The sequence below is a fragment of the Mastacembelus armatus genome, chromosome 4 (assembly GCF_900324485.2).
Source record: "Mastacembelus armatus chromosome 4, fMasArm1.2, whole genome shotgun sequence".
Taxonomy (NCBI): Eukaryota; Metazoa; Chordata; class Actinopteri; order Synbranchiformes; family Mastacembelidae; genus Mastacembelus; species Mastacembelus armatus.
Window position 1 is genome coordinate 27083467 of NC_046636.1, and position 143283 is coordinate 27226749.

At 44.3% G+C, this 143283-nt stretch overlaps 6 protein-coding genes across 9 annotated transcripts in view; 3 read left to right on the forward strand and 3 right to left on the reverse strand.

The window, feature by feature from the left end:
• The first annotated feature begins 15957 nt into the window (after nucleotides 1-15957).
• Nucleotides 15958-72546, forward strand: fbn2b (fibrillin 2b). The gene is made up of 65 exons (XM_026305084.1): nucleotides 15958-16050; nucleotides 18871-19198; nucleotides 25685-25767; nucleotides 26029-26130; nucleotides 32219-32314; nucleotides 32721-32816; nucleotides 41067-41264; nucleotides 43338-43463; nucleotides 46780-46905; nucleotides 50388-50540; nucleotides 51447-51638; nucleotides 51741-51884; nucleotides 52141-52260; nucleotides 52382-52507; nucleotides 52588-52710; nucleotides 53410-53685; nucleotides 53792-53845; nucleotides 53939-54064; nucleotides 54233-54358; nucleotides 54610-54729; nucleotides 55733-55870; nucleotides 56261-56311; nucleotides 56476-56601; nucleotides 56709-56936; nucleotides 57221-57346; nucleotides 57430-57558; nucleotides 57667-57792; nucleotides 57975-58100; nucleotides 58234-58356; nucleotides 58504-58629; nucleotides 58802-58927; nucleotides 59270-59392; nucleotides 59511-59633; nucleotides 59715-59840; nucleotides 59924-60046; nucleotides 60328-60450; nucleotides 60577-60738; nucleotides 60844-60912; nucleotides 61052-61177; nucleotides 61304-61429; nucleotides 61518-61667; nucleotides 61750-61821; nucleotides 61907-62032; nucleotides 62829-62954; nucleotides 63263-63388; nucleotides 63537-63653; nucleotides 64029-64157; nucleotides 64235-64354; nucleotides 64511-64636; nucleotides 64777-64929; nucleotides 65029-65094; nucleotides 65194-65319; nucleotides 65702-65821; nucleotides 65927-66049; nucleotides 66180-66311; nucleotides 66407-66532; nucleotides 66725-66931; nucleotides 67086-67211; nucleotides 67719-67841; nucleotides 68132-68248; nucleotides 68354-68482; nucleotides 68655-68774; nucleotides 69063-69294; nucleotides 69448-69601; nucleotides 69727-72546. Exons 2-65 carry the CDS (start codon nucleotides 19017-19019, stop codon nucleotides 70102-70104), a joined length of 8619 nt encoding a protein of 2872 aa, XP_026160869.1. The 5' UTR covers nucleotides 15958-16050; nucleotides 18871-19016; the 3' UTR covers nucleotides 70105-72546.
• A 211-nt stretch (nucleotides 72547-72757) lies between these two features.
• On the reverse strand, nucleotides 72758-95259 carry LOC113128946 (cortexin-1-like). 2 transcript variants are annotated; one of them, XM_026304567.1, is made up of 3 exons: nucleotides 95228-95259; nucleotides 95034-95129; nucleotides 72758-75137 (listed from the first exon to the last, which is right to left on the reverse strand). In XM_026304567.1, the coding sequence occupies exon 3, from the start codon at nucleotides 74136-74138 to the stop codon at nucleotides 73758-73760; it is 381 nt and encodes a 126-aa protein (XP_026160352.1). In that variant the 5' UTR covers nucleotides 74139-75137; nucleotides 95034-95129; nucleotides 95228-95259; the 3' UTR covers nucleotides 72758-73757. The 2 variants fall into 2 exon arrangements, with proteins under 2 accessions (XP_026160352.1, XP_026160353.1); XM_026304568.1 differs by lacking the exons at nucleotides 95034-95129; nucleotides 95228-95259 and adding an exon at nucleotides 85322-85558 and having other exon boundaries at nucleotides 72758-74180; nucleotides 74805-75137.
• Nucleotides 95260-101347: 6088 nt separating this feature from the next.
• On the reverse strand, nucleotides 101348-106877 carry timm44 (translocase of inner mitochondrial membrane 44 homolog (yeast)). The gene is made up of 13 exons (XM_026304578.1): nucleotides 106819-106877; nucleotides 106332-106436; nucleotides 105732-105935; nucleotides 105483-105563; nucleotides 105220-105369; nucleotides 104954-105090; nucleotides 104587-104672; nucleotides 103870-103962; nucleotides 103630-103754; nucleotides 103402-103452; nucleotides 103177-103266; nucleotides 102834-102944; nucleotides 101348-102005 (listed from the first exon to the last, which is right to left on the reverse strand). Exons 1-13 carry the CDS (start codon nucleotides 106846-106848, stop codon nucleotides 101886-101888), a joined length of 1383 nt encoding a protein of 460 aa, XP_026160363.1. The 5' UTR covers nucleotides 106849-106877; the 3' UTR covers nucleotides 101348-101885.
• A 223-nt stretch (nucleotides 106878-107100) lies between these two features.
• Nucleotides 107101-114557, reverse strand: hnrnpm (heterogeneous nuclear ribonucleoprotein M). 3 transcript variants are annotated; one of them, XM_026304994.1, is made up of 16 exons: nucleotides 114265-114557; nucleotides 113293-113474; nucleotides 111614-111666; nucleotides 110897-110904; nucleotides 110611-110704; nucleotides 110257-110517; nucleotides 109808-109961; nucleotides 109659-109708; nucleotides 109511-109568; nucleotides 109006-109128; nucleotides 108884-108931; nucleotides 108696-108764; nucleotides 108507-108605; nucleotides 107786-108375; nucleotides 107651-107702; nucleotides 107101-107556 (listed from the first exon to the last, which is right to left on the reverse strand). In XM_026304994.1, the coding sequence occupies exons 1-16, from the start codon at nucleotides 114387-114389 to the stop codon at nucleotides 107393-107395; spliced, it is 2130 nt and encodes a 709-aa protein (XP_026160779.1). In that variant the 5' UTR covers nucleotides 114390-114557; the 3' UTR covers nucleotides 107101-107392. The 3 variants fall into 3 exon arrangements, with proteins under 3 accessions (XP_026160779.1, XP_026160781.1, XP_026160782.1); XM_026304996.1 differs by lacking the exon at nucleotides 108507-108605; XM_026304997.1 differs by lacking the exons at nucleotides 111614-111666; nucleotides 114265-114557 and having other exon boundaries at nucleotides 107393-107556; nucleotides 113293-113426.
• Nucleotides 114558-115551: 994 nt separating this feature from the next.
• On the forward strand, nucleotides 115552-121503 carry dmap1 (DNA methyltransferase 1 associated protein 1). The gene is made up of 10 exons (XM_026305476.1): nucleotides 115552-115984; nucleotides 116179-116270; nucleotides 116813-117008; nucleotides 117231-117389; nucleotides 117488-117655; nucleotides 117815-118000; nucleotides 118409-118480; nucleotides 119139-119211; nucleotides 119826-120178; nucleotides 120785-121503. The coding sequence occupies exons 1-10, from the start codon at nucleotides 115889-115891 to the stop codon at nucleotides 120842-120844; spliced, it is 1455 nt and encodes a 484-aa protein (XP_026161261.1). The 5' UTR covers nucleotides 115552-115888; the 3' UTR covers nucleotides 120845-121503.
• A 17065-nt stretch (nucleotides 121504-138568) lies between these two features.
• rnf220b (ring finger protein 220b) overlaps nucleotides 138569-143283 on the forward strand; it is a 25691-nt gene continuing 20976 nt past the window's right edge. Inside the window, exons 1-2 of the mRNA XM_026305268.1 lie at nucleotides 138569-138671; nucleotides 139653-140263. Of these exons, the coding sequence (XP_026161053.1) occupies nucleotides 139672-140263 (592 nt within the window). The 5' untranslated portion in view covers nucleotides 138569-138671; nucleotides 139653-139671. The remainder of the gene's footprint in view (nucleotides 138672-139652; nucleotides 140264-143283) is intronic.

Sequence of the window (143283 nt, forward strand, 5' to 3'; positions counted from 1 at the left end):
TTCATGTATATTCTGCTGTTGGTGTGTTAGTGATTTATGACCTACGTCTTCTTCCTCCTTCCTGAAGAGGAAAGAGACACTGGCGCTCAAAGATGAAAAGGAGGTTTTTTGTTAGAGCTTATTTGTGACTCCTCAAAGTAAATCCTGATTGTTGTGCAGCCGAACATGGCACTTCACACAGTTTTATCACAGATTCACAGTAGCATCAATATCAGCAGGGTTGGTATCAGTCATGACCGTAGGATACACTGGCACAAAGAGAAAATAATCAGGTGTCACATAAAGTTGAACACGTCCATCCATCCATCATCTAGACCCCCTTAGTCCTAACCAGGGTCCCAGGGACCTGCTGGAGCCTATCCCAGCTCTCTCTGGGTGAAAGGCAGGGGTCCACCCTGGACAGGTCCCCAGTCCATCACAGGACGATCATTGTATCCCTGGGGTTAAAGTCCTGTTAGGTGGGTCTCTGCGTTACTTTCCACTCTGCACTGGGGCCAGACTGCAAAGCCTGAAATTAAAGCTATGACACTCACCGTAACCCAAGATCTGTGAGTGCAGACAGATTCATTTGAGTCCCACTCACCAAACAGCAAAATCAACCTTAAGTGCAGTGTAGTGTAGCGGTGCACATGGGCAACCCTGAGGAGTGAAGAGCTCCATGTGTAAAATGCTTTAATTAAAATGTGTAAGAAAGCTCGACTCTCTGTGTGAGTCTGCACTTCCATTAAACCCAGTTTACAGGAGAATATGCTGTATACACACAAATACACACAGTGTGTAGCAGAGAAGGGGTACCTTTAGCAGAAAAATATGTTAAGATTATCTGAGGCCACTGCATACCAGAGTTATGCCACAGAAACTGTGATAAGGCCTTTGACTGACAGCTGCAATGGTCCAGCCATGACAGTATCTCTAAAATGACGACAGCACGGGTCCTGCCATTGTTATATCTAACATGTGAGAGCTAATGCTTTTTGTGTCCTCATACCTGTGGGATGACCTACACACATACCTACAGGCGTCTGCTGACATGCACTGATCACATGAGTGTGCACGTCCACTGTGCCAGTGCACAGTCCCTTTTTCCTTCAAGTCAACCAACAAATCAGTGAGACATGTTATTAACACTGCAGCAGGAATGTGGGCTGTCTGGAGTAAGAACAGTCTACGCTCACTGATAAAGAGTACGACACAGAGAGACACACACACCCAAACACACACAGGCTATGGAGACAGAAAGACACCAAATGGATTTAAATAATCCACCTCAGGGTTTAGAAACGAGAACATGTGTGTTTCTTACATGGGAAGTCGTGTCACATCGAGGCCAAATTATTCAGTGAACTGATGCACATCGTTAGAAACTGATGCACATCGTTAGAAACTGATGCACATCGTTAGAAACTGATGCACATCGTTAGAAACTCTGACTGGGTTTTTCGAGTCCTATGGACCTTCACAGCTTTTACTTTGTTAACCTGTTACATTCACTTCCTGTCTGATTAAAGCTTCTTCTGGTTTGCAGTTTGGTTTGGTGTCGCCTGCCATCACAAGGGGATTACAAAACACTATTTGGATAAAAAACTAACTATGAGTGTGAATATAAACAGTGTGGTCTCTGAACGTGCTAAGCTACGGGTTCGCAGCCTCTTCGTTAGGGCCAAAGGTGTGAAGCCATTTTTGAACTGGTTTCCATGGGCGAAAACTCACAAAATTTACCGCACATCTGCACAACACGGCCGACTGACATAGCGCCACCGTGTGGCAAGTCAGCAATTAGTGCTTCCTGTGTCTAAAGGTCGTGAACTTTAGCACACTCTCGTTAGTTCTGTACATTTGATGGACATCCCATGTTGAGAGGCCAATATTAGACGGCGACACGTTGGGGCTTGCAGCATCATCCATCCATTTTTATTGAAGATCTGTTACTGTTCCTAAGTGACTATATGCATCAGCTTCACAAAATAAGACAATGCAACAGAACACAGAACATGATGAACCCACAAATACATAGTGAACATAATGAGGAGTTCTCAATTAGTAAAACCTCAGGACCCAGGAGCCAATTTAGCCAATCAGGGTTATCATTCACCTTCATATGAACTTATTGAAAAGCAGTGAAGGTGAGTCAGAGTTTCCTTAAATCCTGTAGTTTAAAATGAATCCTAGAATTACCAATTCAGATGGTATTTACCTTGTTTAACATTTAAACGATCTTCTGGCTTCGCTAATTCTAATCAAACTATCGGCAAACCCATATTCAGTCAAGCTGTTGAGGTTGATCTGAGACTGGACTCTGGATGTCTGACTCGTTAGAGAATTTCCAGAGGAATCTACTGCACATGAGACTGTTTCAACATGTACACACTGCAGGAACGTGTCAACAAATGTTACTCATTTTGTAGAACAATAATATTTTGTGCTCTAACATATTTGATAGATTTTTTTTGGTAAAGCTTTTACTCCAGTTATTGGATCAGATCAGGTTTCTGTGGTGGCTCTGTCCCCTTCAGATTGGGTTTGAATTGACCAGCTAGCGTGTAGTCAGCAGTGCAGCCGCCCAGAGAGCTGTTTTTGCAGAGCTCACACACATGAGAACACTTGGTTTCTCTTCCATGATGCGCACCAGCAAGTTGTCAATGTGCTGCTCCAGGTCTGATATGTTTTTATCTCTCTCTGAAAGCCGAGTCTCTTGAGTAGTAGAGACAGCGGAAGCCTCTGAAGGCCCCTGGTTCTTAGCTGTGTACCCCTTTGTCCGGGCCAGCAACAACAGAGCCGGGGAGGTGGGGAATGTGCACAGGAAACCAGCATTTCACAGCAGCAGCGGTGGCTCTGAGCCTGGCTGAGCCGAGCGGAGCCCCTCACAATCTGGCTGGAGTGTGATCACGTTTCAGTCAGGGCCAGGGTGGGCTCCTCCAGTAAACACACACACACACACACACACACACACACACACAGACCCATACTGCCATCTCACTTCTGCACATTAACTGTTTGTCCAGACACACAGACACATCACCCACATCATCACACCAGTGCAGGTTCTGTTTACCTCTCTGGTCTCTGTGAGCTTTGACACTACCTGTCATCCTCTTCACCTTTTGCCATCTCTCTGTGGTACTGACACCCCATGACTGCAAGCACAGCAGGGCCTCTGTTGTCGTCTCCCGGTGGAGCACTGCTCTCACGTGCACGCTCTCTGTTTCCTCTCTTTTTCCATTTCTTTCCGTTGCTCTCTCTATTCATTCTTTCTTGGAGAGTTCCTCAAGCGCTCCACTGTTTATCATTCTTTTGTCTGTTGTTTTTGGCACCAGCTCCCCCTCTGACCCCTGAGTAAAGCCGTGCTCTCCAGAAAACAGAGCTAGTCCTTTTTAACACATGTTATTTTGGACCAGGCTATCACAACAACTGGAAACATACAGTAAAAACTGTGCTCCGGGGGTAATTGTGGAAGTCTCCCTCCTGGAAACGGTTTGACCTCATTCTAGCTCTGCACTAAGCAGTGATGCTACTTTATTCCAGCAGAGAGCGCCAGATATCGCCGCATCCACAGACGTCACATGTGGGTTAAACCGTTAGAGCTTTGTGATCAGTCTGCTCTTGTCACGGAGGCAAACTTCCTTCTTGTGCACATATAGTCTCATCTACTTTTACCTTCATTCAACCTTTTAATGGCCGACATCAAGAAAATGTGAGCTTTTTTCAAACTTCATATACGTTTCATTTTTTTCTCTCCAACGTCTTTGGGGAGGTGAGAGTGGAGCATTAGACTGATAAGCTGCAGTTATTAGGACAGAAAGACATTTGGAAACTCTTCTCAGTCCCACAGTAACCACAGTCATACAGAAAAAAGTTCCCACAAGCCTCCTCTGTCTCACAGAGCAAAGGTCTAACTCATAAAAACTGCAGTTTTGAAGCTCTAACATTTAACTGATGGGCAAAACCTTGTCAAACTATAAACTCATATGAACCTGAAGCTGTTTAAACACACTGTTAAAATGTCTACACATAATTTACATCGACAGCAGCTCACAGTAAACTGACATATGTACGAGTGTTTTATTCTCGTGATCAGAAAATACAGTAAAAACCCAAATAAGAAAGTTTGGTCATTTCATATATTTTGAAGATGAGTAATATGATGTGTGATATTCATTGTTGTTTATTACATTTGCTTTGAACAGAATATTCCTCTTACTCTTGAATTCATTTCCAACGCACCTCTAGTCTCTGCACCACATGCTGTTTTATTTGCATGCCAAAGAGTAATGGGACTATTTCCTTAATGAGTCCCTGCTACAGAAGCAATGAAGGAATGAAGGAAGGAAAACGTGATCTAATACAACACACAGATGTATGGGTATTCCTCACGTTGCGTGTGTTTGCGTGTGTTTGTGTGTATTTGTGTGCCAAGGTGCATTTCCATCCTTCAAGGGGACCTGAAGAGGTAAACATCATTAAACTTCCCTTGAAGAAGTTTGATCGTCAAGTCTAAAGTCGGCTACAAAGCTCCTCTCACCCACCTGTTTACAGCTTTAATTAACAGGCAAACTTCACGTCAGATGGCGGCTATGTCATCAGTCGTGTCGGGCTGGGGTTAGCCTCTCATAGCTTCACTCTGCAAGTATTTAAACGCCCCTGAGGTCATAAGATATAACCTCCCAGAGCCCAACCAACGCTGAGAACTGGCATCATTGTTTGACAATAATGGGACACAGTTTCAGAAGTTAATGTTCTTATAAATGGAAAAACAGAGGAGGTAAAGCCAAAGAAACAGCATACCAATTTAATTTTCTTTAATTGAATTAAAATGTTTCTAAAGGTCAAATTGTTCATTTTAACTATATTTGCAGGTGCGTTCTTCATGCCAGAGTGAATTGAAAAAACATCACCCACCGAAACAAACAACAGGAAAGTGGTTGAGAAAAACAAGCCTCAATCCAAAAATACAAAACCATGAAACAACACGGGACAATTCAAATTAAACAATATTCAACTTGACCCAAATTTCTGTTTTTGAAGCATATTTTTTGAACAAAATGAAATGGAAAACAAAATGGATTTCATTTGCATATACCCAGTGTGTGGCATGTTGTTTTTTTTAAAGAAGCATGAAACAGAAAGGTTTCAGAACAACAACACAAACTCTAGACAAGCTGAACATCCCATAGGCTTGTAAAACACTATTCTATAAACACGACTTACTCCTTGCTATCGTGTGCTCAACCAAATGGGACTTTACCTGAGTCTGGAATTCTGGATAACAACCGTTCGGAGCCGGACTCTCTCACCTTCATACTTAACCTGTTTGCAGGAAAGAGAAACCAGGTGAAGCTAAGTGGTAAAATCATTGCTATCAGCCACCGCCTCCTCTCCCAGCTATTGTCGTGCCTCACCAGTGACCTGCTATTACGACTGAGGTCGCGGGTTAAAGGTCACAGGTATTGCTCTGTTTTGTGACACTCTGCCTAAAGTGACAGGTGGCTGTCTTTTATGAACTGTGGCTTGTCTGACCCCTTAATTTAAAGAGAGGGTTTTGTTTTCATTTATAGTAATTTATACTTTTGTCACACTATAGCATTAGCTTATTTAGATACAGATATATAGATAACAATGTAGAAAAATGCTGCCTCAAATCCACTAAGACTATGACAAATGCAAATGGGAACCATCAGTGCACTGTTGTATGTTTCCAGACTGTAAGATGTCCACCAATGACAGGGCTGGAGGTTTAATATTATTTCAGACTGGCATAGATACGCCCTTTAATTAATAAACTGGAGTTCTTGTTTAGTCTTTTATCCCAGCTGCCTCCAGGCTCGTCCCTTTTGCTTCGCGGGGCTTGATATGCACATCTGCCTCTACCACCTCGGCTTCTCATTGTCTTCCAGTGACATCACTGAATTGCTCACAGCAACATCTTTCATCATCACTTCTGTAATGATTATCATTATCATACCAACATTAAGGCCTCTCCACTGCATCATGTTTGGCTGAACTGCTTCACAGTCAGAAGGAAAAAAAAAACTCTGGGGACACCATGACGAGAGGAGGAGCTGCAGGGTTTGGGTGGCGTCGAGACAAGTGAGGTCGAGGTGGCGGCGGACGAAGCCGTAGTGGGGCCGAGGAGGCATGTTTTGGAAGACGATGGAAAAATGTTGGAGCCTATTGCTGCTGCTAAACAGCGGTATCTCCGAGCAGCATGTCCCACCTAAAGATCATGGTTATTTATTGTACTTGGCCTTCCCTTATCATTACCCCATAAATAATAACCTTTAGCCACTTTTACCATCTGTTATTAGCAGCTGTTGCTTTGGTTTTTCCCTCCACCACCTCACTTATTTACCTTTGTGGTTCTGAAGCAGTTACACAGTGTAAAACGTCTTCTAGTCTATCAAACGTAGAACAAGTCTGGTGCTTAGTTCAAGCAGGTAATGACTGTGCTGTTGTTGCAATGAGCTGTGCAACGATAGGACCAGTCATCCCACAGCAGTACTCTCCCCTAGCATCAGCACTGACATCCAGCCATGTGTTGTAGCTGATACAGACGCTTTTACATTGTTTTTATGGGCCTGTCCTACATTATGTGAGCAGGGGGAGTCGGGCCGCGACGCCTTCATATAATAATCCATTTGTATGATTACTGTTGTGTTTAACTTCTGGAAATCTGTATAATGGTTCAAGTCTGGCACTGACCTTGACTCCCATGGTGACAAATCTACATCAAGGATAAAAGCCAGATGGCTAAATAATTGACATGTGTTATATTTCAGCCTGATCACTGCCACCACAGTGTAAAGCAGAGGTGCTCGGCTGGCAGGATCCTCAACTGGACTGTGCTCTCTGCTGAGGTCTTAAGTCAACAAAGCTGTGGAGATTTTAAACACTCTAAAACCTCACACCTCTCAGAGAAACCTTGGACTTGGAAATGGTTCTTTATAGTTTCCCCCTGTCTCATTCTGTTAACCTCCCATCACTTTCTACTATATTTCCTAAACCAATAATGTAGCTGACTGGCATTATTTCTTTAAAAATATCTCCTGCATCTATATTTTTCCTTTCTTTCACTTGTTTTGCAGCAGTTCCGGTTCATGCCCTCATCTCCTCTCCCCTTTCCTTGATCCCTTCCTCCTGTCTTCGTGGCTCCTGACCCCCTGCTGTCTGTATGATCCCGGTCAGGAATTTGCCCTATATCACAGGAGCTGGGGCCCATAGCTGCAAATCACATGACCAGTATGTAGGAACAGTCGTAATGAAGATGGACGGGCTGGCGAGGGAGCTGACAGTGGGAGTCACATTCCTAAGGTTGGTCCTCCAATTACTGTAATCTCACACATGCACATCCACACATTCTTAGATCACTATACCATGTTACTCCCAAACATAACCCTAAAATAATAATAGCTCCACAATCTTATTCCTAACTACAATCCTTGTGGGGTGGATCTCAAAGTGAAGTCACAAGTCTCACTCCAAACTTTTCCCTTTCCACACAAAGACACAGAAACACATTTCAGTGTTCAGGGTGTGTGCTCATCACGAACATGTGGGGAATGATCAGCTTTCTCTTCCCGAAGCTGCTTCTCTCTGAATCTTGGAAAACTAAAAGGTGGAAGCTGTGGAGCCTTTATTTTATTTGGGAATGTAAATTCGATGCTTGTCGAGGCAAACGGTGCCGTGATGAAGTGAAAGGCTGTTAAAACTATCCAGAGCACAATTAAAACACCAGCCTCCAACTCGTACCAGATGCTGGAGACCATGTTTTAGAAATGCTTACACACACTTCCTCAGTGAGACCACACACCTCCACAATCACATCTCGCCTCCTTTTGCTTCGCACTAACATTACAGGGTGTCATGGTGAAAGGATGGCCAAGTTTCCTGTGTCTTAAGGATCCATTTTAAAAGTTCGCTTCACAGTTTTGGAGAAGCAGGAATTCAAAGACCCACAAAAATGATGAACTGGCTGCTCAGCGACCTCACAGGCTTTATGAAGAGTTCATCGAGTCTGTCACTGACTCAGCCAGACACACAAAGCAACAAATATTGACTCTTCCAGATCCTGTGTCTTCACTTGGTGTTGTCCTGGCTGAGCAAACAGCTGGACTGCACCGCCTTTCATCCTGACAAACCCCCACACCCTCAGGCATCCATCCACAGCCACGGCCACACCTACGGCACTGCTTTCTCCATGTGGGGGGCCCTCGACACTTCAAAGTGCCCCGGGTGGGAGCTCCAGTGGGGTGACGAGCAGTCACAGCCCAGCTGAGCCGGATCACACTTGTGAATGGCAAGCAAACACATGTTGAAGGCTGAGTGTGAGTGTCTTCTGGTTTGAACTGAAGTGAATGACAAAGACGTCATATATCTGCCTTTTCATCGTTCTTTGTATTGATTATGTAGAACTTTTTATTGCCAATAGGAATAAAACTTAACTAACAACAGGTCAATTAATGCCATAATGGATTAGTGCAATATGATTTTAACCAAGTCACCAGATACCAAGACCCTCTACAGGCGTATAGATGGATATGGATCGATAGGTGGATGCTACCTGATGCTTTTAGCCCACACTGAAAACAAAACAAACAAAAACACTATGGGATTGATTGTGCATGTTTGGTTTGGTGCCTGCAAACTTATGTCATGGAATCATTTCTATATAATAGCCGCATTTAAGTGGACTTCTTAACTTTTAGGTCTTTGTGATTACATATGTTCTACTCAGTGTTTGTGCCCACTCTCCTTTGCTTTATTTTGGGTTCTGTAAAACCCCTGGGTGGTCCCTTGATATGTGCCTGTAATAGGCCTCTGAGCATATGTGTGTCTTACAGCAGTGGAGGTTTGACCCTAAACAAATGTGTCACAGACAGTCGCAGGGAACAAGAGGATCTGTTTGTGTTGATAGAGGGACACGACTTCACTTTCCCATAAAGAGGATAAAAGAGGCATTTTACTGGTTTATTTTTTAAAGCGTATACAATGAATATTTTATTGCAAAAAAAGTGACAATATCAGCAGTTTCTTTGCATATTTTCCGTCCCTTCACTTCCCTAATTCTCCCTGTTGTTTTAGTTTATTATTACTGACCGATCTTACATTACACATGTGCCCCCCACCTTCACCTGTGATTCCCAGTGGAAACAGTCACAGAAACGATCTGAGGGCTGGATGTGAAAGCTGGAAGGTGGTGGTGCTGATGGGCAGGCAGCTTAAGAGGCTGATCCAAGTATCTTCTGCTGTCCAAACCTCTCATGATCACAGTGCAGCGGCAGCAGCAGGTTGGCTGCTACCTGGACCTCCTGCTCTCCCATTGGTCCCACGTCCACCTGCTTTACCAGAGTTTCAGACTCATAAAAGGCGTTTTGTGGCCTTTCCAACCCACATACCCAACACACATAAAAGCGTACTCCGACACAAACACAGGTGGATGTACAGATGCTTGGTGCTGCATATCTTTCATACATACATAGAATGAGCTAGCACTAACGGATAAACAGTTATTCTAAGCTGACAAAGATGAAAACGTGTTCATAATGGAAGACATCCAGACATCTCCAGATGGAGCAGATTTGTCAAGCTGCACTGCACTTATTGTAACGGTGATGTGTTCACGCTGAAATGCTATTATTTGCTAGAGTATTTGCACCTGATGGGTTGAGGTGCCAGTTCCAGTTTTGATATTTTTGACATTTGATTTATTTGTATCAAAGTGGGGGGTTGGAGTTAAAGCGATTCTGAGTGTGTGCTACAGGCTGAAAGGTCTTAGCAGCATCATACCAGCTGGGTCAACAAGCACAGAGACAGAAGGAACTGGGAAAACTGGAAAAACAGCCTCTTATTAGATACCAGGGCACATCTCAGATATTTGTCTGAGAAGATACTTTCTGTTCACGGCGTCTAACTTTTATTCCATCATCTTTCACCAGACAGCATAATAGACAGCTTATGCTAATAAATAAATTCAGATATTACCTTACACTACAATGTCCTTTTGCTGACTCACTGTCATACTGAAAGTGTGGAATGACTTGTTTCTTTCTGAAATGAAGAAATCAGGCCATTTTTATTGCTAATGTTATTACAGTGTGTTGTTACACATAGCAGCAATTGGCAGCTGAATGGAAGAAGCTGAGCCATGTTCTCTGGGGGACTGTCAAAAGGCGTTGTGGAAACTGTAGCAAATCAGTAATTGAAGAAGTGAATGAGGCACATATGTGTAAAGGTCATAACACAATAAAGTTAAATCACTGCATTTCATCACGAAATATAGTCATAGTTTGAGGATATTTGATGGTTGTAGTGTATTAGGGTGAATTTATTGTTGAACATGAATGGCCCCAGTAAGACCCTCACCCGAGACCACGAAGAACCTTCTAGATGGAGAGTTTTAGGATAAGCCTGGGCTAAAAGGTGCCGTGTGAAATCCAAGACCTCATCACAGACAAGCTGAGTGCAGTAGTCAGAGGATGTACTAGTACCTGGACTAAAACTAGTTTACATACTGAATCCTCCTTAAGAAAATCTTGACTTTTTAAATTTGGATCTTAAACCAAGTGTCATCTTGGGCAAATTATGGCTCCACTGGAATAGAAAGGCGTAGGGCATGCTACACTGCAAACACTTTAATAGGACGATAGAAAGGACACATCGAACGACTCCGGTTCCGCTTGTTCCAAAATCCATACATCATTTTCCATGGCGTGACTGCCCAACCCCCAACACCCGAGAGCAAACAAGAGACGGGGGCTAGGCTTCATTTTCAGCTCAGTGACATAAGTGGTTTTGTAGGACCACACCTCAGTATAGGCAGCGTCGGAGACACCACAGAGGAGGGTTTTACCAGAAATGTCAGAAAACGTCACTTGAGCTTAGATTTTGAACAGTATTTTATGGTTTACATGACACCCCAAAGCAATCCTGACACAACTCCATAACGTAACACCAACTTTAATGAACTTATGGCTGCTACTGTCTTCACCATAACCAGGGTGGAACATGAAGGTAATAATGGTATAAACTGATCATGGGAATGGGACTAGCCAAGACGTACAGGTGTGAAAGTGGACAGGGACAGAGCTGCAGCGCTCTGCTGTCTCCGTACTCTGCGTTCGACTTTACAGTTGGAATGAGCAATGACCTCAGCCCCTCCAAGTCACAGCTCCCCCAAGGCTTGAACAGGAAACAGGGAGAACACCACCCCCGTCCAGCCCCTCGCACCCATTACAGCACTCCCAAACAGATAACATCAACACTACACACAAGTATGGACTCTAAAAATAAAAGTGATTAAAAAAAATACAGGCCTCTCTGTAGATGTGAAACATAAAATGCTTGTAACACGACTGAACACGAGATGAACATTTAGCTCTAACTGCTGTTGTGAGTTTTCGCTCTGCGAATTCCAGTCGCTGTTTGGATTCCTCTGAGAGGGAATGTTTTATGCTCCTTTGAAAATACAAAAGACGTTGCGAACATCTGAAAGCCATTAGCTCCTCAAACTGTTAGCAAGCAGTCTGAGGATTCTTTCCGCTCTCTTGGAATCTCACTAAACTCCTCTCTTTGCCTCTTTTCACTTTTCATTTCTTTCTTTTTTCAGGGACTGCAACCTCTGTGTTTTGCCGTTACAGTACAAGGGACATATATTTCCAGAAGTCTCACCCAGAAAGTCCCACTGCATGGCTCACTAAAACCAGACTCTTCCAAACTTCAGCAGTATCACACACATTAAGCTCTCTGCATCGCTCATCCCACTGTATGTTTTATCAGTCATTTAACCATGGCTGAATGGGCTGCGCAGGGCTCCAATGTGCTCTATCACTGGGGAGCAACATCACGTGTATACCCGCCTCTTCCTCCTCTGCTTCCCACAAACAGGCAGGGGACATGTGAGACAGGTCTTCCCTCCTCCTCCTCGTTCTCTGCAGCCTAACTTCAGATAAATGGACCAATGTGTTTGTGTGCTGTTTTATGAGATCACATATTCTCATCCCTTCTAAACACTGCCATTCTTTGTCTCCGCTCATGTTATACTTTGAAGTCCCACATTCCTCTCCCGCTGCATCACCGGGGCAGCCCAGCTGCACAAGGCCAAGTCTCTACAGAGTCAAAGAGAGCAGTGGGTAAGGTATAGGCAGGGTGACAGAGGGAGAGGGGGAGAAAGGAGATGAGGTCGAACAAAGGAGAAAGGAGGCTGAGAAAAAGGAGGAGTTGGGGCTGTAACTATCTATCTGTCTATTTATCTATCTATCTATCAGAGATCATACAGAGATCATATTTTCATCCACCCAGGGAAAAACCACCAGGAGACCACAAGATTTCCAGTGGGATCCTCTTGAGACCCAGCCACACTCCACCCTGACCCCACAGGCTCCAACCATAAACCCCAAGACCATGATGACACTACAAAGCCAACCTCCAATCCCTCAGCCCCACCTTACCATGCACACACACACACACACACACTGCGTGTGCACACACCTCCATGCTCCCACGACTTTAAGACAACTCGCTGCCAAAACACACTGCGAGCTACAGTCAGTGATGTGCACAAGCTGCAGCTTATTGGGTTTCTTCCATTAGATTCAGCTTTAAAGCTTCATTGAGCCTCATTAGTGCCTCATTTCAATTGCCTACCATGGAAAAACTTGGCTCTCCAAAGTTTCTTTCTTTAAGCCTGCACATTTAAACAATCTTTACCTCAAGAGCCGAGGCAAGGCGTTTTAGAGTTACTGATAAAAGTGCCTGTTTTCTTTGGATCCATATAATTTTACAACATTTCTACAACAGCCAAAATGTCAAGATGAATAAAGGGTTGTAATATACATATCTTGTGTATACACACACACACACACACACACAAATATATATCCAAACAAATTTCATTGACTGATCATTTAAGATGAAGTCCTGCCTCTCATGATCCATACACGCACTGGCTGACCCCTACGGGCAGCAGTACAGTATGACTAATTCTGGCCATGAATCTCTCTCTGCTCAGAGGCTGTCATGGAAGTGATTTGGCTCAGTGATGTCTCTCCTGGCTGGGCTAAAGGGAGTCTGAAAGCCCCCATCAGGCTCTGGTGGTCGTTTCTAGTACTTTCTTTCAGCACTGGGAGGGATTGGGCGTCACTTCAAGAATTCAGCTAATTCACGAGTCTAAATGCAGACTAAAGTACAGATCAGTTTAGGCTGTGTACACTCACACAAAGACAGAAAGACACTGTTGTATGAGGACGCATCCTAATAGTGATGAATGCTACTGGGATTTAGGGCTGACAAACACAGACTGTGGGTTAGAGGTGGATTTTAAAGGCTTGGTGCATCCACGTAAAAGGAAAAGGTTGTAACTAAAGAGTCACGCGAGGCCAATCCAGTCCTTGTCTGGTTTCTGTACTGACTTGTCATCTTTGATACTATATCAGCCGCACACGGACCCCAAGCACGGCACCACCACAACAACTAAGCCCCCACATTCCAGCTCCTACTGGATCAGGCATATGCAATACCAAAGCAGTCTGGTGCATGTAAAACAAATTGCTTGCTTTTGTCAATGTGAACCCACTGAGTCACCACAACAGGGTCTCACTAGGACTGTTTGTGTTTCACTGAAGGACACGTATTAAACCTGACAATACAACTTCACACCTTAAAAACACATGTTCATGTTTGGATCCAGTGCTCAAACAAAACACCTCTTCTACTTTAACGCCCGCTGTCGGACTAATCGGTGCTAATATGAGAGCCTGCTCCCTGTGCCTCAGCTCAGGTTGGGGTATGCTGGTGTATGTGAAGAAAGAAAGACATGAGATACAAGTAAAAGAGAGACAGAGAGAGAGAAGAAGGGAAAGCTGAGTTTATTCCCCCGGCTCCAAAAGCACAACACACACACACAGAGACAGTGGTGTGTTTTCACTGTGGCCAGATCACTGTTGGCGAAATGTGGTTCTGTTTAGAGCAGAGATGGAGGGACTGCTGGGAGAGAGAGGGATGAAAGACAGACAAAGGACACACACACACACACACACACACACACACACAGACACACACACATAAATGAGATGAAAACTCCTTGATGGTCTCAGTCTTTGTTCCCATCTATCCCAGTTCTTCGTGGTGTCACTGTCACACTGTGAGAATCACTAAGAGCTTCTGCAGCACATCACAAATCATCCTTCATGCTGTATGTTGAAGGTTGGTCTGACAATGTGTTGCATGTTCCCAATTAGAACGAATTGTCATGTTCAGCTGGAAAAGTGCATGAGGGTACAAACCCACAGTGTCTGGAAGCAGAACGTACCAGTAATGATGTTCCACTGATCAGGTACACTGTGGATACAAACCTGGACATTCATTTATCAGTGAACACAATGGAGAAATGTTCATGTTTTCAAGTAAAGGTTAAATACATCCCCTGATGTTTAAAAGTACTTTTGCATCATCTCCGCTCCGGAAATCCTATTCCCCCCACACTCGGCCTGGTAAATTTAGATCAGTCCTGCAGAGACAATCAGCAGCAACATGGTTATAATTAACCAACTTTGTTAATCTTTCTCTTGAAAACTGGCCAGAGACAAGTATTTTCAGTCTACATAAAACCCTGTTGTGTAAAAAGTATTTATGGCCCTTATGGAACGTGTGAACAGACTGAGGAGACCATTCAGGGGTCCCTGTCCCCTGCAAACACTGACTCTGGTTGTCGTCCACAAAGACGCTTCCGGTGACAAACGAGGTCCCTTTCACAAACAGTGGTTCTCCAGGGGTCCTTTGTAGGCTTAATGGTGTCCGTCTGCAGAACCGATTGGACTTTCAGAAACTTCTTTATCTGGCAGGATTAGCATTGGTTCCCTATAATATGTGTTTTTAAAGAAAAGGCTCTTACAGCCAGTTGAAGAACGTAAGCGCCACATGGACCATGTGCTCTCTGACCAAGCTGCAAATGGACACGCTCAAATAGACATTTTCTCCTGGAAGGCACAAATTGTCGTACATAAGAAAAGGGAAGCAGTTGTGTAAAGAATGGGAAAAGAAGAGAGAGGATGAAGTGGGTGCCTGATTATCAGTTCAGAAAGCAACTAAACTTTGCAGGAAGGACCAACAAACCAGTAGTTGAGAACCACAACCTACAGCAAAGCCTACAAAAATCCGACTTTTATGTCCTGTGAAAAGTACCTGACTCTTTTTTAGCAACATGACTAATATTTGCAGATGTAACACTGAACCATGACAAAACAGCAATTTAGCTGTGGTCACGGTCGGCTTAAGGTTTGAAACTAACCTTAGCTTTTGCATTGGGAACAGACGCCTCTGAGCCACCTTGATTTCAGCCAGCAAAAAACAAAAGCACACCCTCCTGATCCAGTTTTGTTGGCAGTGGTGAAATCAGCACAGTGGGTAGCAACATGTGAGATGTGCTCAGCTGTGCTCACCAATGTACTGCCCAGATGGCCACTCTCTCCATGTTAGCTTCCTATCAACGCACGACGATGTGTCACTCTCAAACACCAGTAAACAGCAGCGCTGTTTGAATAGCAAGTGTTAATCTTTTGACGTCTACATACATGTGGTAACTGCCCCCAGTCTTTTCTTATATGCTTTGATTTTCTCACCTATCCCCCTCTCAGTTTAACCTATTAATGTCTTTGCTGACTCACTTTCCAGAGCCTGGGGTTAATGCAAACTCTGCTCAGCAGCCATCAAAGACCGTTTTCTCTGGTGTGACTCTTATCTCATCACCCAGGTAGCCTGAAGGACTGTTTCTTGCAGGCTGATGATAGTGAAGCCAGGTCAGCCACAGTGAGAAGGCTTAGCTGCCTGGCCCCTGTTATAACAACTCTAGGAGTCTTGAGGAATGTGGGTTTGTCCTGCAGTCCGTTACTACCCCCTCTCTGCCTCTGCCTGTGTCCCCTCCCCTATCCCAAACAGGGCAATTCCCTAACTTTTCTCCTTTTCTCACAAGGCTGTGGTTCAATATTCCACTCCGGGCCACATATCCCGTCTCAGATTCCGACTCTGGGCTCCTCGTCGCCAAGGCACTCCAACTGCTGCAAGGTACCGTTGTGCGTTAGGGATGTGTCGACGACACGACCTCCAAGTTATCACTTGCTTTGATAGTGACTTTTGTTTGTGAAGCCCGTTGTGTGTTTATGCATGTGTGTTAAGTAGCGAGGTGGTTGCACATCACGGTAAGACGCTCAAAGGTGGATAAAAAAACCCTTAAACATCTGCGGGAGACGCGTGGAAGTTGGATGTTTCTTTAACCGGCTTTTCAGGAAAATAACGGCAGGTAGTCACGTTGTTCATTTGATTGCTCGCCTCGTTGGAGTCCGACTTTCCTGGCGGGTGAAGTGGATTTTAAAAAGCAGCAGTAAAGTAGTTTCCCATCAGGGATTAACTCGTGGTTTAGCGTGTGGGGGCTGATGTGCGTTTTCCTCCATTCATAAAGTTGTGGTGACGCGCAGAACTAGAGAACCCAAGAGCTCAGATATCGCGGAAAAACTCTAATCCGTCGTTCAACAAACTGTTCAAACTGCTGTTTTACACTTCCCCCCTGCAGCAGATGGGACCTGTGGTGTTTGGGTATTGGAGACTGTCGGTGAAATAGTGAAAAGTCAAAATGCGGCTTTATGCATTTGGTCTTATTCTTAAACTACTTGTCAAATCAACCACGAGTCCAGTGAATAACTTGTCCCAGAGCCGGATGCAGTGGTTGGATGGTTAGTTGGTAATGCAGGGTGGATGCTTTACCTGCTTTACTTTGACAGCACGGGTGGAGAAACGCTCAGCAGACCCCAGAGCTCGGTAATTGATCAGGCATTTCTTTTGTTCAGCATTGATCCCGCCTCCATACACTTGCAGCTAAAGCCGCAGCTCTTGTGTTTGAGTGGAAACGTTTTTAAGAAAAGCAGATGCGTTGAAGAGACAAACCTGGGCACCTCAGAGATGTTTTAAAAGATGTGGGACATCATGGACAGTTCTAAGATATTCACATATTTCCCACCATGTCCCGTTGCGTTGCCAAACTTTTCTAAGTTTTTGTCTGGATGCTTGAGTGAGTTCACTGCTCGTCTGTCTCGCATCCTCCATTAAAATAATCTGTGGGATGTGGGGCCATATTTCATTTCTCCGTCCAGCCTGCGGTTGGACCTATGGCTGGAGGGCTGGAAGCTGGTCCGCTGACGTTATATATCACCAGGGGCCCACATTTCACTCTGAAACCTCTGGTCTATAATGAGGTGGAGAAGAGAAAACAAACCTCATGGCAGTCCAATCCAGTTGGACTCTGGATGGTTTTTTAATTTAATATACCCTAATGCTGTTGGGACAGGGTCATAACACGACAGAGGCCAAGTATGGAGTTAGTAAATGTGAAATGATTAGATCTAGAGATCCAGACTATAATGAGCAGTAATTGGAGACATTTAATTTTACATCTTTATGAGAAGGGGTAATTGGTTTCCATTAACGATGAAGCATCACCACTCTTCATTCTTATTATGGGATGTGTGATGGACAGAGGCACCTTTATGTCACCATTTAACTCTTAACTAGCCACAGTCCTTTTACACCACCTCCCCCGTCTCTCTGGCTCCCTCTAGGCACACGAACGCACTTTAGGCCTCTGATGACCGACTTTTTCGTTTTGCTCGTGACCCATTTAATCAAAGTGCTCCTGATGACAACTTATCACAGACCTTGACATATGCAGTTTTTTCTTTTTAAAGTTATCTTTTCAAATAATCTCATGATTCTTTAAAAGTATCTGACAACCTTTTGGAGAGTTGGGGAACCACAGATTTAGGAAAACACTAGTTTGAAGGTTTGGCTGATAAATGGAGGCTTGAAAATAAGATTCCTGACATACAGCTAAGATGCTTAAAACATCATGTTATCCATATATTACAGCAGACTACAGGAGACTTCTTTGTTAGGCAATAACAATCTCACTATTTAGTGTTTGTTTAATGCAGCTTCTTTGATTTTCTATGATTAGTATCCCTATTAATTGCCCCTTAATAACAGCAAACAATACAATATTCAGTTGCAAAATCACTTTGTGGTTCTTCTCTTTGTAGTCTGTTGTCAGTACATAAAGCATTGTGTGTCTGCAGAGTGATAAACCACTCATGTGACTGCTTTTGAAGTGCACTTTAGTGAAAACAGATTTCTGGCAGTCAGGATTTAAATGTCTTTTCTATTTCCTTGCATGTTCTTCTTTATTCACCAACCCCCCCATGCAACTCATATGTTTCCTCTTTTCTCAAAATAACCACTAAACATGTCACAAACAAAAAAATCTAATCATTGGCTAATTAAATTGCAAATCATTTTATAGGAGAATTGCAGGGCGTCCTGTTAACAAGGTTTTTAAAGTTAGGACATGGGGTAAAAATTGATTTCATCTGGTGAATTAATGATGTATTTGTACTCAGGGGGCACCTCTGCATCTGCCAAAGCTCAACTAAGTAGTTGAAGTAAGACAACAATAGCTGGTAAGACTCAGCAGTTCAAAACTACTCACCAATTAAACAGAGAAGCTGATAATGTTTAATGGTCAAATATCATCGGTTGCAAATCATGGGTAGGAAGAAAAAGTAACCAGGTGAAACTTAATGTAGCTTAATGTAATTGATAAACAACAGAACTATCTAAAATAATGGATACAATAAACCCACAGTATCAATAAAAAGTTGACCAAAGTGACCTACACAAAACAGCAACCCTGCATCAGCACATCAGGAACATGATGGATGGTGCTGATGACTCAAGATGTACTTGACTGACAAAACCTTTGAGCTGATCCACTTCCACAGTGTAAGTTTGGTAAGTACCTCTGGGTTTAGCCTTCATCTACTTTCTTCACCTGTCTAGCTCCTGCTCTGGAGTGCACAACAGGATTTGGTCTGGGTCCAGATCTCGATCCCTCTGCTCCGCCTGGGTCCATACTGTGAAAAGAAAGTCAGAGAGTGAGCGGTAACCCGGAGGTGCAGCTGCTGGAGGGATAGCCCAACCAACCAATGGGGGCAGGGAAGCTGGCTCAGGTGCTGCTGGGATGGGCGGTGGTGGTGTGCTTTGCGGCGGTCCATGTAGCGTTTGGCGAAACTGGGAATGGACCGTACCAAGCTAGCCGCTTCACCAGCACAACAGACCAGAGAGAGGTTCAGCGGGTTCGACGTCGTGGGCAGGAGTCTCTGAGAGGGTAAGAATAAGAGTCTATGTGTGTGTGTTCAGTTCATTATTGTTTTTGAATGTTACACTGGAGAAACATTCACTGAAGAGTGCATTATGTTTGGTTTTGCATATACAACTCAGAACATTTGTGTCTGGAGCAGGTTTAAAATATAAATGACTCTCCCCTCTCTGCTTTCCTAGAAGCTCTTTTTCAGCTGCTGTGCTTTCTAGATTAAAGCCAAGTCCGCCTACCAAATTATGCTGCTGAATACTACCACATTGTTTTCAATAAAAATAACAAAAAAACTGTACATGTTCGACCTTAACAGGCAGCTCCCAAATCTGCCAGTGCATTTACAGCTATTTCATGGGAAGAAGCAGCTTTCTGTACATCACATGATACGATGAGGAGTGAAAAGCGGGACCTGAGAAGGTAGTTCAGGACTGATGTGGGCAGATGTGTGTACATATGAACGTACGTGTGTGTGTTTTTAAAGGTGTTGTTTGTTTGAGTGTGTGATAAATTGTGCCAGCTGCAACCCCCACCCTCTCCCCTCTGTCCCTTCGCCATCCTGCAGTTCAAATCTCTCACTGTTATCCAAACACCAGAATTTTGGGTCTGGCATGTATGTCAGCATAGCAGAGAGCTTTCACTGTATTTTTGCCAGTTCTCAAAATACAAAGGATGGTTTGTTGAGGTCCGTTTGCGGTGTCTGCATCAATTGTATCAATCTGACTCCCATCTGTCCCATTATGGTCCCCCAGTGCTAAGCCACAGGAAGTGAGGTATTAGTAGCACCCAGGGGGGAGCAGCGGGGTATGAAAATAGCATTTGTTTCAGTGCTGTAGGTGACAAAGCTGTAGAGGGAACAGCAGAGAACATGGAAGGTATGAAAGAGAGCAGAGCACATTAGGAAACGAGAGATGAAATTGGGAGTAACGGCGACAGAATAAATATCCTCATGTGGGTCTTATTAATGCCGGAGTAAATCTCAGACAGCGAGCAGCATCGTCCTTTAACGTTTCTACTCTGCTGTCCTGTGTCGCAGACTTATCCTGACACGTTTTCTGTGTTCAGTAAACTATAAATGACCGAATTGGCATGGAACTCAAAACAGTAATATACGATCTGAGTGAACGATGATTCACACACACAGTTTGTCAAATTAAGTGGCCAGTGGAGAGAGTGAGGAAACATGACCTTGCACAATAACATATTATTCCCATCAAGTAGTGAGTAGTTTCATGAGAACAAGTGACAACAGCCTGCAGACTTTTTCCATTACATTGCTAAGCTCTGGAAACACTACTGTGTTTGTCCTGTGTAAAAACAAAATGCTCATGCGGTGGTAATTTTCTGGACCGAAGTAAACAGGTGATGAGTCGTGGCCAAAGCAGATAAAAATACGGTGTTAAATTTATTTTCGATTACTGTTTGAGTGTCTTTGGCTGCAAAGGATCACGGTTCGCCCTGCGTGCATCTGAGCAGACTGCATCGAAGCACAACTTGAGAGTGAAGAAATCCAGGCAGTCATGTGATGAGTGAGTGAGTCTCTTGGCTGTTGGTACAGATTTGTGTTGTGTGGGCCAAATGTTTTCTACACAGGAGCTGTTGAACCCATTCACCCCAACAAACTACAATACATGCAAGTTCTCACTCGTGCCGACCGTGATACGTTTATCTCGGGGTTGCATCAGTCGCAGTGGACTGCCTCAGTATGGGTGTTATAGATTCTCTGCGTGGGAGATGGAGGGAGGTTTCTTTAATGGAGCTCATTACACTGGGCTTGTGCTGGGGTACAGTGTTTATTTCCTGGCTAGAGCTCCATATCCCCTGGTCTGTATCTGGTAGCGCTGGATCTGTTGCTGACTGGCTCTGATTTGTTGGCTGCCAGAGCACGCTGCACCCTGCAGTCTGTCATCAGGCCACTTAAGGGCGGCATCAGATCAGGCTTCCTGGCTGCCCGACTGGCTCCCTTTGCTCAGTGGGTGACTGACTGTCTGGCTGGTAGGACAAGACAAGAATGAGGCAAAGAGAGTTTTTGCTTTTGTGTTCTGGCTTTCTTTGTAATGTTGCTAAGCATTAAATGTTCGGTACTTAATAAACTCTCTCGCATGTTATAGATGAAAAACCAGCCAAGTTTTTTTTTTGCAGCCATCCACCTTATTAACTTAGTCTAGCCTGGCCAAACATGACTGGGGAGAGAGACGCTTTGGTCTCTGGCTGGCTTGGCAGACAGTCAGCCCCGAAGTCAGTTACTCACGTCCCTTCCAGGATAATGTCAGTACCACCATGATGGCCTGGACGGGGTCCTCTATTTAGAGTCTGCCTTGGCATAAAGGGAAATAAAAGAATTTCCCAGTTTTGGACATCTCAGGGCAAACCTCTTTACCTCAGAGCTCTCCGAGTGTTTATAGAACACTGGGAAAAATGAACCACGAGAGAGAAAAACATATATATTTGGGGTGACAGAAAAAATTCTCTTTCTGTTTTATGCACATTAGATTCCATTTCAGGTTTTATTGTGTCTCCACTTTACGTTTACTGTATGTGCAGGCTAAGGACAGGATTATCTGAGACAGCTGACTGACATGTGGTCTGTGAGTAAAGTGGTCGCTGCTTAACATCAGACCATAAAGAGGTTTAACTGAAAGTATTTCCCTGACTCGATATTGCCTCACACATAGATGCATTCACAGACAGAAAGGCATGAGCTTATTTATGTACAGAGCTGTGTTTGATTTACACTCATTTCTCGTGAAATGACACATCGTTATAGCTGATCACAAAGAAACATGAGCTTTGAGTTAAGAAATGTTTTGGGTGATGACATTTCTTTTTCTTGGAAACATGATCATTTCATCAGGGTTAATGGTCGACCACTGTGATCTAGAACTTTACCTCTGACAGTTTTGTTTACAGTACCAGTAATGTTTTTATGACATGTGTTGAGGTTAAAGGTTACTTAGCTTCCACCACTGATTAATACTCATCACTCTTATCACTGTTTGTAGTCGGGTTGTTGTCTATATACACAACATTCCTTCATCAACGAAAACAGGCGTTGCTAGAGGCTGCAATAACAATAACAGTTTTCCTGAGGGGGCTCAGATAACAGGCAGGTGACCTCTGACCTCTGACCAGTACACTGACACACACACACATACACAACTCAGACACCTGATCTGGAACCCTGGCAACTGTGAACTTCTGGTCACTGTCTACGTATGAAACAGATTGTAGTCATTCTCTATACCTAACTAGTGCTTAGGTCAGTGGAGGCCAGCTGGTCTGAACTGCCTTACCCTTACCCCCCTTAGGATTGCTACATGGGAAGAAGCCCCCGGGGCCAAAGTTGATAGAAGAAGAACGTGGAAAAATACAGCAATGTGGAGGAGAAATGAAACATGCCAATTATCGTTTATTCAAACTGCCTGTTTTTTTCACCAGAGGTCCAAAATCCAAAGATATTTGGTTGCTGTCATATATGAAAAATTCACACTCACACTTGAAAAGCTGAAATCAGACAATATTAATCAGACTGTGTACATAAAAAGGCATTTTATAGGTTGATTTATATGAATATTATTATTAGTTTTTTTTTTTGCCTACTCCAAATCCAACATTTTCTAGGATTTCCTCTGGCCTCTGACTTTGAACTCTGAAAAATGGATATTGTAGTACAGTATCTTTATAAATCCCCCTGGATAAGGCGGATTTAGGGCTGGGAGGCACCTTCAAAGGCTGTGACATGGCCACTGAAGAGTTAATCTGCTTTAGATTGAGCCCTAAGAACAGGAGGAGTTTTCAATATTGAGGAGAGCTCCTGTGGCTTAAACTCCCTTTTTATGGTTGTCTTTCATTCTGTTTTACTTAACTTCACTATTTAAAGCCTCCTCTTTGTAACAGGAGACCGGGCACTGACCTGGACCCTATAATCCTCATATATTGACACCCCCCATTTCTGTAACAGTAAAAAAGTCAGGTTCAAAACTCCCAAAGTGTTAGACCACTGATGTCTCATCTCCTTGCATTTCTGACATTTTTTCAAAGGCCTGTTTGTTTTGTGTGTTTGCCCCAGAAATTCAGCCCCCACCGCCGGTCTGGCCTCTTTGTGCTTATGCTGCTCTCTCCTTCGTTTCCATATCTCTGTTTTCCGCTCCCACTCCTCCTCCTCCTGCTGCTGCTGCTTCCTCCTCTTCACAAAATAAACTTGTTTTGTTTTCCCTCCCACTGATCCCCTTTTCCTTTCCCACCGTCCTGTCTTCCTCCTCCAAACCACCGTTCCTCTCGCTCCCTTTACACTTTTGCTCCAAAACCAACCCTCACATGTCAGTTTCTTGAAAACTTCACTTCTGTCTTTTCTCTCTTTGCTCTTTTACTTTTAACTTCCACTCACTCTATGTACATAAACATCTCTCGTGTGTTTGCCCACCTGTTTGTCTGCTCCGCTGTCCCCCTTGCCATCTGTTAATGTGGTTGGAGGTGGGCTCTCCTATCCGTCCGTCAGATTCAAACCCCAGCTGCCATCTCCTGGGGTTATCACGATACTGTCAGGTGAAGAAGAGTGAGAGGTCAGGAACGGAGGAGGAGGAACTTCAGAGTTAACACTTAATTTCCCACTCAAACCTCAAACTGTCGTGTTACTGTCATGTCTCATGTTACTGTCACGTTTACTGCTTTAATGTCAAATAGCCAATCCATAAAAACTATTTTAGCAGCAGGTAAGGTGTTTTACGGCATAGTTCTGCTTATTCGGATTTGAGCTAAGATTCATTGTGAGTGGTGGGTACTGGTTTACAAGATGGGGCCCATTCTTCCCACTGAAGGCTGTTGGATTTGCTTCCATGTAGTGTGGCATATGTGATTAGCACAGCCCCTGCCAACAGACTTCCACTAGGCCCACAGACTTTACTTTGGAATGACATAGCAAAAATTACATTGAGTTTTCTAGGCTTTGGAAAAGTGTTAGAAACATAAAACCTCCTAATTAACCTGGTGTGTAGCTCAAAGTGTCCTATCAACAGTTTTACAGACGTCATTTTGTTCTGTAGAGAAAACGCTTTTGGGACTTGAGGGATTTTTTTGTTGCAGTACTGGGAGTGGCCACTGGGAAAAACTGGCTGAAGGGCAGGATGTCATCAGGGTTACTGTAAAATAGATTTGCTTACAAATGTAAATATTTAACAGCAAAGCTGTATTATCGATCAGGGACACTGAGTTTACAACAAGCAGAAAAAAGGATATTTATGACCGGATTGCATTATGGGTAGTTCATAAGCTTGACTCATACTATAGTGAAAGTCAGAATATCTCAGTCTCTGCTGTAGCTCTACCAGCTGGGACGTTTTTAAAAAACCTGTCCCTCATCTTCACAGATGTGCAACAGTAAATCTCTGAAAGCTGGAGGAGTCTAGTTTCACAAGTCCTTGGTCAGTGTCAGAGTAAAGCAGGTAATCTAACATTGTTTTAAACTGTCATAAATCAGGTCAGGTCAGGTCAAAAATTGTCTAGACTAAGGAGATATGATCTCTGTGGTAAAGTACTTCGCCATGAGCATCTGGATCAGGCTTATTCCCAATGTACCAAGCTGCGGTCCCTCGATTCTCCGGCATGCCATTAGCAAATGCAAACAACTAACCACCAACGCAGATGACCACAGATATACCCATCATTATATGTTCTCAAGGTTACAGAGGATATCATTAGTAGAACCACAGTGTTGGAATCCCTTCAGCGTGTTAAACAGCTTCATGCAGTGTCCTGGGATGTTTTGCTTGAGTGGCCACACTGACTCATGCACACTTCCTTATAGTACATAAATTTGGGTTTTGGGATCCATGCAAGTTGGGATTGTTACTCTGTTTCTGAATAAACTGAGCACTAAAGTTGGTGTGTAATTATTCATGGTTGATAAAAATTTAAACGGTTCTTCACAGAATCTTGTAAGGCATCTAGAGACTTTACTACTACTGCATGTTTATGTGTGTGTCAGCAGAGCCGCTCAGATCGAGAAATGGTTTAGCCGTTTCCTCAGAGGAAAAACTCTGTGGTTAACCTGTCAGGCCAATGAATCGCTCTATAAGCTGTGGTGGCTCTTACATCTGTCAGGCTGAGTCAAGGTTCACTGCAGCCTCTCCACCAGTAATAATCAGGGCAGACTGAGACGGAAGCAGAGAGTAATGCTGCTATTTGTCAGGACAGCCAGGACTGGAGAAAGGAGGTTTTTATACATTCTGTCCTTACACGTTTAAACTCAGGCTTGAATGAAAACAAAATGCTTTTCCTAACCTCGTAGGCCCCCTGAATGCCTTTCCCTTCCACTGATATTTGAAAATGCCTCCATCAATCACTTGAGGAGACTTTGTGCCAAAGTTTGTTTTGTTTATTCTGAAAGCAGAGGTCATACAAGCCTCATAGCTGTGTGTGTTTGTTTAGGGCTTTCACTAAAATATGTTCTGGAGGTCTGGGTGAGTAGTGAGTGTGTTTGTTCTTTCTTTTGGTCTTGGTCAGGCCCAATGTGTGCGGCTCTCGCTTCCATTCATACTGCTGTCCCGGCTGGAAGACTCTGCCTGGAGGGAACCAGTGTATTGTTCGTAAGTTATGGCATCTTTAAATCATCTTTAATGTGATGCAATAAATCCTAGTGGAAAAGATAACATGGCAATATTCTGCTTATGTCATTACTGAATTTATGTCATCCTGAATTTCCCTTTGGGGAAGAATAAAGTTTTATTTATCTTACCTTATCATCTTATCTTATCTTATCTGTCTGTTGAATACATGAAAAATTAATGGACCAATTAAATTCACTCTCTTTTCCTCTCCTCTCTTCCTCTTGCTTTCCTGCTCTCCAGCAATTTGCAGGAATTCTTGTGGTGATGGCTTCTGCTCCAGGCCCAACATATGTACCTGCTCCAACGGCCAGCTGTCTCCCAGCTGTGGAGCAGGAGCAGGAGGTCAGTACCAGTACCAGTACCGGTACCAGTCATTACACACACATAGAGCAACCTAATCTTCACCTACAGTACTAAACCCCATCATAAAGTGGTAACAGACATTCAATCCAAAGATAGAAAGTCTGCAGCACATCAACCCGACTGGGACCTGCCCTGAGCTAAAATGCTGCAGGATGCAAACCCTGCACAAAGTTGTTGTTTTTACGCGGACTAGCTAAACAAACAGGAAGCGTGTGACATGTAGAGCACATTACAGAGAATCGACATGTTACTCTCAGACACTCGGTGCACACAGAGAAACTCTAAACACTAAATAGTGCAGTGGAAAAAACTACAAATAAGGCCATGCAAAATAAACTTAGATAAATAAAGTCAAAAGATAAACAAGTACAAATAGCAGCTTAGCAAACAAAACCAGTGCAATATATGAACAGTGTGAAGCTAATGCTCCTTTTCCATTACACAGTTTTAGCTCGATTCGGCTCGACTCGGCCCTACTCGGTTTAGGTCGTTTTCCTTTACAACCGTGCCACCTCAACCTGGGCCGGGCCGTCATAGCACAAACTGAAACATACGCACCTCCGGTGAGATCCCGGTGTGGTCTCGGAGCAGCGTTAGCCGTTAGCCTGTTAAACACGGGGAAACGGAAATCAACCGGTCGCTGTTGCCGGTTTTTAAAAATGGCGCGTTTTTGATTCTCGCGTCCGACGTCGCGCTCATGACTCTTCAAATTACGTCGCTCCCTGTCCAATCAGTGGCCCGCAGTTTGCTGACGTCACATTTTAGTATCGGCTAAGCTCGCTCGGCACCTCGGCCGAACAGCCGAGCAGAGCCGAGTCGAGCCGAGTAGTGCCACGGTGGAAAAGCCGCATCAGTGAACCAGCCGCTGGGCATGGCCTTAATATTTAATTGACAGTTATGACAGATAGAAATGTTGTGTTGATCTAATCATTTAGCTGTTCAACTTTTATTGCACAAAATTCAAACTTTTTCCTTCACTGTCAGCTTTTTTAAAAAATACAACTGAAACAGCAGGATTACTTTGCAGTTTGCAGCTTCTTTCAGCCAAGTTTCCAGATGAAAGCCTCTTCATGGAGAGCATTTAGCCGACTGGTCACCTTACAGGGTCTCATTCCTTAGCGAACATGAGGATTGGCAAAGAAACCAAGTGATTCACTTTAAACTAGTGGTTAAATTATGTTGCCTGTTACACTGAGCGGCTTCAGCTCCTACTCAATCAAATGCTTTTCTATTTTCCAAAGGTATTGTTTCCATTTTTCTCTCGCAAGAGCCAGAATAGTGCTGCAGCCAGTCTAACACTGGTGTAAAGAGTCCCAGACCTGCATGACAGCCTGCAGGTCACAGGGTTTGTCAGGATTAAAGCAGAGAGGGGCTGCCCCAGCTTAGTCTGCGGGGCCTCCAGACCAGGATGTGTGTGTTTGGAGTGGACCGAGGAGAGCGCGGTGTTGTGCTGCACACCCAGAGTTAGTGAGATTAGTACATTGTGTGCAGGATTTAAAAGGAGTTTAATATTCACAGGATATGCCATTAAGTGGTATTTTAGCAAACTATGTGTTGATGTGTGTAGTAAGGAGCATGCAGTGTGTTGAGCTTCACTGTGTTAGTAGGTCAAAGTCGACTCTTCGGTCCCAGTGGGACACATTCCACTATGGCCTTCAACACACAGCTCAGCTGCACAGAGACACTCACACTCCTCTTCACACAAACAGGAAACATGCAACTACACAAGAATACACACAGTGAGCATCACGTGGCTGTGACCCAGAGGTTTTAAACAGGATTTGTTCCGGCCATCAGGTGGGGTAGAGAAAAACAGCCTCTGACCTGTATGGCAGGACACACACAGATCTCCTGCACAGTCAGTGCTTTGGCAAAAGCTATGAAGTCATGTCCCTTAGGGGCAGGAATGGAAGAAAGTAATGTGATAACTTTAAGTGAGTGCACAGCAAACCCAGATCAAACTGATTTATGATTTATGTTGGCTTTTCTTCAGGTTTGCAGGCAGGCAAAAGAAGCTACTGAGATATTGTACGATAAGTTTAATCACACAATTTAATCAGCTTACTCATGCAGCATTTCATTAGTAGAGGGGAGGACATTTGAATGCTCTGTTAGAGTGGTGTGTATTACAGAGAAAGACTTTCCTCTGGCCTCTCTGGGAACTTTAATGAATGCCAGAGGTCAAATAGCTGTATGACCTTGGATAGTCTCACACCCTGGCAGTTTACTGAAGGCTTCTGAATGACCCCACGTGAGCGTGGAGGTCACCTTATTTGCTGTCTTACGATTAAATACTGCTGACCTCCTCCTCTGTTGTAGTGGGATGTTTCCACTGTCTTTGTCACTGTCTCTGTTTTGGTTCTGAAGCCTTGTTTTGATTTGAGGCCCTACAGAGTCATCCTAACTGTTTTAGGTGTTTAACAAATTACTAAGTTGAAAAATGTTTTCACAACGTTATTTGTCTCTGAGGCTTTAGGCAATTTCAAGAGAAGGCAAACACTCCTCATCGTAGATCTTGTCTACCCAAATGTGCTAACTCCCAAATTCAGCTTTTGGAGAGAGTCCACTGTTTAACAGGATAATTTAGTGCAGTTGGAAACAAATTGCAGCTCTATGGAGATTCCTCTGCCTTAATTATACAGCCTGATTCGAGCACCCCGCTTGAGAAGGTTATAGATAGCATCTTTATGTCTTGCAACTTGCCTGTGGAATGCAGAGGTTTTCCATAAATCTATAACACATTCGTCACTTTCTTCTTATAATCTATGTTTGTGATTATTGTTGTGTCCACACAGATGGTCATCGATTCGTATTTATGGGTCTTCCTGTAATTTTTTTGCTGTCTACCATAAACAATACAAGCATGCATTTGTGTGGATAGCCTGCAGAGCTTTATACATTTACAGATCTCCAGAAAGAGAAAAGCACAATTGGTGCAGCATGAGTCGTATCTACTCTCTAATACCTGGAGCTCCATGTGACTTCCTAGACAACAAGGGCCGGCCTTGTAAGTCACCTTTGTAATAAACACACTCACAGTTTATAGCAGAGCAGCTGTGTTGAGGATTGCATAGGGTAATGACGGACATTCTCTCCTAATGCTGAGAAACAGCTGTCTCTAGATTGACGGGTTTCTACTGGCTCTTGACTGGTGAGTTCTGGGAAAGCGGAGAAAAGTATTTTTAATTATGAGCCATGGTGCTTCAGTAATGCAGGAAAGTAATGCTCTGTGCTGTTGTATGTACACTACCAATCACAGGTTTGGACACACTTTCTCATTCTTTTCACTGGGAAAGTATCTCCTGACTTTAATATATTGGTGAACGAGGTACAGAGTTAACTCCACTGAAATCACACTGCAGGATTGTTTGCATTTGGCTTTGACAGCATTTTATTCAGCTTCCTATTTCACTACATTTCTCATTCGTATTGAAACCGTGGCTGACTTCTCATTGGTCCCCAGGGTGTGTGTAAATCAGGACAACACACAGCTATAAAGTTCATCAGTTTTCCATGAGACACACGTGTACCCACACACACACACACACACACACACACACACACACACTCAGCACACAAGCCTGGACTTCCTGTATTTCTCATTAAAAAAAAAACACCCAGACGTGTGCAGCTCACCGATGACACTACCAGAATACAAAGGTGCATTGTGGCGGCGTGAAGCCACACCGAGCTTCTTTCACTCTGTGTGTGGAGGGTTCAGACACACACACACACACACGCACACACACATACACACACACACACACACACACCCCATCTTGCTGCTCTGCATGTGCAGCTTCCCAGGCACAGGTCACTGGGGCAAACCCTCTGTCTCCACCTGCATGAGATGGAGCGAAGTTAACCAGTGAGATCATCTCCTCCTGCCTCCAAATGTACTTGTTTGCTTCCTCCTCCTCCTTCCTCCATCTAATTCCTGTTATAGAGAAAACACATGACATGAACTGACTGTCACTTGTATGCCTCCAATCTCTCTCCATCTTTCCAGCACCTGTGCCGTCATGCTCTGCTGTCGAGGGCAGAGACGTGGTCAGAGAGGCAGTTGCAGCCATGTCTGCGCCTACCTTCACCAAAGTCTTTCCACATGCTTCCTTGACCTATTTAGAAATACATTTTTGAGGGGAGGAGGACTTGAGAAATGAACCAGTTCACCCAAGATGCCCTCAGCTTTGGGGGAGTCCGGGTTGCAGCATATTGGAACAGTTTTCTTCACGGTTTGTTTCACCGGAGGGAAAACTGTACTCACTCAGTCCAATCATTATGCATGTTTCACATCACTGCTCCAATTGTTGGCATGAGTGAAAAAAGAGAGTCCGGTGAGTGTATAGCATTAACCTCATGTCTAAAACAGAGCTGAGGTTGAAACCTGAGAGGAAGACCAGACCCATCTCCTGTGTGAGTGAATGAGAAGAGGGAGACACTGCATCAGTAAACTAACCTATAATCACAGCCTGACCCAGTGTCCCATACTATTAGTTTTAATTTATCGCCATATGTTGCCGTGAGGCGCAATCCAGACGAAAAATAATTTCTGCCAAATGTGTTCATAGAGACCGCCAGGAGTCTGCACATGAAAATGTTAAGTGGAACTCCTTCTGGACTTTAGATGCATTAAATATATAGAGCAAATGAAAGCTTTGTTGACAGTTTCAGCAAATTCCATCTCTGCTCAGCATTTACTGTAACTCAACAGGGTCTACGTCCAAGATTTGTGCTATTGTGCTTTGACTCATCTAACTGAAGTCTACTGTATGCAGTGTAAGCTGCCAGTAAGGCAGGCGTGGGTGATCACAATGAAAAGCTGCCTTAAAGTATATTCAGTCCTGACTCACACAAGTCGTATTTAGTTTGTTTGGGTACAGTCAGAATAGGTGGGTGGACTGTAGCGGCTGAAATATCCCGTGTTGGCAAGTGTGCGAACTCAGAAGGTCTCATTAGACAAACTGAGCTATGAGGAAGCTCAGTCATTTCCCCTCGGCTGCACAGCTCCACATGCCAGAAATGTTAAAGAGAGAAAGAGACATAAACAGATGGATGGAGAGAGAGGGCCAGATAGACAGAGGAAATTAACGTTGAACTTGTGATTAGGTTTAGAGAGAAGAGCATAAATGACACTGATAGAATGTTGGAAAAATGGAAGAAAAATGAAAGGACATCTAAAGAATAAAATATTCTCTGGCGCTGGGATGAAAGAAAAAGGGAATACAAGGAAACAGTGGGAGATTACAGCCCAGAACTGTTGGTGTCTCTTGTCCTCTCATGTTTATTAAAAGGCTGGCTCAGCAGAAAGCTGCCTGTCGGCCAAAAAGACCAATTAGATTCTTTTATAAAAGCTGCAGCTACATGTTGGAGACTGTCAGCGTGGCCCCCTCACACTCTGGCAGGGTAATCTGGCAGCCATTACAGGGCCCTGCTTCATATCATAACAGCTAATACCACTGCAGCACGTCTGGCCTCTTTACCGACTTTTTAACGTTAACACCTTTTCTCTCTCCTCTGTGCATCCTGCTATGTTTGGATTTTTTTATCTTCTCCCACTCTTTCTTTCTCAGCCCTCTTACCCTGTTTCCCTCACCTCTCAGCAAATTCCTGACTTACTGACTGACTGTAGACTACAGCTGGCTTGACTTATTGCCTATTCCCAGTCTGCTTGATTAGCTTTGTGGCCTGGGGTCCATTGAGCCCAGTCTGTTGATCTAAAGCTGCCAAAAAATCACCAACTCAAGTGAAAGTTATATTTACCATTGTTTTTTTTAATGTTCAGAGGCTGAGAAACAACTCCTAATGTGATTTTTGGTGGGTAATAATTTAACCAAGAAGTCAACTGTGACTGATCAATTAATTAACATTTGATTGATAATAGCAGGTTTTAAATGGTAAAATCTTTTATCGATCTTCTGATAAATGTTGCAGCTTGGGGCACTTCATAAAACACAGGCTGCCTAATTTTCATTCTTAAAGTTTCTGCCCTCACTTGTTTATTCTTCTGTTTTTTTGTCTTTCCACTCCACAACCCGTCCCATCGTCCCGATTGTCCCTCCCACAGTTCAGTCCTGTAACATCAGGTGCATGAATGGAGGCAGCTGTGCAGAGGACCTGTGCTCCTGCCCCAAGGGCTACACCGGCAGCCACTGTGGACAGCGTGAGTGACAGCTGCTGCAGACACAGCATGTGTGTGTGAATGTGTGTGCGCACTGGGCTTTAGTGCACACGTATAGTTAAAACACTGACTGTCTTCAGAGAGATAAGTAGTGGCTCAAATCCTACAAATTGTCCTCACTTCGTCATATATTTGGACCAGCACAAGCAAATCTTGTTTTTTTTTATTAAAGCAATGTTTAAATTGAGACACGATGTGAACAGAGTTGATGTTCCTGTCTACAGGATCGATGTCATCAACGAAAATCCTCACATATGTTTATATTTCAAATACACAATACGACATGTGTTTATACCTGATGCAAGTGATTCTAAAATGAAGTCATCTGAAGCTTAATGAAAGATCAGTGAGGGAAAGACACAGTGTGGATTTTGTTTCCTCTCCTTAGCTGTGTGTGAGAACGGCTGCCAGAACGGGGGACGCTGCATCGGACCCAACAGATGTGCCTGTGTCTACGGCTTCACTGGCCCGCAGTGCGAGAGAGGTGAGCGCTCATTGTCGTTGTCACGTTATGATTGTCCACTCGTCTTGGACAGATATGTCCTGTTAGGCTTTTATTGTTGTAGGTTTAACATTCACTTCGTACTAAGCACATTCATTGCTCATATTTCAGGGTATGGTGACCTCACTATCAGTAGAGCCACACAAGATGATTTATAATTTATTAGTTTTAAATTTTCCATTTACAGTTTTTATCCAATGAGGCTTAAACGGACGTTCTGGGGTGTAGAAACCTTTGGTTTACTCCTCAACATGTGGTTTAGATAGTACGGGTGAGCCTGGGATTTGTTTATACTCTGGATGTTTCGTCCAGTTTGATTCTCAACAATTACACTAGCATGGTGAGTAATGACGACAAAAACTGTATTCAGAAGGTTCCTCTGAGTGAAACCTGAAATAGGCTTTATCTCGTTTGGGAGTCAACGCACTCAAGATCTGGCTGCATAGAAGAGGAAGCCCAAGCAGTCGGATTAAATGCGACACTGCCTGTTATCAGTTCACTTTTTAACCCCACATACGATACATGTGTTATGGAAAGTATCAGCCCATGAAACTTTGATGTGGGTGTTCAGTAATGCATGTTCCTATCAGTCCTGATGTGCTCTGTTTATTTGTTACTTCAGAGTGGGCAGGCTCTTCTAATGTGGATGACTTCACAGAGTCAGAGCAGACAGTAGACAGTAGGCGTTCATCTCCTGGGCTTTGAACACAGGCCTGTGGTATGTATGTGGCAGGAAGTGATAGCAGGCTGTTGGACGTAGGTGTTACAGTCCCGTAGTGGTTAAAAAAAAAAGTCTCTGAATTTATGGCTGCACTTATTTTTGCTCACCTCAGTTCACCTTTTCCCAGAAGGACTTGTACCTTTACGCCCTGACCCCCAAATTCCAGCCCCTCTCCTTCTGCTGTTACAAACACTCAGGCAGATGAAGTTGGCCTTTAATTTCACCCACCTCATTCATCTCAGCCTGTCTTCAGGTTTCTTTCTCCTACCCACTGATACGAGCTGTGTAACAGCTACAAACTCCTTTAAGCACTATCCTCCCTTGTTGCCCTACATTTCCTTTCTCCAGTCGTCCACTGTTATGTTTTCTTGTTTTCCTGGTGCATTTCACTTAATAAAATTCATTTCTAGCTTCTTTATCACTCTTCAACCTTCGTCATTCTGTATTTCCCCATGAAACTGCAGCGTCTTGTTTTCTTGGAATAAACGGTTGGGCGGTTACATTTGTCTGAGGGAGCCTTGCAGACATCTGGCAAAAAAACACCCCAGCCTTCCCTCCCCAACATCCCCACAGGACTGACCACATAGACTTTCTTTGTGGAGTGGTCATGGACATTTCCTGATGAGGAGTGGAGTAAGGTAGAGAGGCGCAGAGAGAGAGAGAGAAGGGTGGGACAGGGTGAAAATGAAAATGGTCTCCCCAGCTGTGTACACAAAGCCTGGTGGAGGGTGTACAAACAGCCCTGGTGCTGGAGGAGTTGGTGGAACGCTGAATCTGCAGGTAGTCACAGGGGCAGCATGGATAACTCTTAATTTGACAATTAGTTGTGTAATTCCTAAAGAATCATATTAGTGACAAAAAAAGAGCCACTGTGCATTAGGCAACCTCCAAAATATTTTAAGTTTGGGATTTCTGAATTTCATTTACACTTGAGAAATTGGACCTTTGACCTTTAGTTCAATAGAAGTGGTAGCACCATCTCTCCCACCCTAAAAGAATTTATGGACTCTGATTGATAAACGACTAGTAAATTTCTCTAATAATGGGTTTGGCCTGAAACGCCTGGAGAATCCCCAGTGTAATGTTTGGTGTTCTTACAAATGTAAATTGTGGTTGGAGAGTTTGTGGAGTGGCGGCCATGAGTCAGTAGATTTATTGTGTGATTCAGTGAGACGCTGCTGACGAACTGTGATTATGAAGCCAGTGAAAGTCAACCAGTATGGGTGAACTGGGCGTCTGGGATGGAGTCCTGGGAAACCCCTGTTTGTGTGTGTGGTGTGTGTGCATGTGGAGCTGGGTTTAAGCAGCGTGTGCGTGCGTGCGTGCGCCTTAGACATGCTGCCTTGGAGTTAGTCATTCCTCCTTAAAGTAAAAACACTCCTCACCGTCTCCGCCGTGGCTACCCTGTCATTATGCAGCAGCTATACGTGCCTGTCAGTGTTTCTGTACATGTCAGCTTCATGTTTTTTAGCTAGTGTGTCTCTAGGGATGGTAACAGCAGTGATGGTCTGTACTCAGCCAACCACTTTGATCCAGATTCAAATGGACGGTCTGATACTAGGGTTTGAATCTAAATACAAGAACTAATGACGTTACCAGAAGCGTCAGCTGTGTTTAGTGTTGTGATCTTGGGTTTCCGTTTCCTGTTTGTCTTTTGTTTTGGTGCCTTGCTTCCTGTTGCCCCCTAGGTTAGCCGCAGATAGCTTTATGTTTGTTAGCTAAATTACTTTCACCTGCGTTTAATTAGTCCTTTGTTCGGGATGTATTTATATCTCCCATTTTCCTTTGTTCAGCGTCGGAGCATTCATGTTTCTAGTCCGAGCTTGTATTTGTTTTGCCTGTTCAGTTTTTCTCCTGTTTGTGCCTGAGCCGACTTGTTCTGCATTTGGGTCCTACCTCTCCTCCTTCACCTCTCACTTCATAACAGTTTAGTAATCAAATATTATCTTGGTAACCCACCAAACTAAAATGATGACCAGTCCTCTGTACTGGAGCTCTGCTCAGGAGCTAACGCAGGCTGTCCAGTAACCAAAAGGTCAGTGGTTTGACCCCCAGCTTCTCTAGTCCACATGTCGAAGTGCCTTTGAACCCAACTTCCTCCCGTGGCTGTATCAGTGTATGAGTGATTGTATGTAGGATCCCAGTGGCCACGTCAGTGCCTTGCGTGGCAAATAGGTGAGTGGGAAAATAGTGTAAAGTGTTTTAAAAGCACTTTAGAAAAGTGCCATGGAAATATATGACCATTCATCATTTACTGCTCAGACCATCTGTCTGAGTGGACCCCTCCAGACTGTGTCCAGTCCAGGCCAAACAGCCAAAAAAACCAATAGTCGCAGGGGGGAACTTTTCCCTCGAGCAGGCGATGATGTCAAGGGCATTTTGGGGTGTTGGAAACGAACTGTAGGATGTTGTGCTATTTCTCCTCTGTTGACTCTGGATTAGAGCGGACAGAACAATCCCGGAAAGGAAGACTGCGCTGGCAGCTGGGTGGGACACCAGGGCAGGCACAGGTCACCCTGTGGAAAATATACCCAGTGACAATCAAGTGTGAGTCAGCCAGTTCAGAGCCCCACCAAATTTGATCTGGAGTAAGTCTATAAATTATATACAGTACCAGTGCAGAATGATATCGCTCTATAGTGGAGAGCCCATATGGATGTTTTCTAAAACCGTCTATTTCTCCTACAAAATAAACACTATTAACCCATAAAGGAGCAAATATCAACTCAGTCATAGCTGAGCGATTTAAATGAAACTGTGTTTTTACCTGAGTCTGGAAAAGTATCACACTGAACGAATGTTCTGACTTAAATGATCATGTTCAATATTAAGAGTAATTAGTTATTTCACAAGTTGTTTCTAGTGTCTGCTTTTCGGGGGCACAGTAAATTTTCATGATCCAGCTCTTAAAGAAAGAGTTTAGGAAATTAGTAAATTTATAGGCTTTGGAGGACTGTGGCCCCATGGGACGGCGATGAAGTGTATGTTTGATCTGAAAAATGGGCTGATTTACTGAACTTTGGAAAACACTGCAAAGACTTTCCTTTCATTGAGTAAGAAACGTGCCCTGTGTGAACGGTAGTGGTTGATGGGTCCTGGAGCCTTTAGCCTCAGAGGCTGCATTCAGTAGAGACAAAAAAACAACAGCAGAAGTTCAAGATGTAGTTTAGATACAACAACTGAGACGTAGAAACAGTGACAGAGGAATTTGCAGAGTAGTTTGTTAAAAAGCCTGATAATTATTGAAACTATATTATGCAGTTTTATTGTGTAGTTCTCTGTGTCCTGTGTATAACGTCACACACAGATTTTGCCTGTGCATTTAGTCTTTCTAATCTATCTCTGTCATTGCCATTCTTCCACAGTTGTTGGTCCTTGTGTGTGTGTGTGTGTGTGTGTGTGTGTGTGTGTGTGTGTGTTATTACTGTGCTAAACGTTTAGTTATGTTTGACCGACTGCTTTTGGCGTGGAAGAAATGAAAGGCACAGGCTCCTTGAGGGACGATTAGGACCAAAGGAAAAGACAGATTTCAAGCCTGTTGATAATGGCTCTGATTAGACTAACACAGACGGCTGTGGCTGGACAGGATGGGGATAAACCACCCTGACCCGTGGACACACACACACACACACACACACACACACACACAAACAAACAAACAAGCCCACACACATTAATTATTTATTTATATCCACATCAGCAAGAGAGCACATGGGCACAAACACAATGCAATTAGAAATTCTATAAGGCCCAAACTAGACATGTGCTCAGTCTGCACACACCAACCAGACATCAACACACACACACACACACACACACACACACACACACACACAGAGGTAAGTAGCAGCAGGATATTTAGGCTCTGAGTAAACCTTCCAGCTGTATAAAGTCTAGAGAGGCCATCAGGTTTGAAAAAAACACACACTTGCTTACATACGTGCACGCACACACACACACACACACACACAGAGGGTTGTGTACACATATATTTCTTCTCTTTATTCGTTTGACTTGTTGACCTCCTGTCAAAGGAAGATATCTATAAATGATAATGGGTTCATTTTCATGTAATCAACTCATATTTCAAGTTCCTTATCTTCCCAGACTTTTCCCTGTGGGACTTGTATAAATACTTCAGGAGTTATTAATGAGTCTGAGATGAGATTTTTTTCCTCTTCCTGTGCCATTTTGCTTTTGCTTCAAATGCTCAGGTCAGTGCTCCAATCCCATAGCTGATCCCATAGCTGCACAGGGTTGATGGGAAAACGTTTTCCTAGAAGAGTTTGCGTTCCAGACGGGATTAAATATTTTCTCACTCGAGTCTTTATAGCATTTCATCGTTTTGCAAGCCGACTTTCATCAGAGTAATCGGCTTTGATGAGCGATCACATTTTTCTCTAATATCAGATTCTCATGTGTTTGGCTAGACTACAAAACATCCTCATATATGAAGAGTCTGGTCATTTAATGTCGGCTAATCTGGACTGATCCGGGTGAAAGGTTACAAGAGCATCAGCAGCTTCTAGCAAACTCTGTGTTTTGTGTTACAATAGGCACCGATTCCTGGAGAGTGCCCGTGTTTATAAAATAAAACTGTTCTAAATTTGTAAGAATGAGAAGAATCCATTAAGTGGAACAAATGAACGAGTTCTTATTATCAGAGGGAAAGAACCCAATTCATTGCGAGGTATGTTGGGTGTCGTCCATAAGCACAGAGGTTATGATTGAAACCAGAAATGTCTGGATGACAGGCAGAGTTTGCTAAAAGTGGATTTGAGGGTTAGAAGAGAGGATCGGGTGAATGTTTTTGATCTGTTGAGAAATTTGAACAGTAATTAGACAAAATTGCTTCCGAATGTTGTCAGGCTGCGTCAGGACGTTGGATCGTGCTCTCGTCCTAACCTGCACGTGTCCCACTCAATTTACATACATGACATATAGACGTGCATACCATCGTTTTTCCTACACAGGTGTTGACCTCTGTGATAAAACCTACTCATGATTGGCTTTTTCACACACACATTTATGCTCAGGACAAATAAAAGCATGAACACATGTCATACTGGGACAGAGCGAGACAGGCAGCTTTTCACTCTTTGTGTTATTTTGTGCTTTTAAAGAAAGCCGCTCCGTCTTTTGTTTGGCCCGATGCTCAGACAAATGCCGTGTTTTTCTTCTGGCATGTGTATGTACACAGACAAGAATGTGCTTTCTCGTGTGCATATAAAATTAAGTACACATGCACACTCTGCTGAACCTGGCTGCAGCGTGTGGCTGTCTAGTGTTGGTGGGAGAGTCCAGTTTCCTCTTATTGGGGAACAAAAGCTGGAGGCTGGAAGCACCACGATTTTTTTTTTTTTTGTCTTTTTGTTTTTCTTCTTATTTCTTACTTTTTTCTTCTTCACTGCCCATTTCAACTCTTTTCACTTCAACTGGTTAAAACAGCAGATTGTTTGAATGGAAACGTGCAATAAACAGTATTAGCAGTAATATTCATTCGGTATAGTTAAGTGCTTTATTTAAGGGCAAGACTAGCAATATTTTATACATTAATGCAAACACAAAAAGGTAAAAACTAATTAGAAACTGACAAACAAGTGTCACCTGAATAGTCAAAGGCTGAAATAATTTTTTCTCTATGTCACTGGTTCCCAAAAACTATTAAAAACACATCAGCGACCTACATTCCAGACAGAGTAAATCAAATATTTACTTTTGGCGAGAGTGAAGTTTGCTCAAACCAGCAAGACAGTCATTAATTTTTTTTAATTAAAACTATTTATCTGGGACCTGTTTTCAAACATGGCAACAATCAGGGCTGAGTGCCACAGACAAGGTAGAGACGGGGACAATATTAAGAGACTGGTTTGGGTTTAGTGTCGTATTAAATTTAACAGTTTAAGCAGAGGAAACAGGGACTGTATTGATTGTGTATATGGAGACAGTCGTCTAAGCAGATAGTTAGGCCTAAGGACATGAGTAAATATATTTGGTGTTTCAGTCTATTGCTCCGACCAGAGCACATGGACGATCAAACAGTGGCTGACAAGCAGTTGAAGAAAAATAGTCAGGAAGGCCTGAAGTGGGAATGTGAAGTAAAGACAGATGGATGAGAGGGAGAGCTGGTATGTGAGCCTACATGCTCTATTTGACCTACTTTACTTTCCCCTCTTGTTTTGTTTTACTGTCCGGCTCCTACCCTTTGCCCTCTTTCATGTAGCACAAGGAACCAATAAGGGTACTATGTCTCGAAAAGGACTCCCACCAGACACCAATACCGATCACTATCTTTCAATCTCATTGTGTCCTTCAGAGCCGGACAGGCTGCTCTCACTTTCACAGCCTTGGTTAGCCAACCGTGCACTTTGTCTTTCATTTCCACTGTGACAATCTCACAATCTGCTTTTTAAATGGAGGCTACATTAAGTTTGGCGCCAGAAAACTTTAGGATTTGTCCCACAAGGGAAGCCATCGTCAGGCTCTGTGCTATTGAAAGAATGAACATTATATTGTTGTAATTGTTCCAGCATGAGGTCATTGTGTTTGGTTTGTGAAGTGCATTTAGCAGGATCAGGCCAAACAGCAGCGCAGTAAAAACACGAGGTGACTGCTGCAGTCAGGGACATTTTGTTTTCATCATTTGTTTCCATGCAGCCTTTGTTTACATCAGTCTGAATATTTACTTCACCACTGTTGTGTCATCCTTTCCCCAGAGGTACGGGGGGCAATTTGAGCACATCTGCCGAACTTCTGTGAGACATTAGCACAACACCAGCACTTGCATTAGGTAGTTTGATGGTGGCAAGTGTGGTTTTGCAGTCACACAGAAGAGCATTGTTCCCAACATGACATACAGATGTGTTAAAATGTCACATGGGATGACATGAGGTCATTGTTATTGACGACCCTGCAGCCTAATACCCTCATATCGATGGAAACAGAAACCAGCACTGTTCAGTCCACTCCGGACTAAATGCACAGCAGTGGGTCTGATCCTAAGATCCAACTGAAAGAAACAATGTGGACGTGTCAGTTTAATCTGAGCAGGTTTAACTCTTGACTGAAATCATGGGGTCTGACCTGATTCATTAAGCTGCTACCAAGTCTCATATTGTTCTTCTTAAGTCCTGGTAAAGCCTGCTACTTGTAAATACTCCTCTGTGTAAGCCAACTGTTGATCCAAAGGCTAAACACTAGAAACAATTTAACTGTGAGAATGTGCTTAAGGGTCTAGCGACTCATCCATTTGAAATCATCCTCTAATGTGGCTCCAGTTTTTTTCCCCATATTCATTCCTCCATTTGTTGTTTGAGGGAAATTAGTCAGTTAGTTATTACAGGAAATTTGAGGTCTCTATAAAGAAGACATTTCTCATTTGTATTTCTTATCTGGTTTCACTTACCGCTGATGTGTGTTTAAGGAAATGAATGAGTGTTTTATCATTTAATGAACGAGATGTTGAATCAGTCACGAGCTAACAATGGATACATGCCTCTCTCCTATCTCAGACTACAGGACCGGGCCATGTTTTACCCAGGTGAACAACCAGATGTGCCAGGGACAACTCAGCGGAATCGTCTGCACCAAAACCCTCTGCTGTGCTACCATTGGGCGAGCGTGGGGCCACCCCTGCGAGCAATGCCCTGCTCAGCCCCACCCATGCAGACGAGGCTTCATCCCAAACATCCGCACTGGGGCCTGCCAAGGTCAGATTGAAACACGTACCAAACTCTCCTGACTCTCTTTCTTGTACACACACCTGGCAGATCAGTGACGGAGGAGGACACACATAATACTGACACAGCCACACACGATCACCACAATAAACACTCTAACCCCTACTTTATCCATCATCATCTCAGCTGCACTTCCAAACATCCTTGAACGAGTGTTAACAACACCGAGGGTGTTTACATGTACACAGTAGACCAGGTACTCGCTTGTGTTTTCCAGTTAAGGTCTTACTGAGCAGAAGCTGTGCACACGTGTGTGTTTATCAGTGTGTACTCTGCAAACTCGCTCAACAGTGAATAGATCTGGGCACTTTATTTATGTCAGTACTGCATGCTGATGTTGAGCTGAAAGCAGATGGAGACTGTTTTTATCCAAAGTATTTTGGTACAGATGTTCATAGCACCTTCTGGCGCTGCAGCAGCATCAAGCTAAAGGCAAAAAGTAGATTTATTCTGGGAATTACAGCAAACTAAAGTGGTCTTTCCATTACAAAAGAGGAACGTTACACATACTGGGACCCATATCCCTAAATCCCTCATATCCCCTGATTTTATTTGACACTTAAAGGCCCATTGCAAGTGCTTTGGTCATGTATGCAACGACAGATGTGGCCTTGATTAATATCATTTTTCTGGTGACAACAGTTGCCACACATATCTACAATTTTCCGTTTGGAGTAAAAAACAAATGAGGTTAAATAAAATGGCATTTCAGTTGTTTTCTAGAGACATCGGCCTCGTTCTTTGTGCAGGCACGGGTTTAGATCTCGTGAAGGCACAGACAGAAACCTAACCAAAGAAATATGAATCATTTCATTGGCTGCATTTTCGGGGCTCTATTTGTTCTTTCTGTTGGGAAAGTATGTAGAGGAAGTGGATGACATATCAGTTCAGTCTAACATTTTACAGATTCAGTAACTTTTGATCAGGGAAAACTTTTTAGAGATTTCAGAATATAAAGTACATCTACCAAAGTTAGTAGCGCACAACAGTCTTCTAAGATGTAGTAACAGCTATATGCGTCAGACTATGCATCATTTATGAGGGGAATTCAAAAAGGCACTACATCTGGGATCAGTGACTGGTTTGTATATTTCACCACAACTTCCTGTCTTTTGGATATTCTTACCAGACTGCTCATATGTTAGAAATATGCCAGCGTGAGACGACCGTTCAGCTCTTTGTGACTCACATACGTCGTCTCTAACTCTGTCTTTCACAGTCTGTCTGTACCTCCTCTCTCCGATTCTCCGTTTCTGTCTTTTCTCCCCTTTCTAAACTCTCCGCACTCTCTCTCGTGCACATACACACCAAAGACACCTAATCGCCAGAGAGCCTGGAGCAGCGTCTTGCTGGCAGTAGTACAAAGCACACCATGACCATGAATCCAAATGTAAGGATTGCACTCCAGGCGCCACATCAGGATGTTGGCTGGTAGCTGCTCTCTTTCTCTCTCGCAGCCTTTGGCATATAGAGTTCCACTTGATGCTAGACAGTGTTTTCAGCCTTCCTTTAAAGGGAGGAGAGAATGGACGCGTTCAGATGATTAGAAACAGTCTGTTTATATCTACATACGTGCGGTTGTGGGTGCATGAGCCTGCAGGTGTGCACGTACGTTCAGGATGTTTTGTTTTTTAGAACATAGGTCACACATTCACAATGCATGGATCCTGTTCAGTGGCTGGCGCTGGACTGAAGTGAATATAAATCCACTTCATGTGTATAAGTTTGAGTGTGTGTCTGTTCTCGTGTAGACGTGATCACCAGTATCAACAGTTTTACAGGAACCCACCCCTGACATATCCCCAATACTGGTAAAAGTGACTCACTCATGAAATGCTGGGAAAAATACATTTAAAAAGCCATTTCCTGTTTGAACAAGAACTGAAGGTCTTTCTGGAAGTGGTCTTAGACATCACAGCCGGTTCCAAGTTACTACTTGTCTTTACCTTTTTTTTGGAGGAAAGTGAACAGTGTGCTAGTGACAGAATATCAATCTCTAAATCATTTCAACCACATTTAACTGATTTTCCTTCCCTCTCTTAGATGTGGACGAGTGTGAGGCAGTGCCAGGTCTGTGCTCTGGAGGTAACTGCATCAACACTGTGGGTTCCTACGAGTGTAAATGCCCCGCGGGCCACCGCCAGAGTGAGACCAGCCACAAATGTGAAGGTGAGTTTGATCTGAGAAGGACTTTGAGTTGACTGCTGGTTAGTTGAACATCACTGTAACTTTATTATCATTAACTTAGACAACAGCTATGAGCTAATTTGAAAAATGATAATAGTCACCAAAGAAACCAAGCACCAAGTTTGTCTGAATGCACATTAAAAAGTTTAAAACTGTGCGTTCGCTGGGATCAGTGGACAAATGATTTAAAAAGTGACGGCGTGTGCAGAAGCAGTAAGCAGTCTGGGCACGTGCACAAAGACACACACATGGAAACGTGCGCGCACACAGCAGAGTGGATTCACATTACAACGTGTTGATTGGATGGAATTCGAGTAATGCCCAGACCCAAACGGTCTGATAGTTAGCCGGGCAGGGACTGAAGCGGATTGTTAGTCTTCAGGGAGGATTACAGGAAGCTTGTAAACTGTTTCAGTCAGATGGCATCGATTCAGCCCAACAAGACCGAGGTGGCACTGGCTTTTGTAGCGTATCAGCTTATGAACTACCATCTAAACTCTCCTTTTATTAACCTGCAGCATGACTCAGAGCTGAAGCAGAAACAGGACAAATACTGAAAGTGTTGGAGACATTTGCTGTAAATCAGCGAGTCCACCTCCAGATTCACGAGAAGCATTTACTGACACACACACAAAACAATTTCTGTCTCAGTGAATGCAGAGGGAACAACACTGACTTCACTCGTTCACCCAGTTTCAGTTGTGGCTTTGGGTGAACGCCACCGTGATACAGGACTTACAGTAACAGAACGAGCACTTCCGGAGATGCTGAGCATTGCTCGCAGATATTTGGGTGTGGACGTTTTAGCCACAACCCAGCTGGTACCAGAGAGAGCTGAGCTGCTTTGCCACACACAAAATCAACATTTTGTCAGAAAATAGCTCCATGTATGGAGGCGAAGCTGTGAACACTTGCATTATGGTGCTGGAGGAAATAAAAGCTTGACAAACCAAGTAAACAACTATTGGAATACATTCAAACATTTACGTTGTTGAACTCAGCAAGCTGGTATTCAAAATGACGCATGTTGTGTTTCAGGAACTGATGTCAGCTCTGGTGTTGATTTGGTGATCGTAGGATTTATTGTGCTATTTATTCATTTGACCCATGCCGAGCGAAAGGATAAAGAGTTCATTGTTTGCAAAGCTTGTAAAAACAAAGGAACAGTTGTGACGTGTATCGAAGCCGTGGATCTGCAGGAAACTCATGTTTAGTGAAATCTCACAAACAATCAGCGCGTGTCCTCTGGGGACGACTTTTATTGAAATGCCCTTCTAGATAATGCACAAACAGCAGGAGTGAGTGAGGTTTTGGAGCAGTTAAAATGTCATGGGTGTCTGATCATTTTGGACACAACAAGGCACCTAGTTTTATGACCGGCTTTTAGCTCAGACTGTGCTTAACAGTCTCTCCTTCTCCTCCTCCTCCTCCTCTTTCTGCTTTTTGTGCTTGTCCTTCCATTTTCCTTCCATAAATATAGTCCCCTGGCTCCAAACCAGCTGTTGGTACTGAACAAAGAAACACTTACAGCTCTGGGAGAATTTCTTCTTACACACTCAGACCTCCCCCTGACGCTGTCACGCACACACAGACCGTTTCACACGTCAGATCTGAGATTAGATGGAAAGAAAACAAAAACTGGTTAAACTACATATATATTTTACCTAAAGGTTTTCACATGTTGATGGGTGTTACAGACACGTACACACACATTTATCCGGGTGACATACGTTTCCCTCCACACACACAGTCAGTCCCACTGTGCTGCGCTCGGTGTGGTGTAATGTCTGGGCTTTTACAGCCTCACCTAGTCCTTCTGCCACTGCTGTCTGACAGGAGTCAGCCGGGGAAGGACAGCCTCTCAGCTGCAGGCATTACCCCACACACACACACACACACACACACACACACACACACACACACACACACACACACACACACACACACACACACACACACACACACACACACACACACACACACACACACACACACGCGCGCGCGCGCGCACACACACACACACACACGCACACACACGCACACACAGAGGGACATGCAGAAAGACACACTCTCTTTATTCCTAGGACAAACGCTAACACACCTTCACTTTTGCAAGCAAATGCATATAGGACATATAGGACATTACCACACACACAACCTCTGCACTAATGTTGTAATTATACCCTGCAGTGGTGCAGCAACTACGTATGTGCATAAGTAAGTCTGACACATCATAAAAGCCCAGTAACTGCTGGACCTTCACTTTGGGTTCTCCCGTCATGGAGCAATGAGGCCCCCCCCCCGACCAAATAACAGTTGAATGCTGTCATAAAGCGTGCCGCACCAAGGTGGGCCCTGCCAAGCACCGGGCCCAGGTACTCAGACAAACCACAGCATATTTAAATAGGATTAGCTTATTACCTGTAACCTGAGCCGTTTTGTTTCTTCCAGACTTTTCTTTCAATGATCAATCTGGATACCCTGTTCAGTTTAATGGAGCGACCATGGCACGTAGTTATACCACTGTAACACTGCAGCCTGCTGATGGAAATATTTACCTGCACAAATATTTAACATCAGTCAGTAAATATCACTTTGTCAATCTAACACACGTTAAATTGACAAAGTGAGGACTGATGTTTATTTTCGTCAATTCTAAAACAATAGTTTCTCAGTGCCCTCTTGGAGGAGTATGAACAGCTGTCTGCAGAACATTGTTTTTCATGTAACCAAAGAAGCCAAACTACAGTCTGTTTGTTTCAAATGACAAATTTGATGTAATCAAAAACAGCAGATTGTCTTTGGCTTAGTAAAATAACTTTACTCTGAGTTTGCTAGAAACCTCATGTCAGTTATAAATGTTTGGTCCCTTCTGTTAACGTCACTTGTAATTAGCTTGGTTATTGTATGATACATCATCAACAGTTTTATAGCAGGAATCATTCACTGCTGCTCTTCATATTTCACTGAGCTTTACAGTTCACACTGTTGGATCGTTTCTGTCGTTTGCACCTCGTGGCTCATGGGTCGAGTGTCAGCCCGAACACAAAACACCAGAAATGAAGTAATACCACTTTGGCAAAGCGGAGTCTGGGTTGCCTGGTTTTCTCTGAGGGAGAAGCTGATGTTCCAGTACAATAAACTTTTACTGCACCAAGCTACTGCATCTTTCCAAACGAAGAAGTTTTAAGAATTAAAAAAAAAAGCTCAGGAGCTGCCGTTGGGTGTGAGCGCTCGACAGATGTGTCCCATTATGTGATAATTGGAGCTATTTATGACGTTACTGTGCATGTTTCAGATATTGATGAATGCAGCACCATTCCTGGTGTGTGTGACGGAGGAGAATGCACTAACACTGCTGGCAGCTACGTCTGCACCTGTCCGCGAGGCTACATCTCCAGCACAGATGGCTCCAGATGTGTGGGTGAGTCTCATGCACACACACTTCCTGCATTTCTAGCTCTTGTTCGTGCATCTCGTCAGCCCCTGGCTGGCTAAGAGCTTCACATCTGGCTGGTACCTTCCCTCCCTCTACGACCACTTCCTCACTTCTGATGAGTCAAGGTGGCCGACAGACCTGTGGTCACCGTTTGCCACATTTGGTCTTGACAGCATTAATCTGCGTTAATGTTGGAGTTCCTCTGAGTCATCCACACACTCTCTGACACACATTCGGTGCATAATTTACTGACATGTCCCATGAAACACTACCAGGTGTTAATCTATTCCTGCAGTCCTCAGCTGTCATGGCAGCCACAGTGAAACACAACCAGGTGTTACTATATTATTTCATTTTTCAAGATTTAGTCCCAAAACAGACAGCTCAGGGTCTTTGCGTTTCACCCTGTCAGCATCAGGGGCCCTGCTCAGCTCTACTCCAATTAAAGCTTCTTTAGCAAAGTAAAACCACCATCTTGCCGTAATTGAAAATACATGTTTCTGCTGTGTCCCTTCTTTCAGTATGAATTTTATTCTCCCCATTTATTTTCTAGTTTTAATGCGATCCGTCCTCCATCATCTGTGGAAAACAATAAACTTCCCTGTTTTTGTTTTGCAAAAAGTGTGAGAGGAAATGGGTTCAAAACACTAAAAGGAGCAAGAGACTCACATGTGCCCACACGTGCACACACAGAAACCAGGAGACTGGTCTCGAAGTCAGTGTGTGTTAGTGTGTTTCCACATGGTTGTTGTTTAATGTGAAAACAAAGGGGTAAGAGAGGAACAAGAAAAACAAACCATGGCACCACTAACCTCAACATAGTCAAAGCAGTATGACGCTATAAGGCTGCTAAGACCAGGTATGCAAACACACGAACCACTAGGCCTTTGCCAGACTGAACATCTCATTTCAAATCCACATGAAGTCACAGGCTGCTTGAAACCCTTTTCTCTTCTCTGACACTTTTGTCAAGATGTTGGGACCTGGCTCCCATTCAACAGCATTAGTGACTTCAGGTACTGATGTCCGATAAGCTCAGGACTCACCCGAGTCCTTTAGGCTCAGGAAACCTTTCTTGGTGAACTGTGCAAAGGGACATTGTTAAAACAAAAATGAACCATTAAGATTTTCCATCATCGAAACTCAGGTGCCTTTGGCCATGTGGTTTATTTGTAAGCTCTGGACAAAATGAAGGAACACATGAGAAGAAAGAAAAGAAAACAGACATTTGTGATGGAGGCCACAACATGTGGAAGGAGCAGAGGAAGCAGAGGATGAAGAGGTGATCCAAGTATTCACTCTGTTTGGGTTTGTTGTCCTAAACAAACAGGTGCGGCATTGGAGGGAGGAGTGAAAGCTAATCACAATCATCAGAATATGAAGAAGCATTTGTCCTGGTGTGTGTGTGTTGATAAAAGTGGTTTGGACACAGTCTCCAATCATCCAAACCCAAAAGTTTCTCCATCTGTCTGTTTTTATGCATGTCCATATTTTTCTTTTCTCTCTACTGTCATCCCCTTTCTTCTTCTTTGCCTGAAGTGATATATCACCCTTCTTTGTTATCTTTCTCACTTGCAGTCTATCGCTCTTCCTTATAAAGCAGCAAGGATCGTACCAAAGCTCATTCCTTCAGCTAACAGCTCTGTGATTTACAGTAGAAAGCTCCTGTGCTTACTCTGGACCTGTGCACATTTCCATCCCTCTTTTTTCTAAACTCTGTCTCTAAAAGATGCATTCTGAAGTTTTCACGCACTCAGTGTCTTTCTTATCAATTTTACCGGTCCCTTTTTCTTCCTGTCCCCTGACATCTGGATCCGACACCTCACTTTGGTTCCCTGTTGCTCTTCTGAAGGGAAAAATTAAAAGAGGAGAGCAAACAGGTGCCAGACCCATATCCTGCCTCCATATCTGTCCCTCAACCAGAATGGATAAGACTAGTTCGGAAAGAGACGTAGGCACAGATAAGTAAACCCAAACAAAACCAGAGGAGGCTGGAACAGGTCCAAACCGTATTTTGGAACCAGACCAGCGATCCAAAGTCACACTTAAACAGAAACCCAAGCATGGAAAAAGGGATTTAATAAACTGTGCATGTTTATGTTACTGACTTTGGTTACATTTCCCATTTACTGAGTGATCTCATTGTTTTTGTGTGGTCAGAACATCAAGTGAATAAACGTGAGTAAATAGCTTTAGTGCCGCTGATTTCTTTTTGCTTCACGCATGTTTTAGATGTAGGACGCCTGTGCTGGTCTGGAGGCTTGACTATGTAACTGTAGGTGTTCCGGGCTGTGGTTTGTGGCCTGTACTGTACCACGGTGAAAATAGGCCAGCTGTTGGGGGCCCAGACAGTAATCACAGCCTAATGCTCCGTCACTGGTCGAAGCTTGAAAAAAACCAGCAGACCTGTCCGGTCAGTCAGTCTGTAAAAACACCTCACAAATGAAAGCATATGCTTGTGGAGTGGAGCAGCACCGTGAGCAAAGCTCGGTCTGGGTCCAATTTGAGTCAACATCATCCTCATCAGCCAACACCCCCCTTTCCCCTACGCCAGTTTCTCCTCCAACGTGCCGCCACCTCTGTCATTCCAGTGGGATGTTTTTTGGGTTTGTGTTTGTCTCTGTTTATGTGTGTGTGTGTGTGTGTGTGTGTGTGTGTGCACACAACATACATGTGTGTATTTATTTCATGTTTTGTGCTGTGGTAATGTATGGAAGTGCACATCTGGCTGCGTCAGTACTGTCTGTGGGCTCCCAAACACAGCAGCGCCCCTCGTGTTCTGTCTAATTGGCACGAATTGCTCCACATGGAGCTGATTAATTCCAGACTGCTGGATCATTAGTGAGTTAATCGACTTGTGCCCTCCCGCACCAGCCCTTCCCCCACACTTTCCTCCCCTGTTCTTTCTGTACATGCAATTAAAAGTTTCATTCACATACAGTATGTCGTTTGCTTTCTAAATTAGTACGCGTGCCTTCTGTCTCTTATACTCTGTCTTCTTGCCTCTTTTGGTATTTTCCTTCCTATGTTTACTCCTTACGTACACTCTTTCAACACCAGCTTCCTCTCAAGTCCCACTGACCCCGACCCGACAAACTGTAACACATAAGACCCCTTTCTGGAGGCCCTTGAAACGCCTGCACTTAGTTGAGACCCCCGGGGACCTTTCCCACTGCTAGCCAATAAAGAAGCTTCCTCCCCAGCCACCATGGAAATAGCAGCACAGCCTTCAAACACACAGCACGGCTGTTTAGAGTCTGGCTATTACCTGCAACCCATTCTCACATATAATATTAATAGTGTCAGCAGTAAAAAATGTTGTTACCTGAAGTCCAGTGTTTGAAAAGTAACTTAATATCACAGAGAAATAGAAATGAAAACATAGCAGCCATGTTTTTTAATGTGACTCCTGCCACAAAGTGAGTAGTGGTCGTGTAACTCTGTCCGTGGGCCTGGTCCTCCTGCAGATCAGCGCGTCGGCACCTGTTTCTCTGCTCTGACGAACGGCCGCTGTGCTGCCGAGCTGAGCGGCCAGTACACCAAGATGCAGTGTTGCTGTGAAGCGGGACGCTGCTGGGCTTTGGGACAGCTCCCTGAGATGTGCCCCGTCAGAGGCTCTGGTGAGTACGCACCAAAACAAGACAGACAACACAGGAGATGGATGCAAATCCTGCGTTTCAGTTGTTGACAGCCACACATGGTTTTAACAACATCTATGTTAGCTGGTCCCAAACAAAAAGACAAAAATGAACTTGGATTCGCACAGAACATCCATCACTTTCTTCCTCCGCTGACAAAAAGCTGGCAGTGTCCACAAGAGATTGTCTTTGATTTGGAATGAGAACACGCAGTAAATAAAACCATGACAGTGTAAATAGTTTCCAACCCAAGATTAATTTAACAGAGTAATATTAAACCAGACAAGAATGACGCTGTTATTGAAAGGCTGCTTTGAGTTTGTGAGCACATGACAGGGAGGTAAGAGCATCGACTCATGATGTCATGAGCACAGGCCAGAGAAAGAAAGATGGAAAGGATTTGGGTGAAGATAATGACCGCTCATTTCTCAGGCTGGAATTTGGAAAATTCTTCCTCTGCGTGAGACTGTGTGATCCATAACTGATCTGTTACAGGATGCGCTGCTTGGGTCAAATAAGATGTTTGTGCTTGTTTGTTTTATTGAGACTGTCAAAGTAAGTTCAAGGTATATTCACATGCAAACAAACTATACACCTATACCAAACATATGTAAACAAACACAAGCACGGTGTGCCTATATATGTACTGCACGTAGAGTAACACACACAGAGCCGATCTCCACGGGTGCACAGTTTCATCTAATTACCTGTCCAGCTTCAGGTGGTCATGGACTGATCCAAAGTACTTTTGAACTTGAGTTCGAACGAGTCATTCAAACGCAAACTCTTTGACACAACTCGAGAGCAACTCGAGAACAACCTGTAATAACTGAAAAATAACCTGCAGCTCTTTGCATCCACTGACTTGTTCTCTGTTCTCTCCCGTAGACGAGTTTAGGCGTCTGTGTATTGTGGGTGTTCCTCAGGGACACGGCTTCCCCAGTGTCTATCCCAATGGGCACGTTCCTAATGGTAATGGGTTCTACAATGGAAAGCTCCCCGGTGTGCCTAACGGGAATGGCAATGGCGGCTTTGGTGTCAACGGGGGAGGAAGCTTCGGAGGGAACAACCAACAGATAGGTAGAGTCTTTCCTTGGGTCTGAATAAATCTGTTAAATTAAACTAAAAGGAAACTGAAGCATTTAACTGTGTTAACTATGTATTTGCTACGTGCATCCTCAGGCACCGTTTCTGTGAACGAAAGCATTGATGTCTGCAAACATTTCACCAACCTGTGCCTGAATGGACGCTGCATCCCCACACCCACCAGCTACCGATGTGAGTGCAACATGGGCTACAAGCAGGATGTCCGTGGAGAGTGTATCGGTAAGGACACGCATCCACACACACACTTCAGCCAGCTGTCAGTAATGAGCCATATAGGCAGACATACCTGCAGATGTAATAGTATGCACTGCACTGCCATCTTCTGCCAATTTAAAGGAACTTAATTCAACTGCAGGCTGATGTTTGCAGGAGAAAGAGGATAATTTTGCCAAAGCATGACCTATGTTCAGTCCAGTCACTCCAACAGTCAGGATAGGTCATCGGTTTTTGTTTCTTTTATTTTCTTTCTCTCCAGATGTGGATGAGTGTGTGAGTAACCCATGTATCAACGGAGACTGTGTCAACACACCTGGATCGTATCACTGCAAGTGCCATGAGGGCTACCAGGGAACCCCCACCAAACAGGCCTGTATTGGTATGTCTGCCTTTCAGACTGTATTACTGTATCAAGATGTTTGTCCAACACAAAGGAATCACACACATGACATGGTTTAAAATGTTGGAACTTGAGCTCTGATGCGTAAACCTCTCTCTAGATATTGACGAGTGTATTGTGAATGGAGTAATGTGCCGCAACGGCCGCTGTGTCAACACGGAGGGAAGCTTTCAGTGTATCTGCAACGCTGGCTTTGAGCTGACTCCCGACGGAAAGAATTGCATTGGTACGGAAAACACAAAAACAGGCTGAACTTCACGTGAACTTAGAAACTTGACATAATTCCTGTTCGCCTTCCCCAAACAGATCACAACGAATGTGCCACCACAAACATGTGTCTGAACGGCATGTGTATCAATGAGGACGGCAGCTTCAAGTGTATCTGCAAACCAGGCTTTGCACTAGCACCGAACGGACGCTACTGCACCGGTACGTGTAATTTATGAACGGACCTCAAAACTTGGGCCAGAGTCAAACAGGCTGCTTCAAAACAATGTTGACAGATTTGCTGTTGTGTGACATCCTGCAGATCCCTTTGTGAAATCTTTTGTGCACAGTTTGGTTTCAGATGTCAGAATTTTTGAAACATCTCCAAAGTGCTATTACAGACAATCCAGGAATAAACAGATTAGATGAATTTATGAGTTTCTGTTGAGAGATTTTGTCTGGAAGATTCGAGAGTAGCTGTCATGCCATAACATAGTGCATAACCCAAATAAACATAGTCTGGATGTTTCTAACTCCTTATGAGCTGATTCCTCTTCTCTGTGATTTTCATGGTTTTTAATGTGTGTTTCCTTCTTTTATTAAAAATGAATACACACGAGACAATTTACGGATGGACTAGGAGTAAAGTATGACTCTTATTCTAAAACACTGTGAGCTCTGATTTTGTAATGTGCTCATGAGTTAGATGATAGAGAAATGAAAACATAATCCTTTGAAAATACCGACTTGAATAATTCAAGATGTTGTTTTATAGTTGATTTCTTGTACAAGTGTTTTGTTAAACGTGTAGAATAATAAAAACCTCTCAGTGCTGCGAGACATTCGTTCATCTCCTGTTGCATATGGACCATTCTGTGAACACGTCTGAGGGCTGACGTGCGTTATGTGCCCTCTCTTCAGATATTAATGAGTGTCAGACACCGGGCATTTGCATGAACGGTCGCTGCATCAACTCGGAGGGATCTTTCCGCTGCGAGTGCCCGCCGGGCCTGGCTACTGATTTGGACGGGAGAGTGTGTGTGGACACACACATGAGGACCACTTGCTATGGGGCCATAAAGATGGGCACCTGCTCGCGCCCGTTCCCTGGTGCAGTGACCAAGTCGGAGTGCTGCTGTGCCAACCCTGAACATGGCTTCGGAGAGCCCTGCCAACCCTGTCCCTCCATAAACTCAGGTAGCATCATGGAATAGATTAAAATGATTCTTTCTTGACGTGCGTTAAAATGAAAAGAAAAACAAATTTAGACTCTGGACTTTTTTTCTTCCCACGTGTCTTTCAGCGGAGTTCCAGGCTGTGTGCAGCAGCGGTATTGGCATCACGGCTGATGGCAGAGGTGTGCACGAGCTTTCTCAGACTGTTGCTAAGAATCACTCATAATCTATCTGTATTTCTCTGCATCTACTTGACATGAGCCTTTTGTCCCTAGACATCAATGAGTGTGCTCTGGACCCAGACATCTGCCAGAATGGCATGTGTGAGAACCTGCGAGGTAGCTACCGCTGTATCTGTAACAGCGGCTATGAGTCCGACACCAGTGGCAAGACCTGTGTTGGTGAGTCGGCGTAGTCACGTTTTAGAGAACAGCCTCACGCTCTTTGTTGTAAATGGATCCACCTGTGAGCTGTGACTGTGTTGTTTCCTTTTGCACCAACATAGCACTGCATTAAAGTGAAGCACTGCTCCTGACGCTCTTAAATTGATGCTTCTTTCCTCCCCTCAGACATCAATGAGTGTGTGGTGAACCGTCTGCTCTGTGACAACGGCTTCTGCAGAAACACTCCTGGCTCCTACACCTGCTCCTGTCCTAAAGGATTTGTCTTCAAGCCCGACTCTGAGACATGTGAAGGTGAGCGCTCAAACCCACACACATTCTTTCTGACACACCAACTCACTCGTGTGTTTGTGCTGCTTCCCATTCACATCTGTTTTGTCATTTTTACCGACAGTCAAGGTCACTGTGGGGTGACATTATTACCAGATGTGCTGTAATTAGTTTCAGGTAAACATGTGGCTGATGCACAGACGCATGTATCGCGTTTGTACCTGCCAAACGGCCTGAATTGGCCCTGAACTTACATGTGTGTTTGCACGTTTCAGATGTCAATGAATGCGATTCGAGCCCGTGCATCAACGGTGTGTGTCGCAACGTGGTCGGGTCCTTCAACTGCGAATGTTCCCACGGCAGTAAACTGGACTCCACCAACACCATCTGCGTGGGTAAGACACCCGTCCCCCCGAAAGCCTGATGGGAATAGTCAGGGCTTCTGTCAGATAATGATTCCACACTGTCGTGTCACCGGGAAATAACTGGTGAAAGTTTTATTCTCCACGTCTGTAAACAAACACTAAGGTGGCGCAGGGTTTCGGGCACCACCCTCAGACATTATCATCCTCAGACGTTGAGAAAAATGACACACACAGATAATTTAATAGATAAATACTTGCACGCACGGCCTTGGTTCACATGAAGACTGCTCTGCTTCATAGGGATCCTCCACAGACTCTGAATGACATGTGGTATGTAAGACTCTTCTGAGGGTAGATATTCCATTTGTTTGTTACTTTTGGGAAATCATTCTGAGGAAGCCACACGCTAATACACAATGCAGATGTGACTGTAGCTGGAAGAGAAAATGAGTCATTAGACAAATACTCATGCATATTGCATGAGCTGGCTCAGCTAGAGGTCCACAAATTCCTCTGGTCTGGTTCATTTCTGTTTTAGGTTTTAGAGCCCATCAGTCAATAGGGGCGGAAAGAGAAAGTAAATGGTGGTTTTCAGTGTGGGTGGTCTTGGCGATTGGGAGAAAAGGTGCTGCTGTCTGCACAGTCTTTCATTTTATTAGGGTACATGTAATGTTGAATAGGCTTCACTCAGCTCGGCCTTTAGCCAGAGACACTATTTGTGACAGTCGGCAGAGGTGAAGGTTGCATGTTGATTGTTCTTTAAATGATCCTGTGACCACTCATGGTGCTATGGAGCAAAGTATTGATGAGTCCTTGTTTCTATCTTGTTCTCTATTAACACAATTAACAGGTAAAATATCCACAAATGTGCTTTTCAAATGTTTTGTGTGTAAGTTAAGACACTCAGGACATTTGTGAGGCACAAAATCAGGTGAGGTGGGAATAAAAACATAATTGTGAGTGTTGTTTGTGAGTGAAATCTCCACAGGACAGCTTTAATCAAAGCTTCTCCGTTGTTACTTTGGCTCCACAGATAGTATGAAAAGCACATGCTGGCTGACCATCCAGGACAACCGCTGTGAGGTCAACATCAACGGAGCCACACTGAAGTCCGAGTGCTGCTCCACGCTGGGAGCTGCCTGGGGCAGCCCCTGTGAACCCTGCGAGATCGGTCAGTTCAAACACACAGACACGTTCGTACAATAGTTTCTCTTCGAGGTTGATAAAGGTGTTAATGCTAATTAAAGCTACGTATATTTTGTGCCACAGCAGGATTCGGGGTGTAAAAGTCAAATTCCTTATGAAAAAAGTTGAATTCCTTCAGGGAATAAACATTTTTCCTTCTATGTGCGATTCAATCCAATTGAAGAACTCTGAATTATTACTGATTTCAAATTAAGACCTATATTACAATTACTGATATTGAGTTTATCATCAATACATTATTAATCAGTAATCAAGAGAATAAAAAATCAAACATTACTGGGCACCACACGTGCCTGACATACAGTGCTCACGCCTGCAACGTCATTACACCTCGTGTCGTCTCATGTCTCCTCAGACACCGCCTGCTCTCGAGGATTTGCTCGCATGAAGGGCCTTGTCTGTGAAGGTGAGAACCTGGGATGAATTAATGTGCAGTGTGCCGTTCAAACAGCCTCAGCCATGAAGTCCTTCTATCTTTTTGTCCTTCTAATGTTCTCCCTGTAGATTTAACTCTGTTTCAGTGTGTTTCACCTTGTAGTCATGGTTCTTCACACGTGCCTCTCCCTGTAGATATTAACGAGTGCGAGGTGTTTCCTGGAGTGTGTACAAATGGCCGGTGTGTGAACACCCAGGGCTCTTTCCGCTGCGAGTGTGCAGAGGGCCTCACCTTGGACAGCACTGGACGTACATGTGTGGGTAAGAGGACGCACGAAAAACCAAAATCAGACGTAGCTTATGGAACAGTCATGTGCAGCTCCATCCAAAGTCTTTCCCACGAGGCTTAAACAAACCAACCTTTCTAGATATGCGTAGTGAGCACTGCTACATGAGGTGGCACGAGGATGAGTGCGGTGAGCCGCTGCCAGGCAGATACCGTGTGGACATGTGCTGCTGTTCAGTGGGTGCTGCCTGGGGCACCGACTGTGATGAGTGTCCCAAAACGGGCACGCCTGAGTACCGAACCATCTGCCCCAGAGGGCCCGGCTTTGCCAACAGAGGAGATATTCTGACCGGCAGGCCCTTCTACAAAGGTACCAGTTTCTCAGCTTAACATCCAAGCAGGATGCATTTATGAGCCCAGACTCACTGTGCTCCAGTTTTCAATGCTGCATTATTAGTATTTGCAATGATCATCAATAACGTAAACTATTTGAAAACTGTGTTATTTTGAACATCACAGTTGTTTGTAGCTTTTACTGGCCAACAGTTTGTGATACCAGTTTATCTCAGTGGAGTCAGCGGATGTTTAAAGCAGTAGTCGATATAAAGTGCAGCATCTTTGCAATGTGAGTGCTAACGACGGTCTTTCTCTCAGACGTGAACGAGTGCAAGGTGTTCCAGGGTCTGTGCACTTACGGAACCTGCCGAAACACCATTGGCAGCTTCAAGTGCAGGTGCAACAGCGGCTTTGCTCTTACGGCCGAAGAGAGGAACTGCACAGGTATGAGAGAGGGAGTGAAATGAAGCTGAATCAAACGTGGTGTTTCTGTCACACTGTGCTTTCTTAACGCCGCTGTGTTTCAGACATCGACGAGTGCCGCATCTCTCCTGACTTGTGTGGTCACGGTACTTGTGTCAACACACCGGGCAGCTTTGAATGCGAATGCTTTGAGGGCTATGAGAGCGGTTTCATGATGATGAAGAACTGCATGGGTGAGATGGAAACAAATGCACACACACATTTTCACGGCTCGCTTCTTTCTTTCTTCTCTTCTTCCTTTTTATCATTTCGTTTACTTTCTCCTCCCTCTCTGCTGACAGACATTGATGAGTGCGAGAGAAACCCCCTGTTGTGCCAAGGGGGAACCTGTATGAACACAGAAGGAAGTTATGAGTGTGACTGTCCCACCGGACACTCGCTCAGCTCTGATGGTTCTGCCTGTGAAGGTGGGTCATAATTCATCCAGCATGCTAACATCAGCACATTCACACAGGCTATAAATAAATAATAAAGTATAAACTGCACCGTCCTCAAGCTCGTGCACTTGTAACATCAGTGGAGTCCTTTTGAATCATCACCCTGACGAACAATATATCTTATAAGTCTCTGTCTTTGTCTGCTGCTGCAGATGTGAATGAGTGCCAGCTGAGTGATAACTTGTGCAGAAATGGGCAGTGTGTTAACATGCCAGGAACCTACCAGTGCTCCTGTGACACTGGTTACCAGGCCACACCAGACCGACAGGGCTGCGTTGGTGAGTTTGTCCCTGAAACGCACTTTGACTTTGGATGTCTAGTAGATTTGGTCACACAGGAGAGTAATGGAGTTATACGTTGTATGGTCTGAGGTCTGACTGTGTAACGTGTAAATGTGACCCCTCTTTGCAGACATTGATGAATGCACCATTATGAACGGAGGCTGTGAGACCCACTGTACCAATTCAGAAGGCAGCTATGAGTGCAGCTGTAGCGAGGGCTACGCTCTCATGCCTGATCTCAGGACCTGCTCAGGTAATAAAACACGGGGCACATACAGTTCTAGTTGTATTTCAGTGACGTGTTTACTCAGAAAAACAAATGCAGCTGTCACTTTGTGATAGTCTCCATTTGACCTGCTCCCTCAGACACACTGACCTGTATTTCTGCTGTTCCTGTTAGATATTGATGAGTGTGAGGAGACTCCAGACATCTGTGACGGAGGCCAGTGCACCAACATTCCCGGGGAATATCGCTGTCTGTGTTACGATGGCTTCATGGCCTCCATGGACATGAGGAGCTGCATTGGTGAGAGGAACAACACATGCTGACATTTTTATCTCTTTTAAATTTGCCTGTGTTCATTTATCTGCCAGCTGAATTTATCCATCTCGTCTCTGACCTGGTCGTTTTCTGCTCATGTGGCTGTCAGTCTAATCTCTAACACACTATTCATGTCTGTCCATGCCTGCCTGCCCAGATGTGAATGAGTGTGATTTGAACCCAAACATCTGTCTCCACGGCGACTGTGAGAACACCAAAGGCTCTTTCATCTGTCACTGTCAGCTGGGATACTTTGTCAAGAAGGGGTCCACAGGCTGCACAGGTACACACACACACATGCACACACACACACACACACACACACACGCACACGCACACACACACACACACACACATGCACACACACACACACACACACACACACACGCACACGCACACACACACACACACACATGCACACACACACACACACGCACACGCACACACAGACACACACACACACTGGCCTGGGTCTAGGTTTCTTTACATCCTAGCACAGCTGGAGACCCAGACACCAGCCTCACCGCTCACACAATTAAAAATGGAAGCTGTCATGTCACTAAATAAAGGTCCAATTCAATTTGAATGTCTGTTTATTGGCTAATTGATCTGCACGTCCCTCCAGATATTGACGAGTGTGAAATCGGGGCTCATAACTGTGACATGCACGCTGCCTGCATCAATGTTCCTGGAAGCTTTAAATGTCGCTGTCGAGACGGCTGGGCGGGAGACGGCATCAAGTGTGTGGGTGAGTACTTATTCAGAGTCTGTTCCTGTGGTGTGGACTAGAGATGCAGGAGTAAGGCTGGTTAAAAGGCATATTTAGATGTTAAGACCCTGCCACCTTTCTATCTCTGACTGTGTAGATCAGGATGAGTGCTCTGCCGAGGACCACAACTGTAACCCCAATGCAGACTGTGTCAACACACCAGGATCCTACAGGTGCACGTGCAAAGAGGGCTTTAATGGAGATGGCTTTTCATGCTCTGGTAAGGTTGTTACTGAAATGGATGCTGATGCTACTGTGTGTGCACTGAGCTCCCAGCACAGACTGAGCTGATGTGTTTCAGACATGGATGAGTGTGCAGACAACGTGAACCTGTGCGAGAACGGCCAGTGTCTGAACGCTCCGGGTGGCTACCGCTGCGAGTGTGAGATGGGCTTCACGCCGACAGAAGACAACAAAGCCTGTCAAGGTGCTGCCCTCGCTTTCCATCTCCTCTGCTGTTCTTCTTTTCATTCACGTTACTAACGTTTTGCTCTGTTGTCTTGGCCACAGATATTGATGAGTGTAATTTCCAGAACATTTGTGTGTTGGGAACGTGCCAGAACCTTCCAGGGATGTTCCGCTGTGTTTGTGATGATGGATACGAACTGGATCGCAGCGGAGGAAACTGCACAGGTCAGTGTCGTGCTCCTGTAACTCTGAGCCCAGCACAGAGACATAACAGACTGAGATTTTCTTGAAACAATATTAGCATTTATTAGTGGATCACATTATCCATTCAGAGCTCCTTGACCAAAGCTGAGGGTCCGTGGGAAAACAGTGGGAGGAAGTGAGAGACAGTGAATGAACAGGGATAACCAGAGTTTTAATGATCACTATTTATATTTAGAACCACTTACTGATGATAAGTTCAGTGCGTCTCATCTGGTGTGTGTTTCTGGGCCTTTACGCTGCAGACATCAACGAGTGTGCGGACCCTGTGAACTGCATCAACGGACTGTGTGTGAACATACCAGGGAGCTACCTGTGCAACTGCCCGGCTGACTTTGAGCTCAACCCGACAGGAGTGGGCTGCGTGGGTGAGTGAGCTGAGCTGCCAGAAGCTTTTTAATGACGTCTCACCTTAGTAGAACTTCGGAGTGTCGTCCCTATAGCGGCACCGTTAGCAGTGTGAATGTGTTCATGAGCATATGTGCCTTTCTCAGACACCCGGGTTGGAAACTGCTTCCTGGACATCCTCGCACGTGGTGATGGAGGAATCTCCTGCAGCGCAGAGATCGGGGTGGGCGTGACCCGAGCGTCCTGTTGCTGTTCTCTGGGAGCAGCTTGGGGTAACCCCTGTGAACTGTGCCCCGCCTCCAACTCCAGTATGTACCTCAGGACTGATGCACCGTAGCTAAAAGGTTGTTTATTATTGAGTTCGGACTGAACAAAGTCCCACTAACTTCTGTCCGTCCTTGTCTTGTCTGTAGCGGAATATAAGACTCTCTGTCCAGGCGGTGAGGGATTCAGGCCCAACCCCATCACTGTTATCTTGGAAGGTAAACCATTTTCTCTCTTTACTAGTCTTCTACAAACTGCAGCTTTGGTGAATGTCACAGCAAAACACAAAACTTTGGCTTCTAGTTCAGATTTACCACGAAATCATCTTTGAACATAACAATTTGAATTATTCTGCAGATATCGATGAGTGTCAGGAGCTGCCAGGTCTCTGCCAGGGCGGAAACTGTGTTAACACCTTTGGCAGTTTCCAGTGTGAGTGTCCAGCAGGCTACTATCTCAATGAGGACACTCGCATCTGTGAGGGTAAGGACTGAAAGACAAAACGCTGAATACTCGACTAATTCAAACCGTGTGGACTCAAACGTGCTGTCACCGTGGCTTTACTGTATTTTTGCCTCATCTATAATTATACTGTGTCTTTATGTGCAGATATTGATGAGTGCACACTTCACTCTGGGATCTGTGGACCTGGCACCTGCTACAACACTCTGGGCAACTACACCTGTGTGTGTCCACCAGAATACATGCAGGTCAATGGAGGAAACAACTGCATGGGTGAGTGGGAGGCAGGTCTTCTTTTAAAAGTTAAAAGTTTAAAGGTTTTTGGACTGACATCTGTCGTCTGGCCTTCCTTCGAATACAGATATGAGGAAGAGCGTGTGTTACCGTAACTTCAACGACACATGTGAGAACGAGCTGTCCTTCAACATGACGAAGAAGATGTGCTGCTGCGCCTACAATGTGGGAAAGGCCTGGAATAAGCCGTGTGAGGCCTGTCCTACTCCTGCTACCTGTGAGTGTTGACACCTCTGCACAGCCACAGTCTGAACTGTATGACTCCTGTAACTGAGCCTCTTTGGTCCTGACTGTTTCAGCTGAGTACCAGTTACTGTGTGGAAACCAGGCTCCTGGATTCATCATTGACATCCACACTGGCAAACCAATTGGTGAGCTCATTACAACGTGCACATTCAACCCAGGGATGCACCTTATGCAGCATTTTAATTGCATTTTTAACATTTTCTGGTGCAGACATTGATGAGTGTAGAGAGATCCCAGGTATCTGTGCCAATGGGGTGTGTATCAACCAAATTGGGAGTTTCCGCTGCGAATGTCCGATGGGCTTCAGCTACAACAACATACTGCTCATCTGTGAAGGTAAAACCTAAAACTTTTCCACTGTTTGGTTCCTTGTGTCTCCTGTAACAAAAATAGATTGTGGGAGTTGAAAGGGCGTTTTTTCCCCCCACACATTTAAAATAAGACAATGTGTGTGTGTAGCGGGGAATCATAGATTTCTTGCTATTTTGCCTTTTCTGATTCTTGTCACAGTCTCAACACACACAAATACATATGCACACACTTACTGTACCCTGCTGAATCCCTGTGCGCTTCGTCTCAGCGGGTTTTTACACCTGTGGCACAAGGTGAGTGAGCCTGAGGTCACAACTCTCTTTGGTGACGTCATGCAGCCATTTAATGCTTCATGTTTCTGTGTGGTGTTACAAAGAGCTCACAGAGCAATACATGATTAAGAGCTTGATGAACAGGACAGAAACCGGGTTCTGGGAGTAAAACTGTGTGTACTTGCATCTGACAAACACTAACTACCATTTCCACACTAAGTAACACCACCGGTCACAATAAGACACGTACACATTGATGCAACTACACCAACTAACTGTAAGAGGCACTTTTACAAACAGTCCAGTGATTGGAGCTAATGCTGCCTTGTCCCACATGAATTATGTCTTTGTATAGACAAGTGTAACGGCTCTGAAGGAGAGCAGTTGCCAGGATCTTCAGTTATTCAGAACCCGCCTTTGTACCAGAGCCAGAATGGTGTTGTTGTGTTTTCTCTCCTGCTGTCCACAAGCTGACAGTTTGCTCTGAGCAGACAGTTATAGAGCCCGTGATTGATGCCACTGTTTCTCTCTTTCATCCTCCTGCATAGATATTGATGAGTGTAACAGCGGGGACAACCTGTGCCAACGTAACGCCAACTGTATCAACATTCCCGGCAGCTACCGCTGCGAGTGCTCGCCGGGCTTCAAACTGTCGCCCAGCGGGGCCTGTGTGGGTGAGTCCAGCTGGTCTGATTGGACACGTACGCTGATTCTGTTGGGACTGTGAGGACAATGTAAAACACTAAGATCTCCAGTTGAGGAAAAGTTTGATTTGCACAGTGAAAGTTTCAGTTTTTCAAATGCTGAATTATTGTTGAATTTGCTGCTTCTGTGTCATCGCATCATTGTAAATAGTTTATTTGTGGGTCAGAAGTTCAGTTGATAACCTTCAGGCTAAATAATTACTCAACAGGAAGGCGATTAATTGATTTCTGCAGTAGTTGTTGGTTGCAGCGCTGTAATACATTCATTTTCCTCCCAGACCGTGATGAGTGCCAGGAGATCCCTAATGTGTGCAGTCATGGAAATTGTATTGACACACACGGCAGTTATCGCTGTCTCTGCCACAACGGCTTCAAGGCCAGCGCTGACCAGACCATGTGCATGGGTGAGAATAACTAACACCACACTAGTGCACACAGATCTGTTCAATGTAATTCTGCAGAGTCACTATGCTGAGAGCTACTGTCGCATATTATAACAAACCTAGTGTCTAAATGTGAAACCTGAAACGTTGTGCTGTATGTTTGTTGTAGACATTGATGAGTGTGACAGGCAGCCCTGTGGAAACGGTACCTGTAAAAACACGGTGGGGTCTTACAACTGTCTCTGCTTCCCCGGCTTTGAGCTCACACACAACAACGACTGCATGGGTACGGATCATTTCCTGTTCTTCTCTTTAAAGGGCAGCAGCATTTAGTGCTTTCCTTCAAAGGTCAAAGATTAAAGATTACAGCTCTGATTTCCAGTGAAAACACGTTGCCCTTTTCTGCAGGAGTGTCACTGTTGGAAGGGCGTGAAAAAAATATAGACATAGAATTTGGGTGTGTTTTGAATTTTCTTTGGCTTTATAGGGAAATATATCAAACTGAATTTAAACCTTTATCTTTGGCCTTTGGCAGTATAACAAAGACATTTAGAAAATGATGGTGCCAGGAAAAGCATGAAGTTTCTGGAGTGGTTGGTGATGGACAAATCAGAGGAAGGTCTTCAGAGCACTGACCCTCTTGATGTTCGTGTTCTTACAGACATAGATGAGTGCAGCGTCTCTCAGAGCCAAGTGTGCTTGAACGGACAGTGTATCAACGGACTCGGCTCCTTTCAGTGTCTCTGCCATGAAGGGTTTGAAAATACACCGGATGGGAAGAACTGTGTTGGTAAGTGTTGGTAATACTCTGCATTTGGTCTGACAAACATACATTTCCTGATTTGTACAATGTCCTGTTTTCCTCAGATATCAACGAATGTGCGAGTCTGCCTGGCACTTGTTCTCCAGGAACCTGTCAGAATCTGAACGGATCCTTCAGATGTATCTGTCCTCCTGGCTATGAGGTGCAAAATGACCAGTGTATAGGTAGGAAGCAAACACGCCCGTATAAGAATATGAACTGCAAAGTAGACGAAAACATCAGAGAGTCAGAGACATTAGCAACACGTCAGACGTACACACTGAGCCTTCACCCAGGGTCTGACCTCTCCTCCTCCTCCTGCCTGCATTCTTTCCTGCCAGACATCAACGAGTGTGAGGTGGACTCCAACATCTGCGAGTTTGGCACCTGCACCAACACCCCCGGCAGCTTCCAGTGCTCGTGCCCGCCAGGCTTTGTCCTCTCCGACAACAAACGGCGTTGTCACGGTGAGAGAAGCGATTAGGCTTCAGCAGACAGTGTTAAAGATCTAGAGGTGTTCTGATATATTTTGGCCCCTTGACTTAGGGGATGGATGTCAGATTAGCTCAATCCTGGACTTCCTGGAACTTTGCTTTTCCTTTGTCAGACACCAGAGAGAGTTTCTGCTTCACCAAATTTGAAGCAGGCAAATGCTCCGTGCCCAAAGCCTTCAACACCACCAAGGCCAAGTGCTGCTGCAGCAAAATGCCTGGAGAGGGCTGGGGTCTCCCCTGCGAGCTGTGCCCACGAGAGAGCAATGGTATGTAACACAACCACACACATGTTGTAATTAGGACTTGCACATGCAAACAGTGGCTTTTGTAAAATATTCAAGCTGAGCTTTTTTGTGTGTCTCCAGCTGCGTTTAACACGCTGTGTCCTTACGGTCACGGAGCTCTGCCCGGACCAGGTGACGCTCGTGAAGGTGAGTGCTGCAACAGTGGTCCGATCCCTTGAATCCAACAGAAACACTTAGGGGAGGTATTTTATGTATTTTTAAAATACGTCAACTTTCTCCCTCTAGATATGAATGAGTGTCTGGATAATCCGGACATCTGCCAGAACGGTATCTGCATTAACACAGACGGTTCCTTCCGGTGTGAATGCCCCTTTGGATACAACCTGGATTATACTGGCGTTAACTGCATCGGTAAGTCGGGGTCTGCAATTAAAGTGTGCAATCTGCAAATGCCAGTAATGAAAGCTTTGTCACCAGATGACGTAATGTTGTTTAGAAGAGCTATTTTGAGTATTTATCATGAAGCAGCTGCTGCAGACAAAGGGAAATCAATGGCTGCAGGGTTCCTCTGAGCTTTATCGTCGTGTCACAGAATGTATCAGCAAAATCAATATTAGCACTGAGGTCTGATGGCATTTTCCAAGCAGCAGAGCGCTTTTTTCTGCATTACAGCCCGATCTATTTTTGGGCTAACATTTTAAGCTGCCAACGACCGTGTTTAAAATCAAGAGGACAAATGTTTCACTGGTTTTAATTGCCTCCTCTATTTATCCCTGCTCTCTGACTTCTCCAGACACTGATGAGTGCTCCATAGGAAACCCATGTGGAAATGGAACCTGCACCAACGTGGTGGGAGGTTTTGAGTGTTCGTGCCAGGAGGGTTTCGAACCCGGACCCATGATGACTTGTGAAGGTCAGTCACACACACACTCTTATATTTCATATTTATGCACATTCATTTTTTCATCCACATCCTTCAAAATTAAATGGAAGTGCTCTTTCCTCTTCTTGGTTTCAGACATCAATGAGTGCTCCCACAATCCTCTGCTCTGTGCTTTCCGTTGTGTCAACACCTTTGGTTCCTATGAGTGCATGTGTCCTGCGGGCTACGTGCTGCGAGATGACCAGCGCATGTGCAGAGGTGAGTTAGAGCACAGTAGATTTAGTTTGTGCAAAGTCTCACTTTTGTCTTTGACATCACAACAGGATTTAAGAGTTTTCAGGTTTGGCTGCTGCAGCTGTACTTTATATCTCTTGCTGTGTCCTGCCAGACCAGGACGAGTGTTCGGAGGGTCTGGATGACTGTGACTCCAAGGGTATGACTTGCAAGAACCTGATTGGTACCTTCATGTGTATCTGTCCTCCTGGCATGCAGCGCCGGCCAGACGGAGAGGGATGCATGGGTGAGTAGATGAGACTCCTCGTGCGTTATATACTGTTAGTACACGAACTGCTTCGCTCTCTTCATCCTCCCTCTGTTTTCTCTTTGTACGTCCAGACCTGAACGAATGCCGCGCCAAGCCTGGCATCTGTAAGAATGGGCGCTGTGTCAACACAGAGGGAAGCTATCGCTGCGAGTGCAACGAGGGTTTCGAGTCGAGCTCCACTGGAACCGAATGTATAGGTAAGTTCACTTCTGCCACAGAACCTGCTGTCAACTGGAGGGTCATAATTGAAATTGTGCTTGCAAGGCCATTTTAAATTCAGCTGAAGAACTGCACGCAGGTGTTGCTGTGACATCCCAAAGTCTCACGAGAACAAATCAGAAATATGTCTTTCTGACATTTCAAACGCTCGTCTTCTCGTTTTCCTTCAGACAACAGAAAGGGCTACTGCTACACTGAGGTTCTGCAGACAATGTGCCAGCAGTCGTCCACCAACAGGAACAGCGTGACCAAGTCCGAGTGCTGCTGCAACGCTGGCCGAGGCTGGGGGTTACAGTGTGAGCTCTGCCCGCTGCCCGGCACCGTACAGTACAAGAAGATGTGCCCACTTGGACCCGGCTACACCACGGACGGTAGAGGTGAGGAGCTCAGTGACAGCACCGAGTGATAATATCAGCAATAGCAGAGGCTCTAACGCAGCCTCAGGAAGCTTAAAGAGACGCAAAGCTCTTTAAATGATGTGGTTTCCACAGCTGATCCAGATCACACCCTAAAATGTTTTTGTACTTTCAGACATCAACGAGTGCCAGGTGATGCCGAACCTGTGTCAAAACGGTCAGTGCATCAACACCATTGGATCCTTCCGCTGCCACTGCAATATGGGATATAAAACCGACTTCACAGCAACCTCCTGCGTTGGTATGGCTGCTCACTGCTCTCTGACTCATTATCAGTCTGGTTTACAAGGTTTTGGATTTTCTAGATATGTGATATTAGCATTTTATTGATAACACTAATATAAGTCTACAAATAATTTAGCCCACATTCTTAGGCCAGGGTTACTGATCTGACAAAAGATCTTGTTTTTGAATACAAATGTGTAGAAACAAAGTGCTAACATCACGTCTTTGGTGTTACTACCACTAAGTCTCATTTATGTTCACACGCTGTAGATGCACAACAGTCACAGCATCTTATAAAGTGCTGCGACATTGTCCCTGCCACAGTAATGAGTTCGCTGTAATGTTAGCGTTCCCAAAGCACAAAAAACAAAAAATAAATCTTAATAACTGTCAAAACAACATCACTGTGAGTATTATTGTTCCTGTGTGTTATTGCTACTCACCACAGTCAGTTCTCAGGACTTGGACCGGACTATATTCTGCAGCATGTCAGCAGTGAATTTTCTCTGTCTGCACATTTCAGATATGGATGAGTGCGCTCTGTCTCCCAAGCCGTGTAATTTCCTGTGTAAGAACACAGAAGGCAGCTACCTGTGCTCCTGCCCCAGAGGATACACCCTTCAGCCTGATGGAAAGACCTGCAAAGGTACATGGACCCTCCATCTGTTTGGACCCGTCTCTAAGTATTAAATTAGCATTTGTGGAGTAAAAACATGAGATACCATTTCCATTTCTTTTTAATAGTCAGTTATGTTAAGTAATGTCAGTCTGGGTCAGTTTCTTTTACTGTAATTGATAATTATAATCATAATCAACAATACTTAATTTACTATAAATAAAATATTTAAATATTGCTGTAATATTTATGCTTCATGGCCTTCAGCCAGTGATTTCTTTATTGTGGTACTTACAGTAATTGCTTTCTTTTCCTGTAAGATCTGGATGAGTGTTCAACCAAGCAGCATAACTGCCAGTTCCTTTGCGTCAACACCATTGGAGGCTTCACGTGCAAGTGTCCTTCTGGCTTCACCCAGCACCAGACCGCCTGCATCGGTGAGTGGGCGACAGGGGACGATTAGCGCCTCAGTGCCCTGTCCTTAGCAGGGACCTTTAATTCAAACACATTCTCACAGGAACGGCGCCTTTGTTTCTTTGCAGACAACAATGAGTGCTCAGCTCAGAACAGTGCCTGTGGTTCCCGGGCCTCTTGTGTCAACACGCCTGGTAGCTTCAACTGTGAATGCACTAAAGGTTTCTCCTTGGACAGCACAGGCCTGGAGTGTGAAGGTGAGCAGACCCAATAACCCCACGTAGCTAAATATAGTTCAGAGACTCGGTGTCCTTTCAAATTCCAAAATATAAAATAATTCTGCTGAGGGCTCTGCCAGCAGTGACACCTAGTACTGAGTTTTATTAGCCGTTAATAAGGGAGTCAAAGTCTTTTTTCAATGTTCTTCAGATGTGGATGAATGTAGCAGCAACCACCGCTGTCAGCACGGCTGTCAGAACATGCTGGGAGGTTACCGCTGTGGCTGTCCTCAGGGCTACGTGCAGCACTACCAGTGGAACCAGTGTGTGGGTGAGCTGCTCTGACTCAGTCTGTCAGTCGTGACAGTAATGAAAACTTACTGGATAGTTCAGAGGAGCTGGGAATCGAAGCTTCTCATAATACAGTGACAGCATGTTATCTGCAAGTATTATCCCACATTTGTATCAGGTCAAAGTCTGGTTAAACTTATCCTCACAGTTTTAGTCTAATTGATAACTGCCAACGTTAGTGTTGTGGACTAGATTACTAGCATTACGGCTCTCTTACCATATTCACCTTCTCATGCTGTGTCTGCACATTCTTCTCTTTCCCACGCAGATGAAAATGAGTGTCAGGCAGGAACAGTGTGTGGCTCGGCCTCCTGCTACAACACACTGGGCAGCTTCAAGTGTGTGTGTCCCTCTGGCTTTGACTTTGAGCAGACCAGTGGTGGCTGTCAGGACGTGAATGAATGCAGCACAGGCACCAACCCCTGTATCTACGGCTGCTCCAATACCGATGGAGGCTACCTGTGTGGCTGCCCTGGAGGCTTCTACAGAGCCGGGCAGGGGTGAGGAAATATGAAGCAGAGATTGAATTTAGCAGCTGATATTTCCCAAGTGATGTCACATCTTTCCACAACAACACGTTTGACCTTATTTCGTTTGCTAGGAGTATTGGATTTGACGTGAACTTTCTCTTCCTGCTGTCTTCCTCCATCCAGTCATTGTATAACAGGCTCAGGATTCCCAGGCCAGTTTGCAGAGGGGGAGGAAGATGACAGTCTGTCTCCTGAGGCCTGCTACGAGTGTAAGGTCAATGGAGGAGGAAAGAAGGGACGACAAAAGCGCAACACTGATGAAAATGAGCTTAACCAGGTATGTGTGTCGCAGAGCCTGTCGGAGTTGCCTCTGTTCATTTCTCAGTTTCATCATAAGGTCTGGTTCATGTCTGATTTGCGTAAGAATTCAAAGTCCCCCCTCTGTTCTCGTGCTCACTACAGGAGGCAGCAGTGAGTATGGCCAGTGTGGACACCCAGGCCTCCATCCCCCTGAACATCTCTCTGGCCTCCCTGCTTAACAAGGAGCCTCTGCTAGAGCTTCTGCCAGCCCTGCAGCCTCTGGAGCACCACGTACGCTACGTCATCACCCACGGCAACGCTAACGAACACTTCCGCCTGCTGGAACGCCGTGACGGAAAGAGCGTGCTCCGACTCGGCAAAAAGCCACCTTCTCTGGGATCCTACAGGCTGGAGATCGCCGGCCTGCCACTGTTTGGGCCCCGAAGACTACACCAGCTGAGGGAGCAGCATGACATTGACTACCTACAAGGGGAAATAGGAGACGCCCTGCGCATCAAGCTCCACATCCACCTGCACTGAGCTCAGAGTCCACTGCCCGGGACTGTTTCCTAAAGCCTTTGAGTTTTAACCTGCCTTTTCATCTAATAAGTCCTCCAACCCCCATTTCCTCCAGCAGGGGGTCAACAAGGGGCTTAGAAAGACTGAGTCAAGCCCAACTCTACCACCACTTTGTTACTGTTCATGTTATTATTTGTTCATGTTTTGTGTGTTTTTTCCCATTTGCCCCCTCTTGCACCCCTGCGCTACCTGACCCAGCACTCGTGCCCCACTGAGAGATCCAGTGGAGAAGATGGCAGAGAGGAGCCTTTGTCCTTAGACCACAGAGCCAAATAAACACAGAGCAGCTGACCAGTGGTCCACAAAAAGGGGGTTTTCTTAGAGATTAAGTAGTGAAAGTGGCCAAAGGTAGTTTTAAGGCAACATGTATGGTTGTATTTAATTCACAGTGCAGAATATAAAGGGATCTCTCTCTTTCATTTAGCGCGTTATAGAAGTGATTAACCCTAAACATAAGGTGTCCAAGGACTAGGTCACCTCTCTGCAATCATGCTAAAAACCACAACACTGGGGAACTAGGTTTGCCCCTAGTCTGCCCCTATCGGTATTGTAGTGTTCCATTTAATGTATCTGTGCTGTTTGAAAAATGTTAACACGAAGGACTGCAACATTTACACAGCATTTCAGGTTCTTTAGTCTAACGGTCTGTTTTATAGCTTGATGCCAACCAGTTTTCAGATAAGAAACAACAAGCTGCCTTCTGCTCTGTGGTGACTGACGTCTGCCCTGCCCGCTGGCAGCGTCATGCAGGGATTAGCGTGTTTGCGTGTGTGCGCTGTCATGGTTGGTTACCTCAGTGCTCCTCACCGAGTATGGACACCATTCTGTGATGCTGACTTTAAAACAAAAGAGGGTGCTAGTGTCCCTCAGCATCCATCATGAGCAGGGAATTCACCAGTATGTAGCTCATAAAGAAGATAGCCCAGGTCACGTTTATATTTACCCTTTAAGGGATCAAGACTTGCACTGATTCTGGACCTGAAAGCCAGCTTTTTCATTAAGTCCAAAGTCTTTTTCCCTCGTTGGCTGTCAAAGGCTCGTAGCTTCTCCTGGTTCAGCAGTTTTACCACAACATAAATGCTTCAGGAGGGCCGAGGTTTAGCTGACAGCCGGTGTTGGGAGGCTGAACTTGACAATAAGCTGACTGCTTCTGACTTCTTTGACTTTACAGTGATGTCTTTACCTCGACGTCTGAGGGCTGAGCCTTGTTTACAACCCAAAGAGACACACAGCTGAATGCGGCAGCAGTCTCATAGGTACATGACACATTCACATTACCTAAGCTGTAACTGAGGGTAGCGCTTTACAGTGTAAGGGCACACACAGGTGAATGCAAAACCTCACAAGACAAAAAAAACCAAACATCCATCAGGTCATCTTTAATTTCTCGTTTTTTTTCTCGCAAAGAGAAAAAAGGTGCTAGATAATACCATCTCTTACGCTGAACTAGGAAAGTGCAGTCTCGAATCTGGATTGCGAAAGTGACTTTTTTTTTTTTTTGCTATGTTTTATTATTGTGGTGTTTGTCTTTTGCATTGTCTCAGTGCTGAAAACCAATAGTATCAAACTTGCTTCTTGAAAATTAAAGTGTATATTTTTAAATGAAATGTAGATGTTTTTTTAATGTCAAGGCTGACAACACAAACCCAGTAAACCCCAGGCTGATGGTCCTTAGTGCTGTTGACTTTGTTTTGTTAAGAAAAAAAGAACCAAAAAAAATGTTAATGACTGAAAAGTCACCAGTCAAATTAAATCAATTAATCAATTAAAACACGTCAGACTCAGAGATGCAGCTTACACTGTCTGTACAAAGCCATAAGGATCAATGCAAACCTGACCAGCTTGGATCTATGGTGCTAAAAACCCTTTTTCTCTTACCAGTCCAGTCTGCAGCACTGCCACGCAGCCTAGCCATTGTCTATAATACATAACCATTTTTATTCTAACATGGGAACCTTTGTATACGTTGTTGTATCTTTTATTTCCAGTTTGTATTTTTTCTTTTATTTGGCGCTGTGTTTTTGTGTGTGTATGTAAGTGTGTGTGTGTGTGTGTGTGTGTGTGTGTGTCTCAGCTTCAGTGTCAAACTTGAAAACAGTACAATCAGCATCATCACTTTGCATCATGTGCTTTTTAATGCAGAAAAAGAGCCTGAACTCTCAGCAGTTCCAACGTTCATCACAGGCCTGTTGGTACCAGCGTCTCACTTACTGAAAGCTGAAACGACAATCGTCCGGTCTCTCCACATCTCCTTTGTAAGGATCAATAAATCAATCAGCTGTCACTGAGGGCTGAGCCTTTCATATCCTAAATGATGAAAAACCAAAGAATGATTCACATGATACTGTAAACTTTTGTCCAGTGACATAAATGGCAATAAAATATTGTGGGTTATATTTTTAATTTGTGTCCTGAGTTCTTCTTTGCTCTGTGGCTTGTGTGTTAAATGCCCATAGCTAATAAACACAAGACACATGATGACAAGTAGGAATCACTTTATTTAACTTCCAACACGGACAATGTGGAACCTCCACACAGTCCAGATATCAGTGGGAATTAGAGAAGAGTAATTGAAGAGGAATTAATTTGTTATTCTCACTGATTCAACACAGTGTATCAAAAACAAGCAGAGTCAGAAAAATATGTAATTACAAAGCACAAAAAAGCAAAGCAACCTGCTTTGCCTCCTTCTAGGACGTGGCTGCATGACTACCTTAAAATCCACAGTCTAAAGATCAATACAGGAAGAGGACGAGGGCAGAGAGATAGCAAAAAGGAGACTCCAAAAGTTGAGTCAAGAATAGAAAAATAAAGCTTTCTCCTGCCTAAAGGTTGCTGTTTGCGTCATCACCACACTTGGCAGGCCGACTAAAGCAGAGGACACAACCAGTGAACATAAACTCTACTTGCAGTAATAAGAGATTATATAGTTTCAATATGGCTTCTCAGTTATAGACACGGTAGCACACAAAACATACACAGACATGATTTAATGGAGACATAAACTATTGGGCCTTAAAAAGCATCTGGATCTGCAGTGCTGCTCATGGATCTGTGTCCCAAATCAAAGCAACTGATTTGCAGATTTCTCCTTCTTGATCAGCACTCAACACTTAGATCACTTCTGTGATGGACCTTGTTGTTTTTTTTTTTTTTAAAGGGGCGACTGCTTAAGTGTAAACTCCTTTGTTTAATTTCTGCCTGTGTCAAAAATGTAGCGTTGAACTTCTAAACTATGTCGCGAGTCAAGGTGGCGTGAAACGCAGTCAGATTTGGGAAACCTAGCCCTAAAGTGAGGATGTGGTGTGGAGGCATGTTAGCCTGGTACAGTAGGTCAGGTTAAGGCAGCTGTGCAGCTCATTATTTCTGTCCTTCATGGTCAAACATCGTGCTTTGAGTTGCCGGGTGCAGGGCCTCTTGTTGAACCGGATCAGTTACGGTTACACAGGGTCCTGCAGCTTCATATTTACACTATTTTGTGATATAAACCAGGTAGAGTCCAACACCAGGTAAACCCCGTCCCAGAGTGCATTCACAATACTGTACATACTGTAAGAGATCCTGTCAGTGTGCAATTAAATGTTCCCCTTTTGACACCCTCACCACACGTCACCCTACACCAGTGCATAATCAAACTGACCCCTCTCCAGCCCCTCCTTGTGGTCAGTCCAGGACGATGCGGGCATTCGGCTGTAGGGGTCCAGCAGGATCCTGAAGCACCTGACCAGCAGGAAGACCAGGAAAAGCATGAGAAGGCCTACAAAGGCCAAGGCGGTGCGCTGCTCAGTGTCTACCCCAACCAAGGCTAAAGGGGGGCTGCTGCTGCCACCGCCAGGGCTGCCAGGGAGAGAGGAGCTGGCCGGGGACAGCAGCAACTCGTAGTCAAGTGTGGGAACATCGTTCATCCTCCACGGGGCCCGAAGACAGGGCTTACACACTGACTGGATGGTTGGTGTGTTGGGAGGAGGAGCGGAGAAGGACGGGAAGGTGTTCATGAGGGACAGCGCAGAGAGACTGGCCAAACTAGAGACTGGGTGCTAAAGAAAAAAGAAATGCAGTTTACAGGTTTTATGCTGTACACTCTGTCTGTTGGGTGAAGGCCATGTGGCATAAACAAGTCAGGTAACTTAAGTTAGTGGGTAACAAGTGAGAAAACCGCACAACGGCCTCCAGTTCAAACAGCAGCGATATATTTGTCTCAGATTATGTGTATTTGAATCACCACAGGTCAAATGTAGGGTTGTCAAAATGACGTGGCTGTGAGGCCTGGCCCTAATCTGCTCTGACAGTGTGACAGACACACACACACACACACACACACACACACACACACACACTTACTTTCCAATTAACATGGACTAGTTTTCAGCGTCACACATTTTGAGGAACCAAGCAGACAGTCTAACGGCGTTCTCTGCCTTTCTTATTTCAGTGGTCGACCCTCAGGCAGTATTTTTTTAGTGTTTATCAAGGACACATCAGATCTCATTCTGACTTTCCCTCGGAACAGACGGGACGTGACTCCGCCTCTTTCTCTTACAAACACACCAACATGTGTCTGGTCACAGTCAAGGTCAGTGTAGCTGCTTCTGGGCGTTTGGTGGCTAATTAGATCAGGAGGTCAGTGGATCGTTTGTCCTCAGTATAAAACAGTACATCACCTTTGCTGGCGTTGCCTCCGAAATGGAAAGTTTTTCTTCTGCTGGGCTAGTTGAAGCGTGATAAGTGGGTCAGCACTGTCAAGTGTTCAGATAAGTCCCTTCACTCTTTCCCGTTGGGATGATCTCTCTTGACAAGTGGAGAAACACACAAGTCACAGGCACAAATGAGAAGTGGCTTCATCCAGTTTGATCGTCAGTCTAGTTCACAAAGAACCTGTTTGTGGGCGTCTGCCAACAGTCTTCATTCAGCAGGAGGGATGTTAACTGACTTATTGTCCTCAGATGCTCCTGGTTGAGGTGAAGACTCACTTGCAGCTGCTTCTAACTCACCACCTGCAAGTGAAGAGGCACCTGGTTAGAAAAGCCTGGGGAGAGCGGCTCAGAAATCCCACTAATAAACCTGTAACGAGGACATTTCATCTGGGCAACATCAGTACACATTGCACAGCTTTTCCATTAGGACTGACTGTTTGTAATGTGGAGCATAAGGAGAAGATTAAGTCATTCCTTCCCCGTTTCATCACACAATGTGATTATTATGACCCTCTACCCAATAAGTAACAGTGACAGTGACATTAGCCATCTGTGGGAAGAACACAGCCCCAGCATCCCCTGTAATGACACTCAATTAGTAAGCTGATTATGATGTCATTACAGCTACATTAGCGGTAATGAACACATGATTATAAACACTGATACTGCATTACATCACCCTCATCTGTCAGTGCCCTGCTCGCTCAGGCCATTTGTTCACTTGTTGACCCTCTTCCTTCATTCGCTCACATGATCAGGGGAAAGACAAAATGTTGTGGAGCCTCATTAATAATCGAAAATCACATTTCAATGATGGAGGAAACATTATACACAAACCATTTTTACCTGCTCGGCCGTCTGATTAGAGCGGGGACCGAGCCATTTACTTAAACAAATGTGATAGGGAGAGCTGTGGAAAGCCTCGTGTGTGTGTGTGTGTGTGTGTGTGTGTGTTGGGGGGGTACTTAAGACAAGCAGATGCAGATGTTAACAACACAGGGAGAAAGAGAAAAGGCTAAAACAGAAAGAGTTATTAATACCAAGTGCTGTTAGTTGTTTAGTTAATGTATAAGGAGAGAAAATAAATTGAGGTGCAAAGATGAAACAAGTTCACAGTTTTTTGTTCTATAAAGAAACTGCAGGACGAAAAGAGGTGGAGACTGCCAGAGGAGGGAAGGATGGAGGGATAGAGCAGAAGTTTCTGTAGTGACCAGGCACAGAGGAGAGAGGAGACGTTTGCTGGCACTAACTGGACTGACTCTCCTCTGCATGACCACGACAAAATGCCTTTTCCACACACTCTGTGTCGCTTTGTGTTGTGTTCACTTCAGAGCTTTTCTATCTGCTACTTCATCAGTCTCCAGGGAGCTCGGTGCACCGGACTCAGCAGGATGACGCACCGTGAATAAGTGTGCACTTCTACACATGTACATAGACGCCTGCTGTGTGTGTGTGTGTGTGTGTGTGTGCGCGCGTGCATTAAAGCCGTTCCAGCTCGTCACTGCCTCTGAGTGATATGAGTTGCAAAACCTAAAAATAGATCAGAAAACCTTGAAACAGTTTCCAAGGACACTATCAGAACTGTCACAGTGTCACACATCTGCAGCTGCAGACCAGCAACAAAACTGCTGTGAGACCTTAAAGATTATAATCTTATTCTCCGGCTTCCTCGGGTAACTGCTGCTGTATCACTGCTCCTTTATGGTCTTACCGTTCTGACAGCACCGGCAGCAGAATGATCTCCTGTCTGCCGAGCTGTCGTGAGGTTTGTTTAAAATAAGACCAGCCTTTGTAAAGCTGACCTTGGAAATCTCACCGTGAAGTTCAGTGCACTGGCCTCAGCATCTTGATATCCTCAGCAGTACACTACTAGTTTTCATTCCTTGGTATGTCTATGTTTATTGGACAGTGCATACATTTCATTACACAATGTCTTGCTGTGTCTTACTGGGAGCCAATAAGAATGATATTATTTCTATTGCCCAAACATATGCTGTGAAAATAATCGTGGAGTGAGGGAGCAGCCAATCAGTCAGAGCAGAGCCAAACAGTTATCAAGTGAAATCTCCATTGTTTGGCCTTTAAAAGTAGATCAGGAGATGTCTGATCCCCGGCGGCCCAGTGCAGCAGTGGTTGGTGCACTGGGCCAACCATTGATGTTTCATTGATGCTTTTAGTGCTTTCACACATGGACACACTTTTTAATCTGTATTAAAAAATACTGACTCCAACAGTCACCTCTACCTATAACAGTGTCAGGTTGTGTAATCCTACTGTGAGACTACCCACTCACACGCACACATACACACACACACACACACACACACACACACACACACACACACACACACACACACACACACACACACACACAGTGGCATTAAAACATAAGCAGGTATTCAAACACACACACTTGAAACACAAGTGGGAGCGTAATCACAGAAAACAGGACATTGCTGACAAAACCCACACACTAAGATCATTTTGAACGTGGGAGTAGCAGCTAAAAGGTCCAAACATCATCTGAGCCTGTAATTATTTAGTGGCAGCTTCGCCATTATCTCTCACTAAACTAACTCAGCGCTGACAGAGACGATGACAAATAGAATGAGGGAGAGAGGGAACGGGCTTGAAGATGAAGAGCGAGGAAAAGTATTTGTTCTCTCTGTAAATAGTGAAATTTATCATTGTATACTATTGGTTTTATTTAAGCAACAGACTGTAGCAATTAAAAGCCATGAGTATAGAACATATTGTATGCAGAATGGTTGATTGTGTGTGTGTGTGTGTGTGTGTATATATATATCTATATGTGTGTGCGTGAATAAGTCATTGGCAGGTAAAGGGAGGACAGACAGAGATTGCTCAGCTTATTTTCCTCCTCGTTAAGTCTTGCTCTCAACATCACCCTCCATCAGCCTCATACACACACACACACACACACACACACACACACACACACACACACACAAACATGCACATGCTGTCGTCCATGAGCATCGTCTCGCTCGACTCGCCTTATTTCTTGGCCACTCTATTTCTCCTCCAGGACACTTCCCCGTAGCACCAACGAGACCCCTGAGATAAAGGGCAGTGAAGCGGAGCCTCATCAGTCTTCATCATATAGGCCTTAAATGGACGGCTCTCTCACACATGCATAAACACACACACACACACACACACACACTGAAGTGCACCAGCAGTAACTCATTCACATTCATAAACACACACAAACATACACACTGGCTCCTCATATGGAAACCTAGATGTGCTGAAACAAACCGCTCACACACACTCAGTCCCCCTGTCGTCACGTCCTCACAGAGCGATGACTCAAACTCAAATAAAATGATAAGCAGCATATAAACACTTACAGATTCATATATTACTGAATCACAACATCTATGAAGACAGAGATTATCATTAAGACTGTGTTTTAACGTTTGGTCACTAATGGACGCTTTAATAAATGCTTATACCTGTTTATGGCCATTTCACAGTGATTGTAAGCCACATTTCATGTTTAGACATTGCTAATAAAAACTAAGCAGGAAGCTGCAGAATAAACTTTCTTATGGGGCTCCCACCACAAAATGTGAAATTGTCTTTGCAACAGCCATTATTTGCTTTGCTGGTTGTCGGCCTGCTCTTGTTCCTCTCTCTCTTATGCACCACCACTACAACCACTTCCACAGTTTTCAAAGGAAAACATGATCTTGTTAAAAAGATCATGTTTTCCTTTGTTAGGGTGTGAAAACTGTGGAAGTGGATCACAAACCACCACTGTCCTCTCACATCAAGCCTGCAGACAGTCAGCCAAGGCCTGGGTTGTCATTGCTTATGCCCGAAGTAAAGCCACTCCCTAAAAATAATTGGACTTTAGAAACCAGGAGAAAAGGAGAAAAGGGAGGGAGATCAAGTGGCAAGAGCCAAAGAAAGGAAGAGCGAAGGTAAACGTTGCCAGGCTCAGCCACAGCCTGCTGGGGACTGAATTAACTGTTTCCAATTTGCTGTTTATAAAGATAAAGTGGACCTGAAGAAAAGGGAATGGGGGGCTACGTGAGAGCCACCGCCCTGGTGGTTATCCCCCTTTCACAGCACTATAAAAGTAATAGCATTGACAAAACAGACATGCAGCATTCAGAGGACACATAGGCTGCGCACACACACACACACACACACACACACACACACATATATAAGGTCAAACAGCAGGAGGCCCCTGAGAGAATGTATTGATACCATACATCAAGTCTTATTGATATGTTCGATTTTCTTTTTGTGGAGAGTGGTGGGTAGTTGTCTGGGCTCATTCATCACCTCAGGGAAATGACACCTGTTGTGTGTCTTTCACCAGGACAATAGGCACCAGGTCACCTTGAGCTGTGCACAACAAACATTCTCCAAACACAAACCTGATCCAACTTCAGCACCGGCACCGCAGCTGAAGCTGCAGTTCACACGTCCTCTGCTAGCCTCTGAGGGACACACTCGCACATACACACATGTACACAAGCACACTCAAATTTACAGACCAAAACATCGTCGCCTTCCAGGTATTTTTAGCACCTGAGAGAGACAAAGCATCTGTGGAGCTGTTTCTCTTTACACTTGGCTAGCAGCTCAGCTCACGACCAGCCAGCTCCTCGGATAGCCCCCATCATAATTAGGTTGGCAGACAGTCAGTAGCTACAGTAATGGTGATAAAGTTGGGCAATTAAATATTCTGCTGCTCAAACGCAGTCAGCCATTCGCCTCTGCATACACACTCAGATGTGTACTAAAAGGTTTGTATTTGTCTGTGAGAGACAGATATAAAGACACATCAAGAGAGAGAGGGAGAGAGAGAGAGAGAGAGAGAGCACCCTGTTCTTTTACTAACTACTCATGCAAATGAGCAGGCAGTGCTGTGAGTAGAAATCACTGAAGACTGCTGTACCTTTTAAAACAAAAAGGTACAGCACCACAACAGAGAGAGCAATACACTTTACACTGGTGCACTCTTCAGGAACCTGCCCATGGTCATCAACATGCATACTTTCCCACTGGTCACTCTTCATCAGTTTGAAGTATGGATCCCACTGTCAGGTGTCCCTAAAGAGAAAAATTAGCTCGCTGCTATAAGAAAGGGTTCACATCAGCCCTCAGAGCTTATAATGTAGTGAACCAGGAGAAATGAACAAGGGATGGCAATATGGAGGGAAAGACAAATGGAGTTGTACACAGACGAAGGAGCAAAGGGGGAAAAACAAGCCCTTTGTGATTCTCAGCTAAGCAATTCCATCTTTGAAGCTGCCTACAATCTATCATTTTATCACCAGCCCAGATGAACATGCAGTCTATTTTCTCTATCAGCATATTTAGGGTTCTTCAAGGTCACTCCGGCACCAACATTCAAAGTATTCCAGATTCCAGATCAGCATTCATTTTGTACAAGACAAGCTTTCTGTTCTACCTAAACACAAGCTCTGATTTAGGGCTGGAAGCCTGACAGGGTCGTCTGCAGGACTGCACGTTTCTGGGAAAAAATTAAAAGCCAGATCACCGGACAGCCCGGAGGCCTGTTGGGCTGCTCCCCTCTGTTTAGCCCCCCGCTTTAGTTTGTCCTCTCTTCTGGTTGCTTGTGTCAGTCTCCCTGACGGTCGGAGCGCCCGATGCTCAGAGGGAGTCGAGCCTGTATCCCTGTGGATGAATGGGGACATAGTTCTGCTGATCGGGGCTATTAAAAGCTGTAAAAGCTTTGTGATTTACTGGGTGAATAGTGCAATACAATGTATGGACACAGAACTAATTTGCTGGCAAGCAGAACACCTACAGAGACACATAAATAGAAAGATGTACTGACATAAGCCCCACATGCATCTTGTGATTGGTTATAGTGTGTATTGATGAGTGTCCCAACAGACTAAAGTGCAGATCCCTGACTCATAATGTGGTGAATCCTTAATCCTAAGATGTGTCTCACAGCTTCCTGTCTTTGGCTCCCACCCCCACCATGTTGTGTTTCCAATGATCCATTAGACATTTTACTCCCATTGTATTTTCATTGATAGTTCAGTGTGTGTGAATGCATGACTCCTGGAATCAACACTGGATTGTAATGTAATCATTTACATTTTATGTATATGTGAATTCTGTACAGTGCACAGTCTGCTTAGTGTTGACACATATATAACAATAGTTCCTCATTTTCCTGCATGCTTGAGTCATTTTGATAAAAACAAAATATGCTCAAGACCCGCAAAAAGATTCTCGCTGGAGAAATAAAACAAATATGTTGCGTTAAAATTTATGCACTTAAAAAAATCTTTCTTTTCCAGGTCTCAAAGTATGAATAATATGACGCCTACTACTCTCTGGGTCTGTTGTGCCCTGTTTAATAATGCAGATATGTCAAAGAAAATATTAACAGCTATAAAAAAAAACAATAAAAATGACTAAATGCACACACTTACTGTGCAAACCTATTTCACCCAGTCATGACTATCAAGCTCGAAATGTGATTTCCTCTATTACGAAGCCCTTAGGGCCTGACTCAAAGGCAAGAGTCCTGAAATTCATTTGTCACTTCCAGGCATCTGCCTCACCGATGCTGGCATGTTGACAGGCGGGAAGAAACCACCTTCGTAATGCCGCCACCACCACCACCACCACCTTAATCAGTTCTGTCACACCATCATTTCCATCAATTCCTCGCAACACTCACTTTTAGAAATCATCTCCCCTTTACCCTCCTGCCTTCTCCAAAACTCCCCTCTGTCCCACCAGTCAGGATGAATAAACGTCAGCCCAGTCATGTCGACCTCCATCCTATATTTAACTCACAAATCACAGGCATGAAATATGAGGACGAAGAAAGACCAGTCCACAACTGGTGGCAGGTCAGCAGGGAGCAGGATGATATGTGGACAGGTGAGTACAGTAGTGTTTAAGAAGAGACGGTGATAAAGGAGAGCAGGGATATTGTCAAGGAAAAGATTATTCTGCATTAATTCAGAGAAAATGCAGAAGCAGTGACAGAAAGAGGGTGCAAGTGAGCGTGAAGACAGCTGACATATCCAATCGAACCTAATAGTTCACCTTGAAAGACCCCCTGCTGCTCTCAAGGAAACGGTTGCGACAGCTAACGGTGCAACGCAGCACGAGGAAAAACCCAGTGGTGAGCTGAGAGGATGTCAGAGAAAAGATTAGAAAGGCGATGAATGAGAATGAGCAGGAGGGAAAGCAGGAGCGAGAGAAAGAAAAGAAGCAGGGAAGAAAGGTGGAGAGCAGAATAGTAATCCTTATGATTCACGCCTGCACTCAGACAGAGCAGAGGTCCGTAGCTATCCAGGGAGCACAGCGGGTCCAGCCGCATCAATCAGATACATCTGGATTTAACAGGAAGAGAAAAAAATCAGGGAGGCGAAAGAAAGAAAAAGAGAGATGAGATTTGGGGTGGGTGTGCTGTGTGTGGGGTGAGGCAATATGGAGATGTCAGCACTCTTAAAGTCAGAAGACAGCACTTTCCTTCCATCAGGCAGTCACTCTGTCAAGTCCACCGGGACAGAACAGAGTCTGTGCCAGCCAGTCAACCGGCCCACGATGAAGGCCATATATATTACATGCCCTGCCCACACAACACTTGCTCAAAACCAAGGTGGCAGAGCTGAGAGTCAGCATTAAATGAGTCTGAAACTTTGTTGTAGATGATCAGAGAAAAATGACCTGAGGCATCACAGCCACCGTGAACAGGATGTAAAACAATGCTTTTTACTCAGCCATGCAGAAACAGCACTGGTGACAGACAGGCTACGCCCCCCTCCCGGGTGCGAAAATAAAATGTCAGGGTGCAATTCCCAGTAAATCTGTTCCACCTTTTAGGAAAAGAGCAGCTTTAAATACTCAACGCTGGCAAAGTGCTGATTCAAACAGTGAAGCTGAAATAACTTTGCTCTGCAGGGGGCTGCTGACTGCTCTGATCCCCACCGACAATAGAAGCCACCAGTTGGACTCCACGGCACAGATTAAACACAGAAGAGAAGTCAGCACAAAGACATATCACCAAGCTGAAGTTAGCGTGCTCTGTTCAGCTGATTCGATCAGTCGGAGTTTACAGTCAGGGAGGCAGAGACGACGTGAGGCCGAACCCTAGAAAGGGGATCTTATCTGCACTGTCAGGTCCCAGTAAAGGAACTGGCCTCACCTCTTTCCTTCTTTGCAGGTGAGTTAATATAGTGGTGCTGAGAACTGCCCTGGGGTCTCTCGGTTCCATCTCAGCTCAGAGACAGAACAGAGAGACAGTAAATCCTGCAGCCGTGTCAGTTATCAAAGGGCTATGCATTATACAGTTAATGAATATTTGATGAGCGATCTTTCAACACGATATCAAACCTCTACATGAGGATCGCCTCGCTCTCACTTGTCATGGCTGACGACTCGTGATGACTCTGCTGCACAAGTCATTTTCTGAAGCTGCTCCACCTTCCTGCTGGGTCTGTGTCCTCGATGTGGGACAGCAAATGAGATGTTTACGACCCTTCGTGCTACGTTACCACATCATATGAAGCCAAATCGAATCAGGCTCAGTGCTATTATTTCAGAGGCAATATGCTGAAGCACCACCCAAGGTACAGGTGATGTCTCGTTTGTTCTGCACTGAAGAGCCTCTTCACAACAAAACCCTGTGAAATTTAAACTACGGCTGTCGGAGCAATGCAGCAAAGTCCCTTCAGTAAATTTATCTTCCCTCAGCTGCTTTTAAAGAGTCTAATAAAACAAGCACCTTGGTGAGCAAGAGACAACTGAATATATAAGATATCACACCAAGTAACACGGCCCAGCAGTGAGACAGCTGTGTGCTGAAGAACCCGATTCATCATGTAAATCAGTGTGTCCTGACTGGGGACTGTCTGTGGTTAATTCTCTCATTACGGGTCATTACAGGATGACGGTGACAGCTTCCTGCCAGTCAGCTTTACTGTTTATCACGACTGGCCGACTGAGAGTGGTCGATAAAGTCAGGTAGAGTTTGTCTTTCAGTTTTTATTTTCAATATTTTCAACTAACACAGAGCTTTGGTTTAATGCTCCCTAAGATGCAGCCTCTCAGTTTAGTTCTGCAGGGTTAAACATCGTTTGCTTGATTTTATGGAGTCGGGAGTTTGCAAAGGCTCGTCGAGGCATTTCAAGTCACATTAATTGGGATCAAACAAAGGTCAGACCGTTGCAGTGTTGTTTCAATAAAGTGAGAGCATACAGTAGCTTGTTGACGTTTAGCCTTCAGCAGCACAGTGCACACTACGTACTTGGCTGAGCATTCCTATTATTTTTCATTTAAGCTGAGAGCTCTGACCGGCTCTTCACTTTGGGTATCCCTTACATTTTAATCTTTGAGCTCCAGCTGGTTGCAGAGGAGCACCGGACCTCGGTTCTCTGCCCGACGACCTCCATCAGCTTCCAGCTCCCAGAAATACTCAGATTACTCATCACTGTAGGACCCAGTGAATTATTAAGCAGGTGACACTGTAACATGAGGCAATAGGGATGGAAGAAACCAGGAAGGCTGTGGTGCATCAAACGCCTGGCACAGATTTCAGATCTGTGGGTAAATGATCTGAATGGGCAGGAAGTGGATCAGATTGCAGGAGAACTAATGAGGGTCAGCCACAGACAGACAGTAATGCACTGGAAACACAGTCCTTATACACTTCCTTCAGTATCAACTGCAAACCTGAAGGAGCGAAATAAACCCATAACACATTATAAGGTCGTTTTTCTAAATGACATTTACTTGCATGCTGCTGGTTGTTAAGGATCTGTGCCTATGGGAGGAGGGTCAAAGAAAAATAACAATCACCTGATCTCAGCATGATAACTCAGTCCACCTGTCTGAAGGTGCCTTGTTCGGGGCTAAAAGGGGAGAAGGAACTTGGTCTTGTTGCACAGGAATTATCATAGTAATTTCATGGCACATTGGTCCAGTGTGTGGTGGTTTTGTGGTTTCCAATAAGTCAAAGTTGTGTTATTCTCTGGACTATACCCACAGTTGCTAATGCGTTGATCAGATCAGATCAGATCAGATCAGATCAATGCAGCTGTCAAAGCAGCCATCAATCAATTTCTGTCGTTCGTGTTACTTCGGTAAAAATGCTACTTTTCGGCACTTTTCCTCATCGAGCCCTGATCTCCATCATTTACAGACCAACAGGGACATCACTGCTGTTTTTTCTAAATTTAGTGATCAGCTAATATTGATCTGTCGGAGTGAGATGAAGAATAGAGCATCTTTGTCGAAATAACTTATGAAGTTTGACGCAAATTATAATCGACGACAGAGTTTTAAACTTGTCAACAGAATCGCAGACGCCGCCGAGAGACATGCAAGTCATAGTCCACATCGCATCTGCCATAAAGCCGGTCCAGGTTTAATTGTGCAGATTTTTTTTTTGGAAAGAATCGCATTGCAAGGAGTGTTAGCAGATATCTGCAGCACACTGCACCAACCTGATTCCAAATAAGGCAGTCCCTGTGTCCGGACAGACGCAGCCTCAAACTTTGTGATGCGCACAGCTCGTCTCCTGCTCCTCCTGCATCTCCTGCTCCTCCTGCTCCTCCGATGCTGCTGCTGCTGCTGCTGGACGTCGCTTCGCTCGGAGACACGACGGGAAACAGACACAGTCTCTTAAAGCTCCCCACCCACTCCGGCCTCCCCCAGGGCGCACAGCCAATCACAAAGGTAGCTCTAACACATACACCACACAGACATGGAAGCATGCACAACACACGAGTGACACCTGTCCTGATGGGAAGCGGCTGCGCAGGGGTTTTGGTAATGTTTGGTGAGGTTGGAGGAAAAGGCTTTAAAAACAAATATTGGTCTGTCATAGCACAAGCACCTTCCAATGAGAGTTTTACAGCTATGCAGTATAAAAGACAAACCACTGAACCCCGGGGTGCCATTATCTGACATGTAGGTGACATTATTTTATACAATAAGCAAACCCTTATGTCTTTAAGTGTCTAAATCCAGACCAGACTGGAGTAAAATCCAAACCCAGCAAGCCTAAAATATGCCTCTGGGGCAGGTCTGTGAAACCTTGTCAACATCAATAATAAAAAGAGACTTTATATGTGTGACATAAAGAGATGCAGCATCAACCCACCGTGTGTGTCCGTCTTTGTCTTCAACCATTTTGCTCTTGGAAGCAGCTTGTTTTATCACCTCCTCCTCTGCTGCTGCTTTCTGCAGAGCTCCTCCATTAAAGCACCAGTCCAAACATAACTGTTGCTGTTTATGCAGGTTATCACACGTGCATCTCTCCTCACAGCCTCAGGTTGACAGACGTGCATGTTGCTCGTGCACGTTTTAAACACAAAGTGGTGAAAACATATAAAATCAGCTTAAAGCCACAAAAGTCCCAGACGTCGTTTCATTTCATGCTGCAGTCCAAGCCAGAGTCCGGGTGGCCTAAACACAGAGCACACAGGTCCATTAAAAGTCAGGACTCAGCTTCTACTCTGAACATCCACTGATGGGACAGTTAACAAATAAATAAATAAAGTGTAAAAATGGCTCCACATATTCCCTGCTGGTTCATCTCATGAAGATGAGGGTGTGTGGGCTGACACGGTGGAGAGATCAACCTTTTGATAACAGTCAGACCTACATTTATTTTCACAGTGCTAATTTTAATTAAAGCAATTTTCTCCTGGAACAAAATGGCAGCTTCACATTAGGGGCTGAAAATGTCCGTGTAGTTTAAAATGTGTGTGTGTGTGTGTGTGTGTGTGTGTGTGTTCATCCCCTGTGGAGGGCCTGTGTGCAAATGTGGAGTGTGTCATTTTCCCAAGTGTGTGTGTGTGTGTGTGTGTGTAGAGCCCATAGCCCATACTTGGCTTATTGACTAGACTCTCCTGGCTTGTTAATTTGAAAACGATATGTATATAAATTTGTCTGTGCCTCTATAATCCTCTTGCATGTTACTGTTTTCTTACATTTTGTGTCCTGATTGTGTGTGTGTGTGGGTGTGTGGGTGTGTGGGTGGAGGGGCAGGTGGCCATGACCAATCAATAAGCCTGATAATGAGATCTGAGGGGTGTCATTATAGTGGCCCCTGAGGCGTGCAGTGCCTCCTCTTCCATAAAGAGCATCGTTGTCTCTTGTCCTTCGTGCAAACACGCAGCTCATTAACCTTTTGAGCCAAAACAACAACGACCAGACGCCATTCACTTTTCCAAAACATGTTTTGCTGTTTGCTCATGATACTGTAATTGGTCTCAAAGAGTTCCTCTGTCTGATTCTGCATTATGTTTTGGCAGCAGTCAGCCGGGTTATTATCCAGATTAACAATATGTTATATATAATAGGCTCTGGCCCTAAGTGTCGTTCCTCCCAAGGAGGCTTCTACAGCTGAGCTAAGCAGGGATGGGGAGCGACGATACCAACTTCTCCCCAGGGAGACGCCAGACCCAGAGACCACGGGTGGACTCCAGGGTCGAGCAGCAGGTGTTCACACGACAAGAGAATAAGCAAAGGTTTAGATACCCAGTCGTGATTAATATGGCGGGTACATGTTGAGAAGTGTGGCATCCAAGTGCAGCAGTGGACTGAACTTTTTTCAAGTTCCCTTTACTTTGTGTGTGAAAAAACAACGTTTGGACTGAGGTTTCACTGTGTACAACATAATGAGCAGCATATCCATGAATTTAGAGGGTAAAATCCACACTATACGTCAATGTAGTCGACAGGCTCAGAGTTGGCATTTTTGGCTGACAGGAGTGAAAATTACTTCCTGACAATTCAAGCATTCAGACCCACCGTCCCACCAAAATAAACCCTGCACAACTGAATAATGTTTAGATTTACAGTATAAATTCAACCAGGCATTACATCATATGGAGACACATTTTGACAAGGAGCAAACTGAGCAGCTGGGGTGATAAACCATGTTTGAGGAGGCTTTTCATGCCAAGCATGACAATCTTCTCCCCTTCCCTGAACCCTGCTGTCCGACATGGCACTAATCCGTCCCCAACAGCAGCTCGTGGATTATCAGAATAATATGCAGAAAAACCAGTGGCCTCTGTTTTCAGACTGAAAGTGAACAGGGTGTGTGAAAGTCATTAAAACCTCTGGAGCTGTTTTGTAGCCGGTGACCTTCAGAGCCATGTCAGTTCCCCTGTGATGTGTTTGTCCGTGTGTGTGTGTGTGTGTGTGTGTGTGTGTTCTACTGTGGGGGTTTGGCTGATTAGGTCGTTTTCTAAATGAAGTCCAGCGACACTGTCCTGTAACCAGAAGGAACAGATCAGAATACAGAGCTGGATCAGCACATTTTCCCAGCATGCACGGACACGTTTAACAAACGAGCCAAAGATTAGCCTGATTACACTTTTCCACAAACTCAGGGAGTTTGCCAGAATAATTTTATTTCCTGTGCGGTTATGGTTCGCTAATATTGGCAAGCGGCTGAATGTGTGTGTCTGTGTGTCCTCTAGTGTCGGAGCTGCTGAAAGCAGAGGCCGCAAGTCCCTGGTGATTTCTTTCAGGCTGCAAGGGAAGTGATCAGTGAAAAGAGTTTAATGGTTCCCCCTACAATCCTGAGTGTGGGGCGACATTCATCACAGTTTCACTTCACCCTGGATTGTCTCACTGCCAGCACCGTGCACGCTCACACACCCACCCACACGAACACACACAAACACAAACCTGTTTGTGTGTTTCTATTCCTTATGGGGACTTTACATTGACTTACATGGACTCTCGCTCTGACTTCAGTCATAACATGACCAACCCTACCTTAACCTCAAGCCGACTTTAGATCATCACCCGAACGTTTCATGATTCACAGCTGGTCCCCATGAGGAAAGTGACGTCACCATATTGTGAATGTCCCCACAATGTGAGCAATACCAGGCACACACACACACAGGCACACAGACACACAGACAGAAAATGCTAAGACCTTGAAGCTACCTGGGCAGACACTTTAGAGTAATTAAACAAAAATAGAATATTAAACGGCCTGTAATGTGTAGATCACTAAAGAGAAGCTGCTTGGAGACGGATAAAGTGTGAGAAGGTGTTTGTTTGTGTGTGTGTGTGTGTGTGTCTGCATTCACATGCTGTCCACTGATTTTCTCCATTGTTTTTAAGTGTAACAACTGTAGATCAATACCTTGAGGCTGTCACTCCCTGTCCATCCATGATGGGAAAATGAGCTTTTAATGAGACATTAGCGAAACCTCTGACCTTGGTAAGAGCTTTCTGAGGATTTATTTCCTGTCCTGAGTGTGCCACGGTTAAATGCGTGCTCTTTTATTCATAAGAGCTTTAATTATGCATAGCCATTCAACAGTAGTAAACAATCTCTGTGCAGAGTGAGAAAACAGGTTCCCCCTGTGAAAGATGTTTTAACTACTTCATGTGATACTTTGAGTCTATTACTCCAAAATGACTGATGACAGTTTGATATCAGCTTTGGAAATTAAGCGTAAAGCTGTAAAAGTCTGATCACGCTGAAGCAGACAGTGATGGGAGGAGTTTGTCAGAGCAGGCTGCCAAAATCATTTTGTCCTGCTTCTCATGGTGTAATTTTCCTGCTCAGAGAACAAGAGGCAGCAGAAGAGAGAAGGGGGGGGCTGAAGTAAATTAAAATGAGAGGACACTTGGTTCTGATAGCAGCGTCTGATGGAGCCAGGTGACTGATGATGCACAGTTTCAGATTTTCTGCACACGATTAGCATCACGGGAGGATTAATTCTGGTTACATTTAAAATGATTGATCTTTCCTATAAATTAATGAAACAAATAATAAATATATTAATAACAAATGAGCGATAAGCCTTGCCAGAAAGGCAACCAGCCATGCTGCTGCAATGCATCACTTTCAAGTTTGTTATTTGCATCTTATACAAGACATGCTGGTCCAGGCTGCTACACAAACACTTATGACTCTTTTCAACACTTTTTTTTATATTCTGGTATTTTCTCAGTCAGAATAAGTCAGTACCGTCTCCCTACCTGGGGATAAACAGACATGACCAAGGATCAGACTCTTCTGATGGTACAACTCGAGACACGTACACTGAGTTCTTCACTGGGGCCTCCTGCCAACTGCTTGATCCCCACTGAGCAGGATTCCTCAGAAACAGAAAGGGGATCTGTTCAGGAAATGACACGTGCACGTGTGCTTTGGCATCCCATCGCCACCAGTACTGCTCTGCTTCGTGCACCATGAAAAACCTATTACTGGACTGAGCTTGTGACAGCTAACTAATGAAAATGGAAATGTCCATGTAATTATGTTCATTTTCAACAATGGAGTAATGGAGGAGAGCTGAACATGCATAAGGATTAGAGTTTATGGTAATTATGCAATAGCTAATTTAATTCATCCACTGGTCCTTCACATGACTATTAAATTAAAACCACAGTTTTATTTTAAAATCAGTTTTAGCTTCATTTTATGTTCAGGCAATTTTACAGAGATTCATGTCAGACATGCCTTTTCAGCACAGCTTTGATATTTTAGGAGCTTTGCTTGTTTCCTTTCTTGCTAAGAGATTAGAGCATTGACAGCACACTGTGATCTACTAATGCAATATTACACTACAACCAGCAGCTGGTCAGATTAGCATAGTCTGGAAACAGGAAGAAACAATAAGCAACATGTTGTATCAGGCCAGTTTAACCCATATAAAAACAGTGTAGTTTGAGTAGATTAGAAACATTTCTCTGGTACATGAAGGTCTGTTGGTGTTAAGTCCACCAAAGGGCAAATGGTGCATGGCGACCTGGGGAAAGATGTGAATGAGATGCATTCATTCAGAGATTTGTGGGCCATGTGTAGAATCTGAATCTGAAGTGAAGCATGTGCACAAGAACTTTTCTGCTGAGGCTAAGAAGCAGACAAAGACCAGACACTGTGTTGGGGCCTAGAGCCCCTAAAGGGGACTCATCAAAAATTCAAAATTGCCTCTGCTGTCTTCATCAGTGACTAGAAATGGAATATAGAAGAGCGAGGGCGGTAGGGCGTTTTGATATTTTTGTCTAGGATTTAATTTCCTCCCTTTACATATTTTATCAAAATCCGTCCCATCCCCTTCCTTAACCCCCTCCCCCATCTACCTAGCCTCCTTTCCTTATGTCTACTGCCCACTATCTATCATGCAATCTGACTTTAATAAGCTTTACAGAAGAATATAAGCCATTTATCACACTGTGGCGAAGCCCAGGACACTGCCATGCTGCACATTTCATAGGCCAGTAAGCCTCAGCAGTAGCATGGGCCAGCTGTAAAGCTGCTAATGCCTCTATTTATTCCGCCAGGCAGGCCTGGTACAATCTGTCACTCCAGGCCCGACTGCTCTGACTCTGTGTGAAAACTTTTATAAAGCCATGAGCTGTTCCTCAGTAAACATCTCTCTGGTCACCTGATACGCTTTTTGTAAAGATAGATGGATGTTAAGACAGGAGAAAAGGAGGATACATGAGAGGTGTGAGAGAGAGAGGGACAAAGTGGGAGCTAGGGTGGGAAAATGAGGAAAAAGAAAACCTGAAATATGGGCAGATCCAAGCAAAAATCCAGGTGGTTGAAAACTAATGAGTTTGGTGTGGTGCCACAAATTAATCCATTGTCTTTTTATTTTATCTAATACTTTTGTTTATTACCACATAGTCACAAATATGTGACACCATCCAGATGTTAGCACGCTAACTAAAGTGGTAAACATTGGGCCATACCATCCAGATGTTAACACGCTAACTAAAGTGGTAAACATTGGGCCATATCATCCAGATGTTAACACGCTAACTAAAGAGGTAAACACTGGGCCATACCATCCAGATGTTAACACGCTAACTAAAGTGGTAAACACTGGGCCATATCATCCAGATGTTAACACGCTAACTAAAGTGGTAAACATTGGGCCATATCATCCAGATGTTAACACGCTAACTAAAGTGGTAAACATTGGGCCATACCATCCAGATGTTAACACGCTAACTAAAGTGGTAAACACTGGGCCATATCATCCAGATGTTAACACGCTAACTAAAGTGGTAAACATTGGGCCATATCATCCAGATGTTAACACGCTAACTAAAGTGGTAAACATTGGGCCATACCATCCAGATGTTAGCACACTAACAAGTGGTAAACATTGGACCATACCATCCAGATGTTAGCACGCTAACTAAAGTGGTAAACATTGGGCCATATCATCCAGATGTTAACACGCTAACTAAAGTGGTAAACATTGGGCCATATCATCCAGATGTTAACACGCTAACTAAAGTGGTAAACATTGGGCCATACCATCCAGATGTTAACACGCTAACTAAAGTGGTAAACATTGGGCCATACCATCCAGATGTTAACACGCTAACTAAAGTGGTAAACATTGGACCATACCATCCAGATGTTAACACGCTAACTAAAGTGGTAAACACTGGGCCATATCATCCAGATGTTAACACGCTAACTAAAGTGGTAAACACTGGGCCATATCATCCAGATGTTAACACGCTAACTAAAGAGGTAAACACTGGGCCATACTATCCAGATGTTAGCACACTAACAAAAGTGGCGAACATTGGGCCATACCATCCAGATGTTAGCACACTAACAAGTGGTAAACTTTGGGCCATACCATCCAGATGTTAACACGCTAACTAAAGAGGTAAACACTGGGCCATACTATCCAGATGTTAGCACACTAACAAAAGTGGCGAACATTGGGCCATACCATCCAGATGTTAGCACACTAACAAGTGGTAAACTTTGGGCCATACCATCCAGATGTTAACACGCTAACTAAAGAGGTAAACACTGGGCCATACTATCCAGATGTTAGCACACTAACAAAAGTGGCGAACATTGGGCCATACCATCCAGATGTTAGCACACTAACAAGTGGTAAACTTTGGGCCATACCATCCAGATGTTAACACGCTAACTAAAGAGGTAAACATTGTGCCATACCATCCAGATGTTAGCACACTAACAAGTGGTAAACTTTGGGCCATACCATCCAGATGTTAACACGCTAACTAAAGAGGTAAACATTGTGCCATACCATCCAGATGTTAGCACACTAACAAGTGGTAAACTTTGGGCCATACCATCCAGATGTTAACACGCTAACTAAAGAGGTAAACATTGTGCCATACCATCCAGATGTTAGCACACTAACAAGTGGTAAACATTGGACCATACCATCCAGATGTTAACACGCTAACTAAAGTGGTAAACATTGGGCCATACCATCCAGATGTTCACACGCTAACTAAAGTGGTAAACATTGGACCATACCATCCAGATGCTAGCACGCTAACTAAGGAGGTAAACACTGGGCCATACCATCCAGATGTTAACACGCTAACTAAAGAGGTAAACACCCCGGGGCCATACCATCCAGATGTTAACACGCTAACTAAAGAGGTAAACATTGTGCCATACCATCCAGATGTTAACACGCTAACTAAAGAGGTAAACATTGTGCCATACCATCCAGATGTTAGCACACTAACAAGTGGTAAACTTTGGGCCATATCATCCAGGTGTTAACACACTAACTAAAGAGATAAACATTGGGCCATACCATCCAGATGTTAGCACACTAACAAGTGGTAAACTTTGGGCCATACCATCCAGATGCTAGCACGCTAACTAAAGAGGTAAAGACTGTGCCATACCATCCAGATGTTCGCACACTAACTAAAGTGGTAAACACTGGGCCATACCATCCAGATGTTAGCATTGGTGATGTATGGTGGAGGCCATACGTACTGGCCCTAAGTCCAGCCTCATGAGGTTGCACAGCTATAGAACAACACAAACTAACAATTACAATTACAAACAAACAAAGCAGAAGCAAACTAATATCATTGTCTTATATTTTAGTCAGTGTCAGCTCTCCGTTCTTCTTTTGATGCCTCATAATCCGAAATCACATGGGTTTCCTTACAGATGTGACTAAACAGGCCTGGCCCAGTCATACAGCAGTCATACGACCCACATTGAGTCCTTCAAACTGGCAGAAAGTAGGGAGGATCACTGGGACGTAGGAGTCTATGGGGAAAATGACCTCATATTATCAAAAGCCACTCACACATTTCTTTTCAGTGGCTGCAATTATTCTGTGAAGCATGATTAGCCTGTGGAGGATTCCCATGAGAACAGTGCAGTGGATTAACTATGTCAGCCTGACATTTTCGTAATGTGTGGCAGGGGATTGCAAGAAAAAAACTACAAGCTAAGGAACATGTGACCTACAGGATATTAATGTATCGAGGTTCTGCAGGCTAATTAGAAGTCTTCAATCAATAAACCGAGTGATTAAAGTTAATTACAAACAGTCACGCAATAAAGAAAACCACATGAAAACAGAACTAATCAGCAGGGCTGAACCTTGTCTGGTCATCCGAGCCCCAAATCCTCACATTATCTACCATAACTAATCTTTAATGGAGACACTGATTAATGACCGATGGACATGTTGAACACATGTGGTTACTTAATTAAAATCATCCACATGTGACTTCTCTCTAGAAACAGCAAACGCACACCTGACCCAAACCTTGGCATTGCAGCTGCTGTATTTCTCAGCTTACCGTGTCACGTGTTGCTGAATTTCTGTCCTTGTGTCATTTTGCTCTATTTGATTTCTAATATTCCTCTACAGGAATATTCCTCTTTCACGCTCCACCTCTGCTTCCAGCAATAAATCACCTTCCCTATCTGTCTTTCTGACCCTGACCTTGGTAACTATTGATGAGAGGATGGGACTCTTTATTCACAACCTCATCTACCCGTCATCCTGATGGAGGGAGAAAACCAAACCAACCATAGTGTGCGGCTTTACACACCCACAGTCAGACAGTGAAAGAGAAGACACATACAAAATAATGGCCACTACCTATAACTCCTACCTTAACTCCCATTGATTAGGGCTCCGTGCCCTGGATTGACCTCTAATTTCTCAGGGGACAGCTAGAAGATCCTCTTTTTTAACGATCAGCAGTCTGTAATTTCCCCTATGCTAATGCCAGCCTTTGACAAGCTAACATCTGTTTCCCGAGCCTGCTGGCCTCCATGACTGATAGGACGTGGTAACGGCGTGGAAAGTTAATCTAAACGGGCTTCCATCATCATCATCGGCCGTTATTGATAGGCTGAGGAGAGCATGTGAGGGCAAGTAGACTACAGAGCAGTACCTTCAGTCCAGACCAGCTGTCCTTTGGCCTCAGCCCCCTTCTAATTTACACCTATAGATCAGCTGTCACTGGAGGTGAGGCGATCTGTCACAGCGCCTGTTAATAAAAAAGAGCAGGTATAAAAGAAAACACGTATGAGTCATGGTACACTCACTAAAAATGAGTCATTTTATTAGGTTGAACTTGCAACAGACCTTTTGCTCCTCTTCTCCACTCGTTGTCCCTTGTTACCTCACATGTTAATCTGAATCATATGATATACGCTGGTTTGCTGGAGGCTCATTCTCCGTGTTTGGAGAAGAGCCATAAATTTATTCTGCCCTGCGTCTTGTCCGTACTGTATGGGCCAGAAGTTAATGGCCATGTTTGACGCTTCTCCAGACAACGTTTGAAGCTATGTGCCTCTGCCTAAGAGAGCAGTCTGTATTTACAGCTACTGAAATTCTTCCTACAGAGGCTAATATTTGCAGCCAGGCCACTAAATCTTATGACATATCAGACTTCTGCACAGGAACAGTAAACACAGTCGGCTGGAGGGAGGACGGAGACACTGGCTGATCAATAGAAACAGCATTTGCCTCCATTGTTTTTCCTCCTCTCAGCAGAATCGCCATTCTCATAAAGAACCTGCTCCTTGCAATTAGGGTAGGCTTGCTGATGGTGTCTTGGGTGGACAGAGGATTAGATTTAGAAAAAGAGGTTGAGTGGTGGGGGGAGGGAGGTGATAATGGAATTGCAGAAACTGGCTAATGCATGAAAATTCAAATAGATGGAAAAGCATGAAAAATGATCAAAATCTAAAAAATCTAGGTATTAGTGAGGAGGAAATGTGACCTGTGAAGAAGCAGCAACAATTATTTGTGGATATTTAAGCTTTTACAATGATATTCATGCATGACATTTTATACTGTGCACACACGTATACACACACACACACACACACACACACTCCCTTAATGAACTTTGGCTAAGCTGCAGTTCTTTTCTACTTTCATGCCAAAAGCAACTTTAGATTCAATTGATCTAAAGACATCAAGAGAGAGAAATTGCAATTTTCGTCTCTATGCTAATATAAATTTACATTACAGAGAAATGTGCAGAATCTGATGATTTGATATCCGATGAATTTGATTTTTGCCAAATGTTTGCAGATTGAAAACTGAATTGAAAGTGACAGGCAGAGACTGAGAACGGAAGACGCATTGTACCTCGGAGAAAGACACCATCTGAGAAGGAGCGTGCCTCATGACCTGAGGTGACCTGGTGCGTCTACGCGGAGAACGATCCAGCCTGAGTATTTATCAGCACCAACACATGCAGAAACACACAACGCTGTCTGAAACAGCTGTACCGTAACACCGATCATGCCACGTTCCTGCTCTAATGTTGGGCTTGGGAGTTCCAGCACGTCGACCACGTCCTGCCGGTCTCTGGACGTGCATGGTTGCACTGCTGAACAGCCACACCTGACCCTCCATAAATTTGCCGCCTGTTGGCCGCTCATTTACAATGCTAAACATGTACTGTCTGTCCGCCTGTCCTTCCCTTTCTGTCTCTCCTTCTCATTGACCATCGTTCTCTATCTCCTTCCCTCTCATCTTTATTAAAGGTAAAGTGATTCTTTCATAACACATTTCCATTGACTCCCCTGCTCTGTGTGATATCGCTGCCTGATCTTAAGGGAATGGAGCGATATATGAAAATGAGATAAGGATATATTGACCACTGACTTTCATACGAAGACACAAAGCTTCTCAATATTAGATCCCTAATACTGTTTTAGAGTCGCAATAACGAGGCGAGCTTTATGAAAAGATGAAGAGGATAAAATTTAAAAGAAGAATTTAATCTTAATGCAAGGCAATATCCCCAAACAAAAGCCTTCAAGAGCTATTTTTGAACTGCCCTCGGCCAAAAGTACACGAGTCACTTCACCTTTTTGTCATATTGTTCTTGGTAAAAGTGGAATTGAGCAAAAATTAGAAACACCCTGGTTCTCACTACGAACTCTGGGCTATAGTATTTCTGATATTTGTTCCCTTCTGTAGAAAATCAGGTCCCTGATTGCTAAGGATCATTCACAGAGCCAACATCTTTGTATGAAGGAAAGTAGCTTGAATGAAATATGCACAGCGACAATACATCTTTCCTGCACTGGGAAAGGAACAGGCCTGAACAACTAAAACTAAAACCACCTGCATAGCAAGACCCCATGAGGGCAGTGGATCCCAACCAGAAAGGGTTAATATGAAGACTCACAAGAAACAAGCAGAACATGCACAAAAACGTGTTTTGTGATGTTTGGATGAAAAACACTTTACTTACTAATGTGTGTGGACAGTGTGTAGTGGGACGGGATGGAGGAAGAGATCGTCAAAGTGTTAGAAGCCTGGACGAGATTAAAACTGTGCTGTGGTTACAGGTGTCAGGCTCAGAGATGAACAGTCTTTAGGCCTCACACACGACCGTCCTGCACAGGGACGCCCTGCTGCACCAACACGAGTGTGTGTGGGCCCATGAACTGTTGGCACAGTGCCCCCCCTGCACTGGTCAATCTGGGTCAGAATGAGAACTCAAACGTGCACAAACGTGCACACAGAGCCTTTGGTGACCTTCACCTTTCCAAAACACTTATTGTGCAGTGGGCACATCAGAGCCAGCACTGAACTTCAGATCGAGGAAGAACAATGTCATGTTGCATTACGCCCAAGCTGAAATCACCTGACGCATAACATAGTTTCTCCTGTGCTGCTCAGAGCAGGAAGACAGGTGCAGGTGATGACATAAAATGTTAAGCTGAAACAGTTGACCTGTCTGGTGTTGCCTGAACAGCAGATAAGATTTAAATAGGTAATTAGATGGAAGGACGATTAGTGAAGAGGGTGATGCTGGTAAAGCTTCCTTAAGGAGACTGGGTGGGGCAGCTCAAGGGCAGTGCAGCTAATGGGGCATCAGATGGATGAACAGAAATGATGTGGATGTTAAATAGAAGGATGACAGCTGAAAAACACTTGAGGTGTGTTGGATTACAGGATGGAAGTGGTATAATAGGGAGGTGAACACCACAGTCACATTATTGGCATTACTATGAAACCTTTACAGTCCAGGATATTAGCTCTCGGTTTTATAGCTTTGCTGTTTGTTGTCGTTTGGTTCATGAATTCATTTTTAGTCCAGGAGACTATGAGTCAGTGAATTCCTTTAACATCATTCAACAGTCAAATTCTTAGTTGATCCTAAATTGATTATGTTTTATGACCTTATTTGTTCTGTTTTTTCGGTCTTGAGCTGTTGGCAGCTTGTCCGTCCTGCAGCTGCTGCTAACCTGGATCTCAGGCCACAGTGAGATGTCAGCACTCACCCATCAAGACAAGACTCCAGGTGACACTTCTGCCCTACTTCCTTTGGACCTGAGGTAACATCACTTCTGTGTATTCGTAGCAAAAACATCTTGGTGGATCCAGACTGCTTATTACCTTAGAGTGTGGAGTTCACTTCAAACCCACCAACACGCTGAGACAGAGACTGGATCACTCTAAAGACTTAGACACCAAAACAAAAGAGGAGCAATGTGGTATTTTCCGTCCAGTGTAAGGAAGAAAGCTCAGAACTCTGCATTGGAGAAACCAAACCACCACTCAACAGGAGGAGCAGCTCCTCAGGACCAGCTCCTCAGGACCAGCTCCTCAGGACCAGCTCCTCAGGACCAGCTCCTCAGGACCAGCTCCTCAGGACCAGCTGAGCACCTCCATTTAAAGGAGACAGGACAGTGATGTTCATATTTTGGACAGAGAAGATAGGTGGTTTGAGAGAGGGGTCAGAGAAGCTACACATGTTCAGGTGGAAAGACCCTCCCTCAACAGGGGTGGAGGGCTCAGACATAACCTGTCTTCAATCCACCAGGCTGCTCTTTCATCTGTTCCCAGGAAATTAAGGAACACATCAGATGTTTCCCAGGGAGGACACACTCTGCAGCCAGTTGGTGGATCAGAGGGGTCACATGACTCCACCATTAGCTCCTAACGACCCTCACCTGAGCTCACTTCTATTGTTCACCTAACGAGACTATTCAGACCAGGTGTGAAGTGAAACCAACTCAGGACTGTGGGTCTGCTTTACATATCTCACCTATGGGGGTGGAGTGAAACCAACCTGGAGGATAAATTTGAGGTTCCCTAGCAGCTTTCTCTCTCTGACAGATGAAGCCACTTGGTTGAGTAGTGAAATGTTTGGACCTAAAAACTATTAGTCCAGTTGTCATGACTCAACCTGTAGATAACTTCACCTGGACGACTGACGAATTCTCTGGGATTAGTTTTCAAGCTTGTCAGGACATGGTTTTTATTGTAGGGTGGTTATTTAAAGAAACAAACAGGAGCTCCCAGTTTCCAATCCATCATTTTACAGATTGATTTCCTGCCTCTGACGTCCACTGGTTATAGTTCATGGCATTATGCAATCAAAATCAATCTGCAGAGACTTCTTTTGTCAAATGACATTTTCATTTGTAACACTGTTGTATGAGGGAAATATTCTGATCAACGTTCTTGTTAGGGTATCCATCAAAAAAGCAATATTTTAAAAACAAGAAAATAACTAATTTATTATTTTGCAGTGCAGCTTAAGTGACACATCTCCAGTGTTCAGAATCTGCAATAGCAAGCACATTGCAAATTTAACAAAAACTGAAGTTGACTAAATATTTCGTGCCAGTAAGCAACTTTAAAAACTCTGTAAGAAAGAACAGTATCAGACTAGTGCAAGTATGAAAATCAGTCAGCATAAAAGGCTGTGGTGCAAAAACACAAGTGGAGGAGTCAAACCTTCTGTATGACGGGATCCAGCTGACCCCACAGCCCCAAGCTGTGAATTCTCCAGGGTGGCTCCTCTGAAGTCCTGTGGTGAGAGAGGCGCACTTGTAAGTTGCGGGGGTACATCCTGAGCGATGAGCACCACTTTGGGGAGCTGCAACCTCAGCACAGCTTAGCAACAGAGAGGATCCATCATCTAGGACAGAGCTGGAACAGTGGAGCTGAGGGTCCACACATACAGGCAGACGTGCAGCACACAGACATGCTGAGCTATTAATAAGCCATCCACCTATGTCCAGTCCAAAGTCATGCAACGTGCTGCTTTGCATCCCACCGTCTATACTCAGCTGTGTAACTGCTGGCACTGTGGTGTGATCACAGCTTTTGATTTGCTCCCTGTACCCAAAACATCCAGAAACACTAAGTACAGCACATTGCATGAAGACCAGACACTCCAGGGGGGTCAGCTTTGGTTTTGACAGATTGGTCTTTCATGAATAAATAACTACTGGGACAATAAAGGCTATTTTTGAAGTAGATATGGGATAACTCGATTGAATAGTCAAAGTAAGTGTATTAAAAGTGAGTTATCAATTCATAAGTCATACATTTTGATTAAGGTGGAAACATCTTACACAGCAGAAAAAGCCACATGCAAAGGAAGCTGTAGTTAAATGATTTCCTGTTGGCTCGACAAAACAAAAAGTGCTTTACAGCTTTGTTTTCAATCTACATTCTCTGGGAGCATATAAAGTCAGGCAACAAATCAGAGGTGCAAAAGGTTTAAAAGCAAAATGACCACAGATAAATCTGTATATTTAAGATAAGACATGTAATGGGGTCTAATTGTACTTGTCATAAATAATTGACTTGGTGTTAACATTCACTTTAAATGTGCTACAGAGGAATAAGTCAGCACAAGTTTAGAAACTGAATGTGTGCAGAGGTGACCTCTACCCTTCACTCTGCATGTGATGGCAAATCTGATGTGACAGACTATTGAGATTCTATGAAGATGGAATCACTCAACCTCCATTGTTGACGTTTCTAAAAGAGGTTTGGGTCTTTGACTATTTAGCTATGAGACTAAAAACTGAAGGTATAGAGGAAATGTTAAATTGAACGTGAGCTTAATGTATCCCAAGTAACAGATGATCAAAACACTGATGTTTTGGTCCCACAGGACCAAGAGGATCCCGAGACCAGGGCACCCATCAAAATAATCATGTTCAGGCTCAGTGACTTGGTTTGTACTTCACTGCCTTTAGGTTTAATTTACATATAAATTTCACTCAAAACAAATGAGTGTTCTAGTTCTGGAAATGTAACTAAAATTATAACATTATAGCAGTCACTGAAACCCCACCTGAGGATTTCATCTAAAAACCAAAAAGAAATAATCAGCAGCTGCCTCAAGAGTCGCACTATATCCTCAGGATCTGAATGTAAGTTTTACTGTTTGCAGGGTTCAAGCACATTTATTTTCAGAAATGCCTGCTCGTATGAAAAACACGGTTCATCTTTATTTTTCGTAATAAATATAGACTTTGTCACAGATTAACAATAAGTGGGTGATTATCTTACAAACATGGATCAAGGAGAGCGCTGACGGGCCACAACAGTCCCAAGACAACACTTTGGCCCAGAGAGGAAGAGCGAGAGCGTGAGAGAGTGACTGCACAGAGGCAGGGGAACCTAAATTAACCTAATTCATCATCCCGCATCACAGAGATTCAACAAATGGCCATCAAGGTAGGTGTTGCAGAAAGTACAGTGGTGCAGTTGAATGATGGTTTACTGCCCCCTAGTGTAAGTTAGAGGAATGGAATCCAGCATTCACAAAACTGTAGGGACTGCAGTGACTGCACCTAAAGCCAGTAGCACTTCTCCATAACATTTGTTTTTAAAGAGCTTATGCCCCACTCGTCTGTCCATCATCTCCACATGCTTTCCGCCTTCACCTTCCTTCCAGCTCCGGGACCTGTTCGGGTGCAGCACGTTCTCTCCCTGGGTTAGTGTGTTTTGTGCATGTCGGAGAGTCTTAGAGGATCTGTTCACTGCTAGAGGCAGAGATGTCAAGTAGTCTCCAGGCAGCATACGGATTTAGCTCCTCCTGGTCTCGACACAGAGCCCACACGTACAACATCCTGATCACCTTTTCCTGGGGAAGGTGAAGCAGAGGGGTGCACTTATTCACTGTTCAGCTCTGTATCACTGTAAAACACTGAACTTTAAATGGAATTTCAGATCAGACAAATCTGAACATTTATTTTGTGTTTGTCTGCCTGATTAAACTACATCATTGTGACTTTTATACATTTTTGTATGACACCATTTCCAAACAATAAACTAGTGATGACCCAGAGCATTTCCGGGTGCCTAACCGTCACCCACGTGACTAATCTGGAATCTAAAGCCAAGATAGTTTGAAAGTCTGACGAAACAACCGAGCTGGGTTGAAGTCCATAAAGGCAGAGGCTGTTATTAATGGCCAGGCATTAGGATTCAGCAGGCAAAACTCAGAAGAACAGTTTATCCACCACTGATCCTCTGGCGATAGTCTTTTACTCTGAACGCTGGGTAGACGCCAGCTGCATGAGCTGAGTGGATATCTCGACCTCTTTACCAATCTCAGGTATCCCTGAGGTGGCCTGAGTGGAAAAACACAGCTGATTTACAGCCCATAAAGCTTTTGTTGGGGCCCCGACTCAATATAATAACAGTAGAAAGTATCTCCATTGTCTCATTAACATCCTGCGGCGCCTCATTTAAAACACATATTTTGTGACAGCTCTGGTCATGTTCAATATTAACCGTCCTAATGTCAAATGTCAATTAGGATTACATTAATTTCCTAAGATAATTCAGAAACTAAAGTTAATGACATTACAAGATCGAAATTCTTTACAAAATATATGAGAACTTTGAAAATCCAATCCACTGCTGTTTTTTTAAGTTATGCCTGTTAATGTTCGTGTGTGTTACTTACAGGGTCTCCCTCCACCACCTCCCCTTTGCTGTTTCGAATCACCATGACCAACTGAGCCTGAAAGGTGATAATCAGCACTGGACCCTGGTCCATCATCTTCCCCATCGCCAACTGGAGAAGAAGGTTCACATACATTTCACTGAAGCGACAAAAACAGCATAATCTATCCAGCTAATTTACCCACAATTCCTGTGAGACTTAAAACTAATTTGAAGCATAATACCTGAAATGCTTAAAGCTCCACTAAATGCCAGCACTGTCAACTACTACTGGGAGTGCTGCGCAGTGCCAATACTCAGAGCTTCATTATAAACCTTGGGTAGTGTATTCTGGAGTTACTTACATCAATATTGTCAATGTCCAGGATCTTTGAGTGGAACTGAAGTCCCATGGCCTTGGCTTGCTGAATTGGGTGTGCCAGCTGGCTGTACGTCTATGCCCAAGAGAAGAAGAAAACAGTTTATGAAGAACTGCTGACTTCAAAAGCAAAATTTAACTGTCAATGCAGCTACTGTGCAAACATCTTTCGTCAATATTAAAAGAAGCACATGGGGCTGGACAGTCGTACCGCTTCATAGCACCAGTCCTTCAATACATCCAGCTCCCCTCTGATCATCGCCTGCATGGACACAGAACATACGCAGCCTCAGGGTGAGGGAATCAACATTTCTGGGATACAATTCTAAAGATAAATCAAGACCTGATCACATTCAGTACTGTAGTCACCCGGTTATATAGTTGGAATTAATTTAGAGTAACGTTCACAGAAACTGGTATCAGCTTCGCAGCAACGTACCTCCAGTATATTGGGGATTATATCTCGTTCAACCTGCTTGAGGAAAGAATCTTTGTCAAAGGATGGGTCCACTTTCAAAATCTCTGTTAGTACTTCAGACATCTCAGTCTTAGAAAACAGGCCACCTAAGCATGAACGGACAGGAAACGCACATGAAGAAAAACATACAGGAGGTTGAATAAAAATGGCTTGTTTAGGATCTCAGTCTGATTAATGTAGACTCTGATGTCCATCTCTCACCTATGAGGTCAGTCATCTTGTCAGTGACAGCACGAGAGGCTCTGATGAGGACGTTGTCACTCTCGTCGTACTTCATCTTCATCTCAAAGAACCCTGCGGCCAACAGATGAACGAGTCAGATCCCACTTCACCTCCACACGCAACCAGAACAATTCTCCCAGACCCATCAATCCTTTCAAAACCATAGCAAGTTCACAGAGAGACAACTTGCTTCCTGTCAAAAAGACCCCCACAGGGCATCCAGCTTAGACTGTATGAATCAGTGTCTGTGAGGTGAATCACTGTTTGAGGACCAATGTGTCCTGACAAGCAAATTTAAACACAAACATCTCTTCAGTCTGCTACACACAAACACACACATGTATGTCTGTATGTAGCAGAGTCGGGTTGCTTGATACCCCTTTGTATTTGCATCCACTAAGCTGCAGTGAACCAGTGGATTAAGAGGCTTTTTAAACAGATCAGATGCCCCTTGTGATGCTACTAAGAACCAGAGTGGAGCGCAGCAGATACACTGTGCAGAACAGTGCACAGGCAGAACAGTGCACAGGCAGAACAGTGCACAGGCAGAACAGTGCACAGGCAGAGGTAATGAGGAGAACTGAACTCTCTCTGACTGAAGTGTAGAGTAAAAGGTTTCAAATCTGTTGACTGGCAATGTCCTAAAAGCTTTCTAGTTCCTGAGGATGGACAGGCAGATAAACAGTTATTCCTTACTGTTGAAGACCACATTGTTGTCTTTGAAGTCCTTCCACTGCTGGTACCATTTGGAGTCTTTGTGAAGCACAACACCCATAGCTTCCCTGAAGAACACACAAAATGAAGCTTTAAACAACCAGCAGACTGGAACGGGACTCGCTGCTGAAATACTGCACTCCGGCTGACCACTTTTAACCATGCTAACCAAGAACAGAAAGCATGGCCATATTGCAGGAAAAGCAAGAAACCAAACTAAGAACAATGAGAAACGCTCCTTATCTCTGCGAACTGTAACAGTAATTATGATGAAGTTGTGTAAAGAGACTGACTAGGCTGCGACTTGAGAGGCCTTGAACTCTCAGTAAAGCAGAGGGCACTCACGTACTCATTGGCTTCGAAGACCTTGCTGTCATCCCCTGCCCCCTTGGAGGAAAACTCACTCCTCTTCCTCAGTCTGGCAGGAGGCCGATAAGGGCCCGTGTGACCCAGGTCGCCAATCTCTTTCTTGACGCTCTCCATGCCCTGAAATGAAATAAACAAGCAGCAGTCAAGGAAACAAGAAATATGTTTCAATATTCGTGTTTATCACTTTCAGGACACCCATAAACAAGGAAATATATGTGCACCACAGCAAACGGAGTGACTGCATACCTGAGATATTGCTCTGAAAGCACCAGTTTTCCCCAACATCTCTCCACTTTTAGAGACTGTCTCTGCTGACGTCTTAGCTGTTTTGGCTGCTTCTTCCATTCCCTCCTTGATTTTCTTCCCAATCTCTGTTCGACTGACCTCTTCTAACCCCTGTATATACACACACACACACACACCTTGTAAGGTGGATGCATCAACCAGGAGAGCGTATCTACTATATGATAATCAAAAGAAACACAGCATCTCCCTGCAACCACATTTACCTCTTTAACCGTCTCAGAGATGTTCCCCAACTTCTTCCTAAGGACCTCGGATGTCTTCACTGTTTCAGACTCTATAGTTTTCTGGGAAAGACACGGAGGAAGCACTGGTTAAACAAAAACACATGCTTTTCTCACCTAATGCTTGACTCTTAAAAACATAAGACAGAAAAGCTGTGTGTGTGTGTGTGTGTGTGTGTGTGTGTGTGTGTGTGTGTGTGTGTGGGGGGGGGGGGGGGGGGGGGTACTAACATATTTCCTTCGAGCTTGTTTCAATGCATCCGACTCTTCCAGTTTTTTGGCCTCTTCCCGGAACTTCTTGATATTTTCTTTCATTTCCTTGTTCTTGTTTAGCTCCTGCTTCAAGGTGTCCAGAAACTCCCCCAGGAAACCTTTTCTACCTCCGCCTCTCTCCCCAGACAAACACCTTACCTGAAGAAGAGCTGGCTGAGGCACCTTGGGTACATGAAACAGAAACACACATGATTCAGTGAGTCCAAGCACATCTGAAGGATATCAGATCGACTTAAACGCATGCTCACAACTTCACTTATGCACATGTCCTCTGCTGCTCAAGATCCCTTCATAGACTTTAGGCAGGAACCTATTCTAAGAGCTAAAGCCTCATGTTCATAAAATGTCAGGAATGAAAACTATGTTCAAGTGCCACTGGATTCTTCTCATGTCATTATTGTTCCCGTTGATGCTCATCTGCTGTGTCTTTTTCCAAGTGACCCAGATGGAGCTGAGAGCATAATCCAACCTACGACATGGAAACCTCTGCAGGCAGAGATACAGAGCATCAGCAGGAAGAGGCATGGGGGCAGCAGAGCTCCTGCCAGGTGTCTGTACCTGTGAGGGGGTTGAGAGGAACCCAGGTATCCTGTAGATCTTGACGCTGGGTCTGTTGAGTAGTAGCAGATAAGAGGGAGCCATTGAGCCTCTTCTTACACGTATCTGCAGACAGGACAGTGTCAAAGGTCAGGTTAAAGACCAGCTGAACGCTGAAAAACCACAAAGTCATGAGCTTCGTCGGAATAAAAGCAGAGAAACGAGTCAGTGGAAGAAGCAGCATTACAGGCTGGTGACTAACACACAGACGACGTTTATTAGAAGACACGATGGAATAAAAACACTAGAAGTCAAACACTTGACTAAGTTTTAGTTTTAAGTCTTATTCAGAGCTAACATGCTAACAACACCATGCTAACAATGTGGGCAGCAAAGCCCGCGAGTCGATCTACAAAACCTGAAGCTCAAAATTATGGTTTGGTTTCTCCTCTGATTCCCGAGCGGTGCCAAAGTGGAGCTATAAACACAAACCCGCTAAACGTCTCACCTGGTAACACCGACACAAGGGAGTAGCCATCTTGAATGTAGTGTCTGTGACCTTCTTCCGGTGGTGACCTTCCGGGTCCGCAAGGGGGTGGGGGGAAGATTTTAGCTGGGTCACGTCCTCCACGCGTGTGTGTGTGTTAGCACACACCTTCACTGGAACAACGGTCGACCTTTGGTCTGAATTAGTGTCTCAAGCTAACACACACACACACACACACTTAAACCACACATAGCAACCCCCCCCCCCCCACACACACACACACACTCGGGTCAACACAAAAAGCAGCAGAACTTGTCAAATATTGAAGTTTATTTATCAAAACACCTTAAAGAACAAAGGCAATGACAAGTGAAGCATGACAGGAAAAAAAAATTTTAAAATTTGGTCTCTAAAAGAAAAAACATTGGAGCAAGAACTAAAACACTTTCCACGGCTACAAGTCACCAACTAAAATAAGGCTGCCATTGTCACGATCTAACAAACCAAGTATAATATGAATATGATGATGGGCGGTTCAGACAGAGCGCTTAGACACTCGGGACTAAATGAGCTGTTACATGAAACACACGCTAACTTATGCATTCCTATCAATCCTAACGTCAATCTCTCTTCCATTCAGCCGATAGCCGTTCATGGTGCGGCAGGCGCGCTCGGCGGTTTCTGGGCTGTCGAAGCGGACCACACCACAGCCCTTGGACTTTCCGTTCTCCATCTTAATGTCAGCATACTGGACCATACCTGCAGAGGGGAGACAGGAGGAGTACCGTTGCTAGAAGTCATCAAATAAACAATGACTTCTGTTTTGATATTTGCAAACTAGGACTAATCTTACCACAAGCATTGAACGTATCCTTCAGCATTTTCCAGGTGAAATCAAATGGCAGCTGAAACACACAAGCAATTAAAAAGATTAAAATGTGACACTGAATAAATTACTCATATCTCACTTCCATTTATAAACACTTACATTTCTGACAAAGATCTGGCATCCCTTCCTGGCATTGCCACCCCCAGTTCCGGGCCCTCCAGCACCAGCTCCTCCAAAGGAATTGCCACCAAATCCACGATCCATGTCAGCAGAGCGATCAAACTGGCCACCAACACCTCCAGACCCCACCCGGTCCATGCCAGAGCTCATGCGGTCGAGGCCACCAGAGGGGAAGCGATCGAGCCCTCCGGCTGAGCCCATGCGGTCGAAGCTGTTGGCCATTCTGTCAAGCCCGGTGTTGCCCATGCGGTCCATACTCATTGGGGAACCAAAGTCCAGACTCGAACCCATGCGATCCAAACTAGATGGGCCTAAGCGGTCAAACCCGGCCGGGCCAAGGCGATCCATGCTGGAGCTCATCCGGTCCAGGCCAGGTCCTAGCCTATCCATACTGGGCCCCATCCGATCCATCCCTGAACCCATCCGGTCAAACCCAGAACCCAATCTGTCCAGGTCAGACACGCGGTCCATCCTGTCCATGCCCATCCGATCCATCCCTGACATGCGGTCCATGCTGGCTCCCAGACGGTCCATTCCAGAGCTCATGCGGTCCATACCGAGGGTGTTGCCTGTAACAGTAATTACACAGAAAAAGAAAAATGATTTTTTTAAAAAAATGGACACAGACTCTGTCAGGTCAAGTGAGCATCACATCTAGAGCTTTATCAGCAGTTAGAGGAATATCGAACAAAATACGAACCCATTCCTCTTTCAAAGGAGTCTCCAAAATTATTGCGAGATATTCCCATTTCATTTCGCCCAAACTCCCTGTCAAAAGCACCACCAATCCCACCAATGTCTGACAATGCAAGAGATGAAACCATTAGATACGTCCAGCAAAACGTGAAAGTTTCCACGCTTGCTCTGGAGTCTCCAAACTTTTCCTTACCGTTCATTCTGCCCATCCCAGAAGAACCAAAACGCTCCATGTTGTTCATTCCTCCAAAGTTGTCCATTCCTAGAACAGAGCGGAACAAAGGCTTGGCACCAGGACACAAACCAAACCATTTCAGGTAATGCCATAGGTCAGGTAAAGAGATTGAGGGCCCCAGTTTTTTGTCAAGTTCTGGTACATACCTCCTCCCATACGGCCTCCCATGTTGCCAAAGCCCATTCCATCCATTCCTACAATTAGAAGGAAAATGATGAGCCACTAGTTTTACTAGTGACTAATGAGTTTAAAACAAAAATTTTGTTACCTCCAGGGCCCATGTTGCCCATGCCTCCGCCTCCACCTCCACCGCCACCTCCTCTGTTGAGCTGAGTAGCATCAATGGGCTGGCCACCAGGCCCCAGGCCCAAACCAACACCACTCAGACCACCTGAGAGAAAACCGGCACTATTAAGATGTGTTCACAGAAAGTAAAATGGACCAAAAGTAACTTATTCACAGTATTACTATTCTTCAGTATCAAGGCTACAGAGAAAAATCCAGTCATGGGTACCTTCAGGGGAAAAACAACAACTGTAAATGTTCTGATTATCAAAGTGGCTCCAGAGGCTGAGACAGGACAATATTTAAGTGTCACTGTTAGTGATGTTTAATCTACACAAAACACAGAAATACTTCCAATGCAGCTTAATAGAAAGAAGTGAAAGAATTTTGACTGGCACAGGATTCTGTGGTTTTTATACTTAATTCACAAAAACAGTTGCCTCTGTTATTTATTTTCGGTATTCCAGCGAAGACAAAGGTATACTCACGGGGAAGAGAAGCAGCTCTGTCAGGTGGTCCAAAATCTTTGGGCAGGGACTTCTCGTCCTTAAAAATAAATAAAACAAATTTAGAAGACTTCATGTAACCAGCTCTCTAAATAACATAAACCACAATACACAGGGTTAGACAACCTACCAGCTTGACGTGCATGACCCTGTTGAATAACAGCTGTCCATTGAACATAGCTGTAAAGGCATTAAAGAAAACCAGAGACATCTTGAAAGACAAATGTGACTGAACTGAGTTAACATTCTACACATACAGTTAAGCCAATTAAAGGATACACACAGCTTGGACTGCTTCAATGGGCATATCGAACGTTACCGTGCCCATGCCTCTGCTTTTCCCATCTTTGTCCTCCAGAATGTCAGCCCTCACCACCATGCCGGCCATGCTGAACACCTCTTTCAGCTTCTTCCAGCCCACTTTGTAGTCAAGCTGTAGACACAAGCAACAATTTAAAAAAAGGTTACTTGTTCATCCATATGTAAATTCTCACAACATTTTATACAAAAGGAATTTAACATTTGCACTTTACATGAAATGCCACTTTCAGACATGCCACTTGTTAGGAAAGTAACTTCCTAACAAGCACTTAACCTGTTGTCTAGTCTTTTATCAAGGGAAGTACATTTACTGCTACAGTTTCTCCAATGCAGATACAACCTTTGTTTAAATATCATTAATTTTAATGCAGTTTGTGGTAATAGAACAACAATGTGGAAACTCTTACATTAGCCACAAAGACAGTGCTGCCAATCCTGCCAGCCTGGAGACCATGGATGATCTCATTGGGGATGTTGGGGTTGTTCATCAGGCTTGGAGGAATGTTGACCATGTGGCCAATTGGTCCAGGGCCCATTCGATCCATGTTCATGCGATCCATGTTCATGCGATCCATTCCACCCATTCCTCCCATTCCACCATGGCCTCCTGGAGGTCCTCCGCCTTGAGCCTTATTGATTTCCCTCTGAGCAATTACTCCATCAGGGTCCTAGTAAAAAGCATAAAAAAAAAAAATTATCCTGCAGGTCTCAAATAAAGGTTCCACAACTGCTGTCTTCTTTCCCTTTGTGTTGTGGCCTACCTCTTTCACTTTAAGGGGTCGCCCATTGAAGTTATGCTTGTTGACCTTCTCTACTGCTTTCTTCATTAGCTCCTCAGTCCTAAACTCAACAACACTGACAGAAAAACACACCACGTGAAACCAGAAACCAGTCTTAACTTTAACACTCAAAATAATCTATAATCTTTAACAGGCACTACAGTTCATGTTTAACAATTTCAACAGGTTTACAACATTTCCATATAACCTGAGTGCCAATAAAAGCAACAATGATAAATGAAAACAGATACAATAAATGAGTACTTACGCACAACCCTTTGTTGATCGAAGACATCAGAACATGCCAAAGGGAGTGAAGAACAGTTTAAATTAGTAAAAGCAATAGTTGTAACATGTTCCAATGTACAGAACAATTAAGTAAAAGAATTTCATGCATAAAAGTTCAACATTACACAAGCCTACAGCCTCGGCCACAGCTTTGTGCTTCCAAATAAAAATTACATTAATAAGACCTCACATTTTTCCCCAGCCACTAACACAGGCAAGTCTGATAAATATGAACAGTATTTTTCCAACATCCAAAGGGCAGAAAATCCACAGTGAGACAGGATTCCCCATTACTAAGATATTGGAGGTGACTTCCTGAAAAGCTTTTCTACTGAATGAATTACATTTAACAACCATGTAACAGCCTCTTAACAACCTCTTGCACACTAAACTCCCTTAAAACATGAGGAGAAAATCCAGCAGCCAAAAGGGACATTTGTCAGCTACTGCAATCTCACAGGATGGACTACGAAGATAGATGACATCCCTTTTGTAAGAACATCAACCCTCCGAGTGGCCTCAAGTCAGTGCCACAGACACCAAATAAAACACGCCTGCGGCATGTCACCATCTCGCACACTCCACCGGGTTTCTGAATCTGAACAATTTCCAACAATTAATATAAAGAAACCAATGCTGACAAACACAGGTTTGTCTAGGATTATTCATATTTTTATTTGTATGTATTTGCACTTACCCTCGATTTGCCTTCTGCGTCCATTAAGTGTTCCACGTACGTTACCTCACCCACTACAAATCAGATTCCAGACGACACACACCAAGGGGAGAGAAGCCGAGAGAACAATGGGGATTTAGAGCAGAAACACAAGTAGGGCGCCCAGTGACAGTGAGCTCAGACTGCCAGACCTGAGCCTTCCCCCAGCACCTCAGCAGCAGCACAATATGGTACAGGTCTACAAAAAGCAAGCTTGAGTCTTTTTAAAGAAGTAAAGGCTTCTTAGCCTGTCCTTGTTGGAATTCTCCCGAAGCAACAAAAGCAATAGACTGAGGACAACAACTATTAAAATGGCCATCAGCCTTCCTATTTGGATATAATGCCTTGAACACCACCTACATAAAGATAATTAAACAAATAATTTCAAGTTGGCAAAACCCGTTCAATGTCTCATCCCATTTCATTGCAAACCGCGCATACTTTGTCAAATGTCGCCATTTTAAACCTCAGGCTAATGCATCAATACACTCGCCCATCATCTTAAGTCTAAGAAGAAACCTACAGATGGAAAGCTAACCATAATGATGACAAACTCTAAGGGACAGAAACTTCTCTAACTACAATCATGTTCATGAAGGGGACCTGTTCCTGTAATGCACAATATCAGCGAGTGTGAGAGATGATGATTGATTCAGCGTCGACCACAGCCACGCTTTCATTTCAGATCATGTCTCTGTTCAACGAATGGATGTCAGTGACCAAACCTCTAGAAATAAGGACAGTGCATAAGAAGTTGCTTCATTTTGTAGACCTGTACCCCAGAGAATTTCCCAACGCACAGCTGTTTGGCACAACATGGAGATCTGCTGAGAAAACATATGCTTGTCAAGGTGACACCTAAAAAAGAAAATGCAGTTTTACTCCAGTCAGTTGTCATGAAACGAATAGTAGGCACTCTCTATGGAAAAGGAATCTCTCTCCTTAACACTTGTTTTACCTTAAATGCCAGTTTAGGACATTACCTAGGATACATCTAAAGCTATCCAATATCCCATACCTAAACAATTGCAGTCACATTCAAGAACAAAATTTAAGTCAGTAATTGTTGAAATTCAAAGTTGCTGCATCACAATTTTTGTAAATTATGAGAGTTCAGTTTTTGCTGTTAATTACATGTTGCAACTGAGAGCTACTTGTTCCTTGGTTCTTGATAAAATCATTGAACTACAGGAGAATCCTGTATATTTCTTTCATTATTTCTTGAGGAAATGCATCCCATCATGCCACTCATAACCCAAAGCCACTGGACTTTCACATGAGTGTACCAGCTTTGTACAACCCTCACAAAAAAAAAAAAAAAAACCCACAAAAGGTTTTCGTAATCTCGTTAAATAGTAAATGTTGAGCATCCAAGTTCACAGCACTTGTGCAAGTCTGCAGCAACTCATTAGATGACAAACATATAAAAGGGACCCCATCCGAATCCTTTATTCCAAAGAACTCCCACAAAATCTCAAGCAACATTGTCACTTCCAGGAAGATTGCAAAAGGTGTCTTTGGTTTTCTTTAATGCCTTTACAACTTAAGTCCTTGCACAACTTTCCAAAGCCCTTCAAAGCTGCAGTGGTCAAACAAAAACAACCCTGGACCTTTGTCATATCCAAAGCTCATGGACTCAAACCCTTATCCAGACACCTTACCTTTTTCTTTCATCAGGTCTTTCAGGGCTTGCCATTTCACATCATATGGGATGTTGCTGACAAAAACACGGTATCTTTTGTTTGCATTGCCATAGGGTTCGTAGCGCCCGCCTCCACCTCTCTTCTGGGGCCTCTCCTTCCTGCTTGAATTGGAATCCGGCTTGGCTTTCCCATTCAGGTCTCTGTACGAAGAGATCATTTAACAAAAATCACCATGTGGAGAAAAACTAAAGTCTAAACTAAATATCACCTCAGTAACGTTAACATTTTTCACAAAGTAAAATTACTGCAGACACGTCTGGTAATATGTGTTTTAACCAGTGAAACAAAACTACAGCATAACACCATTTGGTTCCTTTGGCCTGGCTCAATTGAAGAGGCCAGAGGAGGCCAATGCTGCAGGCTAATGTGAACTTAAGCGTATTGGTAAAAACATTTAAAACCAATCATTTTAGAAAACTGTTTGAATAGTTTATTAACTAACAGTTAGATTTAGCGATAGTATTAAAACACCTAAGTTGAAGTGGTTTAAAATACGATAGCCTGCAGTAGCATCCAACGTTAGCCTTAGCCGCATGGCAAAGGCCGCTCTGGGCCTGTATTAGCCAACGTGACAATATACCGACGATTAAATTACTGTAGAACAGAACTGGGTAGAAACAAAACACACAAAGAAATGTTAACTGGTATTAATGGGTAACTAACTGGCTGCTAACATTAATACGGGTTTACAGTAATTAAGACGGAGCGATTCTCACAGCAAATAGTCGGGCCCCAAACTGCTTCTACGTAACAACAATTAAACCCTAAAACGACTAAGCCTGAAAATAATGTAGAGATATACATATAACTCCCCTCTAAAACAACTACCGGAACATTTTTATTAAAGACTGATCAGTATGACATTCCCGTGGACACCAGGCCTAACTAGCTGGTAAAAGCCAACAAAGGACCGCGTTAAATAGACGTTACCCTTGTAGCGGCTGCGGCTGCTGCTGCTGTGGCGGCTGCTGCTGTTGTTGTTGTTGCGGCGGCTGCGGCTGCTGCTGCTGCTGGCCTACTTTCTCGGTTGTATTTTCGGTCTGCTCGCTCGACATCTTCGTGCGTTGCTTAGGGTCTTATGTAATTAAATTATATTCACAGACTATCTGCTTGTGATCAAGAAGTCAAGCGCACAAAATGGGCCGCAACAGAAGAAGTAAGTTACCAGCTGAATGACTGCGACAAGAAACGAAAATGGCGGCGAGACCAGTCTGAAGCCGAGACCAAGGCATGCTGGGAAATTTTAAACCGTCGACAGAATGGTCTACATCCGGTGTCTACTTTACAAAATAAAGGTCATCAAAAATTTATTATCACAATAAGAGTGCCGCAGTTGCAAAACAAACAGAACCAAAACACTAAAACAAATACACATCCCATTAAGGATATAAAAATAACAACTGTACAAGTTTGGATTCTGAACGTTTTTATTTCAGCCACTTGTTAGTCTGGTCATCTGGTCATTTCCAAACACTACTTTGTCTTTTTAAATAGAATCCAAACTTTAAATGAGGAGATTTTCTTTATCTGAATTTGAGAATACTAAATGAATAATAATAATAATAATGATAAAGACAGCACGGTGGATGAGTTAGCACTGTTGCCTCACAGCAAGAAGGTATCTGGTTTGAAACCCATCAGGGGCCTTTCTGTGTGGAGTTTGCATGTTCTCCCTGTGCTTGTGTGGGTTTACTCCGGGTACTCCGGTTTCCTCCCACAGTCCAAAAACATGTATGTCAGGTTGATTGGTGACTCTAAATTGCCCATAGGAGTGAGTGTGAGTGTGTGAGGTTGTTTGTCTCTATGTGGCCCTATGATGGACTGGGGACCTGTCCAGGGTGGACCCCTGCCTTTCACCCAAAGAGAGCTGGGATAGGCTCCAGCTGATCCCTGGGACCCTGGTTAGGAATAAGGGGGTATAGATGATGGATGGATAATCATAATAATATCAATACATTTTTAGATCGCATAATTTTAAACTGACTATTCCAGAAAATAAAATTCAGATCACATCAATTCAAAATCACACATTTCAGTGCAATAAATGCAGGTGTTTTTAACTGCTGGTGTGGTGGTCAGCAGCATTGACATTAAGGTTTCTGTGCATGTTTGCTCCGCATAATAATAATAAGCGGTAACGGACGGCCGTAATTGTAGTTGCAGTGCAGCGCCTCCCCTCACGGGGGCGATGGTCAATTCTAGAGTAGGTCACATCACCGGAGCCGGTAGTAGTGTTATGTTGCTAACAAGTCACCTAGCTTTAACAATAGCTTGTTAATATTTCTTCTTAACTGGCGCTATAGCTGTCATATATAGTCAAAACTTTAACGGTGGTATTCAGAAATAAACATTAGAAAGTTCTTTTTAGGTTATTCTGTGGCTTCTTCTACACTTAACGTTTATTAGCGATGACAACGTTAGCGTTAGCCTTTAGCTAGACGCGTTATCGTTGGCTAGTGCTGCTGTAACGTCCCTGGATGAGCTCCTGTGAATGAATGGACAATATATCGCTTTTACAGCCTGAGAAGAACGATCCTTAGCAGTTTATTAAGCTATGGCTACTGGTGCAGATGTCAGGGACATTTTGGAGTTGACCGGCGGGGAAAATGACGGTCCCATTAGCAAGAAAGACCTCATCAACTCGGATAAGGTGAGAGATAAATATGAAGTACTCATAGTGACTTTGTCATAATATTCAGACGTTTTTTAACAGCTCAAACGTTCACTTGTAACGATTTTATTTTAACTAATATTAGTTAAAACAAAACACCGTCATCCCCACGGCAAGAACTTGAAATTATTGTTGTTATAATAATAAACCGGTTTCTCCATCACTTTCCTCAGAAAAAGGCAAAGAAGACGACTGAAACACTGACTTTCAAGAGACCAGAGGGAATGCACAGAGAGGTCTATGCTCTGCTTTATTCAGACAAGAAGTATGCATATCTTTTTTTAAAATTACGAGTTGTCCTGTGCATGATCACTGCTATACTTATTTTTTAATTAAGATGAATGGATTGAATGAGATCAGGATAAAAGCGAGGCATTTTGATTCTTCTACAGATACCATTATAATTATTGATTATAAATTTAAAGAAAACAAAGGGAAAATGGCAAACACATATTTTCTAGTGTCTGAATCAGTAGCTAAGACAAATAACAGCAAGTGCATGTTCGGTGAAGCAGTGGAAGTATTGATGTTTAAGTGTCAGTGAAAGGGAGAGCTTGTCTGTTGTCACTTTTGCCATGTTCTTTATTTAATGCCTGTCCTAAGATTTTTCAAGGCAAATAACTTATACTGCATATATCTGGGCGGTCTGACCTTGCAGACTGCAAAAGTATTTGAATCATTTTGTGTGACTTATTGGAATGTTCTGGATGTCCTAATTGAGCTGATAAAATGAAGCAGGTTTTCCACATACTGGCTAGCCTTGCTCTTGTTTCAACAAAGACCTGATTTTTTTCTGTGAATCTCCAGAGATGCACCACCTCTGCTGCCTAGTGACACGACTCAGGGCTACAGAACAGTCAAAGCAAAGCTTGGCTGTAAAAAAGTGCGTCCTTGGAAGTGGATGCCCTTTACTAATCCAGCTCGCAGGGATGGGGCCATATTTCACCACTGGAGACGTGTGGCAGAGGAGGGTAAGGACTACCCTTTTGCCCGCTTTAACAAGGTAAGCAAGACTACATTTTCCTTCTTGCAAGATGGTGTGTGTGTGTGTGTGTGTGTGTGTGTGTGTGTGTGTGTTGCTCTTTGAATTTGGTCTGAGTTTAATTAAAATACAAACACAAAAGTTGGAGTTTTACAGCTACCCATTCTGTGTCATTGACATGATGTATACACTCACTTGCTTGTTTCAGTTTTCCCATCTCTGCTCTTCTGTCTGCATTTATAGACAGTGCAGGTACCAGTGTACTCAGAGCAGGAGTATCAAATGCATCTCCATGATGATGGCTGGACTAAAGCAGAGACAGATCACCTGTTTGACCTGTGCAAACGTTTTGATCTGCGTTTTATTGTTGTCCACGATCGTTACGACCACCAGCAATACAGAGTAATCATTCAGTCACCCACCTACAATACTCAGTCTGCTTCAATGAGGATAAATTCCAAAGTTAAAGTGCTTTTTTTTTTTTAAATGATCCTTTTCAGAAACGTTCTGTGGAGGATCTGAAAGAAAGATATTATAGTATTTGCGGTAAACTGACGAAAGTCCGTGCAGCTTCAGGGACTGAGCCTAAGATCTACATCTTTGATGCTGGGCACGAAAGGCGCCGCAAAGAGCAGCTGGAGAAGCTCTTCAATCGCACTCCTGAACAAGTTAGTAAATTTGTAATTAGATTTTTGTTTAGATTCAAATGTAGTTGTTAAACTTTTTTTTAAAAGAAAATACATATTATATGTATAGATATTGCCTTAGCTTGCAAGATGTTTGCCAGTCATATAAATAAGATTGTACTTCTTGTTTTTTTCCTGTAGGTGGCAGAAGAGGAATATCTTATTCAGGAACTAAGGAAGATTGAGACTAGGAAGAAAGAGCGTGAGAAGAAAGCCCAGGATCTGCAGAAACTCATTAAAGCTGCTGACACGACCACAGAGTTAAGGCGAGCAGAAAAGAGGGTTTCCAAGAAGAAGCTCCCACAAAAGAGAGAAACAGAAAAACCGGTATATTACCCACTCACTCAAAAGGACAAAGTAAAAAAACAAGCTAATCATTTGTACCTGAAAACTGTTTTCCAGCAAAATAAATGACAGAGAGGAAAAAACACACTTAAATAGTTTCTATAACTGAAATTGCCCATGTATCAACCTCATGATAGTGGCTATTTAGTGCAGCAGTTCAGTTAAACAATTAGATGATAATCATCATAAGATTGTCTCAGTGTTTTGTGTTCATGCTTTAATATCATATTTTTGGCAGAGCTTTGTCATTGAGAAACTGAGGGTGTGCTTGTGTCTGTGTGTGTGAATAACTGTAAAGACCTGTAACAATTTCTACAATGATGTCAAGTTAAGCCAAAGTTCAGAGAAGTGTCATATCTTGTCTCTTATGAATTGTTTGTTTTTATTTAGGCTGTCCCGGAGACAGCAGGCATCAAATTCCCTGACTTCAAATCAGCTGGAGTGACGCTGCGCAGTCAGAGGGTGAGTAAGGCTAAATCCTAATGAGCTAGTTAAATTAATTTTTGTGTCACATTGTATTGTTCCGAACTGTGCTCTGAAAATCACTGTAAAATTGAAAAGCTTAAATTTTGAATTTGGTTTGCACTTTTATTTGAACCACTCTTAATATGAAAAGAACTTTAGTGAAGCTTGACCCTGCAGTTGATGTATTGGAGAAACCAAAGTGTCTGACGTTAGCTGGTTGTCTCTCATTAGCACTGTGATGATTAATTCAGTTAGTGACTAGCTAATATCTGTAAGATCTTGCAAGGGGGACTCTTATTCATCTTCAAGACTGATGAGGAGCTGCCGCTCTCTATGGAAAATGCATTAGCACAGCTAAAGAAGTGGAGTGCACCTCTTGCTAATCCGTCACACAGAGTTCAGTGGATAAAGACATTTTGATCTGGCCCACTGAAGTGCATTTCATACGAATTAAAAAGCCCCGAGGTGGAGCTGTTTATTCTAATATCCCTGGCACCTTAAATCACGCTTGTGTGTGTGTGTGTGTGTGTGTGTGTGTGTGTGTGTGTGTGTGTGTGTGTGTGTGTGTGTGTGTGTGTGTGTGTGTGTGTGTGTGTCTCTCTCTCTCTCTCTCTCTCTCTCTCTGCGTATCTCTGTGCGTTTGGTTGTGATTCAGATGAAACTGCCAAGTTCAGTAGGCCAGAAGAAGATCAAGGCCATTGAGCAGATTTTGATAGAGCAAGGAGTGGGTGAGTGTGAATAATCTGTTAACACTTTGAAATTGTACATTTGGGACTTAGAATAAAAAAGTATTATTATGAAGAAACAATATAGGATCAATATAAGGAAGTACAGCATGAAAAGGAAAATTATTTATTTTTATCTTATTTTTATTTTTAACAACCTGATAACTGATATTCTGAGATGTGTAAATGTAGAAACAGAGGATAGTGTAGTTTAAAATCAGTAAGTTTACAGTTTTTTTGACCAGCAACACGTGGGTGCAGTGGTTGTATGCAGAGGTCCTATCCTCAGGTTGTAGTCTGATGAGATAAGAAAGTCTTAAAGATATGGTTTCTCATTTGCATTTACCATACCGTACCAAGGGTATTAACTCTATATGCTAGGGTAGACTGACTAGTAAGGCTTTGCAAAAGACAGGTACATATCTAGTGTTTAAATCACACACTCAATCAAAACCTCTGAACTAAACAGTTTGGGGAAATTACATGCACCTGTTACACCAACGGCTTTTATTTACCATAAAAACCTGACAGTTATAAACTAGAGCTACTGTGTTTAATCATAGTGCTTTATTCTCATTTTCAATCATCTCTGCCTTTGTTTCTTTTTGTGGATACAGACCTCAACCCCATGCCCACAGAAGAGATTGTACAGATGTTCAATGAGCTGCGTAGCGACCTGGTGCTGCTGTATGAGCTGAAGCAGGCCCACAGCAACTGTGAATACGAACAGCAGATGCTGCGGCACCGCTATGAGGCTCTACTGAAGGCCGGTAGTGGAGGTGGGAGTGGTGGAATTACAGGGGCTGGACCGGTCGCTGCACCACTTTGTGGGGAACTCAATGCCACCAACAGCAATACAGCAATCATCCTAGGGAGTGACGCTCAGGCCTGGCCTAGCACTGATGACATCAAGGTGGAAGCCAAGGAGCAGATCATCGATGTTGTGGGAGCACCACTTACCCCCAACTCCGTAAGTCTGCACAGCTCAGACCCAAACCATCACCGGTAACTGAGAGAAGAGCTCAGTCTACCTTCTGCTAATATTTGATTAATTTAAAATTGTGATACACATGCGGTTCACAAATGATCTTGGTTTTAAAATGGTTTTATAAAAGTCCTAACATTTCCTATCTGCAGTGGATTTTGTAAGCTTGAATTTCTGCATCAAACCAGTTATGACAAGAATTAAGAGGAAAAACAAGTGTAAACATATCTAATTAGTGCTAATCGACCCTATCAGAAACACTTTGTCATGTTTATGGAATTACACAATACTGTTGGGTCGCACAACATAAAGATGCATGAAGCCATTTAAATAATTTCTGGTAAGTTGTTTAATGCAGTGTATTGGAAAATTAAGTAACACATTAACAATACAGCTGCGGTTAACGAAGGCATTCAAAATTTTTTGAGATTGATTATTTTCGAGGCATTTAATGCTGCTGAGACAGGAATATAAAATCAGTTATATGTTTTGGTGATTTAAAGATATTTCCTGGTAGAAAAAAGCAAACCAGTCAAATGTTCATCATTATAAAGGCAGAAGGAGAAGTAAATCTTGCACATCATATTGCAGCGGAAACGGAGAGAATCAGCATCCAGCTCATCTTCAGTGAAAAAGGTGAAGAAGCCTTGATGAGGACAAGACTGCCAGCGAGTACATGGAGGAGGACAAGGGGACACGTTAGTTACTCTGGTCCCAATGACGACTCCCACAAGTTTTATGGTTATGGAGAGACTCGAGGGAGCAGGACATCATATTGCTGTCTATTTACGCAAAAACACCACTGACTGAACACTTTTCACCTACTAACGAGACCTCTCCAACCCTTCCCCTTCTCGCCTGCCCACATCTTTGTGACAAAGGCAGCATCTGAGTGACATTTCATTCCATTACCACTCGTCTCCCTGCCTCCACCATTGCTCTGCCTTAGATGAGGCAAGATCAACTGTAAATTGCCAGGCTGAGCTAATCGGGACATGTGGAAGAAGGTGGGAATGAGTGGGTAATTGAAATGAATTGGAATGAAAGCAGAGACTCAGGGAGTGGGAGGACCTCCAGCCGCAATGCTCATTTGGCCCATCTGAGGTTTTTTTTGTAGCCTAATCTTGTCATAGTGTTTACTGGAAATGTTGCTTTGCGTTAGCTTGTACTACCACCAGCCCTCTCTGAGGTCGACAAAGGTGCCTCTTCCATCTGTTGTCTGCAGGGCTGATTTGTGTTTTTGTCCTCAGGTGACCTTGAAGATGCTTAAGTCAATGATTCAATAAACCTCACTGTTTTTGTTTTTTTTTTTTTCATGCTGCATGTTGTGCGTGTTTATGCCATGGTGGCCTCTTTGAAGCATCTGTCGCTCGTTCTCAGATGAGATCTTAACTTGGAGATAATTAGTGTTGAATACACATTTGCTAGGGAAATTGTAGGATCATGACATTCTTACCTTACCTGTCAGTTAAGTTAAGTGACGACTAATGACTTCATTAATATGATAATTAAGCAGTGATCGTTCTTAGGTTGGCCCAGCCGCAGAAACTTCATTAAGTTCCCTCCCCATAATATTGCTAATTGTGTGTCAATTTTGCCGTTTAGCCTACTCAGACATTCATTTCTATGCAAATTTTAAAATATGCTTGTCCAGAACAATATTGTAATCTGAGCCTAATGTGTGTATTTATATGTCCAGATAGATACTTTCATATAGTTCAGGTAGTGCAATTGGCAAAGAAACTCCAAATTACACTCTGACTTTTTAGGCCTTAGGTCTTATCACCTCACTGCCTTATATTACTGATGAAAACGCTTTAAACACACTCTTAACTTAAAATAGCACAATTCCTTACTAAATTAATATTTCTCTTGAAAAATGTTTGTTAAAGTGTCTCCAACTTGAGAAGCCTTCTCATTAAATCGTCATTGGTGAAAACACTCTTAGCCCCTGAGAGCTGTGTCATCACAACAGTCCTCATAAACGACTAATAAGCACTGCTAAGGTTACAGGAATAAACCCATCCACACACTGTGGGCCGTTTGATTGAGAGAGAGAGGATAAAAAGAGAGAGAGAAGGCAAGTAAACATGGGTAAAATGGATTCCTGGTGTCTATATTTCATGTTGAAAATTGGCTCATAAATCCAGTGGTTTGATCTATGGAAGCCGTCGTTGCTTGAAAAAACCTTCGTAAATGTGTAATTTCTCCCTTGACAGAACACAGCCGAAGGGCTATCTTTCTTTTGCTTCCTCCTCCCCTCTCTCTCCTTTTTCCTCTGTCTCTCATTCTCGCTCCCTCTCTACCAGCCTGGTGTTGGATTAATGCTCTGCTCTCTTCCCCTCTCCTTTCATGCTGCCCTGATATCTTCTTTTCATCACTGCTCATCCATTTATCAACACCGGGGCTTCTCTCTCTTTCTGTCTCTCAATATCTAAGCCCATCTTAAGTTATACGGCAGGTATTTTGTAAGATAGGCTTCAAGAAGGTGGAGGTTATTAATAAATACTAGTATAAATTGAAAATAGGTGGGCAGGGATGCATCACCAGCCATGTGTATATGATAAAGACCCCCCCGCAGCCCCTATCCAGCTCCATCTGCCATGAGCTCTGTCTGGGCTACAGTGTATGTTCTGCAACACTGATGTGAAAAGCATGAGGCAGAACAGCATGGCGGAGTGTCTTTTAATGTGGTTGTGATGGCATCGAGATGGGATCTCTTTATCAAGGCCCGGCTGAGGCTTTAATCACAGCCTAAGAGGTGCAGTGGCTGTTTATCATAATTGAACTGTATCCAGGCTAATCGCTGGCATACGTCACTGTCGAGGGGTCACTCGGCCGCACCAGCGAGCGAAGCCGGTGCTGGTGATTGAACACACAGTTAAGAGAAAAGATGTGTACAGAGGGACAGAAGGCAGGTAATAGCAGATGTGATAGAGCCCTTTTCAAATACATAACGCCTCGAGGTAATCAGTGATGTGACAATGATTAGATTGTTGATGCCTCCTCTCTGTGGCACAGTGTTTTATACCCATCATGTCACACGCAATCACTGATTACTGCGAGCTAGAGGGGCAGGCATGGTGCAATAGGAGCGTAAGGACAGGGTCTTCCTTTCCTCGGCTCAGAATTGAGTGCTCGCTGTATGGGCCATAACAAACGTCCAAAACAGTTTCACCTCCGTGCCCCTCTCTCATCTTCATGTCTCTTACTTTGACTTTCACCCCTACCAATATTGAGGTCACCTTGAGGGAGAAAACTTTTAATCATTGTTCCACATCAAATTCACCTGCACCCTCTGGGACAGTGAGCCGCAACAAAGAGGAGGGGAGTTGAAACTGCAGCTTGGCAAATCATGAGTGCCCCAAGGGCTGGACGGTGGAAGTCATTTCCACTGGATTCTTTGCTGCTGGTGGAAGGCCTGCTACAACACAAACCCAATCACTGCTGCTAAGCAGTGCTTACAGCTAGGCATTAACCCCACTGTCCACTCTCCACATCGAAGCCCTGGGGAGGCAGAAGAGAGTGGAGCAGAGTGTAGTAGAGCGGACTAAATCTGGACTCCCTCTTCCCTGAGACTGTGCTGCTCTCAGGAACATCTCTGGTCAGGTCTTGTCTTTCAAGGTGTCCTTTCTTGAAAGGAGGGAATGGGCTGAGCATCCATTGTACACTGCTACACACACAGTGCAATGAGTGTACAAAAACAACGGCCAATTTTATAAACAAGGTGATTTCTAATGAATAATTCATTTTGAATTTTAACTATTAAGAGCAAAGTCATACATCCACATTATAGCAAACTAAATTTGCCTGTATGTTCGTCTGGTAAAAGTACAGTGATGAAAAATATGCTTTACAATTACACTGTTTAAAAGCGTTTATGCCTGAGTTGTTCAAATGGCAATTAATATTGTAGTTTTGCAGTCAGTCTGTCTGTCGGTTGGTTGGTGCAGCATGTTAGTCCATAGTGAATCTCCTCAGTAGCTGTTCCCTGTACAGGTTACAGATATTATGGTCTCCAGAGAATAAACCCTAATCCATGCTTTGGTGACCCGTCAGTTTCATCAGCAGGTGGAAGTTTGAATTTGAATACCTGGAGAAACTAAAGACACTCCCATCAGCCTCAGTTATACTTTGTGTGTAATCTAAATAACAGATTTTAGCATGAAAATTAAATTAAGATGATTTTTATATTGTATAAACATTACAGCATTACAAGTGCAGCCTCTAGCTGAGCAATAGACTAGTTGAAAATGTGTTTTTTGAGAAATGTATTATGTGCATCTCTTCCTTCAGTCAATGCAGTAAAGTCCATTTAGTATTACAGTCCCTTAACTGCATGCAGTTGTATAATAATTCATTGTTTTGTCTTGGTGTAGGTGTGAAGAAAAGGAGACAAAGAGCGTAGCCTGTTTAGGTCCGATCAATGATTGCAAACTGACTCTAAAGGAGACCAGGGGAACAAAGCGTTTTAATCTGAGTGAGAGATAGCGAGGCCCCTGAACAATATCCAGACAGAGTTCCCTTGCAAAAGCAGTGCAGCAAATGTGTTTCTCCTTCTCTTTACCTGCCCAGGCACAATTCTAACAAAGAGGGCAAAAAACCTAATTTACCATGTGGATCCACAGCTGTCACCAGAAGGGAATTAAACATTACCCATAACTCACTTGGGGTGCTGAGCAGGTCAGCGGATGGCAGGGATGGTAACATCACTCTGGAGTGCAATAATAAAGGATTTTAACCTCTGACTCCTCCACTTGGGCTGCTGGCAGAACATCCTCCTCACCAACAGCACCTTTCACCGAGCTAGTTAACAATCTCTGGTTGAGGTGACGACTCAAACTTATCAGTACACACCGCTCAAATTTCTGCCTAGCACAAACAGGAAGACATGGGGAAATGTCAGCATAAATGCAATGTTTTCCACCCCACTGGCTTCTGGAGCTGTTCCTGTGACACTCCATAGGGGGGTTGCTCGGATCCTGTAGCTGCTAGCGTTCCGATGTCATCACCCACACAGGCTGACTGCTTGCCTGGCTGGCCCGCCACCACCAGAGCCTCAATTACCTGACTGACGTTTCATTAGCGCCTGCAGCTGATCCCGTGGCTGAGAGGCAGTGGGGCGCAGAGGAGCATGGAGCGAGAGAGAGAGAGGAGGAGGAGGAGGAAGGAGGAAGGAGGAGGAGGAGGAAGGAGGCTTCAATGCATTGCGCTGTCAGTGTCACAGCTCTGACTACAGCCAGTCATTACATTACAGTCATTTAGTACATTCTCTTATTGAGCTGGACTGTGTATACTAAAATAGAGCTCGCCGGGTTTTATCTGGTGACACCAGTCCCGAGCTGACACTCACATATTTGCCCTGAAATGTTGGACCAACTGAAAAGTGTGAGCAGGATTTAAGTGGATGTGTGTATGTGCACATGTGATGTAACAGAGCAGTAGCAGCTTAAGGTGTCTATGAGACAAATCAATCTGGTGCACTGTGCTGATCAGAGGTTTATTTCTGGTGTGTTTTGTTATTTCTCTGTGTGTGTGTGTTTGCGTCTGTGGAATTAAATATGGGTAGTTGTGTGTCTTGTATACATACCTGGCTTTGTGTGTTATATGTGTGGTCTCTCCATCCTTGGGGTTAGAGCAGGCCATGGCAGAGATGATCCAGGGCGGTGCTGATGCGGCTTAGTGAGACCCCCGGCCTGAGCCTTTCCACAGAGCCCACGCTTGGCTGGCCTCTACTTCCCATTTGTCATCCTGGGCCAGTAAGACCCCCGGAGAGATTAGGGCAGAGCAGAGAGACTGTAGGAGTCGCAGGAATAAGAGGATCAGTTAAGCTATAAACACAGACAAGTTTGTGCGTCTCACCCAGTCTGGCGCAGTGACAGTTTGTAATGGCTGTCAAAAGTTCGCTCTGTGCTGTACATCTTCCTTTAAAGGGCACTGTTGGGCCTGAATGTGTCATACCTCTTGTGTTGGCGAACACAGCAGCCACAGGAGCCCCTTCTATGTGTTGGATCAAATGTTGTGTCTGGGGTGAAAAGCGAGCTCAAGTTAAACACAAGTCTTAACTGTTTTGACCCACATTGACCTAAACTGACGAACCATGACCCGATGCAGAACAGAAAACGAACAGTTTTTTCATAATTAGAATTCTGTGGCACAAAGACCATTAGTCAAATCCTGAGAGCTCCTTCATTTCCATATTTTTGAATATTCTACTTAATTATGCAAAGGGAAATAGTGAGGTAGATGGGAAGTTTTAAGAAAGCCTCATAAAGTCCTTATTAAGAGCAGAGGGGATTAATGACAGTTAATATGAGGGCAATCAAACATTTAATGCAAAGGCTCTCCTGCAGGCAAACAGTATTTAAATGAGTCAATTAGACATTCATTATCTACAAGCCTATAAGTGGAGTCAGATCTGCATAAATGTTGGTGCAGAGAATCACTCCCATCTAAAAAGGAACTAATGAAATATTAAAAAAGTTAACAACTTAGACATGGAAAATGTACAAATATTGATTGCTAGAGGGCTAGTAACATGTTGTCGTCAAATCAAGGGGAATGTGCGATATCCACTGGAGATTGTCTCATAAATCATAATTATTGAGTTAGCATGATCTCTCCTCCCAATTAGCTGTGTAGCATTGTTGAAGTAGAATGAGAGAGGGGAAAAGGGGAAGCCCTCCAATTGTCCATTAGGAAATCACGTCAAATCTTCTACATGAATTTCACCAGTTTTACTATAATTGTTGTCATGTTAACAAACCACCTTAAAGTAAGTAGATACACACAATAACATACATATTCTGCAGAGGAAGACTTGAATAATGTACAAAACTATGCAAATATATCATTGTCAGGACCTCCTCCCCCTCCTATCCTTCTTTCTTTCCCTCCCTCCATGTCTGAACCTCCACTCTTGTCAGTAGCCCCAGCACACAATTACTGTGTGTGATTGCTATCAGGCGGGACGGTCGGGGAGGCTCCCAAATTAGGGCCTAAATAGGATTTCCTACATGGCGAAGGGCACAGGCCTGGACATGGTAATGAAAGCCTATACATCACAATCAGGCCGACAATCCTATTCATACTGCAACACATTACTCTCACTCCTCATAATTATAGAGGGGTGACAGACGGGCCTGTGAGGCATGGTGGAGGAGGCGCAAGAGTGAGGAGGAGGCGGCGAAGGTGGGGGTGTTGCTGAGAAGGCGCCTGAGCAGTGTCACAGTTAGTTTCGAGCAGCTTCTTCTCTCCACTTCTGTGATCTCTTGGTACCTGAAGCGATCGGATTAGGTGGAAGTGTACCGGGTTTCAATCCTATGTAGTTGGATCATGCGATCCCACTGCCTATAGATCTGTGTAATTACAGAAGAAAAAGTTCTAATTTGGGCCTTTTCTCCCAATGGGAAGGTTCTTCCAATGGGACACTGACCACATCTTCCATCAGACTGACTGACACACACACACACACACACACACACACTCCTCCACACAGGGCGATGTGATGAGATGTGAGGGGGACAGCTTCGCGATCAATACCATGAGCAGGAATCAGCGATGGGGAGAATAAGACAATGGCCTATCAGATTGAGGTTGACTTCTCCTTGTATGTGTGGAAGGCCTGTGACAATAGATTGGCCCAGAAATCCAATGGCACCGTTGACAGAGGGAAAAAAAAAAGAGGAGACAGATGAAAAGAAAGATTACTAATGCTCTCCAAGCAGGCATTTTAATCTGTGACAGAGGAGGGATTTGGTGAAAGCCATTATCACACAGCAATCCCCCCCCACACTTCCTCCCTGCCCTTTCTTTTTTGATAAGACAACCTTATCAGTCCGCTTGGGGGAAAGTGTGTGTGTGTGTGTGAATGCATTCACACCTTTGCATATGTTTGTGTTGCAAAATTGGATATTCCAAACGTAAATCACTGGACCCAAGAAATCCTTCCTCTATTGATGTAAATCACCTGAAGAACTCAGTCAAACGGTGAGCACCGCAAAGTGGATTCAGATCAGAAGAACTACTTTTCCAGGCAAAGAAACGCTCCTGACAAGGAGGCAGCCTGAGATGAATTGTTAGGTGAGTCTCTTCACCGCTAAGACCAGAGGGAAGCAACCACCTTGATTGTCCTGCGTCTCACCTGCAGCTGTAGAGACACCTCTGATCTCATGATCACGTCACAAGCTTCACTAAAAAGATGAGATGATGGTTGAGTTTGTCCACCCAAGTCACATATTCACCTCTGGAAACATCAGATGTGACCAGGCGTGTATACCTGCATCTGAGCGTGTGTGTGTGTGTGTGTGTGTGTGTGTGTGTGTGTGTGTGTGTGTGTGTGTGTGTTTCTGTGCACAATGCACATGACGCAGCAGATGGAAGGATGTGCTTGAGATGATTCTTCTCAATGTAATGGACTGACAGAGGTTAACTGCAGCTGGGTTGCCTGTATGGGAATGCATGTGTTGTATATGTGTTTACATGACTGTGGATGCATGCTTGTGTGTGTGTGTGTGTGTGTGGGTATGAATATATTTACATCTGTCTGTGTTTGTGTCTGTTGGACAGCAGCCTATATCCCTGCTTAGTGTGTGTGGGCCTCCTCAACATGGTGTCCCTTCTGTGATCAGGACAATCCATCAGGCCTTGCTGCTCATTAATCACCAGACAGATACACACACACACACACACACACACACACACACACACACGCCCTCGGAAAAAGAGCAGGCAGTGATAAAGAGTAGAGTTAGTTTAGTGGAGCACTAGCACCTGCACCACAGAGACCATGCCGGCACTAGGTGACACAACATGTCTGTAAACATGACCATGGCCTCAGAGAAGTTCACAGAGACAGTCTGCAGGGACAAAGTGCTGCACCCCTTGAAGATTATTCCTCTTTTGTTTATTCATCTTCGCTGAAAGGGAACGTCACGCTGACCTCCTCCCTCTGTAATAACATCACGCCACTTGGCGCTGCTCATACAAAGTTTCTTGAGGAGACACTTCAACATGGGACCACTGGATAGTGGAAACTGCCGTTACAACATTGAAGTTCTTTTTGCGTCTGTGCTCATCTAAAATCTCCACTCGTGGCCTTTTACTATGGATCGTCAGGTCCGAGCTGAGCAGCCCTCCATAGAACCAGCGTACTGGCTAATTCACTATTGATCCTGGCCCATAGACCAATTTCCTCTTGTGTTTGGTTTGGGACTACAGTTTCGGTCATGCTCTGTCTCTCCCTCAGGGGCCAGGGAGGAACCCCTGCCACTCTCTTATCAGGCAGAGAGCACACACACAAAGAGTGTGTGGGATGAGAGTGAAAGGCAGGAGATGAGTGTTACTAGCTTGCAGAGAAAGGAAGAGAGGTCATTAGTGGATGGTGATGAGTTTCAGAGTTTGAGAGAAAGCAGAGCAGCGCTGGCTTTGTGCAAAGGCTCATTGTGTTATGTCGCCATGTGACTCCAGAGGACTGGCCACTGCTGATTCTTTCAGTGCAAATGTTTATGCCTGGAACATGAGACTATGTTGACCCTCACGTTACACACAAGAACTACAGCTGTCCATGATGCAGACAAGTGGTTGCATATTAAAAGTAAAGATTTGTTTCTCGCTTTCCTGAAGCCAGTTATTCCTGCAGGTCACTGGTGGTGGCTGTGTGTGTAATGGGCTGATATGACAGCAGAGCTTCATTAGGATTGTGTCACTATGTAAATGTGTGTTGACCCTGGCCACTGACAGACAGACCAGCCAATTTCCTGCACACACACACGCTCAAACGTCGAAGGATGCTGCAGAGATCAAACCGCTCCACATTCCTCTTTTACCTCCGTCTATCTACTCACCTCTCACTCTCCACTGCTGCTGTCTCCACGTCTCCGCTCACTTGCTTCCACCTCCCCCAAACGTACTTTATCTTCTCTTTATCTACCCACCTCTCACTCTCCATCTATACACTCTTTCGCTCCCTCTCTTCCTATGCTTGTCCCTCCGGCCTCCCCCCGCTCTGGCTCCCCTCTGTCTCTCTTTTTCTTTCTCCCAGTAACAACATTCCCAGGACTAATTGCAATTCTGTCAGCAGGTAAATGCTTTGTGACCAGTCGCTGACAGTCACACCAGCCAGCCCCAGGTTGCCACTGACAGTCATTGTGGGGCAGACAGGACAGCTACGGCAGCGTTGGCAGTCAGTTAGCAGGCAGTGTATATGGATGTGGCCTCTCAACTGAATAGTGAGACTCCAACTGTCTGCTAGTGTGTGACACTCCCATTACCCTGCCACTGAAAAAGGTAGACAGCCACAGAACAGCTGGATAATGCACTGTCTGACTGACGATGCAGTCTACCTCTCACACGCTCAGCTTCTCACCTTGTTTCTGGGCCTATGACAACGCCATCTTGATACTGTCAGGTTAGGAACCAGCCAGTGTGACATTTCAGCACCCATGCAGGTGACTCCCGACGTACGATATTAAAGCAAACACAAAGAGGCTGGTTCGGGTGGATTGATGATGAATGATGGATTAGAGGTGGACTGGTCTCATGTTTTTATACACAGCTGCAGCACCTGTAATGCTTGAACCCTTCCAATCAAAAGTCAGAGCGATATCTTGTCATAAGCTGCTCACAGTATACTCTGCACAAACAGCACCTTGGATGTAGAGTCAGTCTTATGAGGCCTTGATGAGCAGACTCAGCTAATTAAAGCAGGCTGTTGACAGTTGTCAGCGTGACCCTTAGCACAGTGCTCCCCCGGGGGTCCTGTTAGCATGCTAATGCTAATCCCCAGTGACGGGGGACAGGCCGGGGATGTGCCCTGCAGCCCCGGCTGTTGTGACCACAGGATGTGTCAGGACAGGCACAATGATGTGCTAACATGGAGACGTCCCCATGTGCATGTCACACATCTGTAATTAGAAAAGAGTCTAGCAGCGGGAGAGCTGGAGGGGACAGTTGTTGTGGGACCACTTGATCTCTGTTCCTGGCATGGCTTGGAAAAGAGCAATCTGTGCCTAAAACAGGCTCGTAAAAGAGCAACTGGTTTCACACGCTTTGATGCAATGATTTGCCTCGTGTATGTTTGGAAGGCATGTTTGAAATTTGATGTGAGTGGACTCGGAGAAAAGAGCAGCACAAGGCTGCGTGCAACACAAACCAGTTCACGCTACAACTGAGAGGGAAAGGAGTGAGGCTTCTACACCTGTCAGTCTATCTGTCTCTCTCCTCTCCAAGGGAAGGTCAAGGACACATGAATATTCATGAAGGAGCCTGGCACAGGATCGATGGCTTTTAATTGTTTTCTCTTGGTTGGTGGAGGGACGTGCCAGTGTCTATTGATCTGTTTGAGCAGAGGCCACTCACAGAGCACGACTGAGAGACCTTTACCTGACTGAACACCAACACGCTGTGTGTGTGTGTGTGTGTGTGTGTGTGTGTTAAGTGTGTGTGTGGAGGGGCTGAGGACTGTGTGACGATTAGGATTTTGACACACACAAAACCACGTCTGCAAGAAGAGGCCTCACGGGGCTTAGTGGTAGATGAACATACACAGAGGTGACGCATGGCAAAGGTAATATCGACAAGGGAGATGTAGTACAAAGTTTGCTGAGCGAGGACTTGAATGAATTCATTAATACTTTGTTTTTAGGTGTCAGACCATGTCTGTCCCACTTAGGATTAGAAAGCACTAATTACATGTGATACAGGGAAACATACATTTTTGTTCCATTTACTTAAGTACTGTGTTGTAGTGTGTTGTACTGTATGTACTGTACTGTAAACATATTTTTTAGATACTTTTCATGTGTATTAACATTTTATATCATTTTTTTACTACAAGCAGGGGAGAGATGACGAGAAGGAGTGGACTCAAACCAGCGACATTGGCATCTTAACCCCAGCATGTCCCAGTATTATTCCACTTAACCCCTGTACTTCACAATGTTTTATACTGTGCTTTAAATTAACAGCTTTTACATGTACGTTCATGTTTCAGATAAAGGCTTTGCATTAAAAATCATGATGGATGGAAAAAGAATATTTAAAATGCATTTGATTCTCAGGACTGAACAGAAATGTTCACCCTAAAATGCCAACGACAGACGCTAAGCCCTGAGCACAGACACACCACTGTTCTCTGGTCAGATTCAGAGTGACATATTACTCTGGATGGTAAATTTTCCAAAATAAAGAAAGCAGCCAGAGTTAACGAGATATAACATTTGTATTCAAACGTGCCTCCATGCTGCTTTGACATAGATTTTTGTATGGGCTTGAAAAACATCCAAACATTCACATCTGAATGTTTGCGTTTTGAATAACAGATGAATGTGTTCACCTGCTGCCTGTCTCTCAGTGAACCAGATCTTTCCCTCTGCAAAGATTATCCCCTTCAGAGGTCTCTTCTCTCCTTTTCATTTATTCTTTTGTAGCTGGTTGAATTTGTCAATTTGAACAGGCAAAGTTGGGAGATTGGCAGCAAGTGGGGAGTAAAAGGAGGGTGCACAGAGTGGAATAGAGAGGGGGAGCTAGAGGAAGAGAGAAAGATAAAAAGATTGTGACAGTCATCCATTTGACCCAGGCTGTTGAGTGAGAGCAGTCTGGCTTGTCAAATCTCTGTGCTAACAGTGAATAGCCATATCTGTGCAGAGCATAGAAGGGTGTCATGCACTATGGTTTCATGGTTCAGGATAAGGCTGGATAAAGCCATTGGCTGGATGACACACACAGACAGACACAGTTTTTGCTTTCTCCCTGCAGCTCCTTGTCTCTGGTTCTCTGTTACTGTCTTGACCTGGGAATGAGAAGCGTGAACGCTTGTTCCAATCAAGCCTCGCTGTCTATGGGGAAACTATCAGTGGAATCCCCTGCTGTACTTTTAAAGACAGGAAACAGTTTGTGTCTCACAGATTAAACCTTGTACCCTCCGATTATTGAACAATGAGAACTCTCCGTCCCCACTCCACCCCTGCCCCCATTCTCTTCCCTCCACTACACTGTAATATCCTTCTCCACACACACAGGACCTATTACCGGCTCATTAGCCTGAATCATACAAGAATTAGACTCCAGCCCGCTGACAATAGCTCAGAGAATTGGCTTTTCTTTTTTTTTTTTTGCTCAGGAGTCAGGGGTTAAGTTACCAATCAAAGTAGCCAGGCAGATGTATTGAGACATTTTAATATTGGCCATTGTGGAAGCGCTAAAAAATTTTAATCTCTCCCTGGCATGGCTGCCCCCCAAGGCTACACAAATAACGGTCTTCAGGAGGGGGTTGGTGCTCAAAGAATTGATGTACCCTGTGGCATTTGGATAATTGTGTTGGAATTGCTGCCACCTTGAACAGGCTAAGTGGCCTTTCTTCTTTTTACCTGTTTGCTTTCCTGGACTGTAGATTTCTCTGGTGTCTCACTCCTAATCGTTGGATTTCAGTTGCTCTTCAGTCCCACTCCCTCAAACCAAGCGGCTTCTGATTGAAATAAGAGCGACACTAGGAACCAATATAGTGAGAGTGGTAACACAGACTCTGTTACTCTCACTATATTGGTTCTCGGACAAACTGGGCCAGGTGTTGCTGCCGTACCACAGGTAATATAATGTAAACCACCAGAGGGGGCCAATGATGGAGACTGGGCCCAAAAGAATAAGCTGCAATGCACAGACACACACAAACCCACATCGTTGTTTTACATGTTTTACAGGTGCAAAGCAGATTATTTCCATATCACCTGCCAGGTCTCTCTTCCTCCTCTTTATTTCCTCCTTCTACACATGATATGGCTCTCCTCATCCTCCAGAGCCTCCCTCCCCCTCTCGGTGGTCCTGTCCTCTCCCAGGGTTCAGACTAATGACTAGTGACAGTCCACTGAGGGGAGCGAGCTGTTTGCAGTCAGCAGTGCGTTTGTTGGTAATTATTTTCCAGAGTGTCACATTAGTGTCAGCCCCATGGCAGCGAGAGAGGAGAGAGCACGGGGGCCCCGGCGAGCTGGATGGGTGAGGCGGTGAGGGAGGGGAGGGGAAAGGGTGTGATGTTCGGTGATGGGCAGTGTTGTGTTTATGTGTATATATGTGTGTAGACTGAAGTGGTGGTGGGGTGAGGACACAGGCTGTCACTGCTCTTTACTGTTTGGCTACATAAGACTAAACATTAAGGATGGAGGCGAGTGGAAGAAAACGAATTGCTGTACAGTTTTTCTACTTTTTTTAAAGACACGGTGACCCTGAAAGCATCCGTGTGTTAGAGGATGAGGTTGTCAGTATTTCACTTTTTATGTCAGAAATTCCATGAAAAGACCAACACAAATGATCCTTGTAACAATAAAACAAAAAGCCACAGTGGCACACTGGGTGACATGTCGCTCATTAAAATGAACACTGGCAATGCAGCAAACACTATTCTGCCTTCAATACTCACTTTAAGACGTGAAATTTTATGATGAGACTGAAAATAATCATCATGTTTTTTTTACTTACCTGATTTTTCATGAAGCTTCCTCTTGCTCATTGCTGTGGGCATGCGAGTGGGTCCAAGGTGAGTAGCTTGATTATTGGCAAACATTATGTAAATACGATGATCTATAATGTGATGCAGTTTTGTTGTTTTTTTGTTTGCATATGTTGTTTGATCCGAGGGTCATACAAAAGACGACTCTACTACAATGTTGACCTTTGTCTGCAGACATTTATTCAAAGCAGGTAAAAGACTAAACTTCCTGTCGCACTAATGCGTCACTTTTTGTGGTTGTTTCCTACATCAGCTGTTGAAAAGCTAAAACATAGATAGATTTAGTACTTTCCTGGGAGTGTGTTGCATTTAGCGTTAGACAGCATGTTCCCTGAAGTCACAAACTCTGCTTTACTTGTTCTCGTTTTATTTTGCCTCATTCTACATCCACAGTTTCTGATAAAACTGCATTTAGTTCAGGGAATTTAACTTTAGCAGCATAGAGACAAAGTTGAGAACATGCAGGCAGTATCGGCCTGTCGACACGGGTGTGCTGTGAATTTGAAAACATACAGGATACTGTGTGAGTGTGTGTGTGTGTGTGTGTGTGTGTGGTATTGGGGGGGCAGTCACCAGCCCCTTGGGAGGAAGCGATCAATGATTGAGACCATAATGCACCTCTCTGTATTCCTCCTCACATTCACGCTTGCTGGCTGCTTTGGGGAGCTGTCACACACACTCGCACAGACACACGTATTTCCACTTTCATACACACACACACACACACACACATTGTCACATGTTCGACAGCTCATCTCTCACACGTTCCCTTCCACTCCATCTTGTAGCTGTCTGGTCGATGGCCTCTCCCTCTGTCTCACTTCCACTGCTCAGTCGTTGGCAGACTGCTCTGCTCTGGCGCTGTCTCTCCCTATGTTAATATAGTAGCTAACCTCTCTCTCCATAGCACTGCTACCAGACAGTCTCTATGTTGATATACTGAGGAGAGTGCAGCACTGTGCCGCACAACTACTACCCAACTGACTCCAGAGAGCTGAGCACTCTTGATCTCCCCCACTGCTACTGCCACTGCGAAGATCCAGCTGGGGCACTGTGTCGTCCTGTACGCTTGTCGTTACAGCTGCAGGAAGTCTGGATGTGGTACATCTCTGTTTCGCTCCACCATCATGTGCAATCCACCCCCCCCCTCCCCCCTCCAAAAAAAAACTATTTCATTTTTGAATCTTTTTACATTCTTTTGCTTTTGATTAAGGAATTGTATGAATTTTGAAGGCAATCTGCACTAATTGGAGATTGTGAGTCTCCCAGCAAAAGCTAATTATCACTAATTGCTGTGTGGATGTTTACAGCAGTAACTTAGCTTATTCCACACTCCTCAAAACAAGAACTGGGACTAAGGGGGAAGAGTACAAAATACAGACACGACTATTTACCACTCCAATTACACACAGGGAGAGTTAAGAGACTCCGCTGATGACCTCAGGCATCATAATAAAAGAAGTGGAGAACTCTCATCATGTTGATTTAATTTGCCTCAACTTGTTGGGCGTTACGCTGAACACCAGAGAAACAAAGCTGTAAAGTTTAATTGTTATTAAAATAGCTTGAAAATGATTCAAAAGCCTATTTGATGTAGGAGAACAGTCTGACAGACGGGATCTGGGAATGTGCATCATGCTTATAAACAACAAACGAGTTCAACTCAAAGCATAAGGCACATTATGTTGTGCTGTGTGTGTGAACGTGCCTGAGTATGGCAGTCAAAAAGACAGCCAAGTGACTCACCTCCTGCCAGAAAATGAAGACATACAATTAACATCGCATCCCATCATCCTCAGCTGAGCGGGCAGGCTTGTAATTGGCTGGCTGACCAGCCTGCGTGGCTCCGGGTGGCAATTTATTCTGGGAGCCATGCAGTGTACCCTGGGCGGCTAACGGCCCCTGTGCCATAACCTGGCTGAGGCAGCAGGGACATCATTAACACTTCACTGGGCCTGCAGGACACACACCCATCAGCCACCAGCACAAGGGGCAAATTGGAGGAACAGGGTAGAAATAATAATCATAATGATGATGCAGCCACTTGTGGGGGGTGTTTGGGCTGATCAGATATTTTTTTTATTTCCTAGCAAAGGAACAGAACCAGCTTCGTAAAAGAGCTTGCTGCCGAATGATTACACTGATTATTGGTTTGTAAAGAAACAAAGGTTATCTTTGGTTTGGACGGGTTTGATCTGGGAATCTGGTTCAGGCTTGAGCTGTGACTTTGTTAGATTGAGTTGGCCTGCAGGTGTCTAACCCCAGAATACTGTCAGGGGCTGGGTGCTGTTTAAGTGGAGTAATGACCTTGTCTTGTCACAATGAAGACATGTGTTACATGGTCTCATGCTGGTTCGAGGGCAAGACTGTTACAGAGCCAGTCTGGACTCTGGTTCATGTGTCCATGTAAAGGTCAGCATCTGCTGTCTGGGCCTTCACCCCTTTGCCAACCAGCTGTCTTTGGGTGTGAGAGGAAGCACCACATTCTGCATAGAAAGCTCCATGTGAGAAAACACTTAAAGCACCTGAAGGACAGGAGAACTTTCCAGGCTAAATCCTGACTCTGTTCAGTCTCAGGTAATGTAGAGCAGAGAGTCAATATTTATTTTTATATCCCAATTATCCAGTGTGTTTTCAGGCTGAGTTAGCACCCTCTGATTTCCAGCTGGGTCTCCCCACGAGCCTCTTCCTTGTGTCTTCTTCTTGGCTGTGATATTCCTAATTCACTGATTTCCTATCTCAGGACTCTCTCTCTCTCTCACACACACACACACACACACACACACACACACAGGCTCACAGCCAAATGGCTGTTCATTAAAGACAGGGACCTGAGGGGAAGCAATCGTCTGAGAGACGGAAATTGCGTGTCACATTAGATTAGCAGTGTAAAGCCTCTGGATTGGCTCCAGGGAATAAGGAATTATTTCAATTACATTATTTCAAAAAGTCTTTAAGCAATACCAATACCGATAAAAACAAATTAAGAGTGATTTGGGCTGATTTGTGACGCTCTGAGCTGTGCTTTCTGACAATGTGCTTGAAATCAGATATGAATAATGTGGATATTGCTCTGTGTGTAATGTGTTGGAGTTGAAAGCAGATTATCAGTGACAAATAATACCATTGGTTTGCATTGTGTCTCATCAAAAGGGAATGTTCCTAAACGTCAATCACAGGCTGAGTGAGGAGAGGTTAACTCTATCACCTGCCAGGAGGAAGCAGAGCCAACAAACACTTGAGTGGGTTAATGCTCTGATCAGGCTAAAGGTCTGAAAGTAGTGTGTGTGTGTGTGTGTGTGTGTGTGTGTGTGTGTGAGGGTGTGTGTGTGTGTGTGTGTGTGTGTGTGTCCTGTTGGATCTCTGGTGGATGTGTAAAGTCTTTATTCTGTAGTTCATGTAAATGTTATAGCCGTCACTCCAGGCCTGTATAGGAGCGACTGAGGTTTGTCTTCATCAGAAATATTGATTCTTTATTCCCATGATCCGACACCTACAACTGTGTCCCAGAGTTTTCTTGTTCTGAGCTGAACACTGTAGTTTCCTTCTGACTCAGTTTCACTCATCTTTAGCGAGGGCGCCCATGGGGGAGAGGGGGAAGAGGCTAAAGAGAAAGAGGGCAGGGAAACAGGGAGGGGTGCGGGGCTGGATTGTCACGCAGAGCGCATGAAGGAGAGACCAGCAGAGGCAAAGCGACCCGCAGCCAGTCCACTCACCGATGCCCCCGCTCCTGCCCAGAGACACGGCGTCTGCACATCTGTAGCACTGAACACCTCCCAGCCTCGGGTCCGCAACATCTGGAGGAGGAGTGAAAACGCTGCCCCGCACAGATCAACTGTTCACGTTTGTTTGCTTTTTCTTTTCTCGCTTTCCTGCACGAAACGGAGAAAGTGCCGCGTCCTTGAAATTAGAAGTTGGAAGAGGGAGAGTGAGGGAGTTTGACGGCGAAATAAATCTCGCTTCGAGTCCTTCATCACGGTAAGTGGCGGCTGATGCTGCGTGATAGCGCAAGTGATTACAGCTTCATTTGTTTTAATTGGTTTAATTGGTTATTCGACTGTCGTGTGTCTTTCGGCGTGAGGCTTTGAGGTAGTTTAGGTAGTTTTTTTTAGGGAACTTGTGCGCTCACTGGAAAACAGTTTCCAAACAACATGTGAACTATTTCCAGGCGGGTAGAAGCAGCATGTACATGTGTGTCTGGGCTTCGCTGTGTTTTTTAACTTGACGAGCAAACGTGTTTTTACGCAGATTAAGTGTCACCAAAGCGCAAACTTTCATTCTCATCTCGTCTAAGTTGAAGATCAGATGCCTCATAAACTGTAAGTTTAAAATGAGTGGCCTTTTTTTCTCCTGCTGTGTGTTTCACTCCGCTGATTCTCTTTTTCCTGACTGGAATATTTCATTAACATTAAATTAATTGTAATAAATATATTTGATGTTTTTCTGCGGCTGGTTGTTTCACATTTTAGAAGAGAATTCACCGACACATTTATTTGATTTACCATCTATCGATTTACTGAAACAATTAAGTTCTTCACGGAAAAAAAGTGAAATGCTCCTTTTTTCCGACAGCGTCTGGAGGGTTTTCCTAAATCTAATTATTCTTCACTGTTAAATGTACATTTTTTGTCATTTTATTCCGTCGTAATTATCTGCAGGCGCAGCAGGCCTCCTCCAGCCCTTTCTGTTGAAATCAGTCCAAAACTGATTGTGAAAATGCCTCTGCAGTGGCAACTGGGTGTGTTTGACAAAATGAGGAGATGAAGGTTTTGGCTTCTTTTAAAGCCTAAATCAAACTGATTTTTTACAAAGACACCTCACATTAATTTATACAATTCTGTGATGAAGGTGAAAGTGTTTGCTGTTTGTTTGTCACCTCAACTGCAGCACTTTGTGAAACTGTTTCTTCTCATGTCCCGTCGTGGCTCCACCTCAACTCTCCTCTCCCCCTCTCTTCAGGACGCTCACAAGGAGGTGAATGGACCTCCACCGCCCCTTCAAGATGGACAGCCCCTCCTACCTGCCGGCTCCACTGGCCTCCCCCGCCCTCATGGTCCTTGCCTCCACGGCCGAGGCCGGCCGAGACGCGTCGGTCCCCTGCCAGGCGCCCAGGCCCTTCGGTGTCCCGGTCTCCGTGGAGAAGGACCTCCACCTCCCTTTCCCCTCGGCCTCCTACACCTTCACCTCCATGTATCAGCGGCAGGGCCCCATGTCAGGCACCTTTCCCTCCCGTGACTTTCCGGCCTCTCTGCTCCACCTGCACCCCCAGTTCACGCCACCGAACCTGGACTGCTCCACCCTGGGCATGCTCAACCACAGTGGGGTGGGCGCCTTCCGACCTTTTTCCTCTCCGCAAGAGGAGAGGGAGTCGGGGGGTTACCAGTCAGCATTCACCCCTGCCAAGAGGCTGAAAAGCTGCTTCCCGGAGGTGGAGGGGAAGGAGTTTGACTTCAGCTCCCTGGGGGGCTCCCTCAAAGCTGGGGAGGACTCGGGGAGGAAGCTGTTCTCCATGTCCGGCCTGCTGTCTGACGGAGAGGCTTCATCGAGCCCGGAGGAGCACAAAGAGCACAGTGAGTACTCACTCGACTCTGATGTGTGTTTTGGTATGAGAACGTGTCAGGCTGTTCCTGGTCGTATCTGACGCTCACACGCAGACACTCACCTCATTAAAGTATGAAGTCAAATATGCACGGCTTAATTGGCATTTCAAACACCTTGCTCACGCTGACACAGGTGAGATTTACATGTCCTCTACAGCTGCTCTGACTAACGGTGACAAATTGAAAGGAGCCTTTGCGACCGAAGACTATCTGAAAATATTTTCCGTTTTACACTCTAGTCTCTATCGCCTAGTTGGACAAAGTGTTTGCAGGGACCAGGCTGACTGACTGTGACACAAATAAATGGACTAGTGTCACTTATTCAGCTTAGTGATCATTAGCCACATATGACCATTAGGCCTATTGGAAGTCAGACTTTTCTTGGCAGCTGAGGAACACAAATACATCGGTGCGCATGGAGGGTTGACACAGGAGGAATGAGAGTTGGAACGAATGACACCCTGTCAGAGATAACGAGGTGGCAGAGATAGAGAGGAAGGGATGGAGGAGGATGGAGAAAAAGAGAGAGGGAGAGAGACGTGGCGACGCGCCTCAGCCTGAGCTTCCCAACGACAACCCTCAGCTCAATATGGCCGCCCACACCAGCCGTCTGATTTGTTGACAAATGAGTGGGAGAGGTGTCAGTCAGCACGCCGCAGAGGGAGAGACGCTCCTCATTACTCCTGGGGATAATTGCCCGACGACGCGGGGGCACAACACTCGCCTTAGAGAGAGAGAGATGAGGGAGGGAGCCGGAGTCAGGGAGGCAATGCTAGGCATGATGGGAAATCAAACCCCCTCAGTGGCGGTCGCCACTGACAGATGAAAGGGACCAGAGAACAACACAGAAGGAGGAGAGGGAGCACCCAAAGGCTCGACAGATCAGAGGGGGACACCATCGAAAATAATGACAATGAGAAGGGGGAGCAGAGATGGAGAGGGGCGAAGGCGGGAGGGAGAGATGCTGATACACGCTCTCATACATATCACCTAAAGGAAACTTTCATCCCACACATAAAGGGCGGGAGCAGGGACGAGTTGTCTTAAGAAAAGTTTGGATTGTGTGCCGTGTGTGTCTCTATGCATATGTGTGTGTCTTTGTTGAAACTTGCTGATTTTGTCGCTGGTTGGTGGCTGAGTGACAGGGCCAGGGAGGCGGAGTGGCAGGAAGGAATCTCAATATGGAATTTTAATAAGGACGGGAAAGAAGAGATGCCAGCCAGAGTACTGGTGTGAGAGGTGTGTCTGTCTGACAATGTTTGTTCTGTGCACTCGTGCATGCGTGCTCCCCTCACCTCCTGATTTTGGGAATCTCATTTGGAGAATGTTGACAAGGACAAAAGATGGGGTGGAACAGAACATGGGTACATCTCTCCTCCAACAAAAAAAAATGTGGAAAAAAATGTATTCGTGCACGTTGGAAGCTGCTTTTCCAGCTTTATCCAATTAGATTGGAGCTCAGGCAAACTAAGAGCTTTAATGCAATTGAGCTCCCAGCACTTTTCTAAGTCTGACATACACTTGTTCCTCTTGACTGGCTAACAGACAGTCAGTTTAGGACCAGAAGTGTTAAGCTTGAGATGTTCTTGTGGTGTGAGAGTATCTACTACTGGCATACTGCATCAGAGATGGCAATGCGTACTGTCACTGAACTATGAACTACACCATCAAAATCCCACGTTTATGCTTTTTTCAGTTTTCTTCATTATGCAAAAATAACTGCTTGTCTTGAGTTTACATTCTCCTATAGGTTTTATGTTCTTCCACTAAAACATCAGGTTGTGTTGACTAATATTTCTTGACACTGTCCAAGGGGTTAAGACAAGAAGTTGTCCTGAGAACTTGTGACATTCGTTTTTTTTTTTCTCCACTTGTGTAAAATTAATGAATTTCCTGTTTTCTTCTTCCTCGTGTTGAAAACCAGTGTCGAGTCTTAACCACAGCAGCACATGCTGCTGTAACGCTGTCACTGTGCTATTGTTGTCAGGGATTACCCAGCATGAACATTAAATACACATTTTTGGCATAGTCTCCAGTTTTGAACACAGGTGACCAAGTGCTGCAGTTCCTCTCGTAGCTTCTTGTCAGTCTACATAACAAGCAGGGAGGGCACCTCTTCCCGTCTTGTGTATCATTGCCGGTGGATGTCTCCTTCTGTCCTGTCCATCCAGTGTCTTTCTTCTGTCGGTTTCCCCTCCCAGACTCTCTTCTGTTTTATCACGGAAGGTTTGAGACGCACGGTGTGCTCTGACAGCTGTTCAAACAGCCATGCTTGCTTTCAAAGGGCAGATGTCTTCACTGGAGCGAGTCATGCTTATTTTCCTCAGGGAGACGCTTTCCGCCGCAGGCCTGAACTGGAACTAAAATGGCCCTTTACCAGAAACACAAGTTGGGAAACCGGAGCGTTGGAGTGGCAAAACACACCGTGTCCAGACGCTGACGGAGTGGTGTGTGTGTGTGTGTGTGTGTGTGTGTGTGTGTGTGTGTGTGTGTGTGTGTGTGTGTGTGTGTGTGTGTGTGTGTCTCACTGTGGTGGCAGAGCTGAGCGAGAGCTGTGATAACTGGAGCCAGATGTTTGAGAGCCCCCTGGGTTATAACACATCGAACTTCTGGATGTGGCCACCAGAAAAGTGAAAGCTGTCATCTGCACAGTGGGCAAAGAGACGCATGTAGGCCAACAAACAAAAGCAAACAGCTTGTCTCTTTTCATCTTTCGCCCCTCAGTCAAATCGCACGACCGACCCTGACCTGTGATTTCAAACATGCAAATTGCACATGGTGGCAGTGTTTCATGAATGTGTGTTTCTCACTGTGCGTCTCCTTCATGCTCATGCTCAGAGACGTGGCACTTGTTTTAAATTAACAGGGCGAAGGAAATGATGTGATGCTGCAGACAGACAATGTTAGTGCAAAGCAAACAAAACAGATATTTACAGATTTTAATCTGAGATCTCAATTTATTTTTCTACTTTATACAGTCAAACAGATTC

Coding starts and splice junctions, on each gene's coding strand:
- LOC113128946 (XM_026304567.1), bottom strand. CDS start 74,138: ATGAACACCTTCCCGTCCTTCTCCGCTCCTCCTCCCAACACACCAACC.
- fbn2b (XM_026305084.1), top strand. CDS start 19,017: ATGGGGGCAGGGAAGCTGGCTCAGGTGCTGCTGGGATGGGCGGTGGTG. Junction 53,686..53,791: donor CTGTCCCTCCATAAACTCAG/GTAGCATCATGG, acceptor CGTGTCTTTCAG/CGGAGTTCCAGGCTGTGTGC. Junction 61,822..61,906: donor CCACACTGGCAAACCAATTG/GTGAGCTCATTA, acceptor TTTCTGGTGCAG/ACATTGATGAGTGTAGAGAG.
- dmap1 (XM_026305476.1), top strand. CDS start 115,889: ATGGCTACTGGTGCAGATGTCAGGGACATTTTGGAGTTGACCGGCGGG. Junction 117,656..117,814: donor TCAATCGCACTCCTGAACAA/GTTAGTAAATTT, acceptor TTTTTCCTGTAG/GTGGCAGAAGAGGAATATCT. Junction 118,001..118,408: donor AGAGAGAAACAGAAAAACCG/GTATATTACCCA, acceptor GTTTTTATTTAG/GCTGTCCCGGAGACAGCAGG.
- timm44 (XM_026304578.1), bottom strand. CDS start 106,848: ATGGCTACTCCCTTGTGTCGGTGTTACCAG. Junction 103,453..103,629: donor TAATCCCCAATATACTGGAG/GTACGTTGCTGC, acceptor GTGTCCATGCAG/GCGATGATCAGAGGGGAGCT. Junction 102,945..103,176: donor TGGACATTGACAATATTGAT/GTAAGTAACTCC, acceptor CTTCTTCTCCAG/TTGGCGATGGGGAAGATGAT.
- hnrnpm (XM_026304994.1), bottom strand. CDS start 114,389: ATGTCGAGCGAGCAGACCGAAAATACAACCGAGAAAGTAGGCCAGCAG. Junction 111,667..113,292: donor AGACCTGATGAAAGAAAAAG/GTAAGGTGTCTG, acceptor TCTGATTTGTAG/TGGGTGAGGTAACGTACGTG. Junction 109,962..110,256: donor GCACTGTCTTTGTGGCTAAT/GTAAGAGTTTCC, acceptor TTGTGTCTACAG/CTTGACTACAAAGTGGGCTG.